Consider the following 144179-nt stretch of genomic DNA (forward strand, 5'->3'; position numbering starts at 1 on the left):
AGCTAAAAATGCAGATATGTGTCAAAAGCATATTGGTGCTACAAGAAGCTACAGAAATGGGGAGAGAAAACTCACTACGTGTAAGAGTAAAGAGGTGAGGAATGCAACCTTGGGTACACCAACATTTATGGGATGGATAGAAGAAGAGTTCATGAACAGAAGGGAAAATATAGGACAAAAACAAGACATGGTGTCAAAAAAAAAAAAAAAAAAAAAAGCCAAAGGAGGAAAGAGTTCAAGGAGGAATGATTTGCCGGTAGTATCATCAGATGATGCTGAGACACCAGGTAAGATAAATATCCCAAAGTCTTCATTTACTTTAGAAATTAAGAGATCATGGGTGAGGTGGGCTGGTAGATTTTGGCAGCATGGTATGACTGGGCAATGAGTAATAGGAGCCAGTCTTTCAGTTAGTCTTATGATGCAGAGAAAGAAATGCCATAATCACAAGGGGTAAAATGCAGGTGGATTTTTTTTTTTCCTTTGAAAGAACAGGGAGCTTAGTCAGAGTCAAAGGTAAGGGAGCAATGATATTCCAGGTTCTTACCTTGTGTGTCTAGGGAAATGACTCAGGCTCCCCTTAAGAAAGCTTCTCTAGATAAAGCAGGAGGAGTCAGACCAAAGGAAGGCATAAAAGACCAATCTACGGTCCCTTCCAAAGAAAGTGGTGTGACCTTACTGGAAAAGGGAAAATTTTGACAGAGGCCTAATTTGGAAAGGCAAAGATGGGGTAAAGAACAGCTTGGAAATATTCCCCTCGGATCTTCTTCATCAGTGTACAGAAGCATCCTGGTGTGGCAACCCTGGGAAACCCAAGAACAGACAGAAACTCCACAGAGTAAAATGTATGAACAGCTGAGCTTCTCCTGACACAAGGCATTATTTCTTCCTCCAATTTTTACCACTGTCATCACCAACAAAAAAAATACCTTCATCGAATCTTATATTTTTATTTGAGACAGTTTTCAACTGGACTTAGGCTCAACACAGCATCCTTCCCAAAAACTCTAAAAAATATATTTAAAGATAATTTAAAGTAGACACCTATTTAAAAAAATATTCCTGACTCAGGTAATTTGTGTACCTGTAATATGGCACACTATTTGATAATATCCATTTTACAGATAAAAACCAATGACAAAAATAATTTTTCCTTTGAGCAATTTAATGTAAACATAATGTTTAAAAGACTATTTTATCTTATTGTATGTCTTCAGTTTCTTGAATTACTAATGGATGTCTTCTAAATTAGTTAATTCTCCAGATGCCCAGCTATATTATAAATGCCCAAATTTACAAGATAGTTCTTAAGAGTATTTGTATTCCAATAACCATAATCTAACAGGAATAGTAGTCATTAAGATAACATGGAATGTGTCGGATACATAAATGTTTGTTGTGGCTTTCATTTTTAAAAGCAGAAAGAGTTCTCTTCCTCAGGAGCAGTGCACATTCAGAAAATTTTCTGAGTTAGAAGATGCTGCAAGAAATGTTCTTGGTTTTCAAAACATTTTTGTTACAGTCATTCATTTTTTTTTCACATTGGCAAAGAAAGATAAAGCAGGTTATGATGTACTGATCTCTTGCTCATGAGGACAGTCTTAAAACAGGAGGTCCCAGTAAATGGAAGGCTTAACTCTCATAAAAGAAGCTGGCTTTCTCCATGTGAGCCGACCCTCATCACAAAGATAATGTGTTCCTGATGATTAAATAAATTGCATGGATTTTTCTGTGCTTGGAATGACCTGGAGCCATAAATATAACAATGAAGATGCTATGTCTGTAGCACAATAAGGACATTTACCCTAGTCTTTTCTCATGGCAGTAGGAATGTCTATTTATTCAGTGCTTCTTAGTGGGGTAACTTACCTCAGATCATCTAGATAAGCTCTTTTTAACTCTGATTTCCTAAATTGTGGTAAAATATACATAACACAGAATTGGCCATTTCAACCATTTTTATATGTACAATTCAGTCTCATTAAGTACATTTATATTATTGTACAACCATCACCATCATGCATCTCTAGAACTTTTTTATCTTCCCAAACTGAAACTCTGTAGCCATGAAACAAAAACTCCTCTTCCCCCTCCTCCCAGGCCCTGGCAACCACCCTTTTACTTTCTATCTCTATGAATTTAATTACTCTAAGTACCTCATATATGTGGAATCAGACAATATTCATCCTTTTGTGCCTGGCTTATTTCACTTAATGTAATATCCTCAAGGTTCAACAGTGTTATACCATATGTCTGAAGTCCTTCCCTTTTAAGGTTGAATGATATTCCATTATATGTATATGCCATAAATAATATGCACCTTATAACCTAAGATATATGGACATAATACCTAAAAACAGTATTAAAAACTGAGAATTGGGGTGCCTGGGTATCTCAATTGGTTAAGTGTCTGCCTTCAGCTCAGGTCATGATCTTAGGGTCCCATGATCAAACACTGCGTGGGGTTCAGCTCTCAGCTGGGAGTTTGCTTGAAGATTCTCTCCCTCTGCCTTTCCCCCACTCCTGCTCATACATGTGCCCAGGTGCATACCCACTTTCTCTCAAATAAATAAATAAATAAATAAAATCTTTAGAAAAACAAACTAAAAATTGAATTGTTGAATTGTGTGAAACAATTTGAGGGTATGGAGTCCTAAAAATGCAGATTTAATTTAGATAAAAATGCTAATTTAATTTCTAACGAAACTGTAACTTTCTTTAGCTTGGATCAATTATTAGGAGAGATGGAATGATAATGAGTTTAGACTTTATGAAGTATACGATCATTCAGATAGTTTTAATCTTTCCTCTAATGGCTTTGAAATGAGAAACAGAGCTGATGGTTCCAAGCACCGTGAATGCACTGTGTGCCGCTAAATGGTACACTTCAGGGTGGTCAATTATATGTTAGTTTTACCTCATTAAAGAAATATGCTATAATGATGGAAACTTTCTTTAACTTTGTACTGGGATTGTATTTTTACTATAAATACACACGTGTTGGTAGACCATGTTGATACATTTGTATTACAATTGAAAGGATTACTTTAATATCATTAATTATTATTCATAAAAGCAAAGAGGCAGGAAACAAGTTTTGTGGAAATGCCTTTGCACATATGATTCCCTCTGCTCAGAATATTTCTCAAGATCTGCCCATCTGCAGAGTCCAACCATTGGCCATTTTCTTATAGAAACCTTACCCGTTGCATAAAAATAAAAGTTTCCCCTTTTTTGTACCTCTGTATAGCCTCAGGTTCTGCCTAGTTCCCCCGTTAAACTTAAAGTTCTTTGAGGTGAGGATCATGCTTTCTTCCTCTTTGTATTTCTCAGTCATATAGTACATGCCCAGTCAATGCTGGTTATGTTGAAACTCTTCGAGTTGAGTTAATTAAAATTGATTTTCTTGCTCACTGGATTTTGAAAGCCGTTGTTTCATTGTAATTTTTTTCTCAAATGTTTCATCCATTTGAAAGAACAAAGGTGAGGGGTGCCTGGGGGGCTCAGTCGTTGGGCGTCTGCCTTCAGCTCAGGTCATGACCCCAGGGTGCTGGGATCGAGCCCTGCATCGGGCTCCCTGCTCAGCGGGAAGCCTGCTTCTCCCTCTCCCAATCCCCCTGCTTTGTATTCCCTCTCTCACTGTGTCTCTCTCTGTCAAATAAATAAATAAAATCTTAAAAAAGAAAAAAGGTGGACATAGAAACTTAAAATTGGACGTGACTACTTCATAAGGTCATATGCAACTTGAGTGGAGACAGGCATCTGTTGGCCCATTCTCTTTAAGAACCATGCATTTATTGCTTTACTTTGGAATCAGTTGCTAACCATTTGTTTTGTTTCTTTTATTTTAAAACAAAAATGTTTCTTGACTTCTCTTATATGTCTCCTTGGTCTACTCATTATAACCAAAGCAGTTTAGTTTTCTAATAAATACCTATGGCATATAAAGCATTGCAAAATATTCTGTTGATGACACTGTTGTTGAAAGACTGAGATATGGTCAGTATAGATCAATCATATATACATGAACTCATTTAAAGACAATGGTGAAACAATTATCCAATACAAAATTGTAGATGATAGAAGAAATTGGTCATAGCACAATTATTTCTAAAATACTTTCTTCCATGCTATATATGAAACTATTTCCCATGAGACAAAATGTCAAACAGAATGAATCAATACGTGACACTGAAACATGAGCCTTCAGAAGTGGGTGAGTTTAAAGATCTGCAGATAAAGACAGGTGAGACAAGACATCCTGAGTGGCACAGGAAAAGACAAAGAAGGTCAATGTCATGGGAGCCAAGGAAGAAGATTCTTATTTGAAAAATGGACAAGGATAATCGAGGCCTCCAGGAAAAGATTAGAAAGCTCTGAAGAAGTAAATAATCACAAGGTGGCTATGATGGAGTTGTAAATTTACTCACATTCTCCAGATTTGAAAAGAAATCATAGCCTCCTTATTTTTTGGTAACAATGAGGTGGTCTTCATCATATGCGCCCACAAGGTAGGAAGAACTACAAGAAAAAGAAACAATTTAGTCTCATCCCAAAACTAAATCCACTGTAATACCAATCTCTGGTAAGATGAATAGTATCTTAGATCAGGCTCTCTTCTGAGCTTTTCCTCACAGGGTTTCCGCAGTTTGGGAGTGTGTGGTTTATGTGACCATTGTAGAGGCTGTGGGAAGGGGTCCCCTCTGGAAGCTCTCTGGCCTCTGATGTGCAGTAGCTGGTTTGGTTTGCTGCCTCAGCCACGTGGCAATGGAAGGGTTCCCAGAGCATCTGAGGAGGGTTCAGGCATCTGCTATGGAAGTGTGAGCTAGTGAAACTCGGGTCTGAACACCCTGGATTGGGTCAGGGCACAGCCATCTTCCTGCTCACTCAGCCCCACTGTAATCTTCATAGGCACTTGATTACTCAGCTACTGAACCTTGACTTCTGAGCTCCCTGGTGCAGGCCCCAGCCTAACTCTCACCTTACTTGCACATGTCCTCCTCAGGGAACACAGGCACTGGAGATTCTATCTGTGACACAGAAGAAGCTGATATAAGAGGAAGCCAGACTCACGTCATCTCTCTGCCACCAAGTTCACCTGCTACATCTGGCCCAGATAAATTATAGACTTTGGGGGCATCTCCTCTCATGTCACACAATTTTCCTATTAGGACTTATACCTGGAAAGGGTTTTCTCCTTTCCTGTGTCTCACCTTCCTCTACTTGCCCCTCCTTTTCTCTTCCCATCACCCTTGGGACCACAAGGGTAAGATTTTCTTGCTTCCTCTTTCCTTCTGGCTAGAACTTTTTTATTTCAAAACTGTATGATCCATCTGGCAGGCCAGGTTCTAGAAACTTTAAAGGGAGAAATGAAGGAATTTAGAAAATCCTCCCTGAGGCGGCTCTCATAATCTCCCCCAGGTTGTCAAGTCTGTCTAAGAAAATAACTCTTCACAGGGAAATGCAAAGACAGCATATTACATTTCTCAAAATACTATATTTGTAATCTTTACTCTCTTATGACACTATCCTTTCTCTAAGGATAGTGTCATAATATGGAAAATATTTGGATGATACTTCTGTGCTCTATGAAATTTTCCTGAAGAGAAAACTGAAGTTTGTTTCATTTCTGAACTTCTAATGCCCTTTCTTAAAAAAAAAAAAAAGACGATTTTTAAAGCAGTTTTAGCTTTACATAAAAACTGAAAGAGATATCCAGAAATTTTCCAAATATTCCCTGCTCCCACATGTGTATAGTCTCCCCCATTACCAGCATCACTCACCAGAATGGTCCATTTTCTATGAAGGATGAACCTCCACTGACACATCACAGTCCATAGTTTACTTTAGGATCCAGTCCTGGTGTTGTACATTCTAAGGGTTTGATAAATATATAATGACCTATATTATCATTATAATATCACAGAGTATTTTCAGTGCTCTAAAATTCCCTTTTTAAAAAGTATTTTTTTCCGTGTTTCTATTTTTTTCTTTCTTGGTAACTATTATTACATTTCCTAGTTTCCTAATGTTCTAAAGCCACAATGTCTACATTTACTTACTAATTTGTTCATATTAATTTCTGTATCTTAAGGATAAAACCTAATTGAGTTTGTGTAAGTTCTAAACCAAATGCACTAGCACTGTCATCTACCCTACCTCTTCAAAGAACACTGCTTGGTGTTATCTGCAAACTTCAAAAAGATCCCTTTTATTTTCCTAATGGTGTTTGATTCTGTTGACCTGTTGAGTTTTCAAGTGTGAGACAGACTCCGTAGATGTGTAGAGTAATGTATGTTTCATTTTTCTGAACTTTCAGTAGAGTTGGTAGTTCTAGTTGTTTTTAAGCACTTGAACTAGAGATGCATTTTTGACCAAAAAAAAAAAAATTAAATTTGAGGTTATACACTACAAGCTTCAGAGGAAGTGAACCAAAATTCAGAGGTGTGATTTAATCATTGAAAAAGTGTTAGACACTATTTTGACCACAAGTGCCAGTCATATCAGTGGGAAAGGACTAGAAGGGTACAGACATAAACTCATTTTCATTTCTGTGCATCTTCCTTTAGTATTTTTATCAGATTACCATGTATAGCAACTTGCCATTCTGTGGTTACTCACTTCTAACATTGTAAATGTCGAGAAATGCCAGACTATCACCTTGGACTTTAAAGTGTGATTGTTTTGTGTGTATGTGGTTTCATACCCAAGTGAGTCATTCTGCCAAGAACCTTGAGAATATCAGTCCAGTCTAGACATTCCACTCTTAATGATTGATATACCAGTGTTGGCATAAGATTACGTATCATTACAAACAGGATGTAGGTGTAAAATGATTCTGTGTAAATACAAATATTATATTCTTAAACCCACAAAATCTTGACTAGTCATTTCCTCTGCTAAATCTTTCCATTCCCGCCATTTCCATTTATTATCACTTGTATCAACAACTCATCAGGAAACCTCATATCTGTAGAATAATCGCTTCCTGTCCTATTTGTATTTCCAGCTTGTCTTAGTAGCTTCAGTAAAAATCTATTAAATGAATGAATCCTGACTTACAGGAAAGCCATTGCAAAATATGCACCTCTACTGCTCATATCCAACTCTTTTTCTCCTCAGGTCTCTTCCCTAAGGATTTCTTAACAGCTTCTAGAAATTCTTCACTGATTTTCACAGTGTTCTCCTATTTTACCAACTAGCAGATATGACTATAGCTAGAGTGATTATATAAATGTTACTGTTAACGGATTTTTTGTTTTATAGGAAAATCAAGTTTAACTGCAAGATATTACTTGGGAGAGTATCTTTGGGAATATCAATCACTTTCGCATGAATAAATCTGCTTGTGATGGTCATACCAGTTAAAATGGAAGTTTGGAAAACTGGATGTTCATTTTATCACAAATATTCCTTTGGGCCCCAATCTTTTAAAAGGTTTTAAAATGTTGGCATCAACTGGTAAATATATTGTGACTCCTGTAAACCTCTTATGAAATGTTTTGATAAGCATAATGTAGAAGGATGTATAGTGAAGGTATAGCCTACCAAAAATTACTTGTATTTTTTTCCTTTATTGAGAAAAGGGGTAACTCTTCCTGGTATAAAAACAGAATGTTCTTTTAGAATTACCAAGGGTGGCATCCTTTAGAAGGATAAATATGATGAGAAGTTCCTGTTTGTCTAGGGAGGAGTATGAGAGCACCTTTTCAGTTTTGAGAATTGAAAAGAAAACTACCCAGTGCTTTGGCGGAACCCAAATCAGGGCTACTCTTCCGATGATAGGCCTCTTATCAGTTGTTAAATTATAAATATTTCTGTACTGGTTGGTATATAGCTTCCTCTCTGATTTATTTGCCCTGTTCCCTTCCAGAAACAGTAGCCCTCCTTACAACCAAGCTACTACCTGATGATCTCCAGGATCCTTCTTGGGTGCTAGGGCCTGCTTCAGTCCTGATTCACCTGAGCTCACACAACATCACCTGCTGGGTCATTTTGAGTTTAGGCCTACCAAACATGATGCATTGGAATCCCCTTTATGAAAAACTTGAATGAGTGGCAAGCAGCACCCAAGATAACAGGCAGAGCAGAGGACCCAGTACCAGTCACTAATGCCAAGACCCACGCCTGATACAGCTTCACCTCTCACAACTTGGGTGCTCCATGAGAGGGACTCAATTACCTAGTTACTCAGCCATAACTGCCATCATGCTTTGGAGCTATCTGCCCCAGAAAACAACCCCTTGTGCCCATGGCATTAGTCTACCACCTACAAACCCCATAGCTTATGTTCTATTTTTCACATCCACGAAGCAACAGGGAGTAGACAAATCTTCAACCTAAATGCTCGTGGTGACTGTGGAAAATGTTCCACCATGCATAATGCTAGGGAGAGCTCTGTCCTAGCGAGGAGTAAGCAGTGCTGTTAACTTGGCCCACAACTGGCTAAGGCCAACCTTTACTCTCCCACCAGAGTAACTCTTGAGCAGACAAGGTATAAAGACAGGAACAAGCTCATCTGGCCTGCCCCAGGAAACACACAAAAGCACCAGAAACTGTGGACAGTTAAGGCACATTATTTTTTCCTGAACTGTACTTAAATAAAATACTGAAAAATAAATGAACATATTCTCATTTGGGAGAAACCCTCTCCTCTTTAACATTCTCTCAACTTTCTGTTGGATTAATGGTCTTAAGAACCTATTGCCTTTTTGTTTTCTTGTGGGGTTTGTTTTTGGTCCAGTTTTCACTATAATGCCTGTGTCCTCCTGATTCTTAGCTCCTTGTCTTTAACTAACCATAGTAGACAGAACAATGACCTCCCAAAGATGTCCTAGTCCTAATTTCTAAAAGTTATGAATATATGTTACAAGGCAGAAGGGAATTAAGGTTGCAGATGGAACTAAGGTTACTTCTCAGCTGGTTTTTAAAATGGGGAGATTATTTTGGGTTATTTGGGTAGGCCCAATCTCCTCCTAGTCCTTAGCAGAGAAACTTTCCCGGCTGTAAGTCAAAAAGAGAGAAATGTTGAAAGAAGGGCCAGAAAGATCCTATTTCTAAAGAGTTTGACCCTCCATTGCTGGCTTTAATGATGGAGGAAGGGGGCCATGAACTAAAGAATGCGAGCAGCCTCCAGAAGCTTCAGCAGTGAATGCAGCCATTATTGATGCCTTGATTTTTAGCCAGTGAAACCTATGCTGCACTTTTAACCTAAAGAACTATAACATAATACTTTTGTATTGTTTAAGCTACTGAGGTTGTGGTAATTTGACACAGCAGCAGTAGAAAACTAGTACACCAACACTCCCCTCCCCCCAAACACACACACAAAAGAAACAAAACTAAACAAGAGAAGTTCATGATAATGACACAACTGTCTTGGGCCACATTCTCTGGAGCCAAGAAAGGAGAAAACTACCCCTCAATTTCCTTACAGTTTGACAGACTTTTGCTTAGTTATTGGTCTCTGTCTGGGCTTTCACTGACAAAGTTCTCTGAAGCTCCTGAGCAGACTGTCACGGTGAGGCATACTTTGTCACACAACAGAAAAATAGGAGACCCTTGGATGCTCTAGAAGTGATAGGGTGAAAGCCAAACTTCTTGAAAGATAAGTCCACACTCTCTGTCCCTTTTCCTATTCTCAACATCTGTCAGTTGGAATTTGTCCCAGTCGTTAGTGAAATTCATCTGAGGGCTTCCTAGAAGCAGGGTGAGCTCTGTCTGTAGAGAAGTCTAGACCTGATGCCTATCTGAGTGAGGCTTTTTAGAAGCTACAGTTATAAAGTATACATTTTTTCTCTCCAATTATCTCTGATCCTTTTTGTTCAACATTACAGACCAGCGTCAGGTGTAGAGAATCAGAAGAGGACCAGTCTGTCCATCTTCACAGAAAGCCAAAAGGAGAGTACCATTCAAGACCAGAGTGATGGTAGCTATGATCAGTGAAGTACAATTTCACTGGAAGAAAGATCAGGGTAGGGGGAATGAAGGATCTGGTTTTTGAGTACATATAAATGTAACCTTACGGTTTGGAGGAATACTTGGGCCTGGGGTATCAGGGTTGGGGGGGCTCAATCCCTAAATTCAACCAGTGGAGATTTAAGCAACTCTAATTCATTTATCTAAGGAAAATCTAAATTTATTTTGTGGTCCACAATGTAGTAAGGTGTAGACATTGGTTATAGTGTTGGAGATACAAGAGGGTTACTATGCCTAGTGCAGTGTGCATCCTTATTACAAACTCTGGAATGGAATATTTGTTTGTTTAGAGACAGAGCATGCATGAGAGCATGGGTGGGGTGAGGGTGTGTGGAGGGGCAGAGGGAGAGAGAGAATCTTAAGCAGGCTCCACTCCCAGCACAGAGCCCAATGCAGGGCTCAGTCTCATGACTTTGAGATCATGACCTGAGCAGAAATCAAGAATTGGAAGCTTAACTGACTGAGCCACCAAGCGCCCTGGATTTTTGGATTTGATGGATTTTTTGGAATGTTGTACTGATATGGATAGAGGATATCAAATGGATGTGGATTCTCACATATCAATTCTGCTTTGAAGGAACCCATAAACTGTGATGAGACTGAAATGAAAGAAATCAAACCAAAAAGCTGGTTTCATACCCTGACCTGGTATAGAGAGAACTAAGGAAGATTGTCAGGAAGAAAAAAAATGAGGAATGCAGTCTTACTAAAGCTTGCTGACCAAATGAATTAAGTGAAATCACTAGGTAGATGCTAGTACCAGAAAGTGATCAATAAATCCCCTACCTTGGACAGTAAATATTTTGAAAGATTAAATATTTTTTTAGAGACTGGAAAGTGGGTACTATGACATGCAGCCTGAACATAGGCCTGATAACATCCCTAAATCCAAAGTTAGGTATGCGTCCTGTTACAGAAACCATGTGTAAAATCCTTACCCTCCTTTTCAATACTCCTGCCTCCGAGCTGGTCACGGCCCTCCTTGTCCCCCTCCTGGATCAAGTGGTAAGAGCTGCTCCCCCTGGTTTCCATGCTCTCATGCCCCTCAGCAGACTACCTGTGGCCATGAGGCTCTTCTCCTAAACACAGATCTGACCTTGTCTTTCCCCTGCTCAAAAGCCTTCAATTAGCTCCCAGTACATAAATAACACCTAACTTCTTAGGATTGAGATGTAAACTCCTCCAATAGGTGATTCCTACCTAGCTTTCAGGCATTATCACCTGTAATAATGCTCCCCTTCTTCTTCACTCCCAATACATCTAGTCTAACTGTAGGTGTCCAAACATTTCTTGCACCCAACTGCTTCCATAGATAGTAGAGCTTGATATTTTGGAAGGGAAGATTCAGGTCTCAGTCCATCACTCACTAATGTCATTGACTTGGGGCACATCCCTTTGCCTTTCTTTTCCTTGATGCTATTATCTGTAAGATAGGAAACTAAGACGGATGCTCACCTTCCAGGGCGGCTGTCAGGGTCAAATGAGAATGATGGTGAAAGCACATTTTAAGCTGTAAATTGGCATCTGAATGAAAATTATAAATATGGCTATTCTTTCCCATTAGATACTTAGCTCCTATAGATAACTACCCCAACTTCATTTTGTTTTCTCCCAAATCTCACAGTGATAGGCTTTCAACAAATGTGTTTTGAGTTGAAACACTGCATATTTTAGGCTCAAACATTTGTAATATGCCTCCTTAAAAGTCTGTGCAATATAGGGATGGGGGCCAGTAGAATTCTCCCACTCTTCCAAGTAAATCTGAAAGAATCCTACAGAGGAGAAAATCTATTTTAATAATGCACACTTGGTTTTCAAAATTTAATTATGTCAAAGAAATTAACATCACAATGGTAAGTTTTCTTATTACAATTTTTCTGATATTATGGCTGATAGTAATACTATTTACAAGAATCCTAGGGGCGCCTGGGTGGTTAAGTCAGTTAAGCGTATACCTTCAGCTCAAGTCATGATCTCAGGGTCCTGGGATTGAGCCCCGAGTCAGGCTTCACGCTCAGCGTGGAGCCTGCTTCTCCCTCTCCCTCTGCCCCTCCCCCTGTTCGTGTTCTCTCTTGCTCTCTCTCACTCTCAAATAAAATCTTTTCTTTTTTAAAGATTTTATTTATTTATTTGACAGAGAGAAACACAGTGAGAGAGGGAACACAAGCAGGGGGAGCGGGAGAGGGAGAAGCAGGCTTCCTGCAGAGCAGGGAGCCTGATGCGGGGCTCGATCCTGAGACCCTGGGACCATGACCTGAGCTGAAGGCAGACGCTTAATGACTGAGCCACCCACGTGCCCCTCAAATAAAATCTTAAGGAAAGAATCTTAGGAGCCACATGATAGGTAAAACGTATAAAAAGTCGATGACCACCTTGTAGAAATGTTCATACCTTTTAGCATTCATAAGATCCATAATGCGTGAAATTTTCAATAGGCAGTTTTTAAGTCAAAGGGGGTAACCTTTGATAAGGTTGAAGAGATAAGGAAGAAGGAAGAGGAAAAGAAGAGAGAAGCTCCCTGTGTTCGTTTTTCATTATGTCTTGGCATTTTGTATTATGGATACCCTTTTTCTCTTTACAGGGAACGGTGTCTGAGAAGGAAAAGAATCAAAGAACATAGAATTTGAAAGCTAAAAGTTTGTGTTTTTTTTTAATAGATTATCAACTCCAAACCCCTTCTTTTACAGGTGAAGAAACTGAGATAGGAAGATGATACAGGAGGAGTCCAGGGGTTTAAAATCTGATCGTGGTACATTACCTGTTTGCTAAAAGATTTGACAGTTATCTGCAAATTTATCTTCCTTTTAGAAAAGCAGACACTGCTGCTGCTGTTTCTTATAATGGTATCTTTATTTCCTGGGGAGTCTCTCCATTGTGACAGGAAGTGCTTTTCCTAAAGCTATGAATAATAACCTCTCGGCTTTGTCAGGCACTGCAGTACAATGCAGCGAACAATATCCCGGTGCCCTCAGTAGAGTTAATGAGCCTCCCAAGGCTACTAATTTACTTTGAGGGAGTAGCTTAGAATTCAGGAAGATTAGATTCGTCTTTATTATATCAGTGCCCTTTTATTTTGTTAACCTAATGCCCCTAACATTTCCCACCATTATATTGCTTTCCTTCCTTTTATACCCAAAGCCCTTACAGGAGTAGAGTGTGTGGTACCCTCTCCCTTTACCTCTCACCCCTTCATTTTTTTTTTTTTTTGGTTGCTTTCCATAAACCCATAAATATTCTGTGTTTTAGGAACTTTGCTTCTAGACAAATTCAGATGTCCTTTCTTAATCTTCTCCTTCTGGATTCCTTTGTCATATTAAACAAGTTTGACTTTGCCCTTCTGAAAACTCTTTCATCACTTGAATTCCATCATCCTAAAACAAACTTCCTGACCACCCCTGACCACTGCTCTAATTACACTTCATCCCTAGGTCCTTTTTCTCGGGGTATTCCTGAGGCTCACTGGTTTTCTCACTCTCCTATTGAGACGAGTTTACCTACTGGATGGCCTCAGATCACGTCCACGCGATGACCCCCAAATCTTGGTCTCTAATGAGCACTCTAATCTCATGATTCCAGTTATTCTTGTCTTTGATCCTGCCATCTCCTAATTTAACATATCTAAAACCAAACTCATCACTCCCCTAAATAAACTGTAGCCCTTTCCAATACACCATTAAAAAAATAAAACTAAAGAAGTCTCAGCTTTTGCACTTCAAAAATAGTTATTTTTGCTCCCACTTTAAAAACCTATTTGAAGAATTAGGAAGTTGCCCTGATAATTTATTGTGTTTCCTTAGTGACTGCTTTCATTTCTTCGCTTGCTGTCATCACCTGAATCCATCCATCCATCTCCCCACCATCAGCCCCTGGTTAATCTTCTTCCAGACAAACTGACTTTTAAATTGTCTGTACAAAAAAAAAAAAAAACCCTCAGTGTCAGTTTTCACTGAATTATGTGTATTAAGTGTGCCTGAATATGTTAAACAGCTCCACTTGGTAGAACTGCTAGTCTTCACCTGCCTTTATCCTGGCTTCTCTCTAATTTAAACACCATGCACTTAAATTCTCTATTACACAATGGGTAGGATCGGTATAGCAGAAATCAGCCTATCCTTTGTTCTTACTTGCGTTGGGAGTAACTCTGTGGGGAATAGAGAAGGCAGAGAAAAACATCCCCCCCCCAATGATAGTTTATCTAATAATGTCCTGATGCCAAGGCCATCCTCACTTGTAAGAACTATTCATTCATAATCTCTAGTTTTATCATTTCGATTTTGCCCGTTACTTCCCTTCATGCTGCATAGCTCAGCTTCTGTGCCATACACATGTATCATTCTGTAGAATTTCCAGCAGCGACCTTTTTTTAAAAGCCAAAGGGTGGGTAACCATCTCAGGGAATAGGCATCTCTGGTACCCTTGAAGAATGTTAGTAATCTATGATTTTTCTCTATAATTTTAAGTCCTACGGTTTCCTAAGTTTGTCGATTCTTCAACTACAGTTCCATTCATTTGACAACTACTGTTGAGCCACTACTGCTGGGCTTCTGGTACTTTGGTTCTGAGAATAAAATGCTGAAGTTTGATAGACCAGACTCTGCCTTCATAGAGTGGGGAAGACAGGTACTAAATAGGCAGTTATGAAGAAATTTGAGGAGTATTATGATAAGGGAAGTCCAGAGTTCTGTGGAAGTACGTGGTATTAATATTACCACCTCAGTTCCACTACCTGTTGGCAGTGAGATCAAAATAAAGTTGAACTCTCAAAGGCTCATTTCCTCATAGGTAAAATTGCAGCCAATAATAACAGCTGCTTCACAGATTTGTTATGAGGATTAAACTTTTTAAAAAGTACTTAGTACAGTGTTTGGCACCTAGTAAGCACCCAATAAATGTTAACTGCCATAATAAAATGACATTAATTTTATGCTACAATACCGTTTTACTATGTTCACTTTTATTTTGACCACTTAAAATTCTTTTTTCCCCTCAATTCTCGGCAGCCATATTTTTCATTTCTGACTCAAAGTTTCTAAAGCTTCTATAGGTTTGTCCATTTAGTCAATTTCTCAGGCCATTCTTTTATTGAAAACATATTTACTGAGTGTCCAGTCTGAACCAGACTGTGTGCTAGACGCTGATAATAACATACTGAACATAATAAACAGGATCCTTTCCCTGAGGGAGCCTACAGTCTCCCCCTCAGACAGATGGGTGAGGAGCAAATCACTCCTTGAAGGAGTACAGGATGGCAAGCTGTCTCAGTATGTGCAAAAACACAAAGATAAAAGATAATGGTCTTTTATCTGAGCAAAAGCAAACAAGCTTCAAGCTATGAAATTAGAACAAACTAGTCCCTGTGTCATAGAAATGATGCTTCCTTCTAGAGCTCTAGATCCTAAAATAAGCAAAGATCAATGTTAAAACACAGAATATTATATTTCCAATAACCTTCTGTTTCCTTGCTCTATGAGATAGCTGGCAAAAACACTATTTATTAAAATTTAATAATGGGCTGTAGTATACAAATAATGAAAATTTAAATATGGTCATTTTCTTTAGAATGTGACCTATGCTAAATACTCTGTTAACCTTGGAAATGCACATTCTATTTCCATCTAACAGTGCAATCCACAGCTTACATGTTTGGCCAGTGATTAAACTTGTGTTATTTAATTTGTTTCTAGGCCCTAGAAGTACTTAAAGATGTGAGTGCAGAAATCTATCTTAGTTGGGAGACCTGGACCAGTACCTTAAATCCTCAATGCCTCGTTTCTTCATTAGTAAAATGGAGTTAATAATAGTATCTTCCTCAAATCGTTAGAATGTGGCACATACTGAGAACCCAATAATCCTGTGATTACATGTTAGCTATAGGATTTGGCTAAGTTTAAAGAAAAGTGAATTATTTGAGGCCATTTAGGGTATGATTTAGGGTAGGATTTAGAGTACCCAGCTTTCCTGGTTTGTCAGGGACTTAGTTTCACCTGACACAGGACTTTCAGTGCTAACGGGACAGTGTCAGGCACAAAGGGACAGTTGTTACACTAGTCTCAATTCACATTTGTAGAAGGCAGTGTGTGAGGGATGGAGTAGCTGGGTGACAGACACTGGGGAGGGTATGTGCTATGGTGAACGCTGTGAATTGTGTAAGACTGTTGAATCACAGACCTGCACCTCTGAAACAAATAACACATTATATGTTAAAAAAAAAAAAGAAAAGAAGAAGATAGCAGGAGGGGAAGAATGAAGGGGGGGAAATCGGAGGGGGAGACAAACCATGAGAGACTATGGACTCTGAATAACAAACTGAGGGTTCTAGAGGGGAGGGGTGGGTGGGTGGATGGGTTAGCCTGGTGATGGGTATTAAAGAGGGCACATTCTGCATGGAGCACTGGGTGTTATACGCAAACAATGAATCATGGGACAGTACATCAAAAAAATAAAATAAAAAAATAAAAAGGCAGTGTGTGGACCCACGGGGACTATCCCCTGTTTCCATGACACCATTACTCTGCCAGAGAAATGACTAATCCTGTTTTCTATCAGCTAAATTGCATGGTCCAATGATGGAAGCAGTGATGAATCAAGGATCATGATAAATCTAATTTGGGGCACCTAAGTTTCTTGAATTTTAGTTCTTGAATTTTGATTGGTTAACAGTGCTTCAGGGTTTTCTGTGTCCCACAGCAGAAAGCCAGGGAGTAAGGAATGGTTTCTCAAGCATACCTGAACTAGTTATAAGGGAGAACTGCTTTTAAGTCTGGTTAAGTATGTGGCCTTCTGCTTCTATTTCCTAAAATGGGTTAAAAAGGTCAGAATTTAGCATCTGTGCTTTAATGAGTGCTTAAATAACAGTAACTTCAGCTGACGAGAGTTGAAATTGGGAGAAGGATCACAGGTCTGATCCTTAGGCATATTCTCAGAGCCCCAGCATCATAGTAGGGAGAGGATGAAGAAAAAATACTAAAATAGTGCCTGAATTCTGGCATTCTGCTTTTTTTCCCCCTTATTTTTTTTCTTATTCTTCCAATAGAAGGTCTACATATTATCTAAACATCCTGCTCATCCTGTAAACCTTGAACATCTTAATATGGTATCTAGCAAATGTTAGGTTCCCAACAACAACAACAACAAAATGTTGAATTTTCATTAATGCTGGGGAGATTTTTTTTTACATTCTATTTTTGTTCTTCCTTCAAATCAGTACCTATTATAAATTTATAGAGAATTGGAAAGTTCCAGAGTTGGTTGTCATACAGATGAATTTTCAGGTTGGCATTTATTTGCTCTAATATCCCTTAGGAGCCCTTAACAAATCTAGCTTTGGGACATGACATTGCCGATTTCCTGAGTTCGTGCTTCACTGTGAACCCAGTTACTGCCCGTTGTTATAATGTTGATATGGAAAAGGCAGCCACTGTATTTAGTAACTGTTGCACTAAATCATTCTCCAGCTGTCTGGGGGTCACAATCCATAGTCTTCAATAGGTATATCTGTTGTCAGTTTTATGAGCTTCAGGTTATATGAGTCATCTGTCGGCTTTGAGTATAGTAAGTGGTGTGGGCAAATGTTTTCCTCAAAATGTATTTTTTTTTAAAGACACACAATTACCAATTCATTTTTGTTCCTCAGATACAGAATTCACAAGCAATTTTGTATTTTAACTATATAATCCATCACATTATTATATTTTCATTTGGATCTCAGAGTCCAACTGAGACTATTGGAGATACATAGAGGACTGTTGGCCCTAAAACCTGACCTAGTTACCGCCTAGCATGTGCTTTATGGAAACCTGCTACGGAGGATGGGAAAGCCTCTAACTGTTAGAAAAACCAATTCAGTCTATTTCCCTCAAGGTGAGACAATAAATAACCAGATTAATGTATATACAGTCAACCTAATAGATGTGAGGTATTTTCACTCTAAGCACAAACTAACTTGAAATAATTACAGAAAACAAAGGAGAGAGGAGAAATGGTGTATTACAGGATCTTGCACGTGGAAATGTACATGAAAAGACACACACCTTGGTTCTGAGCTTCCCACTCCACAAGGGAAAAAAAGAAACATGATGATTACTTCACTTTCATTGTGTTTTACAACAGTGACTATCAAATTAGTACTCCCTGAGGGAGGTTGAAGACACATAGTTAAGACCTGGGCCTTTTAACTGTGAGTCAATCAGAGCAGCTCTATGTTCATCTGTTTTCCATACTGGGATAAGGCACAGGTTTTAGATTGACTACAGTCTGTATAACTTATTTTTTGAATTTTAATGTGATAAATGACTCATATAACTTGAGCAATCATATCATTCAAAAGGAGAATTTTTTTTCTGGTTGAGAGTTCTGGGAGTAATTTTCAAAGTATAGACTACTGAAAAAAAAAATAGCAGTTCCTCAGAAAAATACAGAGGCACATACAGCATGTTTATTTCTAAAATTGTTTCCCAGTAAAAGTCCAAGGCATAACAATTAAAGTGTGGTCCCATAAGACATTTTCAAATGGAGCTGGACTGATAGGATATAGGTATGTGGTTTCTAGTGATCAAACAAGATCTTATAGACTTACAAAATTAATTGTAATACAGTTTTATTTTATATTATTTTTATTAGTTTGAGGATTTATTCTCTTAATGTATTTATTTTTGAAAAGATAATGTGTGATACAAACTCCAGAATCTTCAAAAGGCATACTGAAAATAAGTCTCTCTCCCCACACTGTTCTTTAGCCTCTCTTGACATAACCATCTTACTAATTACTCATGTATCCTTCTAGAGGCATGAGAGGAAACATTGCATGCATTTCTACTTAGGGGATAAGATGCATGCATGAATAGAGTAGTATATGATGAGTGCTAGGTAAGTGATTGAAAATAAGTGCTTTAATAGTTGAACAGGAAGAGAGAAAAGATTTGGCTGGTTTACCTAGGGAAATCTTCACACTGGGGAAGTGATATTTGATTAGTCTCAAAGTATGAAAAAGCTGTTGGACTTTTAAGGGATTACTTAAAATTTTAAATTCTTTCCTTCCTGTGTTCAGAACTAATTGAGAATGAAGATGTAGGAGACAGACAAATCAATATCTAAATGTCAGTTATGTGCTTGATAAATCAGTTGGAGAACATGGCTTTACATCTGCAGCAAAACAGTTTGCTAACTCAATTCCCTCCAACCCTCTACCCTAGTTTGCTTTTGGGACACTCCAAGATGCTCAAGTTTGGGTATATAGAACAGACTGTCCCAGAAATGCTTCCTCTCATTGGTCCAGGGCAGAGAGTAAGGAAAAAAGAGTGAAGTTTCCTAGTACTTGGCCTCTTTGAGAAACGTGGGTCAATAGATGCTATGTTGTCATAGAAATCATTTTCCATCTTTCCACTAAGAGAAAGAGGCAGAGCATATCATATGATTTCACTCCTATGTGGAATTTAAGAAAGAAAAGAGAGGAGCATAGGGAAAGGGAATGAAATAAAACAAGGCGAAATCAGAGAGGGGGACAAACCATAAGAAACTCTTGATCATAGGAAACAAACTGAGGGCTGCTGGAGGGGAGTGGGTGGGGGGATGGAGTCACTGGGTGATGGACATTAAGGAGGGCATGGGATATAACGAGCACTGGGTGTTATATAAGACTCATGAGTCACTGACCTCTACCTCTGAAACTAATAATACACTGTATGTTAATTAATTGAATTTAAATAGTTTTTTTTTTTTTTTTTTTAAAGAGGCAGAGCAGGAAGTCAGGAGTGTTGCTCAGATGGTTCTCCTTCATGGGAACAGTAGATGAAAAGAAAAAAAGTTTCTGTATCCTCACTCAAAAAAAAAAAAAAGATGAGGGAAATCTGCAGAACTCACTCAATAAAAGACAGAATTTCTCCCAAGTCAAAAGCAGGAAAAGTAAGACATCACTATAATCTAACTGGTGGGAGTACTATCTAAGGGAAAAAAAATGAATCTAGAGAAAGTATTTGGTCAGAGAGGGGCACAAAGATAAAAATTTGCTACTTTGTGCCATATTTCCAGAATCGAGAAGTGGTGGGGTGGAGAAAGAAAGAAAGAGAGAGAGAGAAGGAGGGGAAGAAAGGTGTTGGCAATTGGTTAACAGCTCTGGGGGCAGGAGAGTTCTAGTTTGTAATGCTTGCTGATTTCTACGATATAAGTACACTCGCTGTGGCTGATTTCAAGCTATCAACATGACATAACTGAACATGAAATTGGGAAGTGGTGTACAGCCAGCTCACGTAGGTTAGTCCAAGGCAGTCCTAGTGCCCCACAGGAGGAGGAAATACTGGAGTGTGAGGACCTGAGCACTTCAGTAATGAGGAGATGTTCTTGGCAGTAGGGTGGGAATGGTGCACCTCCAGATAGGTCATTGTTTCCAAAATATGTTCTAGTAAAACCCAAATGTTTACAGAAGACCACTTGTTAGTCACATTGGGCAGTCAGCCTTAAATCAGCCAGAGCAACTCCATTTTTATCTCTCTTACGTTTTGTCTAAAAACGTTCTGAGAACCACAGGTTCTTATTTTTGTTGTTGTTGTACATTGTAAGCACTTTCCTAGAATGTAGTGCTCATTGTGCAATTTTTTAAAAAACGATTTGCTTATCGTCCCGATTCCAGGTTTGGTAGAGTTGGCATCTCTACCCCACAAAGCTGAGTTTGCAACTGGCAGGCTGTCCAAGTGTATATGAATGAATAAAGTATGTAAGTATTGCCAAAGAAAGGAAAGAAAAATTGTAATACTTATGGCAAGCCCAGAAGTTGCCCCAGCTTCCCTGGACCATGTTTACAGTGTCAGCCCTTCCTGGAAAGAATACTTCTAAATACCTCAGAGCTCCTGGAGCTGCTGTATGGGTGAGGTATGAACCCAGATGAGCCAAAGCCTGACACGGGCCCTCGAGAAAGTAAGAGAGCACCAGGGGCCCAGCCTCAGGCCACCCTGATAGTCTCCTGTAGGAGGAGGAAGTTGTATGTTTACCCAATCCTGTCTCTCCAGTGCACTGTCCACCCACTTTACCGTGGAAAACCCCAGAACTTGACAGCAGCCCCCTGCCTAGGCTCCCTCAGGCTATGTTGTCAGCTCTCACACAGCCCAGTGGTCTATGCCAAAGCACAGCATGCAGTCCTGGGATCTTCTGGATTCCCTTCCCTCTGTCCTCCTGTTCACTTTGCAGAGTATGATGACATGCATAGTGTTTTTGATGGAGGTGGGAATGTGAAGGGTTTGATTCTTGGGACTCGGAGGGACTGTCACTGAATTTTCCTATTCAGTGTGACCAAGACCCACCCAGAAAGGGAATTGAGGACGGGCATCAGAAGACATTGTTCCTGAACATACTGTAGGGTGAACTGATGCCTCCTTCCCACCACACAAACCCCATGTCTTTCCCGTGTTGAATTTGTGGCAACCTTGACAAAACCACGTGCACCACTAAGAGCCTGACACCGTGACCCTGGCCTCAACCACTGTGACAGGGCCAGAACCTCACCCCAGCCCCTCTGCGTCTCAGAACATCAAATGCTTTGTTAGGGTCCAAAGAAAAAGTCAATTCCGAATAATAGCCTTAGGACTTCTCCAAGGGTCTGGGCTCTGTGGTGGTGTTCATTCACACCCTGAGCTAGGATTTCACTAGCCATTCCCAACTTATGTATAATCTGTACAGAAGGCATCATCTCTGAAAATACTGTGGGTGAATCATCCAGCCAAATTTATATCTCCAAAATATCTAGCTTTTTCTAAGTGCTATGAATTAAAATAACACACTCAACTTATAAGTAAGTCTTTCTGAACATTAAGAAAGTGATTTTTTCATAAGAAAAATTTGCTTACAATGGAGACTTTAATAGGGAAAAATATTCCTTGAAGACAGGATGCAATTATATCATTTATATAAATTATTTATTCCCGGGGGTCTAAAAAACTGTAAAGCAATAACAAATTTTCTAGTTATTCATCGTTAAAAATCAGTGATCTGCAATGGTGAATGCCAAGTAAAGCCACTCTTTAAATTTTTGTCTAGGTGACCAGTTGGCTTCTTTAGTGCATCTCTTCTGCAAAATATGGTAGCTATAGTCTAATGACCCCGAGTATGTATCTCTGGCATATTTCTCTTTCCTTAGCCTTCAGAAACATTTTCTGATTGCCTGTCAGATATCTTTATTTTTATGTCCAACCTGCAGTTTTTACTCAGGATGTCCAACACCAAATTCATCTGCCTTCCACCATACACTCTTTAATTCCCTATCTCATCGAAGGCATCACTATCTGCCCAATGACTAAGAAGGAAACATGGAAGTTATTCTAGAAAACTTATCCCTCCACATCTATCATTTATCAAATACTATTTAACTATGAAAGACTTGTCAAATCCATCCCGGTCTTTCCTTTCTCATGCCTTTAGGTCAGGCCTTCACTTCTGTATTATAATAACTTCCTAACTGGTCTCGTTTTCTTCCTGTTAATTTCCAAATTGCTACTAATTATTTTTCCAAATAAAGTTTGTACAACATTTATTCATTAATAATAACTCAATGAAAAATCTATGGATCCGTGAACTAAAACTGCTCTAAAAAATAGCCTTATTAAAAAAAAATCCATGGACTTCTTAGGCACAAAAAAGCTTGCCACAGATTGTAAGACTCTTTATGCTCTGTTCCCAGCAAATTTTTTCAGTTTCATTTGCCAGTGATTTCCCCAGAATAAGTAAGGTTTTGTTGTTGTTGTTGTTGTTGTTGTTGTTTTTATTAAGCCTGCCCCTTCTAGACCATAAGCTCAAGACAAACATCACAAACTAATCACAGCAAACTTTCACATGATCAAGATACAACTTCAGAAGTTTGATTAATTAGTTCTGGCTTTGAAGCACTTGCTTACAAACTCATGGGAATTTTTTCATAAGATGCAGGATATTTGACAGCCCATTTATTCTCTCTCCCACTTTTTACATTATAACATCACTGGACTCTTTGTAATTCAAGAAACACGCTATGCTTATTTATGCCACCCTGCCTTTGAACATGCTGTTCTCTTTACCTGGAATTCTTTTCCCCTTTCATACCTTTCAGGTAAATTCATATTTCATCTGGGATATTTTTTCTCAGTGTCACCTTTTCTTTGTGATTTCCATGGCATGATCCCACCCACCCCAACTCCAAGGAAGCTAAATTCATTCTCCTCTGTGAATTATAATATGTATATGTTGACTCTTCAGATAGATTGAGTGAGCTTTTGAAGAAAGGAAAAGTCTCATATTTATCTTTGTTTTCTTAGTACTTAACATATTTTCTAGGACACTAGGTTTTTAATAAATGATTGCATAATTATTGAAATACACAAAAATAGACTAATTAGTTTTAGTTGTTTATAAAGCATGGAGCAAAAATCAGGTCTCATGATTAATCCTCATGATTACTACCAGTTAAAATAAGATGAATAATTCCCACAATGGATTAAACTTGTTAAATACTAAAGCATTCTGGTTCAAAGAGATGAGGAGAATCTAGTTAATCATAAGAATACTCACTTCATCAATAGGACCTAGTTAGAAATATAATTCTAAAAACCTTTTAACCTTTATTTCTTTTTATTAAGAGATAAAGAGACTGAGACTATAAAACATGGAAAATGTGTTTAAATTAGAAACAAACATATATATTTTAGGAAGATTGTTCTACCACTGTATCTACATGTACCACTATGTCTAAATATTATTTTCTCATAGAAAACATCATTCTCTGGGCATTCTATGGGCTTGCCATTTTGGTGGTGATGAGAAACATGCATTTGAAAAACAATATGGATAGAGGATGCTTTGCTTGACGTCTACTCTCAGTATTTGACTAATGTACTTGGAAGAAATCCATAAAATGTTTAACATAAAGATGTCGCACTAGAAGAGGCTTTTCCTTGCCAAATTTAAGATTGCCAGATATTTGGTTTGAACTTGTTTATATGAATAAATAAGGATCTGATCGTAATGTTGAACAATTATTGTTCTTGATTTCCTAGTCCATATCACCAGCAAAGATCCTCAATTCTTAAATAGGCACCATAGATAGAGTCTTTCTTAAATAGTCACCATGGATAGAGTTTATATATATTCTATTAGGGATTTTGTTCTTTTTATCAAGTCTTATACTTTTTTCTTTATTATTTCCTTATTCTTAAATCAGGGTTTTTTTGGAATGAGTTTATGGTGTCCATGAACCCCTAAAACTCCATACAAAACATTCTATGTATGTGCATATTCTCCTTGGAAAGAGCAGAGTTTTCTTAATTGTACAAAGGCTGCATGCTCCTAAACTATGAAAATATTCTCTCTTTCTTTTTCACCCTCTCTTCTGAGGCTCTACAACTAGCAGAGCTTCATTCCCTCTTTATGTTTGGGTGAAATCCTGATTTCTAGTCAATAACAGCAATGCTCAAACTCACTCTTATGCTCTAGACTTGTATTTCCAAATGCTGCTGGACTAAACCCTTAACTCATTATGTCATTCTAAAATTCTTATTGATGGCCTACTAACTGCATTGGCATTGGAAAGACAAGACAGCCTTCAAAGACATTTTTATATAACTATCATTTACTGAGCATGTAATATGGTCCAGGAGCTGTGCTAAATATTTTACCTGTATTATTAAATTCTCACAACAAATCTGTGAGGTTTACAGAAAAGGAAACAGAGTTTCAGTGAGATTATGTAACCTACTTAAAATTGCATAACTGTACAGTTGAGGGATACAGAGAGGTCTATGCCAAGGCACAGCATGCAGTCCTGGGATCTTCTGGATTCCTTTCCCTCTGTCCTTTGAATTTGAATTGGCATTTGTGTTTCTGGGGTCCAAATTTTTGATTGCTGTGTTATACTGTGTCTCTTATAGTATAATAGCAGATTAGAATTGGAAGCAGGTCACTACAATAACATATATACTATGATAAATACTGGATCATCTCCTACTTAAAAAAATCTCATGATTTCCAGTGGCCTAGAGGATCAAGTCCATACTGTTGAACCCAGTTTATAATCTGGCCTCCGTCTACTTCTCAGTCCTCGGTTGCCAGCATACTTCCCATATACATTCTAGCACCTAGTCACACAAAACTCCTGATTCTTTTCTCGATACCTCATGTTCCCCTCTCAAACTTATTTGTCTTGTATATGTCATCCAGTAGGCTGGAAATCATTTGCCTGTTCCTCTTCTTAGAAGAGTTTATTTTCAAGATCTATTCACTTAAGTAACTCCCTGAGGCAAAATTAGTTGCTCCCTGTTCTCCTATAACTTTATGCCCCTACCATAAGGCTGGAATATGTTACCAGGTGTTTACTGATCTTTCTCCATTCCTAGGTAGGTCCTAGAGGAGAAACGCTTTTTCAGTTTTTCTAGTATCAGTGATAATGGCAGGTATTCAATCATGAATTATATTCAAACAGTGTAATGGCAGGTATTCAAAACATGTTTGTATAATGAAAGGTATACAGTCTTTATCTGCCTTTGAGGTTGAGCATCTCTATTAGAGAGGAAACTTCAACAGTACATACCTTTGATATAGCCATTTTCCTATACACATTAAAATTTAAATGATTTTAAATATTATGGATATGCTCCAAAACATAAATTTTTAAAATTTATATTACATATCCTCTTGAAGTTTGTCTTCAACTTTTGAGAAGCTGACACAAATCTGAAGGGAAAATTGTTATAAGAAGATATCAATAAGGTGATATTTTCTAACTTGGTTACTTGGTATAAGAATCATTTTGCACAAGAAGATAAATGCCAAAATAAAATATAAGAGAAGGAGCACCTGGATGACTCGGTTAAACGACAGGCTCTTGCTTTCAGCTTAGGTTATGATCTCAGGGTGATGAGATGGAGCCCCATGTCAGGCTCTGTGCTGGGCAGGGGGTCTGCCTAAGATTCTCTCTCTCCCACTCCCTCTGCCCCTCCCCCATTTTCTAAAAAATAAATAAGAGAAGACTTGGAAGTGATATAAAAAAGCCTCTGAAAGTCTGTTTAAAAGGAAGAAGATAATGATTAATATTGGAGGGAAGGTGCTTACACAATTCAATAGGAGAAAGAACAGTCTTTCTTCTTTTTAGAGAGAGAGAGAGAGAGAGGAGGGGCGGGGGGGCAGAGGGAGAGAGAATCTTAAGCCAGTTCCACGCCCAGTGTGGCACTTGCCATGGAGCTCGGTCTCAGGACCCTGAGATCATGGCCTGAGCCGAAATCAAGAATTGGCTGCTTAACTGACTGAGCCACCCAGGTGCCCCTAGTCTTCTCAACAAAAGTGCTGGAATGCCTGGATACCCAGATGCAAAAGAATGAAGTTGCTTCACATTATGTACAAAAATTAACTCAAAGTGGATCAAATTTCAAATGTAATAACGAACATGTACAAAAATTAAAGTGGATCAAATTTCAAATATAATAGCTAACACTGTAAAACTCTCAAAAGAAAATGTACAGGCAAATCTTTCTGACTTGAGTCTGGTTATGATTTCTTAGATGTGATACCAAAAGGACAAGCAGCAAAAGGAAAACAATACATTAATTGGACTTCATCAGAATTAAAAGCTTTGTGCATCAAAAGTCACTATCAAGGAAAAAAGATAACCCACAGAATACAAGAGAATATTTGCGACTCATATACCTGATAAGAACCTAGAAGTCACAATATTTAATTCTTACAACACAATAAAATAACCTAATTGAAAATGGGCAAAGAATTTGAATAGGTATTTCTCCAAACAAGATAGACAAATGCCCGATAAACACATGAAAAGATGCACAACATCATTAGTTATTAGAGAAATGAAAATCAAAACCATAACCAAGTGGCTACTAAGATAGCGATCATAAAAAGGAATAAGAACAAGTGTGACATGGGTATGGAGACAGTGGAAGCCTCAGACCTTGCTGATGACAATGGAACATATTGCAGCCACTTGGGAAACAGTTTGGCAGTTCCTCAAAAAGTTGAATGTAAAGTCACCATATGTCCAGCAATTGTACTTCTAGATGTATACCCAAGAGAAATGAAAACATATGTCCACACAAAAACTTGGACATGAATGTTCATTGTAGCATTATTCAAAATAGCCAAAAAGTGGAAACAATCCAATTGTCCATCAACTGATGAATGGGTAGACAAAATGTGATCTATCAACACAGCGATATGTCATTCAGCCATAAAAAAAGAAAGAAATACAGATACGTACTACTACATGGGTGAACCTTGAAAACATTATGGGAAGTGAAAGTAGCTAATCCAAAAGACCATATATTGTATGATTTCATTTATAGGAAATATCCAGAACAGACAAAGCCCTAGAGATGGAAAGTAGATTAGTGGTTTTCTAAGAGCTGGCAGGATGGGAATAGAGTGACAATGAATTACTACAGGTTTTTTTGGGGGGCAGGGGAGTGATGAAAATGTCTCGGAATTAGATAATATTGATGGTTTCATAACCTCATGGATACACTGAAAAACACTCAGTTGTACACTTTTAAAATGGTGAATTTTATGGTATGGAATTTTATTTCTTTTTTTTCAAAAGTACCTGTTTCATAGGGTTGTTGTAAGATTAAGTGAAAGAAAGTATGTAAAATGCAAAGGACCTACATTTGATATACACTAATTTTCATTTTTTTTTTTACAAAGGACTAAATGGAAAAGATAGACATTCATTTTTGAGAATTGAAAATTTACATAAATAATATGCAATTTATGTAAGCTATATGGAAAGTAAATGCAAATGTGTTAAAACTTCATCAACTACTTCTTACAGCTTACGTATCGAAAGGAAGATGATGGATCACTTTATCCACATTATCCTGACTAGTGCAGTTCGTGCTAATATGAATGCACCAAGATGTTTGTCCTCCTCATAAGTATCACCACAATAACTAAGACAAGTCGTTGGCCTCGGGATAGACACAGCACCCCATCCAACAACTGAGTGAACCAATTACTGAATTGCCATTGTAATTAGTATTTTGGTTGCTACGTAAATATCTACACAACAGATACTTGAAAAAATACAGTGCAATCACAATTATGTCAGAGTTTCATATCATCATCAACAGAACCACTATCTGGAGGCAAAAAAACATTTTAAATGATTAGAACTAAATTATGTGAGCCTATAATCTTTGGGTGTAATATGTAGTGGTGAGCATTTAATTTTAAACAGTAGCATTGCACATTGTGAAAGTCACCTTATGTCATAAGAAGTGAATGCAACTAATTGTTTACGGTTCTATCTTCCTGAAAGTTGTGCATGCTGCACTAAATGTTCAATGTGTCCTTGACCAAAAAATAATACAATATTAATTTTGTTTTGATGACAAGTTGACTTCATGCAAAAATAGATAAATAACCTAGCTAAGTACAGCGGTTTTAGGAAATCCTTGCTCCCTAGGTTGTGGGGTCTCTAAAGAACTTCTTTCGTAATAATGTCATTTCAAAGAACATTCTCTAAATTCACCAAAGTTTAATGACAAAGAAACAGAATAAATGTTATCCAGTTTATTGGGCCATACTCTGGAAGTAAATGCCAAACATTAAAATTCAGAGAAGACCACAGTCATGAAATGATTCACAGTTTTAAGTGAATTAAAAATGAAAAACAACAAACAAACGAAAACAAACACATCCAATTTCCTGAAACAATTTTTTCTTCTGAGTTCTAAGTTGAGCTTTAGTTATCCTGTGACAGGCAGTTCACAACAGTGGGAAAAGAAAGGGAAAAAAGGAGGAAGGATAGAAGGAAGGGAGAGAAAAAGAAGGCGGGAGAGGGAGGGAGAGATAGAGGAATGAAAGAAAAAGGGAAAAATAGAAGAACTAAGAAAAAGAAACAAAAATCATAGGAAGAAAAACTGAAGGAAAGAAATGGAGGCGTTGCCTAAAACAAAACAAAACGAAACAATAAAACAGCATCACAGTGTGACTGTTACTTTCCAAACTAATGGCTAATGTCTGTTCGTGCAGTTCTCTAGTATATAATAAAACTTAGAATGACTGTTATCTCACTAAGACCAAATTCATCATGTCATACAGATGTGTCATAGGCTAAATGCGTAGTATGTAACTTCTTTATTCTCTAAATGACTTACATTTCTAAAAATCTACAAAGCCAGTTAAGTTTCACAATACATGAAACCATTGTAGACATTTGAATAGGTATTTTGGGTTGGAATTCAAAATCCCTAAAATGGGATAACTATGGTTTAGAGTGTCCTGTAAGTTCCCCACCGAATTCCCCAGCTACTGCACCCAGGTGCACCCATCCCCCAGATGCTCTGTGTGTTGGCTGACCAGGCTCACCGCTTCCCCTTTTTCCTTAACATTTCCCTCTGCTCTATGGAAGTCATTGCATTCTGCATCCAGGGGGTTATCCTTCCTTCCCTCTTCGTTAACACAAGCCAGACCTCTTGCCTCAAGGTGGGACCAACTCTGGATGCAATTCTTGCCTCAGAGTTGCCCGTAGAAGCAAGTTAAAGCTGGGCTCCAGGTGTTTCATGTGCCTGCTTAGCTCCTTCTCCTCCCCTATTCCTACTTCCCACATTCCCTTCTCCTGAGAACACTCCTTCTGTAAAAGCTCTTTAGAAATGCGATCTGAAACAGAAGGGAAAGAATTTTCCCTTGCAAACATTTTAGGAATAATAATTGTTTATGAAATAATTATTTTTAAAAAATATATTATTCCCAGCATGTTCTTTTAGTTTGAGGTAATTCTGTTAAGTTTTAAGAAATGAGCTAGAATCATGAAATCTGAATCAGAACTACATACACCAGCAGAAAAATTTCATTAAGCAATTTTTCCAATATCTTTAAACTTCACTTGCCAAGCAAGAATTTCTTTCTTTCCTGGCCTTTAGACCTTGGCCCGGGTTTCCTTGCCTTCCTCAAGCCCTGTTTGCTGGGATAATGCCTCCTCTTCAGGGCTTAGCTTGTCATTTCAGAATGCCTGAGGTTAGGTGTCCTTTTTATGCGCTTTCAGAGTACATTGTACTTACCATAATCTTCAAGCTCATCACACTCCATGGTGACATTCTGTTCACTCTGCCCTGCATGCCCAGGACATTTTCTGAAAGCAAGGCAAGGACTGTGTCTTATTCTTTATGCTATCCCCATTGCTCAGTGCACAGCAGATACTTGAATATTTGTTGAGTGAATGCATCCTTTATAACTATTGAATGAATATTATACTGTACAGTTAATGAAATTATCTGGCTTGAGCCTATAAACTATCTCACAGATCATCTTCAATTACAAGTAATATACCAAACTTGTTATTGACATCTGAAAATAAGAGGCACTATAGCTGAGAAAACTTGCAAGTGACTAAACCAAGATAAAAAATCATGAATGTAATTTTTAGGATATTTAACATCAATAAAATGTCCAGGCTAGGGGCACCTGGGTGGCTCAGTCGGTTAACCATTGGACTCTTGGTTTCAGCTCAGGTCACAATCTCACAGTCGTGGGATCCAGCTCCATGCCAGGCTCCACATAAGTGGGGAATCTGCTTCAGATTCTCTCTCCTTCTGCCCCTCCCCTGCTTTCTCTCTCTCTCTAAAATAAATTAATAAAATCTTAAAAAATAACATCCAGGCTATGTTATAGTGAGTGTATAAATTCAACTCAATTAAATACGTATTGATTAGGCACTTAACATTTCACCAGCACATCCTTCAATCATGTGGGAAATATGGCTTATTAACAACAAAAATCATAAATAATACAAGATATAATATAAGCTAATACGAAGAACACTTGGCACGAGACAGTGCTTTATGAAATTAATGGGTTCAGTTTGAGTAAGTGGAAAGAGGTTTTCCAACTAAATGTGATGCTGAGCAGAGAAGCATAAATTTGTCATATTCAGGAATTCATAAGAAAATTGGTCTGATTGAAGTGGAGGGCATGTGTTAGGGAATGGGGAAGATACAATTAGATAAGAAAGCAAAGTTATATGAGTTGATGAGGTTTCTTAAGATGGCTATTTAAAGTTGATTTGATAGAAAAGGGGAAATTATAGGGTCTTGAGAAGGGAAGTGGAGTATGTATTCAGAACAAACTATTTTCAGAACAAAATTCATGGTAGTATTTAAGATGAAATGGGGATTTCTCAGATAAATCTAAAACTTAGGAACTAATTAAGGTTAGAATTGGCTATTAAAGAAATGATAGGTTTAATCATGAATATAGAGTTATATGATGGAAATAAATAAGCTTAAATAAGGGTTATATGTGAAAATAAATAAGCTTTATTCACAGAGCCCTAGAAAATTCAATCTAGTTTATTCTGTCCAATATTTAAAATTATCTAAGAAAGCCTAGGAGAACTAGAGGGTCTTTATCACAAATGAGGTCCAAATGAATTTAAGTCCTGAGGAGACCAAGATCAATATAATAAGACCAATATAACAAGACTCTCTCTGTATATATCATGAGATATATATATGATGTATATATATTCTAAGAAAGTATCAAGGAAAAAAAAAAGCCAGTGGAATAAGTCCTTTTAGAAGAGGCAAAATAAAAAACTCATTGCAAGTCTAAAGAGTACAAAAAAAGACACAAATATAAATGGAGATAAGAGTTAGGAGCCAGGCTGAAACTGGAGAGCAGTGAAGGCAAGTCAGGAAATTGATCTAAAGAGAATTGATGCCTTAACGGTGGCTGGGCATATGAGCAGGTTTAAAGGTAAAATGTGTCTTGGCTCCACATATACAACAACAAATGTTTCTGGAAAAAGGTGCTAAAAAGGATTTTACTTATATTTGTATTTTATTTTATTCCTTTAGAAAGTATGAGGACACAGAGCAAAATTTTTTCAAATCTGCTCAAAATCTTGACAGACTCAGAATGATGTCTGTCAGTACATTTCCACTCATGGAATTAGCCATAGTGCTTCTAATGATTACCATCAGAAAAATGTAACATTAACAGGAAAATAGAAAATTGAAGTGAAAACTATTCATTTCAGTTATAAAAGAAGGCATCATTCAAACTCAGGGACTTTCTTAGGAACTAGAGATTTATAATATCTAGCTACCTAATAAATATACAATTGCTTCTCTCTGTGTTATTTGCCAAACAGGACCGATACTTCACAAAATGTGTTTAGACCAATATTATCTGAGTAGAATTAATGACAGGAAAATACCATGAGACAATTTTAACAGCTGTTGGTCATATCATGTCTACCCATCTTTCAAAAAAGAGGAAACAGTATTGACTAGACTTAGGTGGTACGGTTTGGTCTTCTCAACCACCCGCACAGTATGAATGAGATTTGCTTATGTGTGTATTAACTAGGGTTCAGTTCAGGAAACAGAATAAGGTCCAGGTACTTTAAGTAGACAGAAATTTAATGGAGGGAATTAAAAGCTTACAAAGTAATTGGAAAGGCTAGAGAGAGAGGCTCTAGGCTGGGCATCGAGGAACATTTCCAGAACACTGTGGAACTGACCTATTAGGGGAACTTCTACTCCTACTTCAGTCAGAAAGGTGAAGAATCCAGATGTCACCTCAGAATTTATTGAGTTCAGAAACACACCACTGTAACTACCAATAAGGAATCAAGAAACCACCACCGTGGCCACCGCAATAGCCTCTCAAATCCCACGAAACAAGAACTGGGATGCTGGAAACTATCTTACAAAAATCATGTCTTCACAATCTCGCTTGTTGGCAGAAAACAAAGCAAGCAGCAGGAAAATGACCTTCACTTGACTTCTGCCTTCCAAATCTCAACAAGTGCATTCTAATTGGCTGAACCTAATTTTCATCTGCAACTTTGATTGCATGGGAATCTGGGGACTCCGCAGTCCAGAAATGCACACTATATAAAGTGGAGAATAGTTGCGATTTGGCCACATCCACAATACTGTGATTCAAAGACTTTAGAAATTTCTCATCCAAGGTCACAGAACTAGCGAGTGTTAGAGCAACAAACTTGAATTCAGAGATTCTGGCAACTTGCCCAGTGCTCTTTCCACTACATCAGTCTACAGCACTGATTACTCTCTGAAGACATTTGCCAAAGGAGACATATTTTCAAATCTTGTGCTAATTATATTTTTCACTGAAGCATTAATTCAGGCATCTGTGAATATTGTTACCTTTTAGTCTTATGTCAAATCTCGTTCTTCTTCCAAACTCAGACTTAATCTTATTTTACAGTACTTACAGTTAAACCAACACTGCAAGGGTTTAATACCTTTGAGTATTTTTCTCAGCAGGCTTGCCGCTTAATCCATTTAATGTCAGAACAACACAAACCAAACCTTCTTATTAAAATGGGGGAAAGGACATTCTTAGAGACTGCATTAGTGGCTTTCTTTCTGAGGGGTAAAACCTGCCAGTATGGCAATATTTGTACCTTATCTTTATTTTAATTTGTGTTTTCTCCTGACCATATAAGAAAAACATTTAAAAAGAAAAGATCTGGGATGTCAAATCCTCTTGAATTTTAATCATACATAAATGAAAAACAGAAGAATGAAAATCCTTTTAAAGAAATCTTCCTAAGTTTGTATTTCAATATTAAAATTAAAAATAGAGAACATGTAAATAAAATATTTGGATAAATGGAAAATTTATAATGCATCAGTAATATCTTATTAATATCAATTAAATTGTAACTTTCATTCCAAATGCTTTTTAAAGGAACTTTGGAAACATTTTTATTTGCACATTTAATGATCTAAGTACAGAAATTCCTTACCTATACATTAAAAGGATATAAATTACTAGATATATGTCTGTTTAGACCTAACAATACTATGTTAAAAATGAAAAGAAGGGGTTAAATTCATGTTACTACATAAAAAATTCAGTTCTTGCAAAGTTAACATGTAACTCCGAAATATTCAAGAATAACTAAAAAGTCAAAGTTTGCATTTTTTATCTTTCATCTACTTTCTTTCTACAGTGAAAGCACTTTATCAGGATTCAGATTACTGTTTTTACTAATATAGGTGTGTGTTGACTTATTTTTTTGGTGATGGTGGTGGTGGTGATTTGCTCCAAAGAATCGTGTGAAAAGTTGCCAGAAATCTGAGCACTCACGAAATTTTATTTTAGGTAATATGGAAAAACACAATATCTAATAAATTAAATATTTGAAAATCCTGGTTTCTGAAGATAAGGATTGTTTATGTTATAAAATAGTCTAGTTGGCATTTCTTTAAATACTAACAAATTCCAAAATAATTATTTGATATCCATGCTCTTTTTTAGAAACACATTTGCTTTACATGATTCTCTATTTATTGACTCAGATAATCAGAAAGGATTCAACCCAAAGCAGGGACTGAAAGAATTTAGGAGATCTGTTCAAAACTGGGAATGAACTGAATCCTCCCAATATTATTTCCATCAGGACTCCTCGCCTCTGTAAAAGCATATGGGAAGTCGATCTATGTTCAGGCAGGAAAGAAACTCAACTAAAGTTTAAAGTTTTACAAGGGAAATTCTTCCACCCTGCCTTAGGAGGGAAGGGTGGAGAGCCTGGTGTTACACAGGACACTCCACCCTCAGCTACATCCCTTTGATTAATTATGTAACCAGATCTCCTTTATCATTATCAACTTACCAATCAGGTTAATGGCAGATTTTTACTATGCTTGGTACAGGGTTTGACTGAGAAGGGTCCTAAGACCCTTATCATTCTTGTTCTGCTAGCATTAATGTGAAAAGATTTAGCTTGGTGTGCACGTTAACATTTTTCCCCAAAGATTTTTTTAAAGCCTATTATTTTAAGGTGGGGGGTGGGAGGGATGGGGTGGCTGGGTGATAGACATTGGGGAGGGTATGTGCTATGGTGAGAGCTGTGAATTGTGTAAGACTGTTGAATCACAGACCTGTACCTCTGAAACAAATAATACATTATATGTTTAAAAAAAAAAAAAAAAGAAGAAAAAGAAGATAGTAAGGGGAAAATGAAGGGGGGGAATCGGAGGGGGAGATGAACCATGAGAGACTATGGACTCTGAGAAACAAACTGAGGGTTCTAGAGGGGAGGGGGTGGGGGGACGGGTTAGCCTGGTGATAGGTATTAAGGAGGGCCCGTATTGAATGGAGCACTGGGTGTTATACCCAAACAATGAATCATGCAACACTACATCAAAAACTAATGGTGTAATGTATGGTGATTAACATAACATAATAAAATAAAATAAAAAAAATAAAGTGCTTCCCAACAAAAAAAGAAACCTATTATTTTAGCATATAAGCCTTACAGATATAAATCCTAACTATTGATGCATTTATAAAGTCTTATACAATTCAGGGAGTATATGCAAGAAAATGGATAAAAAAATTTCAGATTTATAGCATAAGAATAAGTAAAACAATATTTGTAAGGTATGAGAAATTTAGACTAGGATTAAAATACAAATGAAACTATTAGTTTTTTAGTATGTATAACTAATGAATACAGTAAAATGAATGATTTGTAGTTAGCGTAAACCAAATTCTTGAAATGCACAACTACTAACACTTATTTTCCTTAGCCCACAGATGCTACAAAATGGGGATTTTAGGCTTCTAGGTTTGTTCTCACACTGAAGTGCAGAAATTTCATGGGAGTCTTTTTTCACTTATCTTTCATCTGTTTCCTGGAATATCAAGGGTTAGAGCAAGATCTAAAGCTTTATCTTAGCGAGAGTTGGGTGATTAATATATCACTCCTGGCTTCATCTCTCACTGAAGCAGTTATTAGGCTTCAAATAATTATTTTGTTTCTGAATTCTAAACTTGAGGTAAAAGGTTATTTGTTTTCTTACTTTATCTTCTTATTGTGAAAATTTTGAACATATGGTAAAGTTAAAAGTGTAATACAACAAATAGTTACATAGCCTTCACAGTTGTATATGTGTATATATGAATATGCATATCTGTTTATATGTATGTGTGTGTGTGTAATTTTTTTTTTTGCTAGACCATTCTTGGATAAGTTACAGACACCAGGATATTTCACACTTATATATTACAGCATGCATTTCCTGAGAATACAACTATTATCCCTAAAAATCTTGATGCCCAGGCCATAACCTATATCATGAAATCAAGATCTTTATAAAGAAACCCTAGACATCCAGGTGATTATAGTGTACAACAAAAGTTGAGAACCACTGTCTACAGATGAGTAAATCCAAGTTAAACATTTTCAAGAAAGAAAACATTGTTTTCTTTCTTTTTAATATGCATAAGAAACTGCTAGTCTTTAAAGTTTAGCAGGTCTAAATTAAAGATTTTAGATCAGAATGGCGCAGTCATTTACATTTCCTTAAGTTTTCCTTAGCATGTTTAATATAATTTTAAAAATATCTCTTTAATATAAAAGTATTTGATCTTTATTTCTTCTACATGATCATTTAAAATGCATAAAATATGTATCATAAGAATCCCAAATATATTTATCTGTAAAGTTAATGGTTTTAAACAAAAAATGTTTATACATTTGTATTGTTTAATAAATGTTTCATAGATCAGATATGAATCTTAGCATGTGAAACATAAAACTTTTTTAAAGATTTTTTTTTATTTATAATTTGAGAGAGAGAAAATGAGAGAGAGAGAGCACATGAGAGGGGGGAGGGTCAGAGGGAGAAGCAGACTCCCCGCCGAGCAGGGAGCCCGATGTGGGGCTCGATCCTGGGACTCCAGGATCATGACCTGAGCCAAAGGCAGTCGCTTAACCAACTGAGCCACCCAGGCACCCTGAAACATAAAACTTCTTCATAACCTATCCTGTAATCAAATTTCACATTTATAAAGTTCCAACAAGCAAAAGTCAAAATCTAAAACGGAATGCATGTTAAAAATAAATAAATAAATAAATAAATAAATAAATAAATAAATAAATAGAATACATGTGAATGTTTTAAGAATGTTCTTTCACATGCTAAAACTCTTAATGTTTCTTACAATAAAACATTATCCCTAAGTAAACAAAAATAATTTTGACTCACAACAAATTATTCCTACATTTTACTGTAGTTTTCTTGTTAGTGTTAAGATGAGCACTGGCCCAAAATGTATTTCACCAATTCTTCAACACCTGTTAATTACTTTCTGTTTTTGGCTTCTGCCTATGACATTGTTGTGGAATATCGAAGCAAGGAAAGAAGGCATTAAGCATTTAGAAATAGCCAGTAGATATTTATGTCTGCTCTTTTGTGTTAGAGTCAAAACAAGTGACGTATAAACTGATTATTTTTAAGAAATGAAACAAACCAGTTCACATTTAATAAATTAAATATTTTATAGTGGAATAGAAGTCATAAGACTTACATTCTAGGCTATGATAAGCAGACCATAACTTTATCTCTCTGGGCCTGAGGTTTCTCCTCTGTTAAACAAAGGGTTTAGCTCTGTTACAGATTCTCAGACTTTCCCAGTTCATGGTATTCTTAGTGTGTCAGTAATTTTTTCACAACATCACAGGGTAAAAGGAAATACCTTACAATCCCATTTATTAAGTAGTTAGGTCCAAACTTCTTATATATGTCTATCCTAACCTTTAGTAGCCATTTAAAAAAAAATAATGCACATACATTTTTTTTAAATTTTTATTTCATTCTTAATGAGATGTGCACATCTATTGGGCATGTTACAAATTCTCAAACTTGGAATTGGATTGGAAACCACTACCCTCATTTCCTGTTCCAGTCATTTTCTCGAGGTCCTTGTGTTTTATAACTACAACTTAAAAAAACCCAGCATCACAAAGATATGATGCAATCGAATAGAAGAAGTACAATTTCATGCTGAAGTTCTGAACTACATGGAGCCAGTGGTTTGCACAGTGTCCAACCGATGTCATTGTGTTGGTGAAATGAAATGAATGAATACGTGTACTGTGACAAAATAGGGTTAGCATTCAATTTAGTTATTTTCCTTTATTCTAAAACAGCTGCTATTTATAATAGCATTCCTAAAACTTAGTTCTTTTTCTCATAATACTTAGCAGGAAAAAGGAACTCATAGACCTATAGCTGCATCTGAAACCTCAGAAAGCAATCTCACATAAACTAAATAAAAGGCTAACATTGCTTTGCATAAGTCAGTAAAATATTCATAAATTCTTATAGGCAAATTATTTGTTATAAGAAAGAAATCATGTTATTACATAAAAATTGATCACAGAAAATTTTAAAATCTGACTGATGGCCACAAACCACACTTTGAGAACCATGTTCCACAGTGGTCATGTTAGAAGTAGAAAGTGATAGCTTCTAGAAAATGGCAACTCTTTTTTTTTTAATGGGATTATACTACAAAGACTGATTTCATTGACATACTAAGCAAAAATTGTCAAGGAAGTGAATGGTGTTACTATTAAAGTGAAATAAATTCTGAAAATCTTATTCTTATGATCTATTATACAAAGATCAGTTACTAAACTAAGACTGTGATATGTATAGCATCACAGGATTTCTGGATAATGAAAAAAAGTCCTGAAGTCAAGCAGAAAATTAGGGTGTGGAAGTAGGACAAAATCAGATAGAGAATGATTATACCAAGCAACTAACACCTTTAAAAAGGGTAGACATTTTGTAAAAACACTAAATTAATATTGGTTCATGGGATTTAGTACATTTTGTATATCTCTTTTCTAAAAGGAGTTTTAAGTTACACAATAAATAAAGTTTCAATATGCATTTTTTACCCCTGAAGTTCATATCCTAGGAGGAAATTATTTGTTTATACTTTATATATTTTAGATAGAACAGTGATGGACAGGAATACAGACATGAAGAAATAAAAGAGAAGGAAAGATAGAGACATCAAAGTCCCCTGTGTGCACTGTCATCTTTGGGAACTTGGTCCCTCTTTTGCCTTAAACTAAAAGCCAGCTGTCCTTGAGGCTATCATCTCCCAAATGGTGCTCTCATCACACATCCAGGATATAGGGTGGATGTCCACCTACTTCCCTGTTGCTATTTTCCAGATTACTTTTACTTCCAGACTTGTAAAATTAAAACAAAAACCATCAACCACAAAACACACCTGGTTTCTTTGCAGATCCTGCTAGAATACCCACCTCATCACATCTCCCTCATCTTTCTGATCAAAAGTTACCAGCCTACTACATCTCATCCACTGTCCTCCTTTTCCCCCAGCCTCTGTGGAGTAGTGCTCCTCAAACTTTATGTACACTTGAGTTACCTGAAAGATCTTGTTAAATTCAGATTCTGACTCAGTAAGGACAGCCAGAGAGTCTGCATTTCTTATAACTCCCTAACAAAGCTGTGGACCGCTATGAAGAGTCAAGCACTAGAGAAGCTATTTTTGGTATTACCTAGCCTAATATATACTCCTAACTCCCCTCTTCTGCTGTGGCACTCATTCCTTTCTGTCCTTACCGTTTTTAGTATTTATTGTTCCTTCACTGCTCCTTGTATTTCTTATACAGTCAATCCCAATCTCCTCTCTCTCAATTGCTTGTCACCCATTAAAACATACACGTGCACATGCACACAATTTAACCTTTTACTCCCCTCCTAGCTACCATACTAGGTCTTTCCCTTTCACAACCAAACCTAAAAAAAAAAAAAAAAAAATAGAATTGTCTGCTTATGCCATGCCATTTTTTCATCATGAATCCAGTTCTGTGTCCACCAACATAATGTTCATTACTGACATATGTTCACTAAAGTCACCCATGACTCCATGTTGAGAAGCCAACAGACATTTTCAGTTCTCATCTTATGTGGACATATCAACATCATTCAGTGAACCACTCCTGACATTTTTCCACTTTGTTCTCCATGACATGATGATCAGCTTATTTTTCTGTTACCATTCAAGTGACTTTTTTACAATTGGTTTTTTAGGTCCATCATCTTCTGTTTAGCTATTAGATATTATATATTGAAATTCTTTGGGGCCTAGTCCTTCTTTACTAGCATATATTTGTATCTTAAAATCTCCGTACTCTGTCAGCTAAATGCAAATGACGTCTAAATTTATGTCTCCAGCTTATCCTGACTTCTCTGAGTTACAAACTTGTGTATTCTATGGCCTACCTGACATTTTCCCTTAGATGTCTCAAAGGTACCTCAAACATAAGAGATCCACGCTAAATTAATAATTTCCCCCAAAGTACATGCCATATCACATAACCAGATACATAGCCCAGAAAACTATTATTAAGTTTCTGATACATCCTCTTCCCTCACTGTCATATGTCCACTCTATCCTCCAAGATTTCCCAAATATCTATGGAATCTATTCAATTTTCTTCATCTCTACCAATATCTCCACTGTAGTATCAATAACTGTCATCTCCAGAGTAGTCTAGTCTTTCCTAGCAGTATTACTTCCATCCATTCCATTCTGCTCCTCCCTCTTTAATCTGTTCTACACCCGAGATATGATGATATTTTTTAAACACAAATTTCACCATTGATGCCCTGAGCTTATTTCAGTCCCTCTTACCTGCCAAGCTCCTTCCCACCAAAGGGATGTTGCTTGTTGTTTCACCGGCTTGGGATGCTCTTCCCCTATTTTCTCCTAGATAACCCTGTTTCTCCTTCAGACCTCAACTCAATTACCACTTTTTGGGAAAGCCTATCTTTGCCTTAATGAGTAGGTCAAATTTACCTAACAGATTACAATATTACACTATTCTTGGACATTTGGTACATTTCTGGTTTTGTTTACCATTATCTCCCCAGTACTAGCACAATTCCTGACACAAATTCCTGTTACCCTCAAAATATCTCTTGAGGAATTAATGTATGGAGAGGATAATATCAGTTTAAGAATCCCAAATAGTATGCCTTTGGAGTTTCTATTTCTGTAATTATTGAAGGATAAGGTGGAGGGAGATGAATTAGGGATATTGCAAAGAATAAAATGTAATAGCATTTGCTGTAATAATTAGATAGAAGTGGAAGGGGAGTTGAAGATGTTTCATCTATTTGTTCTTCATTCTCTGTCCTACTGCCACTTCCCTGAACTTTGACCTGGACTATTTTAACAACTCTCTTACTACTCTCCCTGCCTCCAGGCTTACTCTCCTGTAATCCAGTTTGCACTTTCCTCCCAGAGTGACTTTTCCGAGACACCACGCTCACTTTCCTGCTGAATACCTTTAAAACGCTTCCATCAACTACAGGATAAAATCTAGACTCTTCATCAAGGCTTTGTGATTTGATCCTAGAATTCCTGAACTTCACTTCCAGCTCTTCTCTCCAATCATACCAGACTACTTATTATCTGCAAATACTCCATGATTTCCTTATTCCTTGCTTCCTTTCCATCCCACTGAAATCTGACTATAGAGTAACGAAGTTATTCTGGCTGGGGAAAAGATATTATATCATCTAGTATGGAGACAAAAAAAAAAAAGGCCAAGGAAATTCTTAGCCTTCAAGTTCAACTCATATGTGGCCTCCTGAATGAAGCCTTCCCCTCTAGGAAAATATTTAGAGTCCCATTGGTTATCTGCCAACTCGCTGTAATTCCTAGCCAAAAGTTAGCTGAGTCACTCTTACATAGGTGAAGTTAAGCTCACTATTTGGCATGTCTGTCCTTGAGCTACTGTAGCTACAAAGAGTTCGTCTACTACGTAATCTGTCGTCACACCTCTTTTCTGGACTGGAAATGTTTCCACAGAACCCACCCTCTGACCTCAAGAAGATGGCTACTGGCAGGGAAGGGGGGGAGGGTGCGTCGTTACGTCTTCCGTCATCACGCGCAGGGAGGGTGGGGCCCTCAAGGGAATGAAATGGAGGGGCGGGGCCAAGTAGGACGGGGCGGGGCTACGACATGCTGGGCGGAGCCGGAGAGGGGTCGGGGGCGCTTCTGCTCTTCAGCTGGTGTGTGGCACGGCGAGAGGCTTCGCAGGGAGAGTCCACTCGACGCTCGGTCCGGAGAATGTAACCAGGACCACTGTCTTAGACCAGAGGCAGCCGCGTAGCCGAGCGGAAGCTGGTGCGGCCGGAGTCCGAGTGCGGCCGGAGTCCGAGTTCTGCAGGCGGGAAGCACCCGGGATAGGGGAAGCCCCAGGAGCAGCGCGGCGGCGCCTCCCTTACCCAAGGGGCCGAGGCGACGGTCACGGGGCGCGGCGCCCCAGCGCGCGACCCAGGCCAGGATTCCAAACAGGCAGCCCAGGCTCCTCCTCCGCCCGGGCCGCCTCACCTGCGGACAGCGCTGCGCTGCCTCCGCCGGTGTAGACGGCACCTGCGCCGCTTCGCTCACGGGTCTCCGCCCCTCGCCCCTCAGCTCCGGGCCTGGGCAGCGCACCTGGACGCGTGGGGCTGCTGGAGCCCCGGCTTGAAGCGCGCGGCGGCTTCGCCACCGCCCGGGGAGGACGCAGGTGGAGCGGGCGTGTCCTCGTGGAAGCCGGCGCCGGCCGCTGCGGTCGTCCCGGTCGCTGCCGGGTCCCGGGCACCGGGCATTCTGCGCCCGCTCCCGGGGAGGAGCCGCCGCCGGCTGGGCACCATGAACAGTAGCAGCGCCCACATCACCTACGCCAGTCGCAAGCGGCGGAAGCCGGTGCAGAAAACGTGAGTGTCCGGAGCGCGTCCCCTGCACGGGTGCGGGAGGTGGCCCTACCCCGCCCCCAGATCCTCGCCGTCCAGAGATTAGGTTCATTCCCGACACAGCCTGTGGAATCGAGATTTGGAGGCCAGTGGAGAGACCCAGGCCTTGGATTTTTCCATTTTTAATTATTGCATTTAAAAAATTGCGCCCTCCCCCTTACCAGTCCCCGGCGCACAGGCACCCTCTCGCATCCCCATCCTTCTGCCCCTCCGTTCTCTTTTCTGTGGTCCTAGGTTGTTGACAGGTCTAACCTGCCCTGTGGGGCTGGTGGATTAAACCGCCTTGAAATCCCCTTCCACTTTTAATATCCTCATGGGTTAGGTTAAAGGACAGTTATTATTCTCATTCCTTGGTAGGGCCAGATGTTTTAAAGAGCTAAACACGTGCCGTCTGCAAGAAAGGCTCTGAGTTCCTGTGAAGTTATTTTTTGGTCCCTGCAACGGGCTTTCGGCTGCGCTGCCATTTACTTATTTGGCAGTAATTTTGTAGCGCTCAACGTGATCACATAGGTAAAATATAGAGAGGTGGTAGCGAGGATGAATGAGTGTGGTGGACAGGATACAATGGGGGATTTGTATGTTAAGCCACCCTTTTGGGGAACTTTCTTACACTTTTGAGGTGGTTTTGGGGTCTGTGAATTGAAAGATTTGAAGCTGGAATTATTGAAACGGACGTTTGCATTCTTAGCATCTTTCTTTAATTACCTTTTCCCCCTACTTCAAAGTTTTGTCAATTCTAATAGAGTGATTAGAAACTTAGGTATTTGGTTTGTTTTGGTGAGATATTTGTGTAAGATGGTAAATACTTCAAAATAATGTTTCAGAAAAAAAAAATCTCTGCTTGACACAGATTGACTGCTGTGAGTTGGCTGTACTCGTGTGTTTATTACTAATGATGATCTTTGAGTTATTTAACATTTTTCAAATTTTCATAAACCATTTTAAGAACATAAACGTTTACTCAGCACAAATCAGAAGTGTGCGTTGTGCTTAAAACTCAATTTAGGTCATTAATCCAGATCAGAAAAATAACAGTTTAAAATTTGGGTTTGGAACCACTAACTGGATTTTTCATTATTTTCATTATGTTTCATTATTCTGGAGTTTTAATTTCCTTTTGGAATTTCACTTGTCGTAGTTCTTCAGATTTAGAGTTGGCATTAACAGAGGATATTAACCTATAAATATACTGATTAAAATTTGGAAGTCTTATCCTGCAGTGTGGCTGACATTAGGAATACTGTCTAGTCAGCAGTTTTCTGTCTTGGCAGTTCTGTGACATGCATTTTGTGGAGTGGTTTCTTATATAAAAATGTATTTGCCTGACTTAACCTTGCCCTTGATGGTTATTTAAAACTGAGAGGTATCCCAATTGCCTATTCTATGTATTTATTAATACAGCAGTACACGTAGCATAATATAAAATAGAGATATCATGGGTTTTATGTGTATGGTTAGAAAACTTGAACATCTCCCTGATGAATTTTTAGATTTTAGTAATTGTTGTAACAAAGGATCTAGATGACTTTTTTTAAAAAAATCAAAAGCCTTAGTATTGTATTCATTATGAAGTTTAACAACTTTGGCTTTAACATTTTACTAAAGATCTTCCCTTTAAATATATTACATTTTTTATTTATATAAGATGTACCTTTCATTATTTTATCTTATCATTTTAATATACTTCCTAAAACTTTTTAGTATATTTGTATTTAATAATCTCTCATAATATAGTATAATTAAAGCATTTTCCACATTCACCTTCATTTTATTCTGGTTAGGATAGATGTTTATCAGATCTTTGTTGAGCATCATGCATTGCTTCTCGTCATGTAAATACCTTAAAATGTCACTACATTGCTCCCTAAGGAAAGCCTAGTACTGGCATTTACAGAATCACGTGATTTTGATTATAAGTTTTTACCTGAATGAAAAATGGTTTACTTTATAATGCAGTTAATCAAAGTTCATTTTAGGAATGTGGCCATTAAACCTCATATTGAGTTTAATATGAATTTTTACTTACTAGTTTTAGCTAATGAGGTCTAAAATATGCCAGCATTGTCAGAAAAATACATCCAGTCTGAGCTGAAAATGCTATTGAGATCTATTTAGTTTTAATCCCTTAAGTGAGAGTCATTTTATTTTAAAGAAAAAATGTTCTATTGTAATTATAGGACTGTTACTAAGACATTTTAATATACAGTTCCATAAAATTTTGGAATCAAGTAGGTGATAACTTTAACCTGAAGCTCTTCCAGTCCATCTTCAATTAAATATATTAAACAAGATAAACTCCCCCTAGTGGCAAGTCTACATTGAAAGTTACCTATTGGTAGGAAATACAACTTAAACTGTTAAATTTAATCCCACTAAAGTATCTCGTACATAGTAGATGCTCAGTAAATATTTCCTTTCTTTTTGGAGTAATTAAGTTAGGAAATAAAAGCATCCGAACCAACCTTGCACCAGACCCATGTTCCTAAAGGAATTTAAAAAAAGATACCCTTAACAATGGATTCTTTTGTAACTTTCCTTGCTGTATATATAATATATATAATGTATATATAATAACCCTGCTTGGAAGACAAACAATTTTTTTAACTTAAATTTTGTTCCTGTTTTATTTTCTTTGGAGATGAAAGTATTTTCATTTGCTTAACTTTGCTTAATTTGCTTAGTTAATTTGTCTCATGAAGATAGCTGAAAAGAACACTATTGAATTAAACAGAATCTTTTTTTCCTAATGATACTAACTTTGTATATATTTTTATAGTTTTTAAAATTTTATTACTACAGAGAAGGTTTTAGTGGTACTTCGATTTACTATATTTCCAGAAAGTTATTACTGATTGTTGGTAAGTAATAGGCGTTGAGTAAATAATATCTACGCTTAAAAATGATAATCACAGTAATGGTGGTCAAGATAGCTACCATGAAATGTCAGAACTGGTAATAACTTCTCAGTTTTAGATGATCCTGTTTCCTTTATTAACATATTCACAAGGTTATATAATATAAAAGAATGGTGTTTCTTGCTCTATTTGCTAAATTGCTGCTCTATTTAAGTCCGGTGAACCTCATTTACATAATACTAGTAGAATAAAATTATGTATTGTTTTACTAAAAATGTTTTATATAAATGTACTATGATACCATTCTAAATAGCTTTTAAAATAAAAGGATAAGACTTTTGAATTACATAATTTTTGCTTCACCATCATTTTTCTTTCAATAGTTTAACTTAGTTTGTACATAGTGACTGTAAAGACTCTTGCATACTGGAACTATGAAATGAGCAAGTGAAAGTGTTCAGTTATCAGCATTTATGAAAAATAAATGGCAAAAAGAGGAAAAAGTGAGAAATAAATTGAAAGAGCATTAGGTCTAAACTAAGGGATGAGATCTGGTTTCTTTGCTTTTGTAGATCTGAGCAAGTGATTGACCAATAAAGCAGGACAGTCAACACCTACACTGCCACTTTCACAACTAAAATTAACAGAACAAAAGCTTTTTATAAACTGTAAAGGTTGTTAATGATATAAATGAAACAGAAACATAAAGTCTATTCTTTAAATAATTTTAGCTCACATTATCACAGAACAATCAGTTCTCCTGTAAGAGGCAGTATATGATTAGGTTCTCAGTATGGTTAGCGCTGAAATGTGCTACTCCACTGACAAACTTACATAGTAACGTGCTTAGCATTGTATATAATTAGGACAGTTGCTTAGAAATAAATACCCTGCCAATCTCTAACAATAGTGTCTTCCTACTTCCACACTTCTTTTAAAATGAATTTTTTTGCACAGTGGTTTAATTAAAAAGCTACTGTTTGTTAGTACTTACTGTGACATTTGTTTGCACAGTGTTTTATATACATCATTTTATTTTATTTGTATTATGGTTGTATGAAAGGTATTATGTTTTCTCGATGGAGATCTGAGGTTCAGATTCAGCATTGTCAGGTAATAAATGAAAAACCTGAGTTTGAGTATCAGATTTCAGGTCTCATGGCTCCGAAGCTTATGTTATTAACAACTTCACAATATTGCTCAGGTGAATAAGTTTAGTGATACATATGGCACACCTCTATTTTAGGGATTTTCTGAATGGCCACTGTTTCTACTGAAATAGTGTTCTGAAGTAAATGATTTGCCATTTCCCAGACTTGTGTTTAACTCCACACTTGCATTCATGCTCTTTCCTCTTAGTCTTTTCCTACAATTTTCCTGATTTACTACCTCCCTCCCTTCCTTTGAAATATTGTTTTCAGTGGCTGCATAGTATTCTATTATGTGAATATGCCATAATTTATTTAACTGTTTTTATTTTGGGGGGTAAATTCTGTTATTTCCAACCTTTTAATACTCTATCTAGTATTTCAGAGAATACCCTTGAGATACATGAGTTTCTGTGCAAATCTTGTTTCCTTAGGAAGAATTCCTGTAAGTGCAATTTGGAAGTCCAAAGGTATATGTATACTTTTTTTTTTTTTTTTGGTATATGTATACTTTCAAGGTGGAGCCAAATATTATGCTCTGAAACATAGTGTCAGATTACTCTACAGAAAATTTATTCCTATTGGTAGTATGTGAGAGTGCCTGTGTTCTTGCATTTTTGCTTTAAAATGTGAATTGCCAATTGCATAGGCAAAAGAGGGGGGGTAGGTAATTGAACCTCAGTGTTGGGATTGTGAGTGTATATGTGTGTGTTGTTGTAGTCCTAGAAATAGTAATAGTGTATCTACATCAAAAACTAAGGGTGTATGGTGACTAACATAACCTAACAAAACAAAACAAAGTTAAAAAAAAGATAGCGCTCCTACTGGCATTGGACATGCTGCTGGGCTTATTAACAACAGTGCTTAGAGCATGCAGGGCTTCTAAAACCGAAGCATGGCAGGGAGTCAGCTTGAGTCTTGATTTCACAACAATTTTGATTTGCAGGTTGGGACAAGGTTTCTGAGGTAAGGTTTAAAAGAAAACAATAAATTGCTCCTTTGCTTTATCAACATCAGTGGTCTCTCTATTTCAAGAGGTATCTAACTTTGGATCTCCCAAATCTAATCTTACAGGGATGTTTGTTTATATTTCAAATGTGGCTTTTCATTTAAATAGATGGTTGGCAGTATAGTTTGGCATAGATTTAAAGGCAATACAAAAGTAAAAGTACTAGCATAACCCAAGTTGAGTATAATTGATGTACGTCTACTTTGTATTTATTATGTGCATCTTTAAAATGTATAGATAAGGATGAAATATTTTCACAAATAGTTCTGAATATTTCTTTAAAAATCAGTGAAAAAGCATGTCATGTCTTACTTTAGCTTTAACAAACAGTGGGTTCGAAATGCCATTCCAAATGGACACTTCTCAGCTCTGACCTTACTTAATTTTTCTGTGCATTTGATTTTGTTCTGTAAACTTTAAAATATTCTGCCCTGGTTCTTTTCCTGTCTTCTTCTATTTCCTCCTCTGTTGTCTTTGCCTGTGCCTTATCCTCAGCCTTATACCTAAATTTGCTATCACCAAGGTCTGTCCTCAAGTGTCTTTCTCCTTGTTTCATGTACCATCCGTTAGGAAATAGAGTTGCTACCTCAAGCTACAAATTTCAGTCATTAGCAACCTCTCCCTCACTCAGTGTTTTCCTCTTCCATACTTCCTGTGTCCCATCAGCAGACATTTGAGTCTTGGTATGTAGCAAACTTGGTGATAGGCACAAAGTGCTATGTTGAAACATATCATGCCAAGACTTACTATTACTGCCTTTGGTCAGGCTCTGATAACTATTTTTCTGAACACTTCTGATCAGCAAACATTAATTGAAAGTCCACTCTTTGTCAAGTACCATGCTGAGCAACAGAGATACAAAAATGATCAAAGTTACATAGTAATAAGAACAACAAACAAGTATATGTAATACCGGTTATGTAACTTAGGAAATTTGATCTCATGCTAAATCTCCCATAATATGCATAATAACACATGAGAGCTGTGGGCAGTTTGATGTTGTGCAAAGAAATGGTTTGCTCTAGCTTGGGGTTGAATACTGCTGGGAGCCAGCACAAAATAGGCAACAGTACCACATGGAGGAATATCTTGAGTGCTCTTTTTCCTATGGTGATTATTTCTCTGTGGCCTATGAGCTAGTCTTGCCTCAGTGTTTGTGTTACTGTCTTCTCCCCGATGTTTTATAATCATTACTGGAAAGCTACCAAGAGTGCAAGATTTCAGTTTCAACTTATTAGAAATGCTATCTGCACAGGATATTCCTTAATGGAATCGTTGTATAAGACATTTGCATACGATGCATAAGGCACAGAAGTAGTAGAGGAGGAATCCATTGTGAATAGGGCAGGGAGGACTTTAGAAAAGGAATCTAATTGAGCTGGGCTTTGAAGCTGATGCAACAGAACAGGAGGATTCTGGAGAGTAACATGTATGAAAGCAACAAAGTATGTATTGGTTACGAAGTAATTTCTTCCCTTTGGAGTATATGGGACAGGGAAGGGTTTGGTTGGAGGAATGAGGCCAGAGGAACAGTTAGGGGGTCATAAAAGATCCTGAAGCATTTTGCTTGCTAGGTTAAGGAACATGGACTGTGCAGAGCCCCTGAAAGGTTTGAGTCAGAGGAGGGACATAGATTTGTATTTCAGAAAGAAGTGCTAGGTTCAGTGAGAGCTGCCCTACATTTCATCCTCTCCAAAGCCGGAGTCAGCTTAGTAAAACACAAGACTGGTCATGTAAATCCCAGCTGAAAGATGACTCCCAGATACTGAAGTCTAACTTTATACCGTTTCTGTGGGGAAATTTGCTGTTTCCTTGGTCTTAACCTTTTTTTCATCAGACACCCACATGGCTCACTCTTCCGTCCTATTTAGGTCAGTGCTGCAGCATAACATCAGAGACCCTTCCTGGCTATCAAAACCAGCACCCCTGTCACTCCTTAGTTCCTTATCTTGTTTATTATTTTTCTTCTTAACACTTACCAGCCCCCAGAGTCTTTATTCACTCATTTATTTATTTATATGTCTTCCCACTGAAATGTAAGCTTCATGAGAACAGGAACTTTAGTATGTATTGTTCACTGCTGAGTAGTCTGTGATTGGCCCATGGTAGGCGTCACTGTTTGTTGCAAGAATGTGGCCTAACCAGCTTCCCCCTTCTCCTCTCTCTTTTTCTCTATGCTTCCCACTCCACACAGGGGACTTACCACAGTTCATCATTTCTCAGTCCTGCCTCCTCCTGAAATCCCCTTCATCTTAAAAGGCCCATCTCAGATACCACCGTGTCTGTAAAAATCTTTTTTCAAACCTTTGCTCACATACTTGGCTCCTGTAACACTTCTTGAATATGTAGGAGAAGAATGTTTTCCTAGACTACCCAGGACACGATAAGTGCAAATAAATATTTGTATTAACAAGTGATTAATCAGTAGAGAATTATTCAATGAGGCAGACACGCATTATAGGTAACTTTTGAATTCAGTTGATTAATTGAAGAAATTTAAGATGAATTTGATTATAAATGCAGTATGATTAGGGGAAAATTGCTAGAGAAATAGTCACCAATTTCTGTTAAGTATGCAGTTATACAAACAGTCTGGAGAGAGTACCTGATTTGTTTTGTATATACGCCATACACTTTACCAACTTATTAAGTCTTATTTTTGTAAAAATAACATGAACTGTAATAAAAATAGAAATAGACAAGTTCTAGAAATTACTTGTTAAGGACAATATAAAAACATTTAAATTTTATATTGACTTGTTACTTCTCTACATATAATATTGAAAACAAAGTATCTAGAAATATTTTGATTAAATCAAATTAATAGCACTATACTCAAACCAATTTCTACTTTTAATATACTATAATTTGAATTGTCGAAAATGTCTTTTTCTTCTCAATAAAATTGGGGGGGACTCTTTGTTGTAAGAATACTCTGCATAAGTTTTTATTTTTCTGGCAAATGGAAAGGTACAGAAGCATGACCTACTTTGCTTTATAATATCTTCTTTATATTTCAGTATGGCGTGTCTGGTGATCTGTCAATTCACTTTAAATAATGGATTTCTGCTGTGAAAATCCTGGCTAAGGTCTTTGTGTGAAGTTATCCAGTTTCTCATTTCTAAGCTCAAGTTCTACTCCTAACCATAAATATCTTTCCTCTCATATGAAAATCATGTTAAATGTTGGGGTTTCATTGAATTTCCTAATTGAGACATTAACTATGAAAGCTAATAATTAAGTAGAATTATTGACTGTTCCTAAAAGCAAAATTTGCCAGTAATCACCGTTAACCTCTGATATCTGTCAATCACCAAGTATAAATAACCAACGTCTTTTTTTTTTTTTTTTTAAATATTGGAGGACCCCATTAGATGCTGAACAACCATCTGGAGGTACCAGAAGGGCTTTGAATACTTGCCACTGACAGGATGAAAGTGTTAACTAGAGGAAGCTGGGGGTGATAAAGATAAGCTTTTTATTTAGGGTAGCTCTTATCTATCTACATCATAAATGATTCCAAGATGCTTCTTGTAGAAGATAGCAAAAGAAGCACAATTTTCACATTATTTATTGCAGATTTCTTTTTTTTTTTTTCCTTTCCCTAACAATGGCTGGGTTTGAAGAAAAATCCACTAGGGTTTGTTATTGGGAATCATGATACCACAAATGTATGAAGTAAAGGAAGTAAGAGGTACATAAGATGTACTCAGCATTTTCTTAAGATGGGTCCATAAGCTTTTAGTAAAACATGATGAAGACTTTTACCCACTCCCTTGTTTTTCTTAATTAAGATACGAAAGGAGCGTTTTGAAAGGATTTATGTTAACTTGAAGTAGATTTTAAGTGTTTGTTTTATTAGAGAAATATTTGAGGAGCTACAATGCAATATTTTTGCTTTATGTATTTTAAAGTATTTTGTGGTATTTTGTTTGTTTTTCAGTGTCAAGCCAATCCCAGCTGAAGGAATCAAGTCAAATCCTTCCAAGCGACATAGAGACCGACTTAATACAGAGTTGGACCGTTTGGCTAGTCTGCTGCCTTTTCCACAAGATGTTATTAATAAGCTGGACAAACTTTCAGTTCTTAGGCTCAGTGTCAGTTACCTAAGAGCCAAGAGCTTCTTTGATGGTAAGAAGATTCGCTTATTAATGTATAGTAAAATTTAAGTAACAAAGCCAAACTTTTGGTATTTCTAAAAACAAATGTTCCAGATTCGTTCATCAAAAAGATGCTGCCACTTAAATGACGTGTGGTGTCATCCTTTGAAAATCATCTTTTTGAACATTATGCCCATATTAAGTAGTCAATTTACAGTTCTACTTCTTCCAATTCTATTTTTGAAAGTTTCTTTCTTTTTTTTAATGGAATAAAACACATATACTATAACATATTTTTGCTGATTTCCTTCAATATGATTGTGTAGATAGTTCATTCTTTAAAAATTATGTACACTTCTACTTTATGTTAACTGTGTAATTTACTTCAGGAAAATGTACTTAAATTTTTTTTCCACCAGAAAGGGTATTTTATTGTAGAAGTCAGTAGCATTGGATTTCACCCTCCATTGTGCCATGACAAACTACTCGATTTTAACCAAACCAGTTAGCATCCCTGTACCTTGTTTTACTCAGCCCTGAAGTTAGTGATTTGAGCTAGATGCTGTTATCTTTTAACCATATGTTATTTCATAGTAATAAAGTATTTTAAATGGAAGTTTTTGTTTGAAGATAATGTTTCAATGTATCTTCTCATGTGAAATAATTACTCAGTTTCTTCTTTTATCTGTTTATATCTCAGAAATAGATTTTTTTCAGGAAATGTTCAGTCTTTTAAAGATATCATGTTATTTTACAAACAGCAGTAGAGAATTAATGATAAAACCTCAGTGGCCTATGTCAGTGCTACTCAAACTTTAAGATGCTTACAAATCACATAGGGCTCTTGTTAAGATGAAGGTTCTTATTCAGTAGGTTTAGGTGGTAGCCAGAAATTTTGCATTTCTAACAAGCTCTCAGACAATGCTGATAACTGCTGCCCTAGACATATTACAGATACTTGAATTTATCATTTTTGTTTAGAATTTCACAAAACAGTTATTTCCCTTTAGGTTTATATTTAAATGGTTTGATTGTTTAGTCTGGGCATTTTTTTTCCTTTGCTTGCTGTGTATGTTCTTTATCTTCGATAAAAGCTATGTCGTTTAACAGTTGTGATTTGGGCAATATACATTGATATGAGGATGATCATTTCAGGGAAAATTATATGGTTCAGGGTTCAGAGTGACACTTAAATTTTTTCTGATCTATCAAGTCTTTGAGTTTCCAGTTTTCATCTACACCAGATCCTTCATCGTGGAGATGGGTTATGTGGTATTCATTGGTGTGCATGTATGTTTATCAACTAAATAATCATTTTGTGATAGAGCTGGAACTAGAACCCCAGTTTCTAGATGCCCTATGTTGTTTTTCCTCACCATATCTCAGTTACTTCTCTCTTCTAGGACTCATTTTTATAGCGCAGTCCTGAAGACTTTCCTCCGATCTGTGGTTCTCAAAGTGTAGTCCCCAAACAAGCAGCAATAGTGTCACCTGGCAACTGGTTAGAAATGCCAGATCTTGGGCCCCACCCTAGACCTGCAGAATCAAACTCTGGTTGAGTGGTAGGGTTAGATGCATGTGGCCGTTTGGGAGCCCCTATTGTAGTCTGTAACCTTGAGGCCACTCCGGCTTTGTGGAATGCTGTCCCGATCCTCAGCATTTGTTCACATGCAGTGCTCACTGCTTGACCTTCCATAGGGGAAGGGAGGGAAATCTGAAGGGGGAGAAATCAGAGAGGGAGATGAACCATGAGAGACTATGGACCCTGGGAAAATTTAGCACATTCTAGGGCATGTTCCTCTTATGCTGATTCTGTGTAATTTCTATGTAGAACCAAGGAATGTGTATTTTCCATATGCATCCTAGGTGAGTCGGAGGCAGTGATTTAACTTGGGTTTGATTATGCCTGAATAACTTAAGATTGTTTTTTCTTTGCCTTCAGAAGGACAAATCCAAATGTACAAAATTTTAGGAAGACTATAAATGTTTTGCTTAGGTTTCAGTGGGAGTGCATACCCTAAGTAGTTTCTTAGGTTGTTCAATACAGGAACAGAATTCGATGGAAGGTGAGGGAAATAATTAGTAGAAAAGATCCCATAGTCTTCTCCAGACCTCCGTGATCTAGGAAGGCAATGCAACATTTTGAAAGGACAGAGACAATAAATTTTTCAAGGTAATTCCTGAGACCTGAACAAATACTAAGTGCTGCAAACGAGGAGACTTGGAGCATGTTGACTGACAAGGATTTTTATGTGCAGTTAAAACCACTCTCCCGCTATTAGGGAAACAGTATAGCGAAGTGAAGGGAAGCTCTAAGTGAATAACAGGATGCAAACAGGGGGTGTGTGAATTCCTGCGGAAAGAACAATATAAACGAGTAATCATACAATCTTGTTAGAAAGGAAACTCAAGTTTTACTGTAACAATAGATATTTTTCCAAGAAAATACATCTATTTATTGCGAGTTTAAATAATCCAGGTTGGGTGGATCTTCTTAAACTCTGAAGCCATGACTACTGCTACGGTTGTCTGAAAAGAGCATTTAAGATTTAAGCACACTATTATTTATCCCTTTCTAATTAATCAGAACATTCTGAAATATAACTTTGAAGTATTTGAACAGGACTAACTATAGTTATTTTTCAGTTATGGTAAAGTTAGAAGCAGTTTCTTCGACAGTAGTAGATTAAAAGTATTTTATAATAAATCTTGTAATTCAAAATTGCACTTTATTTAAACACAGGGCAGGTGCTGAATTCACAAAGAAGGAAAAGATTTCTGCTCTCTGTAGTTCTAATAGTGTCTCAGCAACTGTGACAAAGGTAGTATGGGGATCCTTTAAAAATGTGCCTACTCAATATTATTAATGCAACACTTAAGGGATCATTTCCAAGGGAAGTAAGAAGATTTGAAGTTTTATTAGATACTAGTTGTGGTTTGAACTGAAGAAATAATTGAAAGAATCTTTGGCTGTTTAATCCTTGAAAACTCTTGACCTGTATATATTCTAGACAATAAAGAGAACTGTCAGGGAATTATTTTTTACTTTGTACTCTGTGTATGCCACAGATGAAGTAATCATTATAAAAATTTTCATTTTTATATTATAACGCTTTAGTTTTTCTAACACACTTAAAAGTACTATATATTGTCTATTTCGCTAACTACAATGGAAACTCCTTGAGGATATTATGTGTACTGCTGTATCTTAAGCACTTAGAACAATGTCTGAGCCATAGCAGGCAGTCAATAAATATTTATTGCCTCAATTTCACTAACTTATATCTCAAAAACAATGTAAAATTCATGTTGAAATTCTAGATTATGTTTTTCAAAATACAGTTCTAGAACTTACTTTAAGATGTTAATAGTTTGCTTTTTCCAGATAATCTGTTAGTAGCCAATTATAGTTGTTGGTTCCATCAGTTATCTTATTTTCTATCTATAAATAAACAGATGTGAAAAATATTTTATGGAATTATCGCAGTAAAATTTTGTACGTGGCCTCTGGCTGGCTCATACAGTGAAACATGTACAAGTATTTAATGATGCAAATGGAAAAGCTACATACATCTTTTTAGGACAAATTAGTATCAGCTGCACCATTCTCAAATCAGTACTGCCCTTTGCATTCGTTAGCTATCTCTTTGCTCCTTTGCCTTCTCTTTACGGGTATTATCTTGTTCGTGGTTCACTGGTTGTTTTCTTCTTTGTTGGATGCTCCTTTTGTACCTCCCAGCAGTCCGGCAATCTTGGTACTTTTAAAATTTTCATCAGCATAGATGGAATGTGCACATAGACTATTTTTTTTAAAAAATCACTCCCTTTGTAAATTTGATAGATTAAAAATTCTAGAATAAGTTGATATTTTATTATTAGTTTCTGCACAATGCACACATGTAGACATGTTTTAAGATTAATAACTGCAATATATTAATAATGAGAGACTAATTAAAATAGTAAAAGCTGTTTAAGTTCTATTCATTTTTCACAGTAATATTGCTCTTCTGTGTTACCTTCTCTTTTCCCCTGAAGACTTCTCAAAATTATGTATTTTTGAAGTTTCTCTGTAGAGTCTGTAGTGTTTTTAGAAAATAAATACCCCAAATCCAAAATTGCTGTTTTCTGATGTTGGTGATTAAACATGGTAAAGTGCCATTTTTGCCTCTCAAGACAGATTAAATCAGTCCAGACCTGAGGACAGTTAAATGACCAAATGGAGCTGTGATCTGACAAGTCAGTTGGATTTAGGTTCTGGAAATACAGACTGAACACCTAAAATCTTTAACATTATGTTCAGACTTCTTCACCACATTCTAGAATATTAATATTAAACCTTCCTTTGTTAATTAAAAAGAAAAGTGGAGCATTAAAGTCACAAAATAAGTTTTGTTTTGTTTTTTGCACAAAATGGGTATTAAACTCAAATACCATGTTACCTCTGAGAGGGAAAATAACTAAAAGTTTAAATAACTTAATTACTATGATCAATAATAGTTTATTCTGGGAGACTAGGATTTGGGTGGTTACAGCCCAGCCTCTGAAATTGGTTGATATGAAGGGAAAGGCTTGTTTCCTACCCTATTGTGTCTTTTAGTCCCAGGTCAAACAGCGGACATTGGGCTTGTTGACCAATTTCTGAATCCGTATAGTAATGTTTTACCCTTAGTAAGAGTAATTGCAGCATATAAAAAAACTTGAGTTAGATTTCATTATCACTTTTTATTTTATTTTTAAGATTTTATTTATTTATTTGACAGAGAGAGAGACAGCGAGAGAGGGAACACAAGCAGGGGGAGTGGGAGAGGGAGAAGCAAGCAGGCTTCCCGCGGAGCAGGGAGCCCGATGCGGGGCTCGATCCCAGGACCCTGCCGAAGGCAGTCGCTTAACAACTGAGCCACCCAGGCACCCCTTGTTAGCACTTTTTAAAACACATATCATTATGTAAGTGTTGTGTTTAAATTATTTTACTTCTGGATGGCATCCCCAAATTTAAAAACATGGATATGATTAATTCATATCTCTGCTGAGACACAAGTATCTAATGAAGTAGAAAAGCAGAAAGGTTTTCTTTCAGTGAGGCAATAGTGGGGATCAGGGGCATGTAGTATTTGTTATTTCAATAAAATATTCATAGTACATATTACACCACTAAAATATAATTATTAACTGTGAGGTCTTTTATTTCCTCCATTATATCTAAGCCAGGGTTATTCTTTGTGACATCTTTATAATTGAGATCTATAAATTTAATCTGTGGAAAGGAAAACTTAGAAACAAGAAAGAGATGATTTTGTCTAGATTTTAGGAAGCCTGACAGAAGTGAGTTTGGGGATCTGAGTTTCTAATTCCCGACTCCTGCATTATGCAGCTGTTAGAGGGAACAGTTTCTGGTTAGTTCAAGAACTAAGTAACATAGGGCGGCTTGGTGGCTCAGTCAGTTAAGCGTCTGCCTTTGGCTCAGGTCATGATCCCAGAGTCCCAGGATCGAGTCCCGCGTCCCATTGACCCTCTCCCCTCTCGTGCTCTCTCTCATGCTCACTCTCCCTCTCAAATAAATAAATAAAATTAAGAACTAAGTAACATAGGGGAAAATCTGATTCTTGAACCATTACACATACTTAGAACAATCACCGTTTTAATAAGTGTTGTAATATTTACATACTGGAATGTTCTGAATTCACAAAGTCTAAAAATTCCCTGAGGGGATGATGACAACAGTTAATTTACATGATGTGATGAGCTAACGTTTATTGACCTCATTGCTTACCATGGATCTTTGTTTATTTTAAATTAAAAAAATTATCTGTGTTCTTTTCTTGATCTTCCTCTTTTAGTTATTTAACAGTTCATTTCCAGTTCATTTAGGTTTTCAGAAGAGAGCTATTGTGTTTATTCATCTTCAGCTTGTGTGTTTCTCTGGATTTCAATCCTGTTTTGGTGTTTGTGTAACCCAGAACACTATCTTGAGAAACATATATGCAAAGAATGAGCTTGAACAAGCAGAGAAATGAATTAAATAAAAAGCCCTTTTGAGGGTTGAAACTTTATAATAAAGTTTAGTGGGTTTATATGTGTGCTTTTCATTCATGGGATTTGTACGCCAATTTTATCTGCATTGCTATAGTTTTTAAGTTACTATATACCAAGTAGTTTACAAAAATTTCAGTATCACGGTGTCACAGCAAATGTGATTTCTTAATTCTAGAAATGTCTATGGTAGGTTTGTTTGCCTAAAAGATGAGCACATTTGAAATCATCACATAGTATTAAGTTTCTTTTATCTCTGGTATTACCTACTTTTTTTTATAATTGAGCTATTTTTTTCCAGAATTCATATTCTAAAACATGTAACTAATTATAACATTCATGATAGCTTCCATAAATAAAGCTATAAAATTTAAAGATTCTTTTAAGTTTTAATGCATGGACTTTATTCATCAAATCTATGCAAATTGAAACATGGATGAATAAAAAGAATAGTAGAATATTCTTATTGAGTCTAGTTGAAGTAGTATTTAAATCCTGGCTCTTACATTTAATAATATGATCTCTTTGGATAAGGAGTTTAATTTATCTGTTCTTCAAATAGTCTAACTTAAGAGATTCATTAGATACTATGAATTTTTTTTTTTATTTTTAGAGCATGAGCAGGGGTGGAGGGGCAGAGAGAGAGAGGAGAGAGAGAGAGAGAATCTCAAGTAGACTATACAACTCAGCATAGAGCTGGATGCAGGGCTTGATCTCACGACCCTGAGATCATGACCTGAGCTGAAATCAAGAGTCAGACGCTAAACCAACTGAGCCACCCAGGCACCCCAGATTCTATGAATAAATGTAATATTTTATGATATTTTATATAGGATACTTCCATCGCTGAGTATTCATTTGCTTTGACAAGTATTTTCAAAAAACACAATGACAAGTATATATCAAAGATTCAGACTGAACCTGCACTCATTATATCCTTTATATTATGTTTTGCTTTTTTCCTTCTTAAAATTGATTGCTTTTTAATGGATTTTCTCTTTGATCATTACCTAGTGTTATATATATCTCGGTGATCCTTAATCGCTTGATCATGAACAGTTCCAGGTGATCATAAATTGATGCCTTTAGCTTCCTTTTTTTAAAAGGAGGATTACCATTGAGGTAATATTAAAGCCAGCCAGCTTTTAGCATTTTTTCTCCCCCCCCCCCCCATAGTTAATTCGTTTGATTTTTTTGTGTGGCTTTGTGATCTGCTTAATGGAAATCTACAACATCTTTCTGTTATAGTGTTTTAGAAACTATTCACATAGAGTAGAAAATTAATCACTTTAAAGCCTGTAATAAAATGCAGTTGTGTTACCACTAACCATTTTATTTAGTAATCATGTTTATGTCTTATTTTTAAATCATGCTCTTACAGTTTTTCTACTTTTTATCAACCATTTTTAATCAGTAACTCAAATTCATTTATTCATAGCTGGAGATTTTGATTTTGGAGTCATTGTAATATAGTGGGAATAATATTCTAAATCATGAAACTGAATAAAATATTCCAGAGGAGAACATATAGAATAAGAGAAAAAATACCAGAGATGAGATGTTTTAAAGATGAGCAGAGGTAGAGGAAAGCAAATCTGTGTGTATACAGAATACAAAACTGTGCTGAGGTGATACTTTGCATAAAGATGCCTTCATCTGGTGTTTCAAGTTCTTAAATTAGAGAGTCAAAAGAAAATCGCACAAGAAAATACAAACTAAAGTGAAAATAAAGTCCATACCAAAAAAATCATAATGCTACAGGAGTAGTATTACGGCTTTTGATTGTCCACAAAAGCCAGAAAACCATTCAGGTGTTTGCAGTGGGCGGTTGTGAGAAGGGAAATAAGTAGTCACATTGAATCAATTTAGCCTAAAATTGTATTGAATTATTCTGGTTTCTTCTAGCCTTAAATTTTCTCATACAATGTGGGGTGCCTTTTATGGTCAGTTTTACAGATACTCTTTTGTCAGCTGGATTGTTGATAGTGTCTAGTGTCATATGTCTGGTCTCTGTGTTACCAAGGCAGCATTCCTTCTCTTTATCTTAGCATGATGGAGGGAGATTGTCCTGTAACAAAAGCACTGGCAGGCGGGAGACATAAAGGTTAATCCTGTGACCTTCGATACGACCTTTAACCTCACTGTTGCCCAGGGTCTTCATCTTCTCAGCATGGACAGTAAGAATGCTTGTGTGCCCCATGCTTTAAGTTTGTGGTGGATTTATCCTAAAAAATGAGATGTGAAAAGTCAATTTTATAATTAAATTTGTTATATAAATTATAATTATTTCTTGTGGAATACTGATATTTTACATGTTTTAATGGATGATTTTGTGGTCACTGTGGAATATGCGTAGAGGTCTTTCAGACCTGGTATTCATATCATCTGACAATCTCTTGAATTTTGTATTTTGATTTAGAGATGGAAATTTGCTAATTAACTTTTTAGCCTTTTAACATAATACATAATAATTTATTTCCCCATATTGTTTCCTTTTTCGGAAGTGGCACACACATCTAGACAATTAGTTCAGGTAGAGGTGACACGCCTTACTTGGTGAGGACGTAAACTCTGGGCCATGTGCTATTGCTGTATATGTATACATACAGAATTTTTAAGTTTTTGTTTTGGTCTTAAATTATGTGCTTCTCTTTTGATCTTTATAAAATTGGCATTGAGTAATTTCCTGAAGACACTCATATTATATAATAAAAGCATTCTAAGCAGAGGAATGATAATTTTAGAAAATAATAAGGCAGTGAGATCTGGAACACTTGTAAGTTATTTCCAAAATCGTAAATTTCCAAAGTCACTGGTTCTTAAAATATGGCACCTGGTCCCTCAGCATCACTTGGGAAGTTGTTAGCAACGCCAACTATAAGGCCCCATCCTACATCTCCCAAATCAGAAATTTTAGAAGGTGAAGTGCAGCAATGTGTTTTAATAGCCATAGCCTTCCTATGATTCTAATTCTAATGTCTGTGAAATTTTGAGAATCACTGCTCTACTTGATTAAAGTCTGCTACAGAATGCAGTTTGAATTCCACTCTTGTATATGTGGAAAGCTCAGTGCAACTCATTCCCCACTGAACAGGTAAACTAACTGCTCTTGTTGGTTCTGTTAATTCAATGACCTATCACAGTTACAGTAGAATTGTGTATAATGAAATGTAAAACTGGGAAAATGTTAAACATCTTTGGAAGTTGGTTTCCACTTAATTGAGAGCAGGCATAAGTCTAACTTTTAAGGACTTAATCAGCTTTAAAATGCTGCTTTGCAGATTTGCTAAAAAGAACGTAAACTACCAGTTGTGCAACCTACATTCATTCGTAAAGGTATAAACTAACATTTGCATTTTTAAAAACTGAATTTACCTTCATTCTGCATTGGTGATTTCTAGGTAGAAAAAAAATCTGTCAATATCATCGGACAGTATTGGGTAAACTGTGTAGACCTAATCTTTGTGTCCTAGAAACTTAGAAGATAGTTTTCTTAGTTTCTGTTTCTTCCTTCTTCCCCTCAAAAGAACACTTCATTTACAAACCAATGAAAACTTTGTGTTGAAATGAAATATCTCTCTCTTACCCCAAAGTATGTAGAAGAAGCTCTCATTAGGTACACTTACTATATTATTTGGAATTTATTTGTAAATACTAATTCATCCTGGACTAAGCTAGGACTGTTTTCCTTATATTTGAGAAATACTGCATTACTTAACTCTTTTTAATTTATAGAAGTTTATGTGGTTGAATTTTATAGTGATGGCTTTGCTTTATGCTTATATCACTGTGGGAATGGAATTTAACTTTTTCTGGCAGAAGTAATAAAGGGGATGATAAATATTATTATATTTATATATATATTATATTATTATAAAATAAATAAAATAAAATAAATTTATATTATTATAAAATAAAATAAAATAAAATAAAATAAATTGAATTTATATCAACACAAAGAGATTTAAAAGTGTTACGCTTTTTCCTGGCAAGATATTGTCATCTTTCTGTTTAATCGAGAACTATAGTAACATACAAAATATAGTTTACCACATGCCAGTATTTCTCCTTCATGAATTTCTCTGTTGAACAATACAGAGCATGTTTTTCAAAGAGGAAATATTTGGCTTGTAGGGAGAAGTGGAAATCCAAGCTTAGATGTGTAAGGAAGGAAACTGTCATATAGGAAATGGATATGGTTAAATACTTGTGGGAGTAAGATTTGAATCAGTTGGTAAAATGACCATTTGATAATGTTCTGATAATATTTACATTCTAGATTCCTTCATCAATTAGATTAAATTCTTGTATAATTGCTTCATTGATTTCTCAGTGAGGAAAGAGTTGAAATATTTCAATGCTTTATTATCTTAATATTCCACAGACTGTTTAAAGTCAGGTTGTTATATTTTGGAAGGTGTAGTGTTCTTGCAGATGGGGAAGATTTTAACAAATGTTTATTTCAGCAAATGCTTCACAAGTAGCGGAATTGGCTGTGACTTACTTTCAAATATTACATTTTGTTTCTAGAAAATGTCGAGAATTTAGTTCCAGTGATGCAATGTTTAAAGTGTCCTGTGCATCTAAAGTGTCCTGTGTATCTGATTATGCATATAATTTTTATAACAACTTAAAGTTGTGAAGTACTTTCAAATCTATGTTGTACAGACATCATAGCAGTCCTAATAGATTCTTGTTTTTAGTGTCAGCTTTTCATAAAGGTTTGAAGGTATATCAACTCAGCATTTAGCCCATTATCTCTCTCTATCCTGGGCTGCAAATTGTGGCTTACAGGCATAAATTAGGTACTCTACATCTTATTTTAGCCCTAACAAGAATGTGTCTCCAAAGGTATCACTGCCTCACATACAGATGAAGACACTACAGGTCACATGTGTTTGGCATAGGGGAGGAGTCCAGCAGGTGGTTAATCATAGCGTGAACACGAAGGGTTAGGCTCCCTGGGTTTGATCTAGGCTCCACTACTTCAAACTCTCTGACCTGGAGACCATTTCTTAACCTAAGTCTCAGTTTCATTGAAAGGACAAAACAATACCAGTCTCGTAGGATATTATTATAAAGATTAATAAGATCTAATATATGGAAAGTTGTTGGCATACAGTGTGTGCTCAGTAAGTATCACATATTATTATTAAGGAAATTATTTCAGGCCACCTACTTGGTAGGAAGGACATTGGTAACAGTACCCCATGTCATCTTCCTCTTCTCTTGCTTTCTAATCAAGGCAAGAAATGTATACATGAAAGTGACTAGTATTAAGGTGGTAAAAACCAACTTTAAGAAGGGAGAGGTTGGGGCGCCTGGGTGGCTCAGTCGTTAAGCATCTAACTCTTGATTTTGGCTTGGGTCATGATCTCAGGGTCCTGGGATCGAGCCCCACATCGGGCTCCCTGCTCAGTGGGAAACCTTCTCCCTCTCCCACTCCCCCTGCTTGTGTTCCCTCTCTTGCTGTGTCTGTCTCTGTCAAATAAATAAATCTTAAAAAAAAAAAAAAAAAGGGAGAGGTAGTAGGAGGTCAAGAAATAGAGGTGTAAAACTTTGTGGAGGGGCAAAAATTGCATAGTTTGGGTCAAGAGGCCCTGACATAAAGTAAGATTTCTAAAAAGTCACATTGGTGTATTTTTAAGATGAGAATGCTAAGGGAATTCATCTTTTCTGGACTCATCTTTGCACAGTATTTATTTAAATCCTATTTATTAACCTTAAACATAAGAGCAACAGAAATATTTTTGGAAGAACTCTCTAGTGATCCTCCCTTAATATGCACTTGTCACTTTTCCTACTTACACATATTAAATATTTAACCTCCCAACATTTAGAATTGTAAGCGTTGTTGTTTAAAAAAGTTTGTTCTCCTTACTTTTTCTTTCAAGTTCCTGTAAGACTTCAATGAAATCCCATTGTGCTATTTAATGTTTTGACTTTCTTTTCTGGTTCTTTATTTCCTAACTTATATTCCCAACTCAAGGCAGATTCTGTCTGATGTCTAATTATGTGGGCCGGTATCCCCAATACAAGGCCAGAAACAAATCGTAAATTACTCTGAGATGAATAGTCTCAGTGGTCTAGTAACTCTAGTTGGAACTGACATCAATTCTATTAATTAAAAATTAATTTTAAAAGATTCCTAATAAGATAATTTAGACATTTTAAAATTTGATACTAGGAACATCTATCCATTTTTACAATTACTTTGCTTCTTTCTGCAATGTGAGGGTTTTTGGTTTTGCTGTTTTCTTTTTTTTCTTTTTTTTTTTAAAGATTTTATTTATTTATTTGAGAGAGAGAGAATGAGAGAGAGCACGAAAGGGAAGAGGGTTAGAGGGAGAAGCAGACTCCCTGCCGAGCAGGGAGCCCGATGTGGGACTCGATCCCGGGACTCCAGGATCATGACCTGAGCTGAAGGCAGTCGCTTAACCAACTGAGCCACCCAGGCGCCCTGCTGTTTTCTTTTTAATGGTAAATCTTATGGGTATTTGCTTTAACTCTTAAAATGGTGCCCCATACTGGAGCTTTTGGGAAAGTAACAGTGTAGTTAACCCTGACATTGTGAGGTTTTAGTGCATTCAAACAAACTTGGCCATTTGAAAGCAAGCAGCAGCAGAATAGGAAGGGAGAAAAGGCCTTTTTCTCTTCTTTTCAGTGAGAAATATTAAGCATTTCCTTTGGTCTTGATTAGCTGTTAGATCAATTTATGTACCTCAAACTATTTTTTTGGCCTAAGGAAATATGTTCTCTGGCCTTTTGAAATTGTTATATTCAGAGGCCAAACTTCTGGCCTCTTCTTTAAAAGCGGTGTGTTTCAGGTTCTGCAAAGGCAAGAACTTGGCATAAGATTGCAGTGTGACACATGCATTGATTTACCAGAAAATAGACTTCAGCATGAACATGTGTTATATGTGAGGCTTTGCTCAAACTGAGAGAAAATCTGGTTATTAATAAATCTCATTTTTCACCGAGCCAGATGATCTTTGGCACAATAAAAATCTAATGAAATGTCTTAAAATATCAAAGTCCATTTTGTTTAATGATTTCTCTTATTTAAATATTAAAGGTCAAAAATAGATAAGAAAAATGGAAATATATTGTAATTGTATTGAAAAGGTTATACTTTATAATAAGATAGTCTATAGGATCTGGGAAACACTGCTAATAATTACCATTTATTGAACTGCTGAGCTGCTGTATGCCAGAAACTTCACATATATTCTCATTATTCTTCACAATAACCTGGCAAGATGGTTTTTTGTTGTTTGTTTTCAGTTACTAGTTCACATATTGGGACATACACTCAGAGAGCCTACACATATAGTAAATGGCAGAACTAAGATGTGAACTTAATTCTGTCACTTACTAATATTAAATGAAATGATATTTGAGAGTGCTTACACAGTAGCTATTATTACGCCTCAGTTGTATTGCCTCCCAGACTACACACGCATGCACACACACACACACGCACACACACACACGTGTGCGATGAAGAAGAGAGATGGAAGGGAGGAGAGAAAGCATTGCAGCCTGCTACCTCCAGAAGTAAGCATCCCGCCATGGTATCAGACTTCTCCTTATATACATAATCCACAAGCAGTTAGAAGATAATAATGAAGGAGGAGCCACTTTTGAAGATGGAATATATAGGAATAAACATAAAAATTAATGTGCAAATCGGTTTTGCGAACAACTTTAAAATACCATAGTGGGACAAAAAATATAGATTTGAACAGAAGGAAACACATACATGTTCTTGGATAGAATGAAATCTATAATATGTTAATTCTCCATGAGTTGCAGCCATCAAAAAAAAAATGAAATCTTGCCATTTGCAATGACGTGGGTGGAACTAGAGGGTATTAGGCCAAGCGAAATAAGTCAGTCAAAGACAATTATCATATGATCTCACTGATAAGGGACATTTAAGAAACAAAACAGGAGCATAGGGGAAGAGAGGAAAAAATAAAACAAGATGAAACAAGAGAGGGAGACAAACCATAAGAGACTCTCTTAACCATAGGAAACAAACTGAAGGTTGCTGGAGGGGAGGGGGGCAGGGGGATGGGGTAACTGGGTGATGGACATTAAGGAGGGCACATGATGTAATGAGTACTGGGTATTATATAAGACTGATGGATCACTGACCTCTACCTCTGAAACCAGGAATACAGTATATGTTAATGAAATAAATAAAAATAAAAACAAAAAATAAATCCACCTTAAAAAAGAATAAAGTTGTACCAACACTGGAAAAAAAATCTCCATGAGTTGATTTATAAATTTAACAAGACTCTAGTAACAATACTAATTGCTTTTTACTCTAAAACTAGACAGGAGGATTCTAAACTTAATGGAAATATATTTCTTAATAAGGCTGATGTTTGATTCTTTCTCCTCACCACTACAAGTTCACTGTTTAGATAGATATAGATAGATGATAGACAGATAGATAGATAGATATTAAAATCCTTTTTATAGGTTATATTCTGAGGAACCTTATTCTCAAAAGTAAATGAATAGGAATGGGAAGAGTTTGTATAGTGGCACCATGCAATTCTTTAAAACTCTTAAGTTATATGCCAAAAATCATAATGAGCTCATCACAACTAATTTTTCATAATTTTATTATTTTTTAATAAATTATTTGTAATTATTTTTCACAATCTGTCCACTGATTTGGAAACCACTCATTGACAAAGGATTATTTACTTAACTAGTAGACAACAATATTTCAGATTGTGTCTTTGTGATGTACATAGAGATTTTCCATGATAGTCCTTTGAAATCACTTACTTGAGGAACTACTTAACTATATCATTGCTTTTTCCCTTTTCTCCATAGTTTCATTACAGTCCTCCCCAGCTGACAGAAATGAAATCCAGGAAAACTGTAGAACAAAATTCAGAGAAGGCCTGCATCTGCAAGAAGGAGAATTCTTACTACAGGTAAATTTTAGTAAATAGAGTTTCTCACAATAAAGACATGGTAAATGAAAGATTAATGAATCAGTCTTTTAGTTACTCCAGTTTATTTAGAACTCACCCAGTGTTTCATGTCACTTTCATCTGAACTGCAATAGTGGTGTAATGCTAGTATATGAAAAAATGTAATTGTATCAAGTAGATTGGAAGTCTATTAGTAATTTCCCTGTTGTATTTCTTTAGCAAGAACTCTTAGATTATTTTAAAGGTTCTCATTTAAGACATTGAATTTATATATGCTTTTTCAGGAATGTAGCTTTATTAAAACAGTTAATTGTCTTTACTTAATCGTTCAAAATTGTTCTTAACCTGAATTTTATTTTTCAATGTGTTTTGTAACTGTATTGTCTCTTAGCTATGGGGTGTGTCTTATCAACATGCTAAAAATTATCTCAACAACTAGAAACCCTAATTTTTGTTTTAGAACTCAGAGAATATTTTTTTTAATTTTAAAAAAATATATTTTATTATTTTTTTTGCTCTATTTCTTGGAACTAATATGATGCTTGATTCTTAACTAAAATTCTCAGGCATTTATTTTGTTGAAAAACAGATAGCATGAAGATGTGTGATGTGATATGTACTATTATGTGATCATTTTCAGTTCCATCCAGTGAACGGAGTGAAGAACTTAATTTGCCATCATGATAGAAAGTAGCCTCAACTTTTAGTAACTCTGTTAATTCATTCTGAAAATCCTTATGTGTAACCCAAGAATTAATAACGTTTTTTATTATTTTTGTAATTGTGAAAATTAACTTTTGTCCCCATTAGGTTAAACAAATTAAATATTTGCAGGAGTCCTCTTCTTATCCCTGGCTGAGGATTTTTATGTATATAATAGCTTGAAACATAAAGGCTCCTGTTCAGGTCATAGGAAAACATTTTTATAATTGCTGCTTTATGTGATTAAACACACACCTTGGGTTATGGAGTAAAGTAATAAGGAAGTCCTTTATTTCAAGTGAAAATAAACAAATATGGAATGCTTAACATTTGATAAAGCAGTTTAAATTATGGGCCAGTGATTTTTTCCACCCTAGAATATTCAGGCAAATTGTAAACATATTCTATGTAAAGGACAGAGAATAAAATAATACTAATGCAAGACTAGTGTCACTTTTTAATTATCTGAAAATTGGAAACATTTAGGTATTTAAAATAAATGCATCTGTTATGAATTATATTGGATATCACTTGTAAACTAGTTTCCAATAGGAAGCATCGCCTATTATATGATTTGCTAGGACCATGGTTGGAGGGATCTCTTCTGGAGGAGATGACCAGAAACACTGTAGACATATGAAAATGGCATATTTCATTACATACAGTTGCCATAATGGCATCTAACTTCATACTTTCAACATGTGATTATCAACTGAGTATCCCTAAGACTTAGAGAATGTTTCCAGAGATACAGTATACTACTTGCCATGAAACTTTTAATGACAAATCATTTCCTTTAGTTTTAACAAAGGAGATACATAAAGAAAATGTTAAAGTGTTTTATTAAGAAAAATTTAAAATAATTACCTTCAAGCTTAGCTTAAATTTATTACTATTATATAAAGAATAAAAATGAAAATAAAAAGACTTTCTGTATCTTTTCATTATGCATTATTAATTTCAGTCATTTTCATTTATTTAATCATGTTCTGCCCAGTGCTGTTCACTACTGTGCCTAATAGAATCCGTGGCTTTGTTTTTGAGTTAACAGCAGTTGAAACTATAAATAACACTATCAGTTGCAGTTTATTTCTCTTATATTGAATAGCAAGTGAACCTCATCATGATTTTCAGATAAGTAGGGCAGATCTTTGTGATTAAGACTAAAAAATGATAATCTCTTTCATTAATATGTAATTACCATATTCTTTCTGTTGATTTAATAATAATTCAATGTAAGTAATAACCTTGTTCCATATAGTATTTAAGATCATTTAAGATATACATAAAATTGGTATGCACATATTCTTTTAAAGGCTTTCGGTTAATTTCTGACAATTAACATTTGTCTAAAAGTGTGTGATATTGTACCTTAAGTTATCTTTGTGTTTTTCTGGCATAATGAGCTTATTGGAAAGTACTAAATTCATTTGACTGTTCAAACAAGCATCACACTCTACAAAATAAAATGCATATGATCAGTGGATACTGTTCTCTACAAAGAAGGTATTTTCAGAAGGAGAAAATATAAAAATGGGTGTAACTGTTACTGCCAACTGAAATTTAAGACTAATTGTGAGGGTGTTAATTATTAAACATTTAAGTTCCCGATGGGTGCCACCACCATTCATCCTGGGGCGACTCACCAGGTACACATAGCTATAATCTCTGAAAATCCAAAGCATGAAGAAGAAGATCCAATTTTGTATTAAAGTTGCTGTGATTGAGCATTAAGTTGAGCTGTAAGCTTTTCCTTATCAAAATCAAAAGGTATGCATAGATTCCTCTCATTGCACAGTAGATGGAATGTCTGTATTTGAGATGTAATCATTTTAACCATTTTATTTATTTATTTTTTTAAAGATTTTATTTATTTATTTGAGAGAGAGAGAATGAGAGATAGAGAGCACGAGAGGGAAGAGGGTCAGAGGGAGAAGCAGACTCCCTGCTGAGCAGGGAGCCCGATGTGGGACTCGATCCCGGGACTCCAGGATCATGACCTGGGCCGAAAGCAGTTGCTTAACCAACTGAGCTACCCAGGCTCCCTCATTTTAACCATTTTAAAGAGAAGATTTTTCAGCAATAAAACTAACAGCCTTAACTGAAGTCAGTATTTATGAGTGACAATATTGTTATTTAGTCACATTACTAATTTTGTAATTTTTTTCCTTGTAGGCTCTCAATGGTTTTGTGCTGGTTGTCACCACAGATGCTTTGGTCTTTTATGCTTCTTCTACCATACAAGATTACCTGGGGTTTCAGCAGGTAAGTATATTTTTCTCAGGCCATGTAAAAAAAAAAAAATTTTTTTTTTGAGAAAATTAACTACTTTTTATGTGTCATATGTTTTAGGGACATAAATGATAATTTGTATATATAAAATGTCAATTAAAATATGCTATAGAATAAAATTATTTGTAGCTAATAATTTTTATAAATAATTTACTACATTACAATTTTCTTATATGTTCATCAGATTCATGGAGATTGTGTTTTTTTATATATAAGAAACATTCACGTTGGGGACAGATAGGCTTTGGATCAGGGGAGGCGGGTGGGCAGACAAGAGAATATTTGCTATCACATTGGTTACGGATACCAGAGGGCATATGGCAACTATGAAATTAATGAGGTGATACGTAAAGGTATAGGCAAAAATATCATGGCTCATACCTTTAATTCTGACTCAAGCTGATTATGGAAGCTTTCCTGAAGGAAATGGTATTTAAGCTAACCTAAAGAAAACATAAGATTTAGACGGGTGGACAGTTGTGGAGGGAACACAGGAAAGAAAAGATACAAGTACTGTAAACAGTAGACTGGAAATACTTTAAGAGATGAACATGTTTAGTTTGTTTAATGTTATTGAGTAAATGGTGCATAAATGGAGTGGTAAGGTATTTGTCGTATTTGAAGGACAAGAACATCTAATTTGAGAACAGTTTTGTGAGTACACTTGAATACTAGCTCTTCTTATGTATCAGTATTTCTTAAATTCTAATGTGTCTAAGACTCACTTGTAAAACTCTAAAATCTTTGGGCCTCACTTCCAGATAGAATTCTGATTCACTAGGTCAGAGTGGGGTCCATGAATCTGCATTTCTAACAAGCTCACAGGTGATGCCAAGGCTGCTGGTTTGAATAGCAGTGTCTACAGTGTTATATAGTCTGAAGTTTAAATTTTGTCATATACACAACAGAAACCTGCAAGAGTTTTTGTTAAGGGAATGTGTATGCTGCAGTCTGTGTTTTAGATGAGAACTCTGGCAGTTGGGTAACGGATGGCATCAAGATGGTTTAAGGCTAGATTAAATTCACAGGGAAATTTAAGTCTAGATAGCTAAACTAGGTAGATAGTGAAACCTGGCCCTGCCACAAAGTCTGACTTGCTGAGAGGTAAGAGGCGGAGGAGGGATTCTAAGCCGGTCAAGGCATAATCCCTTACTCTTTTGGAGTCTACCACAGAAGCAAAAATTTAATATAAAGAAAATCATTAGAGGATAGTGAAAGAAATACATAATACTTTTAAGCTTCAGAGAAGTCTAAGATGACTGGATTTTCAGACATGGTTTTGTGAAAGAAATAGGATTTAAAATAAGTTAAAAATAGAGCTGCCCTATGACCCAGCAATTGCACTGCTAGGTATTTACCCCATAGATACCGATGTAGTGGAGGGGCACTTGCACCCCAATGTTCATAGCAGCAATGTCCATACTAGCTAAACTGTGGAAAGAGCCCAGATGTCCATTGACAGATAAATCAATAAAGAAGATGTGATATACACACACGTACACACACACACACGCACAATGGAATATTACTCAGACATCAGAAAGGATGAATACTTAGATTTACATTGACGTGGATGGAACTGGAGAGTATCATGCTGAGCAAAGTAAGTCAATCAGAGAAAAACAATTATCATATGGTTTCACTCATTGTGGAATATAAGAAACTGTGCAGAGGATCATAGGGGAAGGGAGGGAAACCTGAATGGGAAGTCATCAGAGAGGGAGACAAACCATGAGAGACTCTCAACTCCAGGAAGCAAACTGAGAGTTGTTGGAAGGGAGGTGGGTAGGGGGATGGGGTAACTGGATGATGAACATTAAGGAGGGCATGTGGTGTGATGAGCACTGGGTATTGTATGTGTTGTATGAATTATTGAACTCTACATCTGAAACTAATGATGTACTATATGTTACCTAATGAATTTAAATTAAAAAAAATAAAAAAATAATTTAAATTAAATTGCAATTAAGGAGTGAGGAGGTGACCTACTTGACTGAAAAGCATTCAGGTAAGAAAGCGATGGCAGATAACTTTTGGCTGAGCAGTGCTCCCCTCTCTCTGGCTTTTCCTATCAGGATGACTAGAGAGCTTTGTGACCATCTGATGTGCATTCGTCACCAATGACAAGCACCCAGTAATCTAGCTACATTTTGAAATTAATTCAGTAAGCCACATTTTTTTAATCAGTACTTTAAAAAAGTTTCCTTGTACCTTTTTTCTTTAGTCTGATGTCATACATCAGAGCGTATATGAACTTATTCATACTGAAGACCGAGGTGAATTTCAGCGTCAGCTACACTGGACATTAAACCCTTCACAGTGTACAGACTCTGGACAAGGAATTGATGGTAAGAATGCAAATGATAGTGTGGTGCTTTTAAAAGATTTATTTACTTTTTTATAGAGAGTATGCCAGTGGGGGAAAGGGCAGAGGGAGAGAGAGCGAGAGAGAGAGAGAGAGAGAGAGAGAAAAGCAGACTCCCTGCTGAGCACGGAGTCAGACACAGGGCTTGATCTCACACCCTGACACCACAACCTGAGTGGAAATCAAGACTCAGACGCTTAACGGGATTGAATCATCCAGGTGCCCCTCTCAGTATTATATTTTATAAAAATCACTTACACTATTGAGAGAGATTGGAAGAAATATATAAGGTTGATACTCAAGTATGTATAAATTGTTCTGTCTGTAAAATGGACCAAATAAAAAAGCAAACTAGAATATGCAAGTATATAAAAACTTGTCTCAGTGCAATGCTTTTTTATGTTACTTTTTTAATTTATTTTTTATTTTTTATTGAAGTGTAATTAACATACATACAATGCTTTTAGAAGTCTATGAAAGTGTTAAGATAAAAGGTATTAGAAAATATGGATATTGTTGACAACAGATATAAAAACAAAACTGAATAAAGTATGTAGTAAAAGTGATATTCTGTACATTTTGGTTTCTTTCCATTAGCTACTCTTCTGAAAATGATTATTCCTTTTTTGTATTCAGAATAGAATCCCGTTTAGAAATTAACACAAATTTCAGCTATCCAAACACTTGATTATACAGCAAAATGACACACAAAGTTATGTTGCTATTATTTCTGCAGAAGCTAATGGCCTGCCACAGGCAGTAGGCTGTTATACCCCAGACCAGCTTCCTCCAGAAAACTCTTCCTGTATGGAAAGGAGCTTCGTGTGCCGACTCAGATGTCTCCTGGATAATTCATCTGGTTTTCTGGTAAGGTGCAAAATCTTATGATACTGGCAATTATTATTTATTTTCAGAAAGCAAAAAAGAAAACTGAAACCATTTTCTTTGGTTAGATTTGAGTATTTTTAAAACTCCTTTATTAAAATAATTTCATGATGGGAAGTAACTTAAAGATTACTTTTTTCAGATTTCCAATATCTTCCATAACTCAAAATCTCAGTCTTGTAGGAGGTAGTAACAAAGATGGAGTGAAATAACATAGAACCTTGTATTTTGCCTATTTTTAGGACTCTTGTAACGTGTACAACCGAGAATTTTGTAGCCCTATTTAGCAACAGAATGCTTACCCTCTTTGGATTTAATCCTTGCCAGAAAGAAAAATTATCATGGCATTTTCTACATAGCTACAGTAACTGCCACCTAGAAAAATCGTTGTATATTCATTATTGCAGAATTGTCACGTGGTGTGAGCTGCCGTCGTGCAGGCTGAACGTGCAGCTCTAGCAGGATACTTGCAGTGGTAGTGGTCTTTGTCCTTAAGATTCCGCTGGGTACAGAAGAGAACAAAGCATGATCCACATTACCTTTGTGAGTTATCAGGAATTTGAAATAGATAATAAAATCTTAAATATTAGCAAACAGTGATTTTTGTTGATGTCTTTATTTCTGAAGATAATTTTCCTGACCCAGAGGTAGAATTGTGCTTTGAGATAGTCTTCCTAGTACTGATGATCAGTTAATAATGTATTTCTGAGATGGAATTTATATCATCAGGTCTTTTCTTCTTTGTGTTGCTATCATATACTGAGGTCAGAACCATTCCTCAGCGTGTTTAATACACTTTTTTTTTTTTAAAGATTTTATTTATTTATTTGAGAGACAGTGAGAGAGAGAGAGCGAGCACATGAGAGGGGGGAGGGTCAGAGGGAGAAGCAGACTCCCTGCTGAGCAGGGAGCCCGATGCGGGACTCGATCCCGGGACTCCAGGATCATGACCTGAGCCGAAGGCAGTCGATTAACCAACTGAGCCACCCAGGCGCCCTGTTTAATACACTTTTAAGCAACTAAATTGGTCATGTTCACATTTAAATTATCTTTGTTTCCTCTGTTTTCTAAAAGTGTCCTTTACTGTTAATAGAGTTCTACATTCTTTACATGAATTTTATTATTCATTGTAGCATTTTAATAAAATTGCATTTTATCTCTCTATAAAAGATTACCATGAGTTATGAAACAGACAGTGAGCTATGGACTATAGCTTATCTGAATTTGAATATTAATGTGTACTTAATGACTTTATCACTGTTCATTCATTGAGGAAGTAGGTACTGAATGCCAAGAGGAGGGGGGACTAGTATGCTAGGTGTGAATAACAGGGCAGTTGTGAGCTCAGAAAGTGACACAGGCAATTTTGTTGTGACAATTCCCTTGTCAGGCCTTTTAAGATAGTGTTCCTATGACCTTTGGGGATAGTTGTAATGGGCTTCCTGTGGAGAAAGGCATGAAAATAGCATTAGTCAGCCTCAGGAACTTTTATGGAATTACCAAGAGTACTGGAAATGGCCACAATAAGGCCTTTTGACATGCACAGTATTAAAGTGTTAATTTTAATGAAGCGGTTTTGTTTTTTAAGGCAATGAATTTCCAAGGCAGGTTAAAGTATCTTCATGGACAGAATAAGAAAGGGAAAGATGGATCAATACTACCGCCTCAGTTGGCTTTGTTTGCCATAGCGACTCCCCTTCAGCCACCATCCATCCTTGAGATCCGAACGAAAAATTTCATCTTCAGAACCAAACACAAACTAGACTTTACACCCACTGCTTGTGATGCCAAGTAAGTAAAACTTTTGCAGTTTTATTTCATTGTTTGTTGCAGTAAATCTCTTTGCATGTAAAACAGAGTGTAGCTTATAATGTTTATTATTATGTGAGCTGTTACTTCATACTCTTTCAGTATAGCCTTTTAAAATAATTTCATCAGGCTCACAGATCATCTTATAATTTTTTACTTTTCACAATTTCTGTATCATAAAGATGAATTGCTTATATTAGTAAGATTCAGTATCCTGATGACATTTATTGTTGGTTTTTTTACATTTTTATAACATACAAACTTTGTTTGATTTTTAGCCCTAGAAGTTTAGTAACTTCCAGAAAATTCTGAAGTAGACTGTGATATTAGCATTCATATCCTATCAAAATGTATCATTGTTTTTCATCTAATACGGGATTGCAGATAGGTTTGAAAAACTTTGCCCCTCAAAATGGAGTATAAGCATTGTACATTTTTATTAAAGATTTTGTTTTATTTACATAATCTATTCTGTTAGAGTCATCTTTAACCGTGCTAATTTTTGTGTTCTTTATTCAGAAGAAAACCATCTAAAGCTGAAATTAACAGCCGTAAACAAAAGAAAGCAGTTACATGAATGTGGTTAATTGTTTCTCCCTGCTAATGTAAAATTCTGAATGTCAAGGAAAACAGTGCAGAAAATAGCATATAACCAATTTCTTATTTTACCTTTTTTTTAAACAGAGGAAAACTTGTTTTAGGCTATACTGAAGCAGAGTTGTGCATGAGAGGATCAGGATATCAATTTATTCATGCTGCTGATATGCTTTATTGTGCTGAGTACCATATCCGGAGTAAGTTGTATTTCCTTATAAACATGCCTGGAAAATGGCATATGTTCTAGTACATATTTCAGAATATTACATAATGTGTTTAAGGCAACTATTTGAGTAAACTTACACTCAGTGTCATACCGTTATGATTAACCTAATTACACTCTTTATTAACTGCTCTACAGCTGCCACACAAGAATATAGTAGTTTAATTACTATGAAAATGACCATTTGTCAATGTTTTGCTCAATTTTAATAGCATTTTGAATGGCATCACTAATTTATAAACCTGTTAATATAGATTAATATTTTATTACACAATTTTAAAGCATAAATGACAGAAATGTTCCCTTTTTAAAATGAAAATAATTTTTATCTTTGTGTTTTCCCCAAACTGGGTACTCTCTCTATAGTTTAACGTGTTATCAGAAGTTTCTGACCTAATCTTCCCTTTAACCTACTAAATAATAAATTTAGTCTGAAATAGAAAAAAATCAACTCTGAAGAATTGTTTCCATGCATTTTTTTAACATACTATGTTTAAAAGTTGTCAAGACATTTACCATCTCTGGTGATAAATGAAACACATCCAAAAGTATGTTAGAGGGGCTGTGTTTCAGAGATTTTCTTTAATATGTTGATTTGGGGTTTGATAATTTTTGTATTTGATTTTAGTGATTAAGACTGGAGAGAGTGGCATGATAGTATTCAGGCTTCTTACCAAAGAAAATCGATGGACCTGGGTTCAGTCTAATGCACGCTTAGTGTATAAAAATGGAAGACCGGATTATATCATTGCAACTCAGAGACCTCTAACGTAAGTACGCAGACAAAACGTTTCATGTCTTCATTTTATTTCTAATAACACTATGGTTTATAAATCCTCTTACGTGAAAACTTCCAAATAAATTCTATGAGAATTTTCTCTGAAAGTAAAAACTGAAAAGATAATCTGTATAGAAAGATGGCAAAGTGAAGGACATTGAGAAGATAGAATTGACATACATTATTGAATGACTAGATATATAGAATTACAGAAATAGAATAAACAATGAAAATTCCAGGGTTTTACTCTGGTATATGAAGGAAGGATGAAAAGCTAGTGCCATCTGTAAAATAAAAGAAATATAGAAGAATGCTGTGTTTAGTATATGCTTTCTAAGCGAGCAGTGGTTTTTAAGTTTCTTACATATTCTGTAATTGAGTGTTTTGTCAAATACCGTATTGCAGATATTTTCTCCACTCTAGAGAGCTGATGTTTGTATGTGCCCTGAGGTAAGGATCAACATGGATATTTTGCTTTATATGTATATCCAAGTGACTAGTAACATTTATTGAAAAGGACATCTTTCCGCCCCCCCCCCCACACTGCATTTTAATTAGGGGGTTCTGTCTGTGGTTCTTTTTCTGGGTTCCATGAGTCTAGTTGTCTGTTTTCACACCAACAGCACATGGTCTTCATTCTCTGTCTTTGTAGTAAATCTTGATCTCTGAATGTAAATTCTCTGAATGCTCTCCATCAGTTTGTTGAGGATTTTTTGTTGTTCTCCTTCAAGATTGTCCTGTCTGTTCTTTACCCTTTACATTTCCATATATATTTTAGAAATCAGTTGTCAATTTCCATCAGATATCTGTTGGGATTTTGAATGGAATTACGTTGAAACTATAGCTTATTTGGGGAGAATTAACATCTTTATAATATTCTTCCAACCCGTGAACAGGGTGAATATATGTATGTATATAGGCATATGGGTACATGAGTATGTACCTATGTCTTTGTTTCAATAAGGGGTTGTATTTTTCTTACCCAAGTCTTAGGTATTTTTCTTCATTTTACTTCTAGATATTTGATGTGTGTGTATAGCAATTTCTAATTAATTGTTGATTTTTTTAAATATTGGCTTGTATTCAGTGACCTTACTAAAATCTACTTTTTCTTATAATTTGTATGGATTATTCCAAATTTTCTAACACATACCATGTAATTTTTTTTCTTTTTAATCTTTAGACATTTATTATTTCTTAAAATTCCTTTATTGCACTGGTTAGGCCCTCAGTAAAATGTAAAGGAAATAATGATACCAGGTTTCATTTTTGTCATCTTCCAAGCCTAAGAGGGAAACCCTTTAATATTTTACTGTCGAGTATAATGTTTGTGGTAGTGTTTTCTTTTGCTCTTTATACATATATATATTGAATTTAGAAGTTTCCCTTCTCTCTAGTTTACTAAATATTATCATCACGAATGGGTATGGAATTTTGTCAAATACTTCCTCTGGATTCATTGACATGATTTTTCTCTTTTGTGCTCTATTTTCTTTTTACTTTGTAAGATCTATAGTGAGTAAGAAACATTTCCTGATACTAGAAATTTGTGCCTTCTCTCTTAATATTGCTAGAAGGCCTTTAGTTTTTAGTCTTCTCAAGGATCCAATTTTTGTTGATTTTTCTTATTTAATGTTTGTTTTCTACTTCATTTTGTCTGATTATTTCCTTCTACTCTCTTTGGCTATAAATTGCTATTTTTCTAACCTTTTCTTTAAGCTATTAATTTCCCTGTAGGTACAACTTCAACTACAGTCCTAATATTTTGATAGGTCTTGTTTTTTCTATTCATGATTTGTTTAGAGTTACAGTGGTATGTACTTTATACGATGGATATTTTCTAGTCTTTTTGTTACTGAATTTTAGGCCAATTCCACTGAAGTTAGAAAACATTCTCTGAGTGATTTCAGTTCTTTAAAATCTGTGGTAGCTTATTTATGATCTAACACATGGTCAGTGTTAGTAAAATATCCCATGTGCTTTCATTAAGAATATATGTTCTGTTGCATGTATGGTGTTCTTCATGTATCAGTGGTCTAGTTTGTGCTGTTCATATTTTTATTATTTGATTTTTGTATTTGCTTGTTCTGTTATTAAGAGGTTATTTGTTGCATTTTCTCATTACTAATGAGGCAGGACATCTTTTTATATCTTTCTAGGGCATTTTCCTTCTGTGAATTTTCAGTTCAAATCATTTGCCTGTTTTTTGCTGTGTTGGTTGGCTCTCTCTTGGTCCTCATTGGAGCTGTTTACTTAATATGGGTATTAAATTGTATATATTTATACACAGTATAGTAGTATGCATATAAAATTATAAATATGACATTTTCTCCATGCCTTGACTTGATTTGTGAATTCTTTTGCCATGGAAGCTTTTTAATTTTTATGTCAGTTATACCACTATTTTCCTTTAGAGATTCTGGGTTTTTTTTTTAGATATGACTCTTCCCACTCAGATTTCTAAAAATTTAAGTATAATTAATATACAGTGTTATGTTAGTTTCAGGTGTACAACAGTGATTCAACAATGATATACATTGTGCAGTGCTCACTGTAAGTGTAGTTACTACCTGACAACATATTATTACAGTATTATTGACTGTATTCCCTGTGTTGTACTTTTCATCTCTATGATTTATTATACCTGGGAGTTTATACCTTTTAATCCCATTCATCTATTTCACCCATCCTCCTATCCCTTTCCCTCTGGCAGCCACCAGTTTATTCTCTGTATTTGAGACTGTATCTGTTTGTGTGTGTTATTTTGTTTTCTAGACTCCACATAAGTGAAATCGTACGTTTATCTTTCTCTGACTTATTTCACTTAGCATAATACCCTCTAGGTCAATCCATGTTTTCACAAATGGCAAGATTTCATTCTTTTTTATGGCTGAGCAATATACCATATCTTCCTTATCCTTTCATCTATTGATGCACACTAGGTTGCTTCCATAATTTGGTATTACAAATAATGCTGCAGTAAAAATAGGGGTGCATATCTTTTCAAATTAATGTTTTCATTTTCTTTGGGTAAATACCCAGCAGTGGAATTACTGAGTTGTATGGTATTTCTGTTTCTAATTTTTGAGGCACCTCCGTACTGTTTTCCACAGTGGCTGCACCAGTTTACGGTTCCATCAATAGTACACAAGGGTTCCCTTTTTTCCACAGCCTCAACACTTGTTATTTCTGGTGTTATTTTAGCCATTCTGACAGGTGTGAGGTGATACGTCATTGTAGTTTTGATTTGCATTTCCCTGATGATGAGTGATGTTGATAATCTTTTCATGTGTCTATTACCCATCTATATATTTTCCTCAGAAAAATGTCTATTCATGTCCTCTTTTTAATCAGATTGTTTTTGATGTTGAGTTGTATGAATTCTTTATATATTTTGGATATTAACCCCTTATTGGATATATCATTTGCAAATATCTTCTCGAATTCAATAGGCTGCCTTTTGCTTTTGTTGGTGGTTTTCTTCACTGTGCAAAAGCTTTTTGTTTGATGTAGTCCCAATAGTTCATTTTTGCTTTTGTTTTCTAATTTGTTGGCATCTAATTTTCCTTACTAGTCTCTTAAATCATATGTATTTCTGTAGTGTTGGCTGTTACTCTTATTTATGACTTTGTTTTTTTCTTTTTTTCTTGTTCCTGGCTAAAGGTTTATCAATTTTCTTTATCTTTTCAAAGAACCAGTTTTTGGTTTCATTGATCCTTTTTATTATTTTTATAATCTCTATTTCATTTATGTCTACTCTGATCTCTGTTAATTTCCTTCCTTCTACTGACTTGGGGTTTCATTTTTTCTTTTTCTAGTTGCTTTAAGTGAAAGGTTAGATTGAGACTGGTTTCTTGAGATAGACCTATATCAGCATAAACTTCTTAGAACTGCTTTTGCTGTGTCCCAAAGATTGTACACCATAAGTGTTTCCATTTTCGTTTGTCTCCAGGTAATTTCCCATTTCCTTTTTGATTTCTTTGTTGACCCACTGGTTGTTTAATAGCATGGTGTTTAGCCTCCCTGTGTTTGTGGCCTTTTTCTAGTTTTTTTTCCATATAGTTGATTTCTAGATATATAAAGAAAAAAAATGCTTGATTTCAGTCTTAAATTTATTGAAACTTTTTTGTGACCTAAAGAATGTTTCATGTGTGTGTATTCTGCCTCTTTTGGATGGAATGCTGTGTGTATGTAGTAAGTCCATCTGGTCTAAGATATCATACAAAGCCACAGTTTCCTCATTGATTTTCTGCTTGATGATCTATCCACTGATGTAAGTACAGTGCTAAAGTCCTACTACTATTATATTACTGACAATTTTTCCTTGTAGATCTATCAATATTTATTTAATTTACTGCTCTTATGCTAGGTGCATAGAGGTTTACAATTATTATATCTATTTGTTGGATTGATCCCTTTATCATTATGTAATGCCCTTCCATATCTCTTATAGTCTTTGTTTTAAATTCTCTTTTGTCTGATAAGTATTGTTACCCCAGCTGCTTTTTGTTTTGTTTTGTTTTGTTTTTTTGCTTTCATTTGCGTGGAGTATTTTTTTTTTCCATCCCTTCACTTTTAGTCTGAATTTGTCTTTAGGTCTGAAGGTAATCTCTTGTAGGCAGCACCTTGGAATATCTTGTTTTTTTATCCCTTCAGTCACCCTGTATCTTTTTTTTTTAATTTTTTATTGTTATGTTAATCACCATATATTACATAATTTGTTTTGACACCCTGTATCTTTTGACTGAAGTATCTAGGCCATTCAGTTATCAATAGGGATGTAGTGATTGCCGTTTGTTCATTGTTTTCTGATTGTTTCTGTAGTTATTCCCTGTTCCTTATTTTCTTGCTCTCTTCTCTTGTGATTGATAGCTTTCTTTAGTGTTACACTTGAACTCCTTTCTCTTTTTTTGTGTATATCTATTACACATTTTTAGTTTGTGATACCTTCAGGTTCATATATAACATCCCGATATATTAAGTTGATGGTTGCTTAAGTTTGAACACCTTGTCTAAGCACTGTTTTTACTATCCCTTCCATCTCTTATGTATTTGACATATATCTTTTGATTCCCTCATTTTATAGATAATTGATTTTACTACTTTTGTTTTTTAACAGTCATAAGGTTAAATCAGTCATTTACAAATGATCAACTTCTATAGGTTTGTCGGTGAAATTTTTTCCTTCTGTAATTTTCTTCTGGTTATGCTCTAGTCATTTCTTTTTCATTAAAATTTTTTTAATTTTTTATTGTTATGTTAATCACCATACATTACATCATTAGTTCTTGATGTAGTGTTCCATGATTCATTGTTTGTGCATAACACCCAGTGCTCCACGGAGAATGTGCCCTCTTTTTTTTTTTTAATTTTTTATTGTTATGTTAATCACCATATATTACATAATTTGTTTTGGTGTACTGTTCCTTGATTCATTGTTTGTTCATAACACCCAGTGCTCCATGCAGAATGTGCCCTCCTCAATACCCATCACCAGGCTAACCCATCCCCCCACTCCCCTCCCCTCTAGAACCCTCTGTTTTTCAGAGTCCATTGTCTGTCATGGTTCATCTCCCCCTCCGATTTACCCCCCTTCATTCTTCCCCTCCTGCTATCTTTTTTTTTTCTTAACATATATTGCATTATTTGTTTCAGAGGTACAGATCTGTGATTCAACAGCCTTGCACAATTCACAGTGCTTCACCATAGCGCATACCCTCCCCAGTGTCTATCACCCAGCCACCCCATCCCTCCCACCCCTCCCACCCCCCACCACTCCAGCAACCCTCAGTTTGTTTCCTGAGATTAAGAATTCCTCGTATCAGTGAGGTCATATGATACATGTCTTTCTCTGATTGACTTATTTCACTCAGCATAACACCCTCCAGTTCCATCCACATCGTTGCAAATGGCAAGATTTCATTCCTTTTGATGGCTGCATAATATTCCATTGTGTATATATACCACCTCTTCTTTATTCATTCATCTGTCGATGGACATCTTGGCTCTTTCCACAGTTTGGCTATTGTGGACATTGCTGCTATAAACATTGGGGTGCACGTACCCCTTCGGATCCCTACGTTTGTATCTTTGTGGTAAATACCCAGTAGTGCAATTGCTGGATCATATGGTAGCTCTATTTTCAACTGTTTGAGGAACCTCCATACTGTTTTCCAGAGTGGCTGCACCAGCTTGCATTCCCACCCATCTAATTGAGGTTTTGATTTGGATTTCCCTGATGGCCAAGCGATGTTGAGCACTTTTTCATGTGTCTATTGGCCATTTGGATGTCTTCTTTGGAAAAATGTTCATGTCTTCTGCCCATTTCTTGATTGGATTATTTGTTCTTTGGGTGTTGAGTTTGATAAGTTCTTTATAGATTTTGGGTACTAGCCCTTTATCTGATATGTCATTTGCAAATATCTTCTCCCATTCTGTCGCTTGTCTTTTGGTTTTGTGGACTGTTTCTTTTGCTGTGCCAAAGCTTTTTATCTTGATGAAACCCCAATAGTTCATTTTTGCCCTTGCTTCCCTTGCCTTTGACGATATTTCTAGGAAGAAGTTGCTGCGGCTGAGGTCGAAGAGGTTGCTGCCTGTGTTCTCCTTTAGGATTTTGATGGACTCCAGGCTCACATTTAGGTCTTTCAACCATTTGGAGTCTATTTTTGTGTGTGGTGTAAGGAAATGGTCCAGTTTCATTCTTCTGCATGTGGCTGTCCAATTTTTCCAACACCATTTGTTGAGACTTTTTTCCATTGGACATTCTCTCCTGCTTTGTCAAAGATAAGTTGACCATAGAGTTGAGGATCCATTTCTGGGCTCTCTATTCTGTTCCATTGATCTATGTGTCTGTTTTTGTGCCAGTACCGTACTGTCTTGATGATGACAGCTTTGTAATAGACCTTGAAGTCTGGAATTGTGATGCTGCCAGCTTTGCTTTTCCTTTTCAACATTCCTCTGGCTATTTGGGGTCTTTTCTGGTTCCATACAAATTTTAGGATTATTTGTTCCATTTCTTTGAAAAAAGTGGATGGTATTTTGATTGGGATTGCATTGAATGTGTAGATTGCTCTAGGTAGCATTGACATTGTCACAATATTTGTTCTTCCAATCCACGAGCGTGGAACGTTTTTCCATTTCTTTGTGTCTTCAATTTCTTTCATGAGTACAGATCCTTTGCCTCTTTGGTTAGATTTATTCCTAGGTATCTTATGGTTTTGGGTGCAATTGTAAATGGGATCGACTCCTTAATTTCTTTCTGCTGTCTTGTTGTTGGCATATAGGAATGTCACTGATTTCTGTGCATTGATTTTTATATCCTGCCACTTTACTGAATTAATACCTATTCTTCTGAAACTGTTCCAAAAAAACTTCCAAACTCGTTTTATGAGGCCACCATTACCTTGATCCCCAAACCAGACAAAGACCCCATCAAAAAGGAGAATGACCAATATCCTTGATGAACATGGATGCAAAAATATTCTTCCCCATCTTCTGTTGCTGATCTCTAGTCTATTTTTCATTTTAGTTATTGTATTCGACTCTTATCTCTTTGTTGAACTTCTCACTTAGTTCATCCATTCTTCTCCCAAGTCTGGTGAGCATTACTTTGAAGTCTTTATCAGTTTCTGGTTTTGCCCTACTTTTTATTTGGAGCATATTCCTCTGTCTTCTCATTTTTGACTTTCTAATTAGCTACCTCTCCCAGTCGTGAAGGAATAACCTGTAGGAACATCTCCTGTGTAGACTGCATGTCTCTGGCATCTTTCGCAGAGTGACTGCTGCCATAGTGGGCAAAGAATCCTGGCTTGCTCTACATGGGGTGGGGCAGGGGGCACCCTGGCTGGGATGGTTAATTCCTAAATTCTTACAGTTTATGTGGATCTTTATTCCACTCTTTTTTTCCATAGGATGTCAGGGATGTAAACTGAGTGTGGAAATAATGACTGTACTAAGTTTTGGGGCAAATTCTAAATCACCTCAATTTGCCTAAAAAATTTTACAGCACTTCTCATTAGAAAAACGTCAAAATTAAGTTCATGCTTTCAAACTCAATTACAATGTCTTTTGCTTGCTGTTTTTCTTTTAAATTTTTTATTTTAAAATGTTTATGATACAACTCTTCCTAACATATGCAGACTTTTTTGTCCCCAATTTTAGAGATGAAGAAGGAACAGAACATTTACGAAAGCGAAATATGAAGTTGCCCTTTATGTTTACTACTGGAGAAGCTGTGTTATATGAGCTAACCAGTCCTTTTCCTCCCGTGATGGATTCCTTACCAATAAGGACTAAAAATGGTGCAAGTGGGATAGATTCCGCTACCAAATCAGCTCTCAATAAGGATTCTCTCAATCCCAGTTCCCTCCTGGCTGCCATCATGCAACAGGATGAGTCTATTTATCTCTATCCCGCCTCAGGTAGCACACAGTTTGAAAGAAATCTTTTTAATGAACCTGTGAATGAATGCAGTAATTGGCAAGACAATATCGCACCAATGGGAAGTGATGGTATCCTGAAACATGAGGAAATAGGTCACTCTCAGGAAATGAACCCAACACTCTCTGGAGGTCAAGCAGGGCTCTTTCCAGACAACAGAAATAGTGACTTGTATGGCATTATGAGACAGCTAGGCATTGATTTTGAAGATATCAAACACATGCAACAGAATGAGGAATTTTTCAGAACTGACCTTTCGGTTGAGGATGACTTCCGAGATATTGACCTAACAGATGAAATCCTGACCTACGTCCAAGAGTCTTTAAGCAAGCCCACCTTTGGGTGTTCAGACTACCCACAGCCACAGTCCTTGGCTCTGACCTCGAGCTGTGTGGTACAGGAGCCCCTGCGGTTCGAACAGCCGCAGCTGCAGCACCGCCCAGAGCACGGGGCCGTGGAGCGGGCACAGCTCTGTCAGAAAATGCAGCATATGCAAGTTAACAGCATGTTTGCCGACTGGAACCCTCAGCCATCCGTGCCTCGGAGTTGTCCTCAGCAAGATCTGCAGCAGTATAGTGTCTTTTCAGATGTCCCTGGGAGCAGTGAAGCTTTTCCCTACAAACCTGAGACCAGTCCTGTGCCATACACACAGAACTTTATTCCCTGTAATCAGCCTGTGTTACCACAGCATTCCAACGGGACACAGTTAGACTTTCCCATAGGGAATTTTGACCCATCCCCTTACCCTACTACTAATTTAGAAGATTTTGTCACATGTTTACAAGTTCCTGAAAACCAAACCCATGGACTGAATCCAGAGTCAACCATAGTAAGTCCTCAGGCCTGTTACGCTGGGGCCGTGTCCATGTACCAGTGCCAGCCGGAGCCACTGCCCAGCCGTGTGCCCCGCATGCCCTATGGTCCAACAACAGCGCCACAGCCATTTTTAAACAAGGTAAGGGTTTTATCGGACTCTGAATAAAGCCTTGCAGTGATTCTTCTCACATTACAAATATACATGAGTTATAAACTTATGTCTGTGACTATTTTTTTATAAGCCAGTACTTTTCTAATATTAGTATGTTACTAATAGATTTTTTTACTTGAGTTGTAAAGGCGAAACAAGTCAAGGGCTGAGGCAACATAGTATGTCAAGTTACCAGGTGAAATTAGTGAAAAGTAGATTGTTTAGAATCGATCCTTGGGTTTCTCGCTCTTCTTTTTAATTATATGGTCCTTTAAAAATTCAGAGTTCCAAAATATATTTGCATTTTGAAAAGTAATTTCTTTAGGGGTACCTGGGTGACTCCAGCTCTTGATTTTGACTCAGGTCATGATCTCAGGTCTTGAGATTGAGCCTCGCCTTGGGCTCCATGCTGGGTGTGGAACCTGCTTAAGATTCTTTCTCTCTCTCTTAAAAAAAAAAAAAAAATTTTTTTTGAGATGTTTAATTTTATTATGTTAATCACCATACATTACATCATTAGTTTTTGATGTAGTGTTCCATGATTCATTGTTTGCATATAACACCCAGTGCTCCATGCAGAACATGCCCTCCTTAATACCCATCACCAGGCTAACCCATCCCCCCACCCCCCTCCCCTCTAGAACCCTGTTTCAGAGTCCATAGTCTCTCATGGTTCATCTTCCCCTCCGATTCCCTCCCCTTCATTTTACCCTTCCTGCTATTTTTTTTTAACATGTAATGTATTTATTATTTGTTTCAGGGGTACAGGTCTGTGATTCAACAGTCTTACACAATTCACAGCGCTCACCATAGCACATCCCCTCCCCAGTGTCTGTCACCCAGCCACCCCCTCCCTCCCACCCCCCACCACTCCAGCAACCCTCCGTTTGTTTCCTGAGATTCAATCTTTTTGTATGGGTTATGGTCAATATGGTTGTGTTCTTCAAATGCCTTTTGTCCTTGGTGATCCCTGACTTCAGTCCTAGTTTCCTCAGTATTCTCTGGCAATACCCCCATGTTATCTGCCAGATCCTCAGTTTATCCTTTAAGGTGGAATGTTTTCTTCTGGCATATTTTTAAAAAGCCTAACTAACTTATTGGTTTTCTTACATGTGGTCAAACTTGACAGTGTATTTTATTTTTTTAATTTTTACTTATTTTTTTTTTAAGTAAGCTCTGTACCCAACATGGGGCTTGACCTCACAACCCCAAGATCAAGAGTCACACACTCTACTGACTCAGCCACCCAGACACCCCTGTATTTTTGTTTTTTAAATATGTCATCAAAATCTTTCTACCAGCAACCACACTTCAAATCTAAAGTAATCAGTTAAAAAAAAAGTTAACAAGGATGATAGCTGCTCTCTACGGCTCCTTGGGAATGTATGTTTACATTCGTACTTTTCCATTAGAAAGTATTTAGTTCACTTTAAAGTATAATTAAGTAGGCTTTTGAAGAAAATCCTGATCCAAATTAAGTTCATTGGTCTCTATTTACTATATATTAAAGTTATAAATTAGCAAAAACGGTTCAAGTTCATATTTGTAATTGTTTATGACATTTTTCAGACATTTGGTTTGTCTGTAGATGAGCTTTGCAGCAGGAAATAGCAGAAGTTTTTCCTCTGATATATATCCAGTCTATCCTCATTCTCAACATTCTTCAAATATCTCGAAATTTAGTTTTCAGTTACAGTCTACCTCACTACATTGCTGTGATGTGGCATAGATAGGTAACTTGAGTAAACTGTTGACAAGTTAATCATGGAGTTTAAAATTCAGTTAATCATAGTTTAAAATTGCATAACCACAAGTTCTTCATTTTCCCCCTTTACTTTGGATTACTTCTTTATCAATAGTAAGGTAACAGGAAGGCTGTAGACCTATCTATATATTCCCCCAGGGAAGTATTTAAAATTTCCTATGTGGTTCACATTATATTTCTATTGGACAGCACTTCTTTTGGCAATATGTTTAGAGAGAATTGCTGGCACGCATCGTGTTATGACTGATAGGAGTCATTTGGTCAAAGCCTACCATTCTCTGAGTAACACCAACTTCCACTTGAAGACGCCACATGGCTGCCATTCATTGAAGACCTAGATTATGTGACTTTTACTATATATTTAACATGCGTTTTGGAGGATCTTTTAAGTCTAATGTTAACACTAAGTCTAACGTTACATTGGCTTTATTTGAAGCAACTATTTGAAAGTTTCCACAACTTTCACTATATACTAAAATACAAAGGTGCTATTATCTATAAAGCCCTACAGAACTGTGTATCTGCCTTTTTTAGTAGCATTACAGACTAATTAGACTAATTTTATAGTAAGAGAATATTTGGTAACTTAATAAGTACTATTAAAATGGTCCTAATTACAGATTAAAAGCATATAACAAAAAATTCGTTTAGGAAATCCTATCCATCTCTGTAATATTTGGGGAATATTAAGACATCTCTATCAGAACTGACCTCTTATGGAAAAGTCCTAGGTCTGTAGTCCACTGTATTAATTTTGAATGCAGTCACTTCATTGGTACCCAGAACAATCTGGCCAAAGCAAACCTATGACGGATAAATATAACTGTGACTCATAGCTGGTACTCTCTGAGACATCAGTTCCTATCCAAACCAAAGGCAATTTGTTCATCAAATACTCTTCTAATGTATTTGAACATTATGAGTGCTAAATCTGAGCTGAAACCAATGTATCACACATCAGATGTACCATCCAATGGAGAAACCAAAGGTTATAAATGTAACACATAATATGTGCTCAGTGGGTCTTCATGGAACGATTTAAAATGTAGCAACAGTAAAGAACTTGAAGTTTAACAATATGAAGGCAAATATTTTAAAAATGCATTTTAATATATCATTTAGTGGCTTCAGATAACTTGCAAGATCTAATTAATCACATTGCTATTTTGTTTGCAGTTTCAGAATGGAGGAGTTTTAAATGAAACCTATCCTGCTGAATTAAATAATATAAATAACACCCAGACTACCACACATCTTCAGGCCTTTCATCACCCTTCAGAAGCCAGACCTTTCCCTGATTTGACATCCAGTGGATTCCTATAATTCCAACCCCATTTTAAGCACCTTGGTGTTTGGATGAGTTTGCAGTAGATTACAGAATAATAAAACTCTCAGTGTTGGTCATCAGCAAGTTTACCTGGAGGCATTGTTGTGTGTTGTTGTTTGTGCTATTTTTCCAAACCAATGTTTTTAAGAGTTAAAAAAATTATCAAAAATAACATATCCTAAAGTCATTAAAATAGAAAGTGTGCTGCCCAGAGAGTGAGAGTCCATCTCTATTTCACGTGATTCTGAGTACCAGGGAACATACAAAACTTATTTAAGGGAACTTTAGGACACTTTTAAATTTCTGTCAGGAAAAAAAAAAAATGAAATACTTTTGAGTTTTCAACTTCTACATTGTCAGTACGCCAAATACAAAATTAAACTTTTATTTTTGGCTTCAGCTTTTATCGCTGATATTAAAATAAGTAGTGTGGTGCTTTTATAAAAGATAATCTCAGTGCTTTCCTCCTTCATTGTTAATATAAGTGCCTCACAATTTTTTATACCTTTAACACTGTAGGATGTATATTTGATAGAAAATATACCTTTTTAAATAACATTCTACGCACAAATATTATTTGTATTTCTTAAATTCAGTCATTTTTATTATTCCAAGCATGTTTTAACTGCACTACTCACCCACTTTCTTCAGGAAAGGGCAAATAATGATTGAGAAGATATTTATTATATAATCCAGTTGCTTCTAGACTCTAAATGTTGCTCTGTGCCTTATGTTGAAAAATTTTGAAAGCAAAATGGGTTTCTGAATTATTTTTTGATCATATAAACATTAAGACCACAGCACTAAAATTTCAAGTGTTTTCAGAAGAGAGATGCTACCATTTAACTTTGCTAAAATCTCTGTGATGGCTAAATGTTGCAATGTGGAAAAATCTGCTTGAATGCAACCATGTTTATTAACTTGCAATGAGGAGAAGTAGCTATTTCTAGCTCTTTAATTAATCACCCATTTCAATGTGTATAAATTTTTAAAAACTATTTTAGATCTAGAATGAGCTTTAAGGTATAATGTGTTGACTTTATAAATTTCACTTCTTAGTACAGTGGAAACTATTTGTTATTCTCATATTTGAGGAGTGTTAAGATTGAATATAGCAGTGTTTGATGCAAAGTATTGTTATGAGTGAAATGAATGGTGCAATTATAGTTTATAATGAACAAAATTATTTGTAAAATATTTTCAATCTTTCATTTAAAAAGTCTATACCCTATATATGCACCTAATTTGGGTCTTACATATTTTATCGGTGCTTTTTAAGAAATCAATGAATGCAACTGCTTTTACTTTGGTATTAAGACAACCATGCAGTTCTCTTAACTTCAAACATTATGTTGTTTATATGATATGACCTTTATTATCAGTAAGGCAAATTAATCACCCTACCAACTTTACCATCCTTGGGTGATTTTTTAAAAATACCCTTTTCCTTAAATGTGACATCTGAAGGGCAGACACAGATTGCATGTAGTATATAAAAACATGATGGAATCTCAAACTGAGATGTAGTATTAAAATACAATATTTTTCACTTTTTTTTTAGTAAATCAATGTATATAAAAGTGGCTTTAGACAAAATGTCAGTTATATGCATTCTCAAAATTTTCAATCTGTAGCATCAATTTAAATGTTGAAAAATTTATCTAAACCATTTCATAATTTGTTTTCAGCACGAGTTATCACTGAAGATTTAGAGCAGGGTCTGCATTAATATTCCATTTTTTTACATTTAAGCCTTTCATTAAAAGTCTTCATGTAACCATTTTTGTTAGTCTTTTCCACATGTTTTTGGGTGAATTATTTAGCAGATAAATAGGCTTATTTTAAATTGTGAATAGGATGACAGTTATGCACTTATACAGTTACAAAATTTTGAAGCAATACTGTATATTTTTATCTATATAAAATAACTAAAATGTATCTAAGAATAATAAAATCGCACTAAACCAAATACACGTTTGTCTGTATTGCTAAGTGCCAAAGGATGCTGTGTGTACGTGCTCTAATGAGGGATTCATTTTTACATGATGTGCACTTCTGAGGATATGGATGTGTCTAATTTGAACTTCTATACCAGTTTGTTGTTCTAGTATCTGAAGATTTACCAGTGTTTCAATGTATTAGGAAGCTTTCAATCATTACTATGCTGCACCATCTCGTGTTTCTCAGTATCACCAAATTTTAGGTAGATGTTTTCATGGCTTTTCCCTTTTCTTCAAAATGTTACTGCTCACCTATGCCATGCATACATTTTTGTTTAAAATATGATTTATAACATCCTTAAACAAAATTGTATACAATAATATATGGTAATAAAATAATCACTAAGTATAAATAATATGTTTTAATGTAAATTCTTTCTGGTCCATATAGAGGAAATGAGCATGTTTAGTATAGTATTATAACTGTGTTAGATGAAGGCAATCTACAATATTTAAGGATACATTAAATAATTCATAAACTTTTTTTTTAAGATTTTATTTATTTATTTAACAGAGAGAGAGACAGCGAGAGAGGGAACACAAGCAGGGGGAGAGGGAGAAGCAGGCTTCCTGCAGAGCAGAGAGCCCAATGCGGGGCTCGATCCCAGGACCCTGGGATCGTGACCTGAGCCGAAGGCAGACGCTTAACGACTGAGCCACCCAGGCGCCCCAATTCATAAACTTCTTATAAAGTTCTGCCCCTGGATATTTTAGCCTTTACCTGAATTTATATTTTTTATAAAAACACCCTTCAAATAACTTCATAGATTAAAGTGCTTCTGAAATAGAATGTTCTTTTAAATTTGTATTAGTGTTATAGATGTGATGGTGTTAATATCTCAGATTAAATTTTAAAATTCCGGGCGCCTGGGTGGCTCAGTTGGTTAAGCGACTGCCTTCGGCTCAGGTCATGATCCTGGAGTCCCGGGATTGAGTCCCGCATCGGGCTTCCTGCTCAGCAGTGAGTCTGCTTCTCCCTCTGACCCTCCCCTCTCTCATGCTCTATCTCATTCTCTCTCTCAAATAAATAAATAAAATCTTAAAAAAATTTTTTTAATTCCATTTTAATATTTTAAGAGTATTTGACAGATTTTTAAAACAACTCATGTGCTTAGATTAGAATAAGTATGGCTCAAGCCTATATCCTCTAACAGATACAAATGACATGATAAGCCTTCAGTGTCAAAACATTGACCAAGAATTCTGCAGTTAGAATTATTTGAAGAAAAAAAGGCTGATAAAAATGAAGTTTTCATTCTAATAACATTTTTCTTACATTAGTCTTATGTTCAGCCTTTATAATTATTAGGGATTTTTGTCAACATCTCGATACATAAACCTAACAATTTAGTACCATACTTAATTCTGAACACTTTAGAAAGACTTTTACCTAAGAGTTACATAAAATACTGAATTTTAACCATTTGACTGGAAAACATCCAGTACAAATCCAGATAATCATATTTCTGATCTTTGCTTTCACTCAAATGGCTTCTGTTAGCAGGAATGACTTCAACTTGCCCCCCTTTCACCAAGCCTACCAGACACGGACCCAGCAGTGTTAGCTACTCACGGGATAATAAATAAATACGTCACTAATTTTTCCCCCAGTGTCTGCAGATGACTTTGCTGGCAGTTTTACTAATAAAATTGAAATCATCAAAAACCCTAACATCCTCAGGGTATCTGCACCTTCAGCTCAACCACACCACTGTCCTTGATCTCTGAGGCTCACCCCCAGTATGTGAGGAGAGGTTCCCCTAACTCCAAGAAGAATGCCCTTCCTTTCCAAGTATTGTGCATATTTCTCCATCTGGTCTTGTCTCCCCTTCTCCATAAACTTCCCTGGGTGCAGGTTCTCCCTCCATCCTGGAAATAATCACTTGACCCTGCCACCTTTTATTATTAAATTCTTTATCTCCTTTCTCTAAAACAATTTTTGATCTCCTGAAATTTGGTTTTATTTTCCACCCTTCCTTTACACTGCTTTGTGGAAGTTCACTTAATTCCCTCCTTGCTGTAAGCTGATTTGCTGTGGCCCAGCAGCCAAGTTGAACCCTCAATGCACTTTTTTCCTCCCTTAGTTTCCATGATATTAATTCTCCTGCAATCTCCTATCACTCCCTCTCTTTCCTTTGTTAGCTAATCTCCCCCCTTCCCATCTAGCAACAGGCTTAGTTCTGACCATTTGTGACGTTTTTTTTCTCTATATACTGTACCTTTGGAAGCACATCTATTCTGCTACTCCTGCCTTTATGAATTGCTTCAGAATCTGTTACCTCACCTCTAAAAAAGGGGGTGAGATAAAAAGATACCTCATTACTGACTGACATTTGTGGAACATCCTTTTCCTCTGAAAATGTAGCAAAGCTAAGCACACAGACCCTGGAGTCTCATTCCTGGCTTTCCACATGTATGATAGGAATCGCTGGGAAGGTTTGTTACTCTCTGAGCCACAGTTTCTACAAAATAAGGGTAATGGTAATACCTGCCTCCCTGGATTGTTGGAGAATTCAATAAATAATTTATGTAAAAGTATTTAGTTGCCAATGGCCAAAACTGGAACAATTTGAGCAACAAAATAAATAATAGCATTGGATTAAAACCCAAAGAATAAACATCCATGAGTCCATCCTCTTCCTATATATAAAGTGATTAAATACATAAATAAGTGAGCAAGAAGGGGTAAATCTTTCTCACGAAGAAGCACAAGTATTTGTAGATATTATACTTTCCAATCGATGGAGTTTAATACCTCCTCCTGCTGAGTAGGGGCTAAACTCAGCAACTTGCTCCCCAAGAACAGAGGAGAAAGGGGGGGATAATGAGTTTATAGAAATCTGGCAAGCACTGCTTTAACCTAGTGATGGAGATTGACGTCACCAATCGTAAGTCATTGTAGCCTGTTCTCCCTGAATGATGCTATGATAAGCACACTTCCACTCTATGGTATCTTCAGAAACACATAATCCCAGTCTAATTGTGAGAGAATATCAGACAAGACGCAAACTGAGAGACATTCCACAAGACTCCTTGGAGTATTCTTTAAAACGTAAAGGTCAAAAAAGCAGAGATGGGGACACCATCACAGACCAAAGGAGACTAAGGAGGCATAGCAACTAAATACGGTATGGCGTCTGGGACTGCATCCTGCCCCAGCAGAGGGACAAACCTGCAAACAAGGGCCCAACTGCACCAAAAAAAAAAAAAAAAAAAAAAAGGCAACAACTGCAGAAATCCCAATAAAGTTTAACAGTGGTACACAACTATGAACTAATTTCCTAGTTTCACCAATGTCCCGTGGTTGCGGAAGACATTAGTGTTAGAGACATTCAGGTTGGGACGAAGGGAATAAAGGAACTCTGGATTTTTGCATCTCTAATTTAAATCTAAAATTGTTCCAAAATACTTGATTTAAAAATCATTTTCCTATAAAAGAAAAAACAACACACAGTTTGTTGATTGCCACATAGTAAGTACTCCATAAATACCTGCCATTCCTTTTTCCCTGTGATAGCTAAACAATCTCTTCTCAGTTGGAGATAAATCTTGTGCATGACACCAATCCTTCTCATTCTGTTTACTGAAGATTTGATGAATGTCTTGGTTTTTAGCCTCCAGAGTCCTTTCCACTTTTACCTCCTGACATCATCCTTATCACTGATCCTTCTAGCCTTATTTCTGTAACTCGTACCCATCAACTATAATAGTCTATTTTCCATGCCAGGCTAGGACAGCCACACGTCAGACTTGGAGCATTTGTAAATGTCTTAACCTCTGTGAACTTGAAGCTTCCTTTTTTAATCACTCTATCTTCTCTCCTTTCCCAATCCTGTCTTCTTTGTTTAACTAGCTCTTCACCCTCTAGTGATCTCCAGTCCCCAGAGGGCATATTCTATTATTCTTTTTCAGTCCAACAGCCTGGACCTCACTATCAGGATTTCAGCAATACTGCTGCTTGTATCCTGGAATTGCTTACTTCCTTATTGGTAACGGCCGCTCCAATCCATAGCCCTGGCCAAAACACCTTCTTTTCCTAGTAAGCTGGAAAAAAGTAACAAAACTGAAATTATTGGTCTCACCACAAGCTTTTACCATGCCTATGGCAGAGACCAACAATTACCTACACTGATAGCATTTCTCCTGCCTTCTTAGTCAGAGAACCCTGACTTTCCTCTGGTCACACTGAGGGAAAACAACTGTTTTCCAGCCTCCTTCATGGACAGGTTAGCTAATGTGAGTTTTGGCCAAATAGAGGAAACGAACATGTGTGTGATACTTCCAGAAAGGCTGCTTAAAGAGACCTAATGCAGCAGCAAGGAACCCACTCTGCCTTTTTCCTTTCCTCTGCTAGCCAGCGCATGGCAAGTGATGAAGACAAGAGCGAGCAGCTCTCTCTCGAACTGGGAAAACAGAAGTTGGTAACTAGAAAGGTAAAGCAAAGCTAGGATGAGCCAGTGTTCCTCATGACTTGGAACCGCCAAACCACTCCTTGTCTGCCTACCTCTGGACTCCTTCCCTCCTTCCTTCCTTCCTTCTCGCTCCCTCCCTCTCTTCTTTTTCTATCTTTCCAGAGAGCACATGTGCTTGTGGAGGGGGGATGGGACGGGGGGTGGGGGGAGAGGGGAAGAGAGAATCTTAAGCAGGCTCCATGCTGAGCATGGACATGGGGTTCAATCTCACAACCCTGAGATCACGACCTGGGCAGAAATCAAGAGTTGGACACTCAACTGACTGGGCCACCCAGGTGCCCCCTGGACATCTTTTATAATAAAAAATAGACTTCTAACTCAGTTAACACATCTTTCTAATATCTACCCCACCCCCACTCAGTAGCATCCTCATCTCTCTCGCTACGATGACATTCTCTCTAATTTGACTGAAAATAGTCTGATACAAGTTTCAGTTTTCTACTCTTTGACTTTTACATTTCTTTCAACCATCCTCTCAGATTTCCCTTATTCCATTTCTCTCATCTTCAGTGCACTGGTTTCTTCAGCATTCACTCCTAAGAAAAAGAAATCAAACTACTATTTCATGCTTTTGTTTTTCGTTTGGCTTTCATTACATCTGAAGAGAGCAGCTAAGGCTGGTTTGCTTTTCTTCATTATGGACCTCTTATCAAATCTTCACACTCTGAATTTCACTATTTCCAATTTTATGGGTACAAACGTGCTATTAAGTCACAAAATTTATCGGCCTTGATAACTTTCTTTCCTTGAGTTCTGTAAGCTTGGACTTGATTTTCTTGACTTCTGCTTCCTCTTGGTCCCGCTCTTCCACCTTATGTAACTCTCGAGACCTCTCTTCTGAGTCCCTGTCCCAGACTGTCCATGGTATATTTTGTACAATATATAGTATAGTTTTTAAATACCCTACCAGTACCTTCAACTGTCTTTGCACAAAACTGAACGAACCATTTTCCCTCCTAAGTCTGGTGATTCTCCCATCATTTTTGTGTACACCTCCATCTCTAGGCTTCTACTAGCCTAAACCCAAATCCTCATATCTCTCCCTCTCCATTACCATAGTAGTAATGGACACTGGACAATGGAATCTTCTGCTTCTCTACCTAAAAGATCTTAGACACTTCTGACTGAAATCATAGTTAGGAACTCAGCTAGAATGATGTGCTGACCCCCAGCAAGAAAAGGCAGATTAGCAGAGAAGAATTTTCTACATGAGATAGGAACGGAGTATATAGGAGTTACAAGGATTGAGGAAGTTTTAAAATTAAAAACATGTTTTTAACAAGCAAGGGTTTGGGAGTGATTAGGGGGGGCAAGGAATCATTCATTCAACAAACCTTTAGCTAACCAGTGATATAGGGAGCAATTCTAGCTTGAAGCTAAAGCATCCAACTGAATACTTGCTATTTGACTCCCTCCTGATGGGACCCATCTGTGTCCGTCACATATGGTCCAGGTCCTTGGGACTTGGTGTCTCTGGTTCCAAAAGAACCAGAAATAGTGTATTTTACTGGGTGTTCACAGGCCATCTTGCATCTGTGTCATTTGGGGAGTGCTATAAAAATTAGAATTCTGAAGACACTCCATGCTCACTCAATCAGAAGTCCTGAGAATCCTATTATTAACAAGTATCTCTGATGATCTGTATGTACATTAAAATGTGAAAAACAATAATGTAGTCTTATGATAGAAATATTAGAGTATGGAGGCTATCCTAGACTACCTGGTCTTTGGGATCCTGATTGACCCTCTGACTCTCACCTGAGAAGCAAAATCACCTCATTAGGTGAACTGCCCTTCTCTCCTAATATGTGATCTTTAGAATATCAACACTTCCTTGGATAGAATTTAAGTCTGCTCAATTAGCTTTCCTGTGCTGTTAGGTTTAAACTCTGAAAACTCCACCCTAGGCAGAACCAGTTTTGGCTTCCTTCCCCCACCTCCAACCTCACCACCACCATCTTGGACAAGATCCACAGCCCCTAAATGTTTCTGATACTATGTTTCTGATACTATGCCCTCTACCTCCAGCAAAATTTTTCAGGAAGGGGGGAAAGACAGAATTCTATTTATGGTGTCTGATGTATAGAGTTCTGCATGAAACACCTCACATTTTAAGACCAACTAGACCTATGAAGGAACACACATTCACATATAGAAGAATTAATAGGAATCAGGTATTAAGACAGTGGAAAACAAATGAATGGTCTCTGATATGACTGCCTACTTCAAATAACTAACATACTAACATAGGGGAAAAAAACATTTTTGTTATTTATGGTACAAAAGTTAATTGAGTATCAATGATAAAAGTTACAAGTTAATAGATTTTACCTTGATATAAAGAAGACTATTATTGAAAGATGCTTGGTGGTGCATGGGTGGCTCAGTGGGTTAAGTATCTGACTCTTGATTTTGGCTCAGGTTATCACCTCAAGGTCGTGAGATCGAGCCCCTGGTTGGGCTCCCCACTGGGCATGGAGCCAACTTAAGATTCTCTTCTCTCTCTCTCTCTCTCCCCCTCCCACCCCCCTTCTCTCCTTGTCAGAAGGAAGGAGGGATGAAGAAAAGAAAAGGGAAAAGGAAAAGGAAAAAAAAAGGATGGATGGATGGATGAATGGATGGACGGACAGACGGATGGATGGGAAAGATGGATGGAGATGAAATAGATGGGTTTGAAATCTAATGATCTTCCCTGTCTCTAGAAATGATAATTTCAAATTTATGCTGAGAAAACAATTCAAAATTCCAATGTCATATAAACTATCACTACTAAAATTCCTTCTGAGATTCTGTGATTCCATGACTTCTCTGTTGGTATGATCTTTGAGATGATGTATTTTATGGCATCTGTTCTATGTTTGAAAAGAACAAAGGCCCAGAGACTATCCTGTACAAGTTTCATAGTTGGTGATAAAATGACCTCATGTATCTTGAGTTCTGGTCCAGTATTCTTTCCCCGACACAAGAAGTTGGCTTTATTTCCACTTAGGAAAATCAAGATTCTCAAATACCTTTGTTAACCCTGATATATTTGTTTTGTTTTATTCAGAATTATAGTGTCAGGTAATGCTGGATATCCCAATGCTTGAAGAATGTCTATAAAACTATTCTCAACTCCATTTTCCCATGATGCTGTATCTTTAAAATGTTTCAAACTACTTATTTATTGACATTTTAGGGTATTCAAGTCTAATTTGGGGACTTTGGCATAAATATTTAGAACTGAGACTGAAATCTGTGTTATAGAATTAGGTTAACATCATTAGAATTTACCATCCACTCTAAATGACTATCTATTTTTGTGGGTATGAATTTCTGTTGCCCTTGAAGCCACTTCCCTTCCTCCTTATTATGTCTCCTGACATGTAAAAAATCCAAACTAGCTGTCTTTGAATACTGACTGAGTCACCGCACTTAGAAGAAGGAAGTTTTACATTATTGTCAAGAACTGTGAGTGGCCTGAGATTTGACCCTACATTCAAGCTAACAAGTGAGCCAGTTTCATCAGTCTCATCAACGCTGGCAGAAAGACCTAGGACACCTGCATCAGAGGCCAAGTGCAGTTTATTACTTACAACAATAGCTGCTCTTCTGTCTGCTGGTTCCTCACAAGGCCAGCAAACCTCTTCACCGGCACTGACAGGAAAGGAACCCTGAACAGAGGGAGTCCAAATCTTCTTGAATGGTGGTCACACACCTGCTCTGAAGGGAGACATTACCTGTATCTTCTAAGGCTGGTCACTATGCAAACATCTTGAAAAGACTGTTCAGAACACAAGCAGTCAGTACCTTCTGAAAGATGTGCAGAAATACAAGAGACCCGCAGAAACTTGTCTCCATCAGTTATGACTGGTTCTGCTTGCTCTTTCAAGCATACCACTTGACTGCCTCCCCATTCTTAACCACAAAGACAACTGTGTTTTGAGGTGGATAACATGTCAAACCAGAAATATTCTCTATCCTCAAAAGATATTATTCTAAAGCTCCCTGGAAATTGTTCTGAAACCCTGACTTTAACATTCCATCCCAAGTCGCTGTCCCAAGGCAATGTGCCAGGGTACATTATGTTTGAACTGTGGCTCTGCTCTCTTGCTAGATGTGTGATATGAGGGGCTTATTTAAATTTTCTGTGCCTTTACTTCCCTTCTTTGTAAAAAGAAGATAATACAATGAATGACTTTATAGGTTCCTTAGGAGAACTATTGAGATAATACATGTAAAGTGCTCAGCATACTCACTGGCACGTGATAGGAAGTGTTAAAGAATTCTTAGCTCTTATTTTTATTATTAAATAATCTTATTATTATTTCTGGAATCTGTATTAGCTATGGTAAAGACCAAACTGGTATAATGAAGAGACTAAAAACGCATTGTGTCGAAAATAGACACTTATCTTATATAATTAAGTAGGCTTTGCTCCACAAAGTCACCCAGATGGGTGGGCCAACCCTTCCATCCTCAATATGTTCTAGCCATTGTCTTTTCCAACCAGAAAAAAAGGAAAAGAAGGAACTTTTCAGGCCAAGGACCTTTGAGAAAATAAGCCAGAAATTACACACATTACTTCTGCCACATTCTGTACCCATGAACTTAGTCATGTGGTCACACCTGGTTGCAACCATCTGCCCAAATACAATTCTGTTTCCATGGAAGAAGAACAAACAGATTTTGGTGGACATACTTAAAGTATTTAGTAAAAAATAAATAGCACCTCTCTTTTCCCCTTGAATTTTGAAGCTATTGAAAATAAGAACAGAGTATCAACAGAGAAAAGAATTGTCATCATTAAGCACAATCGTCCAGCAGAGATCTCCTACTCTATTCCCCAGTCTTCAATCCAGACCTTAGAATAGACTATTCTGGGATGCTTTGAGTTGGCAAAGCCTGCCCACTTTTCTATGTCACTGCCTTTTACAGTCCAGATAGAGAAAAAAAGGCAAACGATCAAATGTTTAATGCCCAGGACCACTGAGAGATTTGTTTCACATATCTGAAGAATGTGGACAGCGGCTGTCACCCACTCGGCCTTTCTGCTGTGGAGAGAATCAGGAGATAAGGCAAGATAAAATGCTGGTCAATCAACCGTAGGAGCAGATTTACAGCAGACGGACTCGCTCGGTATAGAAGTAGAGCCTTAAGATCAAGGGATGACGACTAGGAATAAGGGCGTTAATCCCGTCTGCCTCAACAGACGCTCTGACATTTTCTTCATGATCATTATCTTTGACCCTGCTGATATAAAATTCCTTGCAATGTCCATGAAATTGTCTGGTTTAGGCCCCTCTAATATGCCCAATCATAGTTGTCTTACATATTCTACTGTTTCCTATCCTACAGATGATCTGTTTCCTTTGCTGGACCGGAGTAAACCAAAAGAGGGCACAGTGGGAAGACTGGAGAGCAGCTGCATACAGACATGAGAAACATTGCCATAATACTCGTACAAATCAGTGGGTGGGACTGTGGGGAGGTTATAAGTCACCCGGATGGGTGAGGCAACCCTTCCATCCTCAATATGTTCTAGCCATTGTCTTTTCCAACCAGAAAAAAGGAAAAGAAGGAACTTTGAGTCATTATGGCCCATCCTCACATGCTGATGAGAAAACTCCAGTTACACACAGAGAGGAGGAAACTGACGGAGAGAGGCAAGGCTGCCTGGCTCATGTAACACAGGCAGTAAGTGGATCCAGAATCCAGGATTTATACTTTTGAATTAAGAGTACTTTCAACGAGGAAAACTTTCTAACAGCCATCATTCAAGGGCTTTGCTCTATTGCCTAATCCAGGTTATCTTCATATCCCATATCCCATGAGGCAAATATAATTGTCCCAATTTACACATGATTAAAGTATTTTAAAAAGCAATAAAAATAACCAAGATGATTCTGGTAGACAGAATAATGCCCCCCTCCCCCCACCCCGTGCGCGTCCCACCAAAGATGTTCGTATTTGAATCCCCAGACTAGATGGCCAAAGTGTCTTCCCGATGTTATTAATGTCAGGACCTGGGGACACGAAGGCTATCCTTGATTATCTTGGTGTACGCAGTGTAATCATGAGTCCCTGTAAGAGGAAGGCAGAAAAAAAGAAGATAGTAGGAAGGGAAAAATGAAGGGGGGGAAATCAGAGGGGGAGACGAACCACGAGAGACGATGGACTCTGAGAAACAGAGTTCTAGAGGGGAGGGGGGTGGGGGATGGGTTAGCCTGGTGATGGGTATTAAAGAGGGCACGTTCTGCATGGAACACCGGGTGTTATACGCAAACAATGAATCATGGAACACTACGTCAAAAACTAATGATGTAATGTATGGTGATTAACATAATTTAAAAAAGCAACCTATGAGAAAAAAAATAAAATTCTAAAATTTAGAACAAAAAAAAAAGAGGAAGGCAGGAATGTCAGTGTCAGAGACAGAGATGTGATGACAGAAGCAGAGGAGAACGAGAGAGAGATTTGAAGATACTCTGCTGCTTGCCTTGAAGATGGAGGTCCACAGGCCAAGAAATGCAGGCAGCTTCTAGCAGCTGGAGACAGCAAGGAAACCAATTCTCCCCTAGTGCACTTCAGATGGAAGGCAGCTCTACTGGCGCCTTGATTTTAGGACTTCTGACCTCCCATACTCAAAGACAATACATGTGTGCCTTTCTAAGCAAATAGAAAACTAATACAGTGATTATAAATTTTCAGAAGGCAAGGGAGGCATTGGAAAGAAAATATTTACTCCTTCATTATAATCATATTTAGAGAAGAATAGAAAAGCTGTTCTCTGTATCTCTCCCTGGCCTTTTGGGGGTGTCGGGGGTGCGGGGTGAAGATCAGGAAGATCTGGCAGTGTTCTCCATCCTTCCTCTCTACCCTCAGATACAGCTGGGCCTACAAAAGGACATCCACTTTGTAAGGATGATAGTGGTGCATCCTCATGGGCTGATGGGCTCCAGCCTTGCCTTGGCATTGCAAAGAAACGTGCAAGAACACAGCCAACTCACAGTTTCATTACAGCTTTGGCTTTTCCAGATGTTTCGCTCATGTCAGAAGCCAGGAAATACATTGCTTACAGCCCCGCATATGTTTCTGAAGAAGGGTCCTGATAAATGTGTCTGGTCTTTCCAAATAATCCTAAAAATTGGCCTAATTCCTAGCAGGCAAATGGCTGTACTTCAGTAAGTTAGACATTACACAAGTAGTGTCAGAGAGATGTCCGTGTTTGTTCTGCATTTAAAATTAACAAAATTATTTTGAGCATGCTTTTTACAGCTATGTATCTGAAGTGCCTATGTGTGAAAACATTTTTTTTTTTTTTTACCTATACCTGAGGTTATCAAGTAGTACGGTCTAAAAAAGATCATTAAAAGAGAATAAGTGGCAAGAAGCATGTGTTCAAGAAACAGAATTTTTTAAAGAGAATAAGCCACCCAAAACTGTCAGTAAAGCTTTTATTTTTTCTGAACACAGTGCAGCCTACATTTGTTCAATGCTTTATTTGCATAGCAATTTCACATTCATTTTCAGAATTGATTCTGACTACTACATTATAAGGTGAGTTTTTATGGAAAAGAAAGAATCCAAGAAGTATCCACACAGCTACTAACTGGTGGCATCAAAGACTCTGCTCAAGACACCTGTCTTCCAACTTCCAACTTTAATTTTTTTTTTCCAAGTTCAAACTTGGCCTCTGATAGGATACAAGAGTTGAATCACTGGTTTGACTACATGAACCAAGCAGGTACCAAGTTCCCTTCAAGGTCAGGTGCTAAACTGGGTTAATTCTCAGAGAGCAAGGCAGGATTACTACTTTGGAACCTATGAAGGAGCTACTATTGAGGAATTATTATTCCTATGGTTGGGGAAGCTGGGGCTACAATGGGTGATAAGTAATGCTTGGCCTACCTAAAGTGCCCCTCATTTATCAAGCAAGTAACACAAGATTTAAGAATGATTTAACCATTTAACTGACCCATCATTCAGGAGGTTTCTCACCTTTATTCAAATGAGATATAAACTACAGTGTCTCCCACTGAACATTCACATCACCTAGGATGTTCAAGATGGGTCTTGGCTCTTGACAGAATTTAATCCTTCCTAAAAAATTACTATGTACCTCTGCACAAAGGCTGTTTACAAAATTTATTCTTTATTTGTATATGTATCAAGGTCCTTAACTGCAAACTGGACACTGAAAATATTATGAGAACATTTCAGTTTAAAACAAAAGTAGGAGAACATTTAGATCATAGACTCCCATGCTTTCCTTGAATTCACAAATGACAGCATTTAAACATTTAAAAATCAACTTACGAAACAGATTTAATAGTATAGAAAGGAACTCTGACTTTTGGTTTTCTTCCATGTTCTAGACATTCAATATACAATTTTTCACTAGCCTTTTGGTGTTTTGAGGAAGCCATACTTCCATCTTATACTTGTTTGAAGTAGATTTACCAGCATCCTATTCTGGCTGTGGGTGTGCAAGAGCTTTGAGTTAACGCCCATTGTTTCATTTCCTAGAACATTTTTCACAATGACATTTTTAAAGCTATTTTAATCTTAATAGCACACTGAGTCAATGTCTTCTGCAACTATGAAATGTTTTTCAACGTGTGTTTTATAGAATATTAGTCACACAAGATGTTAACATGTGGATTTGATGATCAAGTAAGTTTGGGAAACATTAGGCCAAGAAAAGTAATGTAATCAGATTCCTTGATTACATCTCTAATGTATTACTGCGCATAATTATCCAAGAGATGGTGTGTAATATTTTCCGAACTTATTTGACACTGGAACCATTTTCAGAGCTCATCACATAATGCTAGTTATTCCGGGGAAATACTCTGAGAAAAATCTGAGCTATGGCAAAATTTCCCAGGTTCTTCTCTTCGATTGTTCCTGTGGTTTAGAGGTCTTATTTTATAGGTAAGATTAGAATACCTATGATGTGCTCATTTACATCAAACTTACCTGCCATTTTTCTGCCTAAGTACACAGACTCCCCAATCCAACTTTTCAGTATATGGAAGAGTTTAATGTTACTTTCACACCTCAAGTACTCACTGTATGGTCTCTTGTCTTTATCACATATAAACATATTCTAAATTTTTCTTTTGGTCAAGTCTGACCATCAGAAAAAAAAAAACCTCTTTGTAGTTTAGCCCTATTATTTTGTCCATCTGCTGAGAGAGTTTCACTGATTTTCTTTTGGTGTTTTTGATCTTAGTTTTTGTTGAGGGGAGCTAGGAAAAGCAGTTTTAAGAAATGTATTATGGCATTTACTGCAGGGGATGTATTTAAGTCCCTTAGAAAGGATCCATATGCTTTCTCTAGTGTTAGAACTAGGAAAACAGCATGTTTTCTCCTCATCAAACTGTAATTGACTCTCTTTTTATTTTGAACACCAGGAAACTTAAGACCAAATCAGGGAACAACTAGAGCAATGATTTATGCCTCGGTAGCCTGCAGATTTGTGTTACATTTTTACCTCTCCCTAGCTTGCATTAACCCCCTACTCTGATTTATATTTTTACCGCTGTTATTTTGCATTCGTTTTCTTTTCATGCTATACTATTTTATGTGTTCTTATCCTAATCAAATTAATTTTTACTTGTTGGAATGATTGCTTTTAAAAAGAATGTAAAAAAAGAACGAGAAATAATTCTGGTTCTGACCATGATCACTACATGCTCTGGTACCAGATATAACTGATGCTGGGAGATCATTTAACATTCACAGTTCCGTTTGGAATAAAATGTCAATGATGTTCATGACAGCTGATTTTTTTTTCCTGGTTTTATAATGGTGCCAGTGTACACATTAGAGGATTCAAATTCTTTCATCTTCCTTAATTGCTTCAGTTAAAAACCCGTGAGGGTCTAAAAGTTTGACATAGACCATCAAGATAGTTATGAATGGGGAGGTCAATCAAGCTGGCAGGAGGCTCCTGAATTCCCCTCCTCCCACTGACACATCAAATCTACAGTTTGGGGAGCAATTACCTACCAAAGAAATCTAGAAATGAATAAGCAACTCCTACACGTCAGGCAAATGAGAAAATACCAACATCAAAATGGGTAGGAAAGGTAGAGATATCCTCTCGCCATAAACCCCACCCTGGACACAGCACCACACATTTGGGAGGGAACTCCCAATCCCCAGCTTCTCCCTGAGGAGCACAGGGATTGAAGCCAACACTTAGTACTCAACTTTTAAGACTCCCAACTGAGCAGAAGGCCCCCCAAACATCTAAAAGCCAACATGATTGTGTCCATAAGACAAGAGCAAACAAAGGAGCCGTCATTAACAGTGTGCAAGCACATTCTGTAGGGCTATCCCCCTAGGATTCAGTGTAGAGAGAGCAGGCAAAATTGTCCGTCTCCTAGTCTTTCTCTGAAAGGGTCCATCTGCAAACTTTGAAAGCTGCTAAGAGTCAGGCTTCTAATTTAGCACACATATAGGGGCTGGCTGCAATCATCCGTAAAGACCAGGGAAACTGATAGACACCTCTCCCGCTGCCTGTAGCCTGCTCCAAGTCACCAGTATCTCCCTGGAAGGAGCTTGTACACATGGCTATACCTCAGCTACTGCCTAAGGAGTGAGTCCCTAGAATACCTGCTCTAGTAGCTAATGGGGCTTCCATTTACAAGTCCAACAAGACTGTTGAAGTCAAGATCACCTCCCTGTGGCTATACACCTGAGCCTAGAATAGAGATAGCAGGATAAAACACCGGTCTCCAGGTTTTTCCCTGAAAGGGACTCAACAACATACATTTTCAGCTGCTGCCTGAGGTTCCAGCTTCCATTTAATCTACATCTGGGCACTGAAGGCAATCCTTTCCTTTTGGACATTGATGGATCTTGGCACACTTTCAACTACTGGGATTAACTAAGAACAAAAAAAGCAGCTTCGACAATCACAGAGGTTTAAAGAAAACCGGGAGCTCAGACCAAGCTGATAGATGAGGTTCATCTCCAACTTGAGACCACTCTGTCGAGACCTGGAAGGTGGCTGTTTTATCTAATGCACAGAAACCAACAGGGAGTCAAGCAAAGTAAAGAAACAAAAGTGTGTTTCAAACAAAAGAACAAGATCCATCTCCAGAAACAGATTTTTTAACGAAACAGATGTAAGTAATTTACTTGATAGAGAGTTCAAAATAACAGTCATAAAGATGTTCACCAAGGTCAGGAGAGCAATACATGAATAAAGGATTTCAACAAAGAAACAGAAAATATTAAAAATTACCAAACAGAAACCATAGAACTGAAGAATATAATAAACGAACTGAAAATTTCAATACAGCGGTTCAAAAATGGACTAGATCAAATGAATGAAAGGCTCAGCAAACTTGAAGACAGAGCATCGGAATTCATCCACGCTAACAAAAAGAAAAATCAATGAAGATAGCTGACGGCACTTATAGGACACAATCCAGTGGATCAACATTCACATGACAGAGGCTTTACCAGGAGAAGAGAGAGAGAAAGAGGCAAAAAGCTTACTCAAAGAAGTAGTGACTAAAAACTTTCCTAATCTAAGGAAAGAAACAGACATGCAGATCCAGGAATCCCATAGAGTTCCAGATAAGAAGAATCTAAAGAGACCCACACCAGGACACATTATATTTAAATTGTCAAAACTTAAAAACAAGGAGCTAATCTTGAAAGCAGCAGTAAAAAGGCAACTTTTTACATACAAGGGAACCTTCATAAGACTACCAGCAGATTTTTCAGCAGAAATTTGCAGGCCAGAAGGGAATGACAAGATTTATTCAAAATACTGAAAGGAAAAGAAATGCCAACATGAACACTCTACTTTGCAAAGCTGTCCTTCAGAATAGAAAGACAAATAGTTTCCAAAACAAACAAAATCTGAAGGCATTCATCTCCACTAGACTGGCCTTATAAGAAAGATTAAAGAGGGTTCTTCAAGCTGAAGCAAAAGGATGTCAGTTAGTAAGAGGAAAACAAATGATACTATAAAACTCTCTGATAAATGTAAATATATAATTAAATTCAGAATACTCTAATATTATAAAGGTGGGGGGTAAACCACTTATAACTCTCATATAAAGATAGAGAGTATTAAAAATATCTATAACTATAATCATTTGTTAATGGATATACATATTAAAAATGTGTAAATTATGACATCAAAATATAAAACGTACAGAGGGAGAGTTAAAAATCAGAGCCTTAGTATACACTCAAGTTAACTTGTTATCAACTTAAAATAGACTACTGGAAACACAAGATGTTTCATGTAAGCCTTATGATAACCACAAAGCAAAAACTTAGAGTAAATATGCAAAAGATAAAGGAAGCTAAGCGAACCACCATAAAAAAGAAATCATCAAATCAGAAAGGGAGAGAGCAAGAGAAGGAATGAATGATCTATAAAACAACCAGAAAACAGTTAACAAAATGCCAATAGTAAAACAGTACTTATCAATAATTACTTTAAATATAAATGAATTAAAATTCTCCAATCACAAGACACAGTGTGGCAGAATGGATATAAAAATAAGACCCAACTATATGCTGCCCACAAGAGACACACATAAGCTGAAACCAAAGGAGAAAAAAGATAACCCACACAAATAGAAGCCAAAAGAAAGCAGGGGTAGCTATACTTAACGTCAGACAAAACAGACTTTAAGCCAAAGATTGCAACCAGAGACAAAAAAGATCATTATACAAGGATAAAGTGGTCCATTCATCCGAAGGATGGGCCATTATTAAAGATTTATTCACTCAATGTAGGAAAACCTAAGTATATAAAGCAAATATTGAAAGATCTGAAGGGAGAAAAAACTGTAATACAATAATAGCGGGGGACTTCAATATCTGACTTTCAACAATGGACAGATCATCCAGATAGAAAATAAAGATTGGGGCACCTGGGTGGCTCAGTCAGTTAAGCATCCGACTCTTGATTTCGGCTCAGGTCATGATCTCAGGGTCCTGGGATCAAGCCCCGCATTGGGCTCCCTGCTCAGTTGGGGGGCTGCTTGAGGATTCTGTCCTGATTCTCTCTCCCTCTCCCTCTCTCTCTAAAATATATAAGTAAATCTTAAAAAAAAAAAAAGAAATGAAAAACTACACATTGGAGCAGTTAGATCTGACAGATATTTATAGAAAATTCCATTCAAAAGCAGGAGAACACATTCTTATCAAATGTACATAGAACATTCTCCGGGATAGATCTTGCGTGAGGCCATAAAACAAGTCTTAATAAATTTAAGGAGACTGAAATATATTGAGCACTTTTTTCTAATCACAACATTAAGAAACTAGAAATCAATTAAAAGAAGAAAACTGAAGCGGCACCTGGGTAGCTCAGTCAGTTGAGCATCTGACTCTTGGTTTTGGATCAGGTCACGATCTTAGGGTTGTGGGCCTGCGTCAGACTCCACACTCGGCACAGAGTTTGCTGGAGACTCTTACCCTCTTCCTTCCCCTCTGCCCTTCCCTCTGCTCACGCTCTCTCTCTCAAATAAATAGAATCTTAAAAAAATTAAAATTAAAAAATTAAAGAAAACCAAAAAATTTACAAATATGTAGAAATTAAACAATAGATTCCTGAAACCCAGTGGGTCAAAGAAGAAATCAAAGTGCAATAAAAAATATCTTGAGACAAATTAAAATGGAGACACTGCATACCAAACTGATGCAATGCAACAAAAGCAATTCCAGAGAAAGCTCATAGCTATAAATATCTACACTACAAAACAAGAAAGATCTCAAAATAAACAACCTAACTTTACAACTCAAGGAACTAGAAAAAGAACAAACTAAGCCCAAAGTTACAGAGGGAAAGAAATAACAATCAGAGTGGAAACAAATAAAATAGAGACTAAAAAGACAATAGAAAAGATCAATGAAACTAAGAGCCGGGTTATAAACAAAATAGACACATCTTTAGCCAGACTCAAAAAAAAGAGAGAGAGGGGATCAAGGAAATACAATTAGAAATGAAAGAGGAAACAATGCAATCGATACTACAGAAATTAAAAAAAAAAAACTCTTGAGAACAATTATATGCCAACAAATTAGACAACCTAGAAGAAATGGATAAATTCCTAGAAATATATATATAACTTAACAAGACTAACTCATGAAGAAACAGAAAATTTGAATAGACCAATTATTACCAAGGGGATTGAATCAGTAATTAAAAACTTTCCAACAAATAAAAATCTAGGACCAGATGGCTTCACTGGTGAATTCCACCAAACATGCAAAGAAAAATTACTATCAGATCTTCTCAAACTCTTCCAAAAAGAATGAAGAAGAGAGAAAACTTCCAAACTCATTTTATGATTCTCAAGCCAGATAAGGACACTCTAAGAACAGAACATTACAAGCCAATATCCCTGATGAACATATATGCAAAAAATCCTCAATAAAATATGAGCAAACTGAATTCAACAATACATTAAAAGGATCATACACCATGATCAAGTGGCATTTATTCCAGGGATGCAAAGACTGTGTAACATTCATAAATCAATCAGTGTGAAACACCACATTAACAAAATGAAGGATAAAATCATATGATCATTTCAATAGATGCAGAAAAAGCATTTTACAAAATACAACATCCTTTCATGGTAAATCATTCAACAGTCTGGGTATAAACAGAACATATCTCAACATAATGAAGGCCATATATGACAAGCCCACAACTAACATTATACTCTATAGTGAAAAGCTAAAACTTTTCCTATAAGATCAGGGACAAGGCAAGGATTCCTACTCTTGGTAATTTCATTCAGTGTAGCACTAGAAGTCCTACTCAGAGCAATCAGGCAAGAAAAATAAGTAAAACCAGCCAAGTTAGAAAATCTGAAGTAAAGTTTTCAGATGACAAGATATAACATATAGAAAACTCTAAAGATTCCACCCCAAAATTGTTAGAATAAATGAATTCAGCAAAGTTGTAGGATACAAAAATCAGATGCATTTCTAGATACTAACAATGAACTATCAAAAAAAGAAATTAAGAAAATAACATTTATAATTGCATCAAAAATGAAATGCTTAGGAATAATTTTCACCAAGGAGGTGAAAGATCTAAACAATGAAAAGTATAAGGTATTAAGGAAAGAAATTAAAGATGACATAAATAAATGTAAAGATATATGTTCATGGATTAAAAGAATTACTATTTTTAAAATGTCCATACCACCCAATAAAATCTACAGATTCAATGCAATCCCCATCAAAATTCAAGTGGCATTTTTCACAGAAACAGAAAAAAAAAACCTAAAATATGTATGGAATCACAAGAGATTTTGAAGAGCCAATGAATCTCGAGAAAGAAAAACAAAATTGGAGGTGTCATGCTCCCTGATTTCAAACTACCTCACAAAGCTATAGTCATCAAAACAGTGTGGCATTGGTAAAAAACATACAGTCGAGTCAATAGATCAATGGACCAGAATAGAGTCCAGAAATAAATCCTTGCATAAATGGTCAACTAGTATTTGATGACAGTTCTAAGAATACTCAATGGGGAAAGGATAGTGTCTTCAATAAATGGTGCTAGGAAAACTGTATATTCACATGCAAATGAATGAAACTGGACCTGTACCTTACACCATACATAAAAATCAACTAAAAGTGGATTAGAAATGAAAAAGACCTGAAACCTTAAAACTCCTTGAAGAAAACATAGGGAGTAAGCTCCTCAACTTTGGTCTTGACAATGATCTTTCTGGATTTGACACCAAAAGCAAAAACACCAAGAACCCAGATGTTCAACAGACGAATGGATAAAGAAGATGTGGTGTGTATATAGATACATAAAATGGAATATTACTCAGCCATCAAAAAGGATGAAACCTTACCATTTACATCGATTTGGATGGAATTGGAAGGTATTGTGCAGAGCAAAATAAGTCAATCAGAGAAAGATAATTATCATATGGTTTCACTCATATGTGGAATTTAAGAAACAAAACAGGATCATAGGGGAAGGAGGGAAAATAAGATGAAATCAGAGGGAGACAAACTATAAGAGACTCTTAACTATAGGAAACCAACTGAGGGTTGCTGGAGGGGACGTGGGGGGGGATGGGGTAACTGGGAGATGGAAATTAAGGAAGGCACATGATGTAACGAGCACTGGGTGCTATATGCAAATGATGAATTACTGAACTCCACATCTAAAACCAATGATACACTATGTGTTACCTAATTGAATTTAAATAAAATAGTCCAAAAAAGAAAGGCAACAAAAGCAAAAATAAACAAGTGGGACTATATTACCCTAAAAAGCTTCTTCTCAGTAAATGAAACAACAAAATGCAAAGGCGACCTACAGAATGGGAGAGAATATTTGCAAACTCCATATCCAGTAAGGAGTTAATATCCAAAACACACAAGGAACTCATAAAACTCAACAGCAAAAAAGCAAATAACCCAATTAAAAAATGGAAAACAACGTGAACAGACATTTTTTCAAAGAATACATAAAGCTGGTGGTAGGGACATGTAAAGATGTTCAACATCACTAATCAGGGAAATGCAAATCAAAAGCATGATGAGATACCACCTTGCATCTGTTAGGTTATTATCAAAAAGACAACTGATAACAAATGCAGGCAAGAATGTAGAGAAAAGGGAACATTTATGTACTGTGGAAATGGAAACTGGTACAGCCAGTATGGAAAATTGTATGGAGGTTCCTCAAGAAATTATAACTAGAAATACCTACCATACGATCCAAAACTCCCACTTCTGGGGATATATCCTAAAGATACGAAACCATCATCTTGAAGAGATACTTGTACCCCCTTGTTCACTGCAGAATGGACACTATAGCTAACATATGGAAATAACCTGTTTGTTGAAGGATGAATGGATCAAGAAAATTTGTCATGTAAATACAATGGAGTATTATTCAACCTTAAAAAGATGGAAATCCTGCCATTAGCAACAACATGGATGACCTAGAGAGCACTATGCTGAGGGAAAAAAAAGCCAGACAGAGAAGGACAGACACGGCAATATGTTTAATTAAAAAAAAAAAAAAAAAAAAAGTCAAACCCAAAAACAGAAGGGTAGAAAAGTGGTTGCCAGGGGCTGGCGTGTATGAGAAATGGGGACGGGTTGAAAAAAGGGTCTAAACTTTCAGCTATAAGATAAATAAGGTCTGAGGATCTAATGTATGACATGTTGACTATAGCTGATCATGGTATATTCTATAATTGAAATTTGCTGAGAAAGTAGAATTTAAATGTTCTCATCAAAAAAAAGGGGGGTGTTGGAGTAAATGTGTGAGGTCATGCATGTGTTCATTAACCCAGTGGGGGCAATCCTTTCAAAATCTATACATACATCAAATCCTAACATTGTGTACTTTAAATATCTTACAATTTTATTGGTAAATTTTATCTCAATAAACCTGGACAAAAAAAGATAGTTATCAGCAGTAGAAGCTGACTTTATGAGGCTAGCATAGATTTTCCCAACAGCTTAAAAGGAATGCCGCTTTTGTCTTGATGTGAAGCAAGTTTTCTCACTTGTGGCATTATTGACATTCGGGGACAGATATTTCTTCCTTGGTGGGAACAGCTGGTCTGTGTACTGTGAGATGCTTAGAAGCATCCCTGGACTCTCCCTAGCAGATGCCAATAACAGCCTCACCTCCAAATAGGACAACCATAAATTTTCTCCAGATATAGCCAAATACCCCCTGGGAGTTGGGGGGGGGTGGGCAATTGCCCTTAAAACCACTAGTAGAAGGAGAAGCATTTCAGAAGGGCGCAGTTTTGGAGATGGTCCAGGAAATGGAATTAAATGGTAGAATTGTCTGAGAGGTCCGGCCTAAATCCTCTGTCTCTTTTCCAACTGCCCCCATGAAATTAGTAAAGAGCTCTTTGCTCTGTCGATTCTGGCTAGAATAGATCACCTGGCAGAGAGAGTGAGTTCAAAGGGAGACAATTATTCATACAGAGACCAAGAAGTGAGGCCGTGATGCAGTAAATTGTGCACAATGATAATATGTTGATTACAAAACAGTAGGATTAGTAATATAATCAAAATTGTTCTTCATTATTTGCTTTAGCTTACAAAATATATGTCCAATGTAAAAGGCCAAATATTAATCATTTGTAAAAGTTGTACCTGCTATTGCAAAAAGTTGAGGGTAAAGGAATGCATAAAACACAAAGTACAAATATCATCTCCCCTAACCACTCTTCTGAGATAGAATTCTTGGTATTCTTAAGCAATCATTTCCATGTATTGCACGTGTGTGTATGTGTGAAGCTTTTTCACTTAACGCATTGTCAACCACATGATTGTACATATAATTCAATTTTTCCTTTCTAGGAATTTGGGTAGTGATTTATTGTATGCATATGCCACAAATTATCCAATCTGTCCCCTATTAGTGGGAATTTAGGTTTGTAATTTTTACTATTCTACTGACAATGTGGAAATAATCATCTTTATGTGTACATCTCTGTATGCTTTTGGAGATATTACTGTTTGATAAATTCTTAGTATTGAAATACCAGCATCAGAAGGTATATAGACTTAAAATATTGAAAGATAATTGCCAAATTGCTCTCAAAGATTGTAGCAATGCAAATCCTACTGCAGTGTTTAAAAATGCATCAAGCATTAATAACTGTTCTCTATAATTTTTACCATTATGATAGAAGACAGACTGGGATGTATGGGGTTTTTTTCTTTCCCCACAACACATGGTACATATTTAAAAAAACAAAACAAAACAAAACAAAACCAGCCTCAGAGACGTAGAGTTATTTGCCTGAGTTTATAGGGATAGTACGTGACAGAGCCGAATAGTTGGATAGCTGGGTTCCCCAATTCATGCTTTCTTCCTCCTGCAGGGATTTCCAAGCCAAGCTGAGCCCTGAAACACCCACAGAACTTTAAAACAAATACAGATTTGCTCCCCCATATGCATCTTTTTTAAATTCCCTGTTTGACTCAGAAGAACAGCTGTGGGCCAATAGTCTGAAATTAACATTCTAAGAGAGCAGATGGCCCTACTGGGAACTTAACCTCCATTTGTCTTTTCTGCATGTGCCCTGTTCACGGAGGGGCACGACGAGGTGGCTAGGAATGAAAGATAAACTTTCTCCTTCTTGGAGGCTGGGAGGGCTAGTGTTTTCTAAGGTTAGCAAGGAATGAAAGATGAACTTTCTCCTTCTTGGAGGCTGGGAGGGCTAGTGTTTTCTAAGGTCCAACCTCTTCCTTATGGGACAGTAAGAGGGTACTAACCAAGCTGTGCAGAGCCCCACTCGGCCAAGCAGGAAGTTGAATGCATCTGGGCTGCCGGGCTAAGCCAGATGAGTCTGAGCAGAGCCCGACGTGAGGACCAGCTCCAAGGCTGCTGTAGCCAATAGCCTGGATGCCAGACCATGTCTCCCACCTTACCACCTGCCACAGAATCAAGACACAAGCCCTCTGAGTTCTTCAACCATGTGGGGACAGGAAATAATACTTGACTTGAGCTCATTTGGTGGTTAGCAGCTGGGCCTAGCTCTCATTTGATTTGGGAAGTGAAGAAATGTGACATTTCCAGCTCCAGATCATAGAGCAGCTTGTACCTGGCTACTGACAAAATAAACTTCTATTTTTTTTGTATGAACTGGTTTATAGTAAAAATAATTTTTTCTGCTTTAATTAATTCCTCTTTTCCAGAGAAAAACTAACTTTGAGGGTCCCCCCAGCACTTCACAGGAATAGAGATGTGGCATGTCCATGACTGTGGTTTGTGGCTGTGATCTTGCAGTCGCTTGAGCTGGGCACACAAAAAAGCAAAATACCATCTCCCTAAACTAGTCTTCAGAGGTAGCTCTTGAAAGAGGCTGAATTGCCAGAACTTTTCAACCTTGTAAGTTGTGCTGAGAGATCTTCCTACACCTGTACCCAGCCTTTCTGTCTTCAAATGATAGTGGCTGGATGAGCTGGGCCACTTATGCCGTGGGACTCTGCGGGGGTGAGAAGTAGGTATTGCAGAAGAGCCCCCCAGACAGAGCCGGCTCGTACAGACAAGGGTGGTACTTGGTAATGCATTAATTTATCCACGGTGTTCATGCAACCAAGGAGGCAAATAATCTACGAAGATTAGGCCTTAGTGTCAACCCAGAGGCACACCCTGACTTCGGTAGGCTCAGTTTCAAGGTTGGAGATGGAATATTTTACATAAAAATTCAGTGACTGTTACTTAATGTGGGTCTGTGCATTTATGGCTAGAAACTCTCTTTCTCAAGCTTACACTCACCAGGACAACTCAGTTAGAAATTCTGTTTACGCTGGAGAAACTATGTTTCCTACAAGGGCAGCCGTGGGAAAGAACTTACAGACCCTCATCCTCCCTTTCTTCCTACAAATGAGAAAATTCAAGCTTCAAAGGTAAACCAACTGGCCTAATACAGTATAACCAGTCGTAAACAAATGCCCACATATTGTGATAAGAGCAAAATCCATTTTACTCACAGTCTCAAAAATTAGGGCTTCACTAGCATAGAATGAAGATCGCCTCGCGGTGCTTCTTGATCTTTAATGTGCATAGCAGTAACTCCCCACTCCTAGACCTTGTCACAATGCAGATTCTGATTCAGTAGGTCCAGGCCGGGCCCGAGATTCTGCATTTATAACAAGCTCCCGGGTGGTGCCCAAGTTGCTGGCCTACACTTTTGAGTATCAGGTGTTTACAGGCAACACCGTTGGCCTGGTGTGTGTGGACCGGAGCTTCTAGCAGAAAGGTATGCAATACTTTCCATCAAGAATTAGTCTTTCCTGATATGGTAAAGAGTTTGGCTATGGTTAAGGTTAAAGAAATTTCCTCTAAGTGCTCCTTTCAGAAAAAAAAATAAAACTAAGAGGATCTTCTATTTGTGTAAATGCACAAATTAGACTCCCGTGTGTCCTTGGCAGAGGAACCTTCTCATAATTAAGACAGTTCCCATCTGCATCTCCCACTCAGTCTGAGCATGTTTGCTTCCTCTTGAGTCAAAATCAACATTGCAAAACTGCAGCTAGACAACTGGCAAAATGCTCCCAGGAAATACAAGTGCTAGCTTTCTCTCGTAACAACTTCCCTATCCCGGAGCCACAGCATTCTCTCCTACCTGCATTCATTTCATGGATTTCTCAGCCTCCGCACTCTTGACTTTCTGGGACACGTCATTTGCTGCGGGGAGCTGTCCTATGCACTGTAGGATGTTTGGCAACATCTCTGGGCTCTAGTCATGACTTAGTTTAAAGTGCTATACCCTAGCATTACAGACTAGATGGCTTAAACACTACACATTTATCTCTCACAGTTCAGGAAGCTGGAAGACCATGACCACGGTGCCGGCATGGTTGAGTTTTTGGTCAAGGCCCTCTTCCTGGTTTGGAGACTAATGTCTTGTATCTTCACATGGCAGAAAGACAGTGAGAGCTAGCTCTGTTTCTCCTCCTATCAGGACATTTATCCCATTATAGGGGCTTCATGACCTAATTACCTCCCAAAGGACCTATCTCCAAACACCATCAATCTAATGTGAATGAATGAGGTATGTGAACATATGAATCCTGACAGGACACACTTAATCAGTCCATGGCAACCCACTGGATGCCTATGACACTATACTACCAGTTGTGACCACCATAAATGTCTCCAGATAGTGATAAATGTCCCCTATGAGGAAAAATCACCCTCCCAGTTGAAAACCAGTGCCTTAAAAAATAATTTTATGTTGGAAAAGACAACTAACTTAAACCACAGAGTTACATAATTTTAGATCTGAAAGGAGTCTTGGAGCTCTTCTGTATTTTGGGGTCACACACTGACTTTAGGTTAGGAAAACCGTTCTTACGTTTAGGTATAATTTTTTCTGGTCAAATGGTGAATTCAAGGTATTCCATTTTTCAGTGGCACAAACTTGAGTTAAGTAAAGTCTCAGATTCCTTATCTAGATTAAGCCTTTCCTGCTGTGGCAAGGTGTGGGAAGAAATCAATACTTTTCTCCATTGTCATCAGTACAAGCTTAGAAAAGGTGAGATGAGAGCTGTGGGGAGGCTCCAACATGTCCCCACAGCAGGAACCATGCAGCTGGGTTGTGAACCGCCTTCAGTCGTATGTAAAGCACACATATCACTTCAAGATAAATTCCCCACCCCCTACTCCGAGCTTCTTAGCCTCTAGCTAGCTAAAATCCAGAGCAGTTTGTATTTACTTTCAGGGAGAGTAGGTCAGCTTACAATATGCTCCACGTGATTTGGAGCGGCTTTCTCACTGCAGTATTAGTGAAAAATATTTTTACTAATACTCTACTGACAAAAGGGATAGAGAGAAAGAGAGCGCATGGCAGAGCGAGGGCAATTTATCAGGTATTTGCCTTTTGGCAAACGCTCAACAGCAATGATGTACGAAAGTGACCACTTGTTACTAGATTTGCTAACTCACTGTTAAAAGACCTCTGAGGTAAAACACATATTAAGTACTTAAAAACTCCTTTCACGTTCATAGATTCTCCAACATTATCAAATGGCCTAGAAGCATGTCAGTGTCAACCCAAGTTATTTATGGTAGCTAATATTAATAGCTTGAGGCCCTGGCACAGGTCCAGAGCGGAGGGGCCCCCTTCCCCGTCTCCTCTACCTGGACAAAGAGGGAAAGCCTGTATCTCTGAGCTCTGCAATGGAGATGACATCCGTCCACTGCCCCACACCTGCCGCCACCTCTATTCACACTCAGCTAATATTCTTTGTACACCTACCATGTGCTAGATACTGACTCAGGCACTCTGCATAACATTTGTAATATATTTGGAGACCACTGCAGAATATAAGGAAAAGCACGGAGGTTAACAATGCCAAACCTCTTTAAGAGTTCTCTGTGCTCAAATTGCACTACTGGGTATTTACCCCAAAGATACAAATGTAGTGATCTGAAGGGGCACCCACACCCCAATGTTTATAGCAGCAATGTCCACAATAGCCAAACTGTGGAAAGAGCCTAGATGTCCATCGACAGGTGAATGGATAAAGAAGAAGTGGTGTATATATACACAATGGAATATTATGCAGCCACCAAAAACCCGAAATTTTGCCACTTGCAACGACGTGGATGGAGCTGGAAGGGATTATGCTAAGCGAAATAAGTCAGTCAGAGAAAGACAAGTATCATATGATCTCACTGATAGGAGGAATTTGAGAAACAAGACAGAGGATCATAGGGGAAGGGACGGAAAAATGAAACAAGATGAAACCAGAGAGGGGGACAAAGCATAAGAGACTCTTAATCTCAGGAAACAAACTGAGGGTTGCTGGAGTGGTGGGGGGTGGGAGGGATGGGGTGGCTGGGTGATAGACATTGGGGAGGGTATGTGCTATGGTGAGCGCCGTGAATTGTGTAAGACTCATGAATCACAGACCTGTACCCCTGAAACAAATAATACATGATGTTAATAATGAGTTTTCTGTGCTCAAGAAAATTATTTTCGTTTTCCAATTTTTTATCTTATTTATCATTTCCCCCTTCTTTGATCTCTTTATGCAATAAATGTACCCCCAGCAATTGGAAGCAACTACCAGTTTTCGAAGGTGACTTACTTTTGAAATGTTCGAGGACGGCTCAACATTTAAGACTCATGAAGTCAATGTGCCCCTGATAAACAAAACATGCTTTGGCAAGAGGACTAACCACCTTTTATCTTATTTTTAATTGTGAATCTTTAATTAGGTTTGTGGCCTAGAAGCAGACAACCAGAGAAGTCTTTAAGGTCGGCTAAAAATTAATGTTACAGGATGACGAAGGAAACTTTTTGTGTTACCCAGGAATTGTGACTAACACCGTGAAGCTGGAAAAGTGAGGTGCTCCAAGTTTATGAATTCTAACGAGCGCTGCCAAAAATCGGGGCCAGCTAAGCAGCAGCCGAACAGGTCCTTGGGCAAGCAGCCCGAGCCCCGGCATACCTCAGGACAGGACTGAGATGTGGGGTGGGGACGGGACAGAGAGAGGCTGTGATGAAGACTTTGCAGCAAGCCGCTTTCCCTGGGTCCTCCCCAGCGGATGCGAGCCAGTTGAAAGGTGGCACGTCTAAGACAGCCATTCTTAGATACTAGCAATGCCTGCCAAAAACGAAGACCTAAGACTGCAACTGCACTTGTCCCAGCTCACTCACTCATCTGTATTTTGGTGGCAGGGGAGGAGGATTGAAGAGGGGGGGATTGAAGAGGGGAGGATTATGTCACATCCTTCAATGACAGCCCAGAAGATAAGGACCCTTATTTAGCAAAGTGTCATTTATCACTAGGAATAAAGAAGCGCCTGCTTCATCTGCATAGGTCCTCAACCTAGAGTGATTTGAAACCATGCCTGATGCCAAGTCCCTCCCCAGACAAACTGGAATCAGGATCTCTGGGAGCGAAGCCAAAAAAGTATTTTTTAAACCACTCAGGTGATTCTAATACGCCATTGGGTTTGGTTATAATCGCAAGCAAAATAGCTCAGGGCAGCCGTCCGAGGACTAGGCTCAGTGAAGTGGACTAAAAATACTTGATAAAGTCAGTGCCAGCCTTACGCTGGGAGGGAATCTGGCATCCTGGGGCTGGTGTTCTGCCTGCTAGTCCTACAACCTTGGCCTCCGGAGCTCCAATTTTTGTCTTTAAAACGGCACTAGTGAAACCATCTACCCTCTGACTGCTGTGAAGACGAAGATAAGCCGCACAAGCCACGAACTGCTCCTGGTCACGTTTAAAGGCTCCAGGATGAGCCGCTATTAGTATAAATTTATCTTGGAAATTTATACTGAAATAATGCCATGCATAAAGTTCTTTTGGGTTTTTCAAGCCTTTTATAAATGGATCTCATTTCAGCTACATTGCAGTATCCAAACCATGCCAGATTGACCTGCTGTTCATCCGATTTTCCTCCGTATCAGAAAAAGCCGTGCTTTGCCTGAGCAACCAGTCTGTTTCCATCTTTCTTTTACTTTAGTTTGGACACTATGAATCTTGCAGTTTCTCTCTTTGCTTTAGCAGTTAGAAAACTAATGTGACCCATATCTCAGAACTAAATAAAACTGCCTTTACTACTGTCTCCCTTTTTTCCCTCCCTTGAAATCTGAGCTTTGACTTCATACTTTTACCCAACATCTATGCACATTACACATAAAACATTTTACATTCTTTTACAACATCTGTTTTTGTAAGTTGACTCAAGTGCTTTGGCAGTGAAACCAGCTTAAGTTAATTACATTAGAAGCAATTTTCTATGATGAGAGCCAGACTAATAGGTTAACTGCTTAACTGAAAAATAAAGTGAAATGCAGAAAGTCATGAAAATATGATGTGTGTGTATATATATATATATATATATGTATATATATATATATATATATATAGTGGGCTGTTTTAAAAAAAAGTGTAAAACATGTAAGTGTGCATGTGCATCTTTAAATTGATCTTTTGATATGGAGCCAAGCCCTTGTCTTTAGACATAGAAATTTACCTTCTCCAAAAGACGGCACTTGACACTTTCTTGTATTTATTATATCATCAATTACCTACGAGACCCATACTTTTTAAAAATTTATTTATTTGAGAGAGAGAAAGCAGGGAGGTGGGAGGGGCAGAGAGAGTCTTAAGCAGACTACTTGCTGAGCACGGAGCCTAAGGCAGGGCTTGATCTCAGGACCCTGAGAGCTCAACCTGAGTGGAAACCAAGAGTTGGACGCTTAATCCACTGAGCCACCCAGGCGCCCCTAGACCCATTTATTAATGGAATGAGAACTCAGAGACAACTGCAAAGAAAGCAGAGTGCAGAATCTCTCTAGAAATTTTACCGTTTTCCTCCCTGATCACTAACAACTCTCTTGCCCACCCTCATTCAAAAATATTTTTTTAATTATATTTTAAAAGATTTTATTTATTTGAGAGAGACAGAGTGTGAGTAGGGGAAGAGAGAGAGGGACAAGCAGAATCTGCGCTGAGCAGAGAGCCCCATATGGGGCTCAATCCCACAACCCCAAAACCAAAACCTGAGTCAAAATCAAGAGTCTGACGCCTAACCAACTGAGCCACCCAGGTGTCCCCAAAAGCATTTTTTAAAGACTTCCTTCCTCAAAGCATTTTAAAAGGTGTTTTTTTTTTTTTTTTTAAGAATTTTATTTGTTTGAGAGAGAGTGAGTGAGCACAAGAAAGAGAGAGAGCACGAGCAGGGGGCCAAAGGAAGGGAGACAAGCAGACTCCCCACTGAGCAAGGAGCCTCCCACCCGTGCAGCTTGATCCCAGGACCCCAGGACCATGACCTGAGCTGAAAGCAGACCCTTAACAGACTGAGCCACCCACGTGCCCGAGCATTTTAAAAGTTTTAACCGAATTTTCATATGCCCAGCAAATGTCTTCCTTATTGCGTTTATCTCATTTGTAATATTTGTAATTACAGGTTTAGGACAAATAAAATCAATCTCAGTCAAGACACAACACAACTGGTGGAAACAAAAGTGCATGAGGCCTATTAACTGTGAGTGGTCTGTGTTCTAGAGCTTCGGTCGGTGTGTTTTAGATGGAATGAAGAGTCTTGTATAAATTGTTGACATAGAGAAGTAGCTAAATGAATAGTCCCATATAAAATATATAACTAAATTTGACAATGAGAACATTCAGAAGTTTGTAAATATACACACAAGTGGAGGAACATGAGTGCATTATCACACATTTGTGTGTACAGATGTCTACATGTGTGTGAATGTGCCTGGGTTTTCCCATGGAAAACCCCTCATATAGCATTGCTGTTGCATGGATGTGGCAAAACCTTTCATCTGGTTGCCATTTCCAGAAATGATGCAACTTTAGTTTTTATATTTTTTTCTATTTGCCATATAGTTCAAAAGGTGTTTCGTAAGATGATATTTGCTGTTTTTTAATATTCCTGGGAATATTTTAGATTTTTTGCCAAAGTAAAAAAAATATTGTAACAAAACAGCCTTGGTAGAGTACATTCTTTCTCGTCATGGCTCCCTTTAAATTTCTTGATCATTGTGTCTCAAATTATAAAATAGGTAATTCTCCACTTAGGGGATTAACTTCATAAAATAATGGATCTCCTTCAACTAGCAGGTAGATGTAACATTAACTGAGCAATGAAAGCTGCTAAGTATTAAGAATTAAAGTTCTAATTCTTTTGCAGCCAAGCGTTACATGTAGCAACCTGTCACCTGAGAATTTGATTTCCATAGAACAGGAAATCTGTGGGAGGGTGGGAGAAATGGTCTTGGTGACAGGACTATGAGTTCAATTGAACTAAAATGAAAATTATACTCAAATGAAAAGCATTTAAAGCTAAGGATTGTATCTAATGGCCATTAAACTAATCAAGTTACATCTGTAGAAATGTATAATGTTTTAGGCTTAAAATATCATGGAATTTCAACCAAGAATATGCACCTATAGGACCATGGAATACCAACTGTCAAGTTTAAAAAGGTAATTTGAAAGAAAGTTACTGGTCGGTACCAAATATTGAAGCACTCTCATATTCTCTCTACCAAACATTAGCACAAATACTCTCTAATCCCCACCTACATCTACCGCTTCCTGTCTAAATGATTAACATGGCAAACTGAAAAGGAAATGAGTGGAAATATAATCAACCATATTTAACCATTATTAACCATTATTTAGTCACATTTAACCATATTAAGTTCAATCACAAAGTTCAACTGGAGGAGCACCAGTCCCTCAGCTCCTACCATGTGGTTACACTGAGGACTCTAGGGTTCGGAGAACCAATGGGCAGCCTGTCTAACTGTGTTTTGCATTTTTGAATCATATACCTCTTAGTTTAGAGGTTTTATGATAAATCCTAAGATTTCTCCCAAAACACTTTCTTCCAATGCTGCTTTCAATATGCTAATATTCCATGGGTAGGTGTCTATTAATAATGTCTATTAATTATAAGTTAGTATATATACCCCCAAACACTTTAAACATGGGGAGAAATGTGAAGGGTTTAGGCAAACTACATACAAAATAGCCAAGCATTTTAGTTTTCTTTCCCAGAGACGCAAGGATTAATATTAATGGTTAATGTTAAGTATTCATATTAAGGCAGAGTTGATCATTATTCACAGAAGCAATATCAACCAGATGATTAATTAACATTATTTGGATCAGAGCCTAATGAATCAATCACAGACTGAAGAGTTAGAATGACCCGATCTCATATCTTAGAATTTTAAGGCACAGAAACACCTTAGGAGCATTGGTCAAGTGTTGCTCTTCCCTCCCAGGAAATGCACTGAAGGATCCAATGGAGTACAGGGAGTTAATACGAGAGCTTAGATTTGTTTTTTTTTTGTTTTGTTTTAGTTTGTTTTTTTTATGAATAGAGAACAAGCTACAATTTACTAATATTTGGTTCATGGTGTGACAGCGATGCCTTGGCTCCTAATGCATTTCTGAAGTCACAAGGCATGGACTGCCTGTGAGTGTCCCAAGGAATAGGAAGGCTCTCCACAGCCCAGAATGTATCCTTAGTCAGTCATTCACTGCCTTTTAGAATTTAGAGACATATTGCAGGTTACCTATGAAAATTTTTGTTACAATATTCTTCTAGATGTCAGAATAGTTTGTCTCCATTTTACTAATACACTTCACTGCTTTTGTTTATATTTTAATAATTTTTATCTACATTTTCCCTTCGTTCCTTAATAAACCTGATGAGGACAAATTAAGATAGTTCAAAAAAAGGAGTATGCAGTTTCTTATTTCTTTTATCGAAAGGTTCCAAAAATATGTTTACAACTTGTAGTTTAAAATCGTGTATTTGGATTTTATCAACTTTTAAAATAAATGTTCTAACTCGTTTGAGTTTGAGGTTCTCTTCAGTGTCTTTAAACATGTTCTTAAAAGTTCTCATTATAAGAAAAAGATTCTAACTATGCATGATGTTGGATGTTAGCTAGACTTACTGTGATCATTTTACAACATATACAAATATTGAATCAGTGTTGAACACCAGAGACTAACGCCATGTCAATCATGTTCCAATTAAAAAAAAAAAAAAGAAAAAAATATCACTGTGCCATCTTCCAAGGAAGTCCTGAACAACTTTTCAGCGGGCAGTTCAGCTCATTATATTCAGATTCTTTAAAGGAAAACCCAATTCAGCACGTGTTTAAAATACTTCAATTTTTAAGACAAGCCTGAAAAGAGATAGAAATTTGTAACTGCTGCAAAAATACATCAGGAACTCACCTCAATTCAAATGTCACCTCTGTCCTGGAGGTGGCTTTTCCACTCTTGAGATTTAGAGAATGAGCCTGCTCACAGACACACTCTGTATTTATTAATTTACTTAAAAGAATACTGTCTATACATTTTGGTACAGCTACACTATCAAAAGACTGCTCATGAATGTGGTCAGTGCTTCCATGCTGGCTACAGTTGTCCAGAGCTGCTCTGCTGGGTAAAGTCACTAATAGAAGGTTTTCAGTTGGGAAAAAAAAAATTAAAAATCACTCCTAAGATTGTCTGCTTTACTAGGTACGCACAATAATTACCAATTCATCAGCAACTTCACACCCAGGGCAGAACCTGCAATAATGGACTCATATTTGATGTTTAATTTATTCCATTTATTACTTTATTTTGTTCATATTTTCAAACTATTTTGATTAATTCTTTTAAGTTTTTCAGATAGCTTAAAGTTGGTTTTTGAATAGTGACTTTTTCCTGGCAACCTTTGTAAAAATAGATCCAAATCAGCAATTTGTTTGATGATCCTATGATTTTCATGAAATTTCCACTATTTGAAGAACACGGTATTTTTATCACGCCCTCTGAAGGGCAAACCTTTTCCATTTATAATGCATTAACAGCAATGACCCTTTCTGGTACTTCAAAGTCATACTAAACACTTTGTCTCTTCTATTATTCAAGATGTTAGTCTGATGTATTTTAACTTGATTTACATGTAATCCAAGCTAACAGTTTGTTTTATTACTGTCCCATTAAGACTTTGAGAAGTCGTTTGGTCGACAAAAAAAGCACACAGGTCTGTTTCATAAACTGCTTTAAACCATAGTCTCATAAAATCGAGAAGTCAAAAAACTTTAACAGCAGATGCATCTGAAAGAAAATTGAGTGGACTGACATGTTTAATATAAATGTTCTTACAACCCTTCAATTTTAATTAAAGTTCCTTCCAAGTGAGTCCCTTATGACTCTAAGTCTATCCTGCTTTTCATTAAAAGGTAAAGTCTGATATAACTTCAGAGGATCGGATAAATCCTAAAAATCCCTTAGGCAGAGCCAAACTAAAGGGAAATTTGCAGAAAGTGATTTTCCCCCCTGGTCTTCCTCCAAAACATCCATCTCTCCTTCTTCCATACCCCCAAAGGTATACTTAATCCGAATCCCACACACACTTCATTTTAATTTGGGGGTACAACTGCTCATAAAAATTTAGCCCTGTAGAGGTCAAAGTCTCTTCCTTCTTTTGCCAAAGAAAGTTTGCAATTGTTGACTTTAAATTATTTGCAAAGAAATAGCTTCTTTTTCCATAGACTTTCTACATCTTTAGTAAATTAACCAGCTGTGTGGTTCTAATCACATTTCTCTTTGCTGCCACAACAAACAACCAATGTTTGGAGATTAAGTCAAATTGATTTAAACAAAAAGAACCTGAGAATAGCTATATAGTGTTATTTCAAATGTATATCTTCCCTCGGATTATTTATTAACCTCTTATCAGAAAATAGACCAAAGACCAAAGTGCTTATTTCACTAGGAAGAAATGTGATGATTCAGTGAGTTGCTCCCCTACACAATCAATAGAAAGCAGATGTCTTATTTTTCCTTCCTGGCAATTGGTGCTGTATATGTAAGATCATGCGTAGCATGTATCTAAATGCGGATTCGTGTTACTAGAAGTCATGTGTGAAGGATTGTTGCCCCACTTCTATTTGATTTGATCACTAGGTAAGTGTGATACTTTTCATTTATCCTAACTTCAAACCAAAATAAATTTGCCCCAATCTGTGCAGGACTACCATGAGTGTCTGGATTTAATTTCTTCAGTACATGTGCAACTTTAAATTATCATTATGCTTTTACAGAATATCTTCCCTAGGTTAAATGAATTACTTCCCAAAGAAAACAGCAGGCCAAGATAAGAATGAGGTATAAAATTGACTGTTTTAATCATACAGTTGACAAAGCATGTCGTACTTGTTTTTTAGATTAAGACCTTACCTTTGTTACAAGCAATCATGTTGGAAAAGTGCCACCTAATACACATAGACGAAAGTAATATTTTATTATGTTACCTTTTATTATTTTGTATTAAAAATTAATCCATGTCAATTATAGATAAATAATATTACAGGAAATACAATAAAATAAAAACAAGTCTGTAATCCCACCAGTGGGAAAAAATTATGAGTTAACCTTCTGATACACATATTCTAGGCGTTAGAAGCGCATTCTGTCCTAAGGCCTTTGCACTGCTGTTTCTTCTGCTTAGAATGTTCTTCCCCAGATCAACATGAGCCCGCCTCATTCAGGTCTCAATTCAAATGTCACCTCTGTAGCAAGCAAGGCATCCCCTCACTGGTTTAGACAAAGTGGCCCCTCTCCAGCCTTTCAGTCACCATCACATCACCCTGTTTTACCTTCTCTATAGTCCTTAACATTAGCCCCAAACGTGTGGTGGTAGTATGTTTCTCGACACTTTTCTATCAGCTGTTATCTTTGGAGCCTATAACCAGTGTCAGGCACATTTTTGTTTTTCAGGAAGAATTTGTTGTTGTGTTCACCGGGACTGACCATTCCATGAACATTTTGAAGTTGCAAGACATTTTGGTCTTGTCCAATTTTTTTTCCCACTATGTTCATCATGCATTGATAAGCATCTTGATAGCTACACGGGAGTGCACATCCGGGATTATTTCCTTAGGAAAATCCCTAGAAGTAGGATGGCTACATTAAAGGGCATGGTTGTTCTAAAGCCTCTGGCGATATGTAATCAATTATGTTACAGAAACATGCAACCAATCAACATTCCCGCTCATGATGTAAGAAAGTGCTCATTTACTATATATACCCTTGCCAATCTGAGTATTGTCATTTAAAAAAATCCTTGCTTGTGCTATTTTTAATGTAAAAACAGAGTTACAATTACAAATATTTCATGTGCATGTTTGTATCAAGCCAGCACTGAGGGAAAGTGATCAGCAGTAAGCCTCACTATTGTTCCGGGGCATTCATCATGACACGCATTTAGCTGATTATCTTCCCACTGTCAACTGTCCTCCTGCTGGTTTTATACATCTTTCTGTATTAATTGCAAAACTGAGGATGAACTTAATGGTCTCCAAACGGGCTCCTTTAATCTGCAATTAGTCAACAGATTTAAGTCCAGTAACATTCTAGGTATGCACAATAATTACCAAATCATCGGCGGTCTCATTTTTGTTTACATCTAGAAATTACACAAGAAGGAATCATCTGAGTCTAGAAATCAAATTTTTTTGGCTATTGTGTTTGGAAATTATTGCTAAATACCTGAAACTCTTCAGTAAGGTTTGCAGAAACACTAATATCATCTGAAAATGACAAGTGTTTAATGAGAAGATTAAGTCTATTTCCTGACCGACCTGAGCAGAAACAGATTGGCATAGATTGAGTTCTTCTCATGTATCCAGTGCTGCTTAGTAATTCACTGACTTAGTTAAAAAAAAAAAAAAAGAGCACTTAAAAGAATAAGCTGACTCAGTGTACAAGATTATACATGGAGGACACCAAGAAGCACCACAATTTAATCTAGAACCCAAACATGGTGTTAACTTCTAAAAATACTTTCCTAACAAGAATTTTGAGTGATCTCAAGGCAGTATACAACAGGCAGAATTTCTAGGTCTTAAAGAGAGCAAGCAGAAGTAGTTACAGAGGACCCACTCTGGCAAAGATGGAACCAGACCATGAGCTGGGTATAGAAATCAGCATTCCAGTCAAAAAGACAAGTGAAAGGACAAAGGGGTTTCTTGACCAGAGATGGAACTATGGGTAGGAGTATTTGTCCAGGAGTTGGACGATAGATCACCGTGTGGGGGTACACACAGACAGGGTTGGGGAAGTTGGATGCAGGCAGACCCCAGAGGATGTTGGCTGCTCATTTGAGCAAGTTCACGGAAAAGCTTACTCATTGCCACTTATCAAAGGGGAGCAGTACTAATGTTTGTTTTATGGTTTAGTATCTTTAGGGAGAAGTAGTTATTTCAACCAGAGTTAAAACCTCATCTATCCTTCTCTAGGTAAAGAAAACTAAACAGACTCAATTGCCCTCAGAAGTTATCCCAACTTCGAGCTTGTAATTTAGACCTTCCACTATGGATTCCAGACAGCCTTTTCAATTGTGTCCCTCTACGGATCTTATGTTTCAACCAATCCGAGGGACTTGTCAGCAATTGTTCCTTGCACATTCCTCTCTGCTTTGTTTTCTCATTCTGCAAAGGGATCTTCGCATGTACTTACACCTACTTCAGCCAGGCCTTCGCCAAAGGCCACCTTCCCTGTTAGGGATCTCCTCCATCCTTGCTGGCTCAGTTCCCTACTCTCTTCATCCCAGTATTAACTTCTTCTGCCCTAAATGACAGCTACTCCTATTTTTCACCACAGTCCTCGGTTGAATTCCTAACTTCACCAGGGCAGATACCTTCTTTCTTAAATGCTTCAGTAGTCTCCCCTCTTTCAAAAAACACACAATCTGGGGCACCTGGGTGGCTCAGTTGGTTAAGTAACTGCCTTTGGCTCAGGTCATGATTCTGGAGTCCCGGAATCGAGTCCCACATTGGGCTCCCTGCTCAGCGGGGGGTCTGCTTCTCCCTCTGACCCTCTTCCCTCTCATGCTCTCTGTCTCTCAAATAAATAAAATCTTAAATAAAATAAATAAAAAAACACACAATCATTATACAGTGTTAGAAATATAAAGTCAAAGATTACTTATTGTTTGACTAAAAGACATCTATTGACATTGTTTCATGTTTACTTTCAGCCTTTTTTTCCAGGAATTTTTATCAGGACCTTGCTAAATATAAACTTTTATATATTTTAAGCATACTAATAGCTAATATTTATTAAGTGCTTGCAATGAGCCAAGTACTGCTTTAAGTTTATTCATGTATTAAAGGTCTTCACAAGAACCATAAGAGGGAGTCAGCATTTTTCTCCCCCTTTACTGATGAAGAAAATGGCCCAGAGAAGTTATGTCACTTTGCCTAAGGACAAACAACTAATAAGTGGGGACTGGAAAGGCAAGCTGCAGAAAATTGTGCTTTCTAAAATACTCACTGAAGTTTTTTTAACTTTTATTAGTTAATTTCATGGGTAAATATTATCATGGGTACACAGCTTGAATGAACAACTCCATAACAGAATATAATATGCCTGTTGGAATTACTACACACTATGTCTATGTTTGATAGTTTAGTTATCTATTTCAGTTATTTCCAGAAATATACAAGGTGTTTTTGTTTATAAAATTTTAAACTTTTGCTTTTTCCATTGTGATTTCTTCTACACCTTTTCAATCTATGAGTCCTTGTTTCTTCAGAGTTATTAAATATTTCTATTTCTTTTTTAAAAGCATATGCAGTTGTTTTAATATTTCTTATTCTATCTCTAATCAATTTGATAGTGTAACTGAGAAAAGGATCATCATTTGGGAAACATGCATTTTCTATCAATATTTAACCAGTTAACACCAGGAGCCTAGAGTCCTACATGTGCATTGTTGGGGGCTTACGAGCCTTACAGAATCTAGGCATAACATAAAAGCTTATTATTCTTGGCCCAGGACTTCTGTTTTATGCCATTGGCTGTGATTTGATAAAACAAACAAAAGTCACCAATACCAAGAGTTGGTGCTGGAGCAAGGGCCTACTGATTGTCACAGCTTTGGCTTTACCTTAAGAGAAAAACGGAACATTTCTTTCAAAAGATGAAATAAAATACCTGGAAAGATTTTTGTATTTCTTAAGAAAATGGGCAGGAGTTTTGTCGTCATTCTTTGGGTTTCCTTTTATTATCTCATGCTTCAGCAAATAAATGTTCAGGTTACAGCACAGTTCAGTCACAGTGGCTTCAACATTCATGTCAAACCAGGACAAACTTCTACAAAATAAAAGCCACATGACTGATACTGAAACATCGACTTCAGTATTTTAAATAATAATATTTAGGGTAAAGTTTAATAATACTCTATTTGGAGTACAGAAGGATTTTAAAAATCAGCTATGCGTCTAGTTGAAATGTTGTGAGCACTGTAACGTTTGTGGAATATATGCAATTTCTCCTAGTTATCGCATATTTTTATTAAGTGTGACTATAAAGCAATAGATTGTATTTAAATACTTTGAGAATGATAGCATCATTTTATAGTGATTCTTTTGAAGGTACAATATGCCCTTGCATATACGTTATAAAATCTTTATTAAGGAGTTATTTTATACAAATATCACATCACATACACAAAAGAAACTTCCGATAATTAATTTTAGCCCTTAATTATTCCTACCAGTTCTCCAAATATTTTACCCACATTCTTTTATTGTAAGAAGCCATGCAAGGCAAAATATTTTGCCAACAGTGTATTAATAATTCTGGGTAAGCAAATGAAGGAAAAACCCCATTCCTCATCAAAAACAAAATAAAACTAAACAAAAACCCTAAAATATTTTAAGTCTGAAATTGAAATGATACATACAATCTTAAGAATGGAGGAGAATATAGATTTCTTATAACTCAGTAAAGCTAGAATTTTATATTAGAATTTCTTATTAGATAAATCAGAATTTTATATTAGATACCTAGACAGAGAGGATTATTTTGTTTTAAGATTTTAATTTATTTGACAGAGAGAGACAGCAAGAGAGGGAACACAAGCAGGGGGAGTGGGAGAGGGAGAAGCAGGCTCCCCACCAGGCAGGAAGCCCGATGTGGGGCTTGATCCCAGGGCCCTGGGACCATGACCTAAGCCAAAGGCAGACACTTAACGACTGAGCCACCCAGGTGCCCCAAGCCAATTATTTTTAATAATGAAGAATGTTGTAAATAATTATGAAAATACTCCCATATAAAACACATTCCCAGATGCACACCTCTAACACCCACATAAATAAAGGCTATGTATTTAGAAAGACAATGGATGGAAGATCAATCTAATTCTGACATTTGTTGAATGATTTCCAATCAGAAGTCTTTCTCAGAGAAAGTGCTCCTTGATGGCAGAAAAATTCTATCAGCAATTTGTTGACAAAACTTTTCATTTGAAATACAGGTACCAAAATTCATTCTCATAGTACAAAGTATGACTCATTCTCCCTGTGGGCACTTGCTTTTGGTATTTGTAAGACATTCGTTTCTGAAGAAATTTATGATTTAAAATGACACACATTCTTTCTCCATCTTGTTGCCCCTAAAATCTTGCTCTGACTTCCAAGTTGAGCTGATTTAAGGCTGGAAGCCCTTTGAGCAGCCTAGTGGGGCCTGTTGTTTTCTGCTCCCATAGTAGATGAGTTTTTTTTTATTATTATTATGTATCCTGCAATGATACCATAACCTTCCCAAAAAAGGAATTTTTTGCTGCTATCTTCTGAAGCTTACATTCTATCCTAGAGTTTTAGATTTACGTTTTATCCAAATTACTTTTCAAAAGGTCTCATGATTTTCAAATTAACCTGCATCTTTGTTTACTGTATCCTCTGCCTCTATAAAGCAGAAAACATGTTCCATGTGAGCAAGACTTATCTACTACTGTTCTCCGGTGCTCGGCTAGTAAACATTTATTTAATGAAAAAAGAAAAACATACCTTTATTCCAATGATGTAGCATTTTCAAAGCACTGTATATGGTTTGTCCTATCCCCATTACCCATTCTTCTTGTAACCATTATCAGAATACAACACTTGGGATGCCTAAACACTATGCTTCTTTCCTAAATCCCAGTCCCTCTTTACCACAGACAAGCAATGTGGAAGTATGATCCAGGGACCCTGGGAAGTTCCTGAGATCCTTTTCAGCAGGTTCATGATGTCAAACTATTTTCATAATACCAAGATGCTATTTACCTTTTTCATTTGTTTTCTCATAAGTGCACAATGGAGTTTTCCAGAGGCTACATGGCACATGATAACATCATTCCTCTGATGCCTCGTGCTTGTATATTTGGGTTTTAAAAATATCTGTTTTAGTATATTAAGTATTAATGACTGCATCCCACATTAACAAGTCTTCATGCATGATGGTTATACATGGTTTTAAGGAATACCCTGTCAATGTTCCAAATAAGCAACTCAGCAATAGCATTCATAAACACTTGATCTCCTGTTTGTGTATGGAATAGTTGTTAAATTAGACCTTCTCTGTTGTCAAAATTCAGCAGAGATCCCTAAAACCCATTAGATGCAAAGAAAACCCAAGATCTTAAATGTCTGAGAGGCATGACTGCACATACAAAATTGCACAACTGATAATATATATCCAGATACATAAAACAAATCCTTGAATGAAGAAGGCAGTGATTAATAACTTTGAAGCAAGTAGTAAACGTGTTATATAGTTCTCCCATGGGGGAGAGAAAAGGAATTCTTCCAACTCATCTCAAATCGAGTGAATTTTCAAAGAACCACTTGGAGAATTCGTCATATCTCTCTTGGAGTATGGGGCTTGGGACCAGTCTAAAAATAGTCCAGAGCAAAAATTTGGCAGTATTTTGAGAAGGCAAAGAGAGAAATGGCTTTCCTTCGACCAATAATTAATAAAAAGATACACGTTTTCTATGGGCTAATAGGGAGCTGGCTGCAAGCTCCCTTGAAAAGCAAGAGGGCATCTGGCTGAAAACACAACAAACATCCATTACGGAAACTGAGCGAATATGTAAGCCCAAAGGGCTCCAGGTAAAGGCAGCAAGCAGCAAGTCTGGGAAGGGAGGGGTACAGGGTTCAAAGAACTCTAAGGTTTCCCATGGAAAAGTCAGCTTTTGTATCTGCTGTAACTAGAGGGTATCAGTACCCTATTAATAGTACCGATCAAATAAGACTTCCCTTCACTTTCCTCTTCTACTCCTTGCCCTCCTTTGGCCACCAGCAAATGTAGCTAGAAAGTGGTGTTTCCAGTGACAGGAACAGCCAACTACTTCCCTTTTCCCACTGCAAGATTTCCAGCCTGTGGGAGTTTTGGAGGAAGGTGGACAAAAGGTACAAATTTCCAGTAATAAGACAAATAAGCGCTGGGGATGTAATGTACAACATGAAGGCTAGAGTTAACCGTGATGTATGGTATATTTACTAGGTGCTAAGAGAAAAGATCCTAAAAGTTTTCATCATAAGAACTATCTGTATGAGATGATGGATATTAACTTACAGTGGAAATCATTTTTAATACATATAAGTCAAATCATTATCCTCTACACCTTAAACTTATACAGTGCTGTTTGTCAGTCATATTTCAGTAAAACTGGGAGGGGGGAATCTTTCCTGGAGAAAAAGAAAGGCAGGCACATTTAACCTCATTGGTGAATTCTACCAAACAGTTAAGGAAGAAGGTAAACTCTTCCAGAAAATAGAAGAGGAGGAATCCCTCCTCAAATTATTGTAGAAGGCCAGCATTCCCTTTTTACCAAAACTAGAAAAAGACATAACAAGCAAAAGTAACTTCTAAAACCACTTCAGAAACACTCATTATAATTTCTAAAATTGAAAATTCTCACACAGTGCTGATAGGAATACAAAATGGTAAAGCCACTTTGAAAAATATTTTGGCATTTTCTTACAGAAGTATGTACTTTTATGACCCAGCAATTCCACTCCTACTTATTAAACCAACAGAACTGAAAACATATTTCTACAAAAACACCTAGAGGTGAATGCTCATAGCAGCTTGGTTTTCATAATAGCCAAAAACTAGAAACAATTCAAATGTTCATCAACTAGTAAATGGATTAACAAGCTGAGGTCCATTATACAGTAGCATACTACTCAGCAATGAGGAGCCTATACTGGTATATGCAGTAACTTGGATTCATATCCAAAGAATTATGCTAGAGGAAAAAGCCCAGCCAAAAAAAATACATACTCTATGATTTCATTTATAGAACATTGTAGACAAGGCAAAATTATAAAGACAGAAATCTGATCGGGGTTGAAAGGGACTGGGAGATGTGAGAGACCACAAAGGAAGGAGAAAAAGCTCTTTGTTACAGGGGAAATGTTCTATAACTTGATAATGGTAGTTGTTAAAAATCAATGAACTGTATATTTAAGCACAGTAAAATTTATTTTATGTACATTATAACTCAATGACCCTGAAATAAAAATAACCCTGGATGAAAATAAGTATATATTAAAAACTGAAAAAAATTCCCCACCCAGCAAAGACAGAAATTATAAAATGGATGGCAGCTTTGAATTTTGATAATACGTGGGATAAGGCATTTTAATATCCAGAAAAGGAGACTACCTGGGTAAGCTTACATATATACATACAGGAGCGAGAAGATGAAGTCCACAAAGATCTGACTACTCAGGGACAGAAGGGATAGTTTACAGGGGGGAAAAGGGCATTTTCCTCTAGGACATATGAAAAGTATTTTGGTCATGTGTTCAAGTAGAAATGTTGGAGACATTCTAACTCCTGATAGAGGTGACAACTTTCTAATCTTAGCTTTCAATATGACCTTCACCTCTCTTTCCATCATTATCTCTTGAAACACTTCCCCCCACCAGTTCTATGACTCCTACCTCCCAACCTGCCCCACTCTTCTGCATACCCATATCTGATTTCCTCCTTCTAGAATGTTCTTCCTATTTTTACCATTTGAAATCTTTTGTGACTTTCAAGGTTAACTTCAAAAGCTTTTCATAAAGCACCTAAGGAGAAACAGCTGGGATGCCTAATCCTAAAATCATTTACGAGCTGCTAGTGGCATATGACACCATCTTTGCATGATTTCTGAGGGTTTTCATGGGATTCACTCCAAAAAAAAAAAAAAAATAGGCTCCTGATTTCCAGATAGGGATTAGTAACAAATCCTGAACTCTCTTGTGCTCTCCACACAGAGCTGGGACATTTGTACTTCACCAACAGCCCCTATCCCTTTATTCTAATAACAAGAGTAAGAGGCACCCCCATTTCCTATCACAGCTGCTGCATCAGAACACTGGACAGTCCCATAAAGACCATGTCTGTGATAGGAGATGGAAGAGAGCACACAAAAAACTTAAACTCTTCTATCCTCCCATAGAATGAATGAATGCTCCACTCATGATTATAGTATCTTAAATAAGCATATTTGAGGAATTCATTTTCTGTCCCATACTCATTGTCATATTATTCTTCCATCTTTGGGGAAGGTGGTTTTATTGACTAAATTGTGTTTTCATGTTGGTTGTGAGAATGGGAATGGTTAGCTCCTCCCTGCAGATTAGAGAGTGACACTACCAAAGCCTTTTTCCTGATCACTACCTGAAACAAATTTTACTTCAAAGATTTATTTTGCCTATAGAATTTTTATGGCCATCTGCCTACATGGAAGGCCATGAGGACATAAAATCTACAAAAGCAGAGTCCATCTTTTCTACTAATATTTGTAACCTCTGTAGACACCAGCACATAGGAGGTATTCACTAAATATTTGTCAATGTTAAATTAAAATATTGCTATATTGCAATCTCTCCTGAATATGACTTAAAGTATAACTTTCTTGAACTCCATTAAGAGGTTCATTTATTCATGTTTCCAGAGAATTCATATTCTCTATAAAATAATCTCCCTTTAAGACTCTCTTAATATATGGATCCTTAAAAGGTTGTTGTAGGATTCAGCGTAATAAGTTGCTTATCACCTCATTACATACAACACTTAGAAAGTATGAAAGTACATAGCCAATTTTATTCTACAACTCTTTTGCCAACTTCAAAACCACAATATCTTAGCAGCTTTTATTTTTCTTCCAAACACCATAAGTTATTACACTATATGATGTATTACATACTTGCCAAAGCATTTCAGCCAGATTTTTTTTTGTTACACAAGCACAAAAGCATCCAATGCTAATAAACTATTTTTCTTTCCACTTTTATATAAATTCAAAGAACCAGTGCATATTTGTATGCCCTTGGATAGGAAAAGAAAAGCAATCACTAACATTTGAAAAGTATTGTGCCAAGCCAAAATTGTGAGACATGTTCCCCCAAATGAAATAAATTTTTTCCTAAGTATAATTTACCTATAAATATACAAGTTTTATAATAATCTAAAATGTGTTGCTTACAAATCCAACACAATGACTATGGTTTTGTTGTTTATTTTGCTTGCTTTTTCAAAATGGAATATATTCATCAGTGTCTTGCTTTTGATTTTGTTTGCCCAGCTACAAGTTTAATAAACATATGTGTCTGAAGTTTTACAATTGAAATACACACTCATACATGTATTTCAACAATCATTTGGGAATTTTTCTCAACCATCTAAAAACAATGAAAATTTTCTGTCAACAAAGGTAGCTTAACAAGCTACGCCGTGCTCCAAATTCTGCCTAAAGATTCTGCATAAGGTTCTACTAAGTTTGTTTTTTTAGTACTTGCACCATTAGTTGGAGAAGTAGGCTTACCATGAGAGAATAATCAAGGATTATGGAACTAATCATGGTAGGAGAGCTAGCAATAACACAAGCTACATATGGAGGAAGACCTACAAGATGGCGCTGAGACAAGAGAAGCCATTTAGAGAATGGGTCCGCAGCGTATCAAGAGCTGTTTTTTTGTTTGCCAAAGACTCACTCAAGAATGTTCACAACATAGCAGGGAATGTTATTTGTTTGTGAATTAATATGGCAACTGAAACATGTAAAGTGATCTAACTCACATTTTTCAGTGAACTGATACAAACATTCTCTACCATTCCTCAGAGCCTATTAAAGGAGAGATGTTCTTTTCTGTGCCTTAGTAAGTAGCAGCCATCACCATGGCCCTTTGGAAAGGTGACATTTTAAGAGTGACTGTTTTGTAGAATATCTAAAGCTAAAGGCAGGATCAACAGGACAACAAATTAACTAGCAAAAAAATGAGGAATCTGGCCAACCTGCTCCTTGGCCTGCCCAGTACAAACCACCAAATGGACTGATTTTCTTTTCTACCTGTGCATTACCAGAATGAACTGGGGAGCCAATGGAGGTGACAGTTATGGTCAAAATGGTCATCATGGTATAATAAAACAAGAGTCTTAAGATCTGGGCTGATCCTGCCAACCATATCTCAGATAATGACCAAAATTTAGAGTTGGAATTCTTCCAGAAAAATTACATTTCTAGCGACATTTCCTTAGCTAACTGGTTGTTTTCTGGTCTTATAGGGACACCAGCAGGTGAGACATCTGGTGTTGCCTCACTTCATTGTAAAACTCACTATAATTTCAAAGATTCTTGTGAGGTATCTGGAGGTAATCAGGGGTGAAATAGAGGAGAGTTGGAAGCAAGGAACCATTTTTATTTGAAAAAGAATTAATATTACTGTGTACACACACACACACACACACACACACACACACACACACACTGGTACCCAATCCAGTGACAGGTTCTGAATATACAACAGAAAATAAAGCAGATATTGATCCTGCCTTCTTTTCACTGATGTTTAGCCAAAGTACAGAAATTCACACTTAAGAAATATAAAGTAAGAGAAGGGGGTATCACGACAGAACAGTAGTGAGTGACTCACCTCAAACTGAAGCCTTAGGGATGGCCTTTCTGAAGAAGTAACTAGGAAAAATGCAGAGTCAGCCATAAAAAGAGATTTCAGGCCAACAAAAGCCCCAGAGGCAATAAGAGGTATGGCCAATGGGAGAAACAGCAAGGAAACCAGAGTGCTAAAAGGTTACAAGCAAAGGGGTGGGTGGGACAACATGAACTAAAGAGATAAATAGAGCCAGATTACACCAGACCTCAAAAGTCATAGAGAAGGATTGGTCTTTGATCCTGAATAAAACTGGAAAGCAAGGAGGGCAAGGAATAGGCAAGATACAAATTATATTTAAGAAATGATTCTGGCTCTTGAGTGGTATATAGTGGAGGCAGGGGACGGGGTCAAAGCAGGAAGATGTATACGTGTGCTTGTATATATGTAAACATGGATGTGACATGTACTTTCTACAATGAGGATGTGAAACTACTTCACAAGTCCTTAAAACATTTTTGTGTTGAAACATTTTAAATGGCAAATAATCACATCAAAAAGTGCTTAAGAGAGAGGAAAGCTAGACAAAAGAATTTTAGGGGGTAGTTTCCAGGAATTTCTCCCTTTACAAAGAACTCTAATTTTCTCATAAACCAGGGTAAGCTGGCTTTCATGCATTATTTGTACTTGTGTGTCATACACTTAGATGGCCAATTTTAAGTGCGATTATTCATTTCCTCTCAATATACTTTCCATAAAGGAATGTACCCTGCATGGAGGTGAATTTTATGGTCTTCTGTCTTGGCTTGTTCCTTGGGGCAACATTTGCCTTTCTTGCTTTTCTAAGGTTAATCAGGCAGCATTGCTCTCTCTTCTCATTACACGTTGTTAGATAATCGCCGTCAATAATGTGTGGGGGAATCTTTTCTGAGAGGTAATTGTTCAAAACACAGTTTTTAGCCACATTGTGGCTCCCAATGAGGGGCTTTCCTGATTTCCACATCCTTTGACTGTCAGAAAGGCTAGAAGTCTAAAATTTGCAAGTCATCTATAGTGCTGCTGAAGGCTTTAGAATGTTAAAAAGAATAGTAATGTAAGCACAAAAAATTAAATGTTTTATAAGTGTTTGTATATATGTATTTGTGATATAGATCATGGAGAGTCAGAAGCTGGAACACGTGTGGGCATGCACATGCATGTATGAAAAGACAGCCACTGCTATTTCAATATCGAAGAAAAAGCAAAGGCCCTTTTGTTCCATATATTCATTCACTTCTTAGCCACCTCAAAGAACATGATACTGTTTTCAAAGTCCACTTGCAGATCTACAAAAGCTGTTTTGAAGCTATGGATTCACAAGCTAGAACTACATCTCCCCTGTGTCTCTTTGGCTCACGTCACTGCATCTTGAGGGTAATGGTCAGATTTCATGACACATCATTTTCCAAGATGAAGAATGACAGCAGGCCCATTCCAATGTCAGATCCTGTTTTGGTCATCTCCAACATCTTTTTCAGTTGGGAAGTGAAGTAAGAATCTCACAACATAAAATCTTTCCATTTAATGAGAAGTGTGCGTGGAATAGCCTTAAGGAAAAAGGAAACATTTTTCAACTTCAAATCCCTTTTTGGACCCGTGTCTTTAGGAGGAAGCTCTAGTGACAGAATCAAAATATCATTTTTCCCCCTAAAGGACAGTAAATACAACTTTCCCAGAAGAAAACGAGTCCAGTCAATTACAAGACAGGACTTTAGGACATATTGCCCATTACTATGCTTTTATAATCTAAGTACATGTTTTTAAACTCTAAAGACAAAATTGTCTCCATGGTTCCATTTTAAGATAATACATGTAAATCAAACCAATCCTTTGAGGCAGAGCTTAAAATCTCAGGCCTTGGGGTCAGGCAGCTTCTATTCAAATCATGGCTTAACCACTTATTTGCTGAATGACGGGGCAAATTGTTAAATCTCGGTGTCTCAATGTCTTCATCCTTGAAATGGGGATAAAAATAGAAGTGACCTCAGAGTTCTTACAGGGATTAATCAAGCTATCTCATGCCTAACATGAGGTACAACTCCATATACATTATAATCACCCAAGAGTTATTAATATATCAACAACTAAAGTGACCAATTATTATGTTCAAAGGAATTATTTCACTCTGTACTGGCAGGGCCTAAAATGTTGATACGCTTTCCAAGTATTTTAAATTATTCTTGAGAATGTAATTCTTTTAATAGTTCAGATCACATTCCAGAACTTTTTGCTTCTTCCTTACAGCCCATCTCAGTATCCCATAGCAATCAAAGGGTCACCCAGTCCAACACCTACAGACTGCAACTGAAAAGTTGATTTATGGAAGTATCTTGAAAAATGTCTCTGTTACACACACACACACACATACCCCTATTATTCAACATCTACAAATACAACTTTAGACATAGAAATAAGACCTAGTAACCTGGATGCCAAAGTCAAAATCCACCTCAGCAGGGGGAATTAAATAGTGAGACTACAATGATTTTTTTTCCCTGAAATATATTTACCACTATTTACTTCTTGGGTCATTTTCTCCTAAGGCAGACCTTAAACAAAACATAAATATGAAACAAATCTCATCGTTTGTTATTTTGCTCTCATATGGAATTAAAAAAAAAACTACATGGAAGGTCACTAAATTCTGCCTATCTGCAAGAAGGGGAAATGATAAGCTGTCCTCAAACGCACATCCAGCTTCCTTCCAAAGGGTGCTGCTAACAGGGTGGCATACACCCTTCCTGTTACCCCAGGTGAAGTTGAAAATATCTAAACACTTAGCAATGAAGATATTCTCTGAGGTGTCTATAAAAAGACTGGTCTTGGTTTTTGCCAGTATAGTAGCACACACTTGTATTTTATTTCATTCTACCATGAGGAAGTTTCTGGTGTTGCCCCACCCCCCATGACACCTCAACTTCTCTTTTTTTAATCTGTGTAAATTTTTTCTACTTCCCTCTCTCAGGCATAGATTTTTGGTGGTTCAGTTATTTCCCATGCTTTTACCTGAATGTGGGCAACCTCAGCAGCAGAGGCTCCTGGAAACATCCTTCACCTGTTTTTCTCAGAAGATAGGAGAACCGTTGACTGGACTTATGAGGGGAAGTGGTGGGTTGCGGAGTAGCCAAAGTAGCGATGGAAAGCTCTTTATTGATTTAAAAATAACAACTCATATTTATCTTTTGACCATGGCAACCTAAGGACTGACGTCCCTTTGCTTTCTTTTACCTCAAACAGGAAGTAAGAGAGATGTTGGTTTCTAGGTTCTGGGAAGCCAATATTTTAGGGTCATTTTTCTTCCTGCCTACTGTCTGTATTACTTATCGATTTAATAATGACTTTCATCTTTTAGATTTTTTTTCAAATTAAGGAATTCTAGTGAGATGATTTCTTCTTATACGTAATGTTTCATTAAAATGAGGCATTTAACAATATCCATCGTGAGGAGCTTTGCTCTAAACCCAGAGTTGAGAGTAAAGCCTCAGGGTTAAGAGGAATTTAGAAATCACAAACATTTTTAACTTCTTTAACTAGAGGTGAAAAATGGAACACCTCTTATGTCAGAAAATAATGAAGTTGTGGGGGAAATTACAACTAATGATGAAGCAGGATTAGTTCTGTCTTGGCCATTTTTAGGCTTTTCTTAATGTTATGGAGCAGTTTGAGAGAAGCTAGTAAGAGATTTTACTAAGTGCTGGTGCAATGAGAGTGGATAGCTCACAGGTAGGGAGAGAGTTCACTTTCAGTCATGTTGGAAGGTAGGTGCCTTTAAAAGGAGATAACCAAGAACAATTTGAAATTGTACCTTAAACTCAGAGGGGTATAGAAGTTAACAATACACCTGTGGGAGTCCACCAGGGCAAATCTGATGATTTATGCCAAGATCTCTGTGTAAGGTGATCAGATGGCATGAGAAGAGTACATGACTAAACACCTACTGGAAGAAGAGTAATATTTCAAGGACAGGAACCTGTGAAGGAGGCTGGATATAAGGAACTGGAGAGGAAGGGGAAAGTGGGTATATCTGCTTCTGGTGCAGAGGGGCTTTCCTCAGCACGGGCCCCATTCCAGGTTCTTGCCAATAGCTAAGGCAATAGGTCTAGATCTTAGTATTTGTTCTGATGTTCACAGACATTCCCTCTCTGAGTTTGTAGAAAGAAAGGTAACACTTCCAACCAAGTATCATTTAAACATTATTTATAAAATTCTAATTAAAAGGAAATTTTACTAAAAATATGGAGAGGCATGTCTCATAAGGATGTTCAGATTGGCACAAAGATATCCTCTTTACTAGTCATTGCTGAATAGTCACCGATGAGACTGCATCCTGCCTCAGTGATGTGGCTAAAAAGTAGACCTCAATTTGGTTGAGTGGTGAAGTGGCTTCTAACTCTAGAACATTCTACCCCACTTATTCCAATAGTAGTTTTATTCAAGTTGACTTTTATGGCTTCTATAGAATTGGAAAGTTGTTATTAAAAAAATGGCAGCTAGCCATTTGCTCACTAGTAATTGAAAGTAAATGAATCAACTGAAGCAGAAGTTCAATAAAATCAGCAAGTAATAGGGTTTTAAGATGAGCTCATGCATTTTTAGAATAAAGACAGAGCAGTCTCGGGAGACAATGAGTTCTTTTTAAAGAATAAGAAATAGAGGTGTTGAGATGTATGTCCAATACCCCACTGGACATAAAGAGGATTGGGAAAATTTCCTGGGTTTGGTAATATTTCTTAGTAGACCCTATTAGGATAGCAGGGCAGTGTGGAAAAGAACATCCTACAAGTTGATAATGGCAAATGCTGAGTTATTTGCATTTATGTATGTGTGTCTGTGTGCGTGCCTATGTAATAAGAAAGAGGCTTCAATAATATAAGGAAGAAAAGTGATTAATGGAGAAAGTGGACAATAGTTTCAAAGGCTACAAAGTAAGAAAAGACCTGATGGGAATTTATTTAGGAATTATGATGTCACCGGTGACCCGAGCAAGGGTAGATTCTATAAAATGCTAAGGGCAAACCTTGGTTACAGGAAGGTGAAGAGTAGACAGAGACTTCCTTTTCCAACAATATTGGCAGAGTAAATATCCTGAAAAACGATCCTGCTGCAAAGCTCCTAAATATTTGAGTTGGAGAGAGTAAGAGAAACTGTCAGTCATCAGAGGCCAAAAGTTGTGGGAAAAACCAACTCAAAGAGTTGTAAGAAATGAAATCATCTGTTAATGCCAGTAACTTAGAGCTTAGGTTTTGACCTGGACAAACTCAGATCTGCACTGGTGGGAGAGCTGGGTTCCAGTTTTAAGACCTATAAAGAACTGAAACTTCAGTCAAAGTGTCAATTAGAAAAAAGAAAAAGCAAACAAAATAAAATATGCCTTGAATAAAGAAATAAAACAAAATGTCCTCTGAAATTTCATAATTCAGACCTAATCTTCATATATGTCAGGGTCCCACATCTCACTGCCTGCATAGTCTGAGAGGCTCGAGCACAACCCCAGGCTTGAAGTTTCCCCAAGTGCCTGTCAGAAGTAAATCATTTTCTCTAGATGAATCAACCAGCAAATCAAGCCTCAAAGAATCTCCTCATATAAAATGTGTAAATTTTAAAAGTATAAAATAAAAAATGAAACAATGGAGTAAATGCCATCAAAATCATTAAACAGATCAGACCTAGAAAGAGTTCAGATATTCCAACTGTACATCCACAGGATTAACGTGCTTAAAGTGTGTGTGTGTGTGTTTGTGTGTGTGTGTTTGTGTGTGTGTGTTGTGTGTGTGTGTGTGTGTGTGTGTGTGTGTGTGTGTGTGTGTGTGTGTGTGTGTTTGTTTATATGGAAGAAGTCACTATAAAGATAACTGGGCAGTTGAAATAAAACTAGAAAATAATATGGACAAAAAAAAGAAAATAATATGGACATATAGAAATGAAAATACACTAGTTAAAATAAGAATTCAGCAGACGTGCTACTTAGCCTCAGACATGACAAAGGAAAGCATGAATAAGCTGGAATATGGGATCTGAAGCACCTGGCCCCAAGAGAGGGCAGAGAAGGAACATGAAAGCAGTTGAAGGATAGAAGGTTAGGATGTAACTTAAGTGAAGTCAGAATTCCAAAAAGAAATAGAGAAACAGAAGAGAGGATTTGAAACACAATAATCTCAATCT

The 144179-nt window shown here is 36.9% G+C and overlaps 1 protein-coding gene across 1 annotated transcript; it reads left to right on the forward strand.

The window, feature by feature from the left end:
- The first annotated feature begins 41793 nt into the window (after positions 1-41793).
- On the forward strand, positions 41794-91139 carry AHR (aryl hydrocarbon receptor). The gene is made up of 11 exons (XM_028118834.2): positions 41794-42515; positions 51507-51694; positions 66550-66653; positions 69531-69620; positions 71872-71995; positions 72749-72879; positions 74486-74688; positions 75391-75500; positions 76155-76296; positions 84465-85698; positions 88652-91139. The coding sequence occupies exons 1-11, from the start codon at positions 42451-42453 to the stop codon at positions 88796-88798; spliced, it is 2538 nt and encodes an 845-aa protein (XP_027974635.1). The 5' UTR covers positions 41794-42450; the 3' UTR covers positions 88799-91139.
- Positions 91140-144179: the final 53040 nt, after the last annotated feature.

This window comes from Eumetopias jubatus, unplaced genomic scaffold (assembly GCF_037043125.1).
Source record: "Eumetopias jubatus isolate StellerSeaLion01/CBP00866 unplaced genomic scaffold, mEumJub1_p1.0 scaffold_14, whole genome shotgun sequence".
NCBI lineage: Eukaryota > Metazoa > Chordata > Mammalia > Carnivora > Otariidae > Eumetopias > Eumetopias jubatus.

Bases quoted from the DNA above. Each gene is read 5' to 3' on its own strand.
- AHR (XM_028118834.2), top strand. From the start codon at position 42,451: ATGAACAGTAGCAGCGCCCACATCACCTACGCCAGTCGCAAGCGGCGG. The intron at 69,621-71,871 runs GTAAGTATATTT...TTTTTTCTTTAG, and splicing joins ATTACCTGGGGTTTCAGCAG to TCTGATGTCATACATCAGAG. The intron at 76,297-84,464 runs GTAAGTACGCAG...CCCCAATTTTAG, and splicing joins GCAACTCAGAGACCTCTAAC to AGATGAAGAAGGAACAGAAC.